Source organism: Polyodon spathula, chromosome 8, assembly GCF_017654505.1.
Source record: "Polyodon spathula isolate WHYD16114869_AA chromosome 8, ASM1765450v1, whole genome shotgun sequence".
NCBI lineage: Eukaryota > Metazoa > Chordata > Actinopteri > Acipenseriformes > Polyodontidae > Polyodon > Polyodon spathula.
In genome coordinates this window covers 21,549,652-21,693,830 of record NC_054541.1, presented here as the reverse complement: position 1 = coordinate 21,693,830, position 144,179 = coordinate 21,549,652, and the positions used below count along the sequence as shown (strand labels likewise).

The following is a 144,179-nucleotide window of genomic DNA, read 5'->3' as shown; positions in this document are numbered from 1 at the left end:
AGTTGGCCATCTTTTGTTCATAGAATGTATAACTAATGTCTAATTCTAGACAACTAAGGTCCAGATGCTGTTCTATACATCAATCAAAGCCATCATATGTTGTATTCTTTTCTTTAAGCCTTTATTGAAGACCAGGTTTTTGCTTTGACCATTATTGCAACCCTTTAGAGCAGAAAGCCTGCAATGTCTATACAATTGTATGTTTTCAAATGAAAAGTGACAGGCAGAAATCAGCAAATTGCTTGCTCCCAAATGAAAACCTTTTTTTTTCCATGCAACTTTCATTCCCACAAATATACAATTTAGTAAAGCTATTTACCATAACTGGTTAACAGTTTGCTTGCCTTACTTTCAGGTAGTCTTGCACCTCTGTCTTTTCACATGGAGAGAAAATTGTTCCCCACCACTTTCCTTTCAATCAGTGAAGAGGAGAAATGACCTAGGAAAAGCGTGTCCTTTGGTGATCGGTCATCCCTTTACAATTAGCAGCTAAACCAGCAAACGCCAGCTGGAGACCCACTGATTACTTAGGCCAACATCTTAACTTTTAGACTTAATTTCTTTAATATTCATTGGATGACCGATTTGCTTGAAGAAGCATCACTTATAGCAAGAAAATGCAGAGTAAAGGTTGTAAGGCCAGACTGACCTGAGACAGTCCAATTCTTTCAGCACCCGAGATGGCTCCTGCAGATATTAATTTGGCTGCTAATAAGGAGGGATGGTATCAGGAGAGTCCTTGTGGGACCACGCATGCTAAATGAGATGTCCAACAGTGTTCACACTATGTTTCCTTTAATAGAAGGAAAATGTCCTGCAGTCATTATCCCTTTACAGACAGTAACCTACTATAATGCTCCCTTGTCACAGATGTGAATACCAGATAAAACAACATCCAGTTTTCAGGGCTAGAAAAAAAGTTCCCCAATGTTGCCTGTGAGATACAGAGATTAAATTGATGATGTTAGCTGTAATCCAAAACATAGATCCCATGCTGTAACAATTTTACCAGTGTTTTTCTTAGTTTGTTCATTGGGTAAATTCATGTTAACCTTTATTAAATTCAGTAAAACAAGAAATACAAAATGTATGGTAAACTACGTAGTCAATTCTTTAAATATGTATCATGAAATATGGACTTTGTCATAGCAAAGACAACATTTCTTGCTTGTTCCACAGTTTTGGTTCCCATACTGGAGGGAGTTTACAAGAAATTACTAAACACATTTTTTTCCCTGTGGCAGCGCAATCTCTATCCTGGCAACCACTATCAACTTACACAACTCAAAAGAGATTTAGCTGGCTCATTCAAGCCTCTCATTAGCAGGACAATAAAGTAAAACTAATTTAGCCCTGATAATATGAGAGGTTCTGAAGTGTAACAACAATGTGTTGTTGGGGTGAATCAGCTTTTGAAAACTGGTTTACAGCAGAAGAGAAATTCTTAACCTTTCGATAGCCACTTGCAGCTGGACAAACAAGGCCTGAGTGATGCTGCATCATGCTCATAGGACACATCCTGTACAACAGGTAATGGGATTACACCAGCACAGGGCTCTGATAAAGATATTGACAGGGTTACAAATCCTATGTTTAAATTATTAGCACTTTTTAACACTACGTACATTCATAGATCGACAATTTGTATACCCTTTCAAATGGTATACAAATTGACTAGTCTGTCTTAGAAAAAATAGGACAAGATAAAATAGTATGAGAGTAGGCATGATGAGGAGAAGATAACAACCTTTACCTATCCTAACAATAATGACCTGCTTTTATAGAAGTGCCAAGTAAAGCGTTTTGAAAGGATATGTACTGATTGAACTGTATGGTACAGGCTTCAGGCCACCTGTGGAGTATGTGACACAGCCATCTGTCAGTGAACTAACAATTGTGTTTAGTTTTCGTCCTTTATTATACCTTGTGTAGGTTTATATAGCAGCTGAGGCACTTCATCTTTCTTAGGGGGGACGACTGAATTAAGACTAAGTGTCTCCAGGGGAACCCATCTGCACCATCAAATCTCGCTTTAGCTTAAAGCTAATTTTACAGCCCTTTTGAGAAAAAAAAACAAAAAAAAACAGCTAAATATTATAAAGCCACCTCCTGGCTATCTGCAAAATTGCAAGTTTCAGCATGAGCATAGCCCATACTACATAGAGGTTGGACACAATAGGAAACATCTGTTATATGTAGTAAAGGTTACTTCTATCTAAACCGATTTACTATAATTATAATAATATTTCATTTATATAGCACAATTCATGTACAATATTTTTCAAAGAGCTCTACATACAGAAAAAAATAAAAAATACAATTTGAAAACATTTCCATGCGGTTTAAATGTTAATTTAAATGTAAGTGTATTGCTCTGAGCACATCTCTCTGAAGGAAACAAACTCCACAAAGCAAGCTAGATGGATCTTTTTTGCTTTGTTCTGAAAGGATAGAAGGCATGAAGCACAGGAGGCTGTTCAGTGTTTTCAAAGCTGGGGCAGGATCATCGGTTCCCACTTCACGGCAATTTAAAAGACAATTTGAGTAAAAGACAAGCAACACAGCAGTGCTTATACAGTATAGCAATTCCCTTGTTAGATCATCTAGAGTTCTTTAAATTAATGGAAATGCTTAACAAAATTTTTGTTATTTTAGTGACTGGATTGATCATGCGATGGGCCATCAGCATTACATCTCCCCTTTTTTTTTTAAATGTAAAGAATAATCACTACACTTGTTGATTACCCAATATTTAGGGAACCTGTTATAATCAGATTCTAATGAAAATTGCACAGCGTTCTTTAGTTATTGTCTGTATAGTATGTAACACACACACATATATATATATATATATATATAATATATATATATATATATATATATATATATATATATATATATATATATTTTGCACTAAAACAGGGCAAGATAATAATTGTACAAGTTGTCAAATGGCAACACTTAGTTCCTTAATAATAATCTTTACCGATAGCAGCTTTTTTAAATTGTTGGAAGACTGTTCTTGAATTTTATTAAGGGTATGCATCACTCAGCTCCGAGTGGACTAAAAATCTACAGGACATAACTATACAAGAACAAAGTACAGCTTATGATGTGAGTGGAATACAGCTAGCAATGAGGTTCTACTCCTAAAATATAGGAGCTGGTGATGAGTCATTTTTAATCTTTACTTCTCAGAAATATTTTATTGATTTTTACAGCCCTGCCAGGAATAACACATAACATCTTATAACATTTTTAAAAGGTTGTGAAAATGTTATAGCCAAAATATTTCCACATAATATTTTCTAGATGTTATTAAAACGTTTGTAAAAAGGTTGTAAAAACATTAGCCAAAACATTCACATAATATTTTCTAGATGTTATTAAATTTTTAAAAGGTTGTAAAAACGTTAGCCAAAACTTTTCAACATAATTTTTTCTAGATGTTATTAAAACATTTTTAAAAGGTTGTAAAAACGTTAGCCAAAACTTTTCCACGTAATATTTTCTAGATGTTATTAAAACGTTTTAAAAAGGTTGTAAAAACATTATAGCCAAAACATTTCCCCATAATATTTTCTAGATGATATCAAAACATTTTAAAAAGGTTGTAAAAACTCCATATTTGAGTTTTTACAATATGGAGTTTTAAAAATATTCACGAAACCTTTAGTGCCGACTCAGGTGAAACTTTGCATACATAGCCTTAGCATGGTTGCAAAGCAACTTGCTACATAAAAAAATGGCTGCCGTGAGCCAACCAAATTTCAGCTATGGTCAAAATGCACATATTTGCACATATTACCCTGCTAAAGCTCAAATGATCCCATATATGCTATATTCAAAAATTAACTTGACTATGACCTTTGACCTGTCCTTAAGGTCAAATGCAAAACTAGCTTATAAATCCTTACAGAGCACAGATAGGGTAATAGTTACTATGGAACACATGGTAACCCATATATGCTCTATTCAAAAATTAACTTGACCGTGACCTTTGACTTTTCCATAAGGTCAAATGCAGAACTAGCCTATAACTCCTTACAGAGTGCAGATAGGGTTATGGTTACTATGGAACACATATAGAAACCCATATATGTGCTATTAAAAAAAATGCCTTGACTGACCTTTGTTCTCGGTCAAATGCAAAAGTGGCTTATAGCTGCTTAGAAAGTGCAGGTAGGGTCATGGTTAATATGGAACACAGATAGCAACAATAATGCAGTCAAGTTGCTTGCAACTTCTAGTTATTATTATTATTATTATTATTATTATTATTATTATTATTATATTATTATTATTATTATTATTATTATTATTATTATTATTATTATTATTATTATATTAATATTAATATATATTGTTGCGAGGACTTTTTTATATGACCAAAAACTAACAGTTTATCTATAATAATAATAATAATAATATCAACCCTACCACTGTATGAAATGTAATTATATAACGACAGAGTATTCGATAAAAAAAGATGCATGCGCGCACGCCTCCATAGCGTAAATCAAGCAACTGCTCGAGAGAAGTCGCACAAGTTGCTGTCAGTTAAGAGAAATGGGTGGATAGATACATAGGTAGAAGATAGTTAGACAGTTTGACATAGATTGATAGTTATACATTGATTAATAAATAAATAAATAAATGGACAGTTATAGATGTGTTTTTTTTTTTTTTTTTTAATTAATTTGCCTTTATCTAATCAATAAAGACAGCACTTGTTCAAGGTATGGATATTTTAGAATTTATTTGATAAATGTATAGTTAGCTATTTGGAAACTGCAAACGATAAAAATGTTGCTAGTCTAACATGTTAAATGATGGCGATTACAAGTACACTCAAACCTGCTCATGCAATCACTTTTATTTAGCGACCACCTGTTCAAAGTGACCACTTTAAATTCCTCCCAGTGATATTTGTGTGTTTATTTAACTTTATTAAGCGACCACCTGTCTAAAGCCCGCAGCACGCAGCCAGACTCAAGCAGTCCCACTCATCTCATCTCATCTCAACTGGCTATACAGAGCCTGGATGAATCGTAGCAGTGTGTGTGCCCTTAAAACTAAGATTATGAAGATTTCAGTCAGGATGGTCTTCAGATTTGAAGATTGCACATGTTGAATCTTTTTCAGACACAGTTTCGTTCAGATGTGATCAGTCTGTCTGTGTATGGTGGTTGCCCGCCAAGACTGACCGAGACCGATTAGTCATAAGGGTGTCAACCAATGGTGAAGCAGGTTTAAGTGACGTGGCTTGTCATGTAACTTTTCATATAAAATGGCGGAATATTGACAGCTTTTGTTCCACAGGTAAAAATAAATTAGTCCCGAATTTAAAAATACCAGATATGTGCACATAGATTTTTTTTTAGGTGTTTACTAAATCAAAGGTAAATTATCAATTTACCTTTTTATTATCAATCTACTGGCAGCCTATATTTTCTTACCTCGCTAAAACAGAAGTAACATGTGCGTTGATCTCCAATAGGTCACAAATCACAAGCCCCTAGATCCACACGCTGAGAAAAAAAACGCCAAAGTCGAATAAAAATCAACAGGTTGGATTTTTATTCAAAGGAATATGGTAACCATTTTAGCAGTCTTTTATCCATAATCAATAAAACAACAGCACTCTCTTGTAAAGGAAGAGAGAAAACATGGAGAAACTTGTAAAAGGCAGTAAGTGCCAGAAAAACTGCTGAAAAATTCAGCACTAGAAAGACGCAGATACAACATTTTGAAACGGAAAGAACTAGGGCTTGAAGTTTTAGGTTTTTATTTTTGTTCACATGACTGTGTTTTGAGCCGATTCAATATCTTAAACTGTTCTACATGTTTTAATTGAATTAATTTACTTATCTTCACTTAGTTATACATGGGACTACTTTATTTGGTGTAAGGACATTTAATTTTCAAAAATTGCTTTAAAAGCATGATTTATGCTTTTTCTCTTCTTCAAATTCACTGTTTTACCTGGATTATAAACTCTAGTAATAGTTAGACTAAGGTAAGTGTACCCCAATACATCACACACTCTGTGGCGATAGCGCTTATTGCACTCTAGTGTCCAGAAGCTGTAACTGCATCAGCTGGAATCACTGCAATGAACAGACTAAAAACGATTTTGTTTCTAGAATGTTCTTTATGGTGTGTCCTTATTGTTATTAAAAAAAATAACATTCAATACAAAAATAAACAGCATCATCATGAAAGATTAAAAAAAAAAAACTTTAACTTTAATCAGGTAAATATGATCATAATTACATTCGACGCAGCCTAACTGGGATACTGATAAATCGGGATTTCTGCTTAAACAGGATACAACTCTGGGAGATGGTTCTTCCCAATACTATTTAGGCTGTTTAATTGGGACATCACTTTGTTTAATTGAGATACAATATTTTCAAATGATTAATGGAGATCACTTTTCAGAGCAATTGTAGGTTTGCTTAGCACAGTGCAGTGAGTACGTGATTACATTACTGTGGTTTCTCAGGCTGCTGTGGCAAAGAAAGTTGGCATGTCAACATCGCAAGTGCTTCGCCTTGTGATAAGATGTGATTTAATTCATTTGCATGTCATGTAAAAAAAAACAGCGATTCATTGTTTAGGAATAAAAAAACAAAAACAATTGACTCCTATTTTAAATGATGTATTTAACATTTAATCATAATGTAATGTGATTTTAATCTTTCTTTTCATTTAGAGACAAAAAAGTGTCTTCTAAGATGCCTCTGGTTTAACTGGGACAGCTGCTTATTCTGGATATTTGTACTACTCCTGAGGCGTCCTGATAAAGCGGCGCCAAATGTATTGTATTCTACGAAGGCTGACAAAACCCTAGTGTGGTATATTTCTGATCTCTTTCGAACAGTCAGATTTGTCAGCAACACAACAAGCCTTTGTATGAAATGGTAGGTAAGCGGTCGTACTGCAACCACATAACCCCTGCGCCCTTCCCACAAAGCATCCACAATAGTATTCATGTACTCTGGCAATCAAAGCAACGTTTTCCTTCCAGTGCGCACAGAAGGAACCAGGGCTATCCAATATGCTGCCTGATACCAGCAACTTCAAGTAATCAAAATCTTCATATGTAAGACCCTCCAACCTCTCAACCTAGTCCCACATAACATCCCCTCAAGGCAACCGACAGAATGTATAAAAACTTTATGTATTTCCCTATCTTAAGACTCCTGTCTAGACAGCATCTGGGCTATGGATGGCAGTGGTCAGCGCGTGACATCATCAGAGTTTAATTAATATATTCAGAGACATCCACATTGTGTTACTTAAAATAATAATAATAATAATAATAATAATAATAATAATAATAATAATAATAATAATAATAATGTGGCAAAGTGATTTGTAGTGGACAGGTGTAGAGGTGATGCAGTGCTTAGTAACAACAACAGTTCAATGGTGAAAACAAAGGTTTGTTAAATTGCTTTTAAATAATACTACTGACTATACACAATGATGTGTACAGCCAGTCAAAACCACAGGGTTCAGTCCCAAAATAATAATACAATAACACACACTTTAAAACACCTACACGATTACCAGTCCAATAGTGATTGCTCCGGGTGCAAGTAGTGTTGTGAATACGATACAAGTGCTTAACAGTGGTGCAGTGCAGCCCGGGTTTTACAAATGTAAAACATGAACAGTTAATAGACAGACTGTACAACACTAAACACTCACAGTTTCTTTTTACTCCTCACGTTCAGTCTGTAACCATAACACAAGGATCAGATTGCTTGGCCACATCCCCTGATATACCTTCAGTCCCGCCCCCTTCAGTAGCAAGTGCAATCATGTCTCCTCCAATACATGACTGACACATCGCCTACCGTATTAGGGCGATGACTTCTGGTGTTGCAGCTCCACCCCCTTCCTGGATAGCCGACTTCCAGCTGGCCCTGGAATGAACTGTCAAACCATCCAGTCCGGGGAACACAGGTCGGGAGGGAGATTGTTGATTTGGATTCATTCGCTCTCTGTCACAGTGTACCATCCATCATCTGGAATACATTTACTTCTTTGGTGTGCAATCCAGCATTTTGTGACCATTGGCAATAAACCTGAACAGCAAGATCCATGGAGTTACTTAGCTATTACACTGCTACCAAAGTCCTGCCATTCTCTTGTCCCACATGGATTATATCTGAAGGTGTAATGTCCCATATGGTTTTGATATTCAAGTCAAAATTTGGTCAAGTCGTATTTAGCTGAAACAGCTTTACTACAATGCTAGACATTACTTTCTATGTCAACATTATAAGCCTATATTGAACATATTCACTCCAGATAAGTAAATCTTCCGGAGTTATAACACAGCATGAAGATGTCATTTTGCAATTCCAACTGCTGTAGTATTTGGCTGAAAGTCTGCTTTCTGACAAAGCACAGGTTAAACTACAGAAGTAAAGAGACCCCAATTGTAGGTTCGAATCCAGACCATGTCACAGCCACCGTGACCGGTGATTCCTAGGGGGCGGAGCAAAATTGGCCAAGCGCCGCCCAGGTAGGGGCAGTTTATCGTGTATCAGCGAACCCTGTGGCCAATAGGGCACCTGTGGTTTTGCAGTGGAGCCATCAGATCTGTGTTGTCCTCTGGCACTATAGGTCTGGTGGCCTCGCTGTGGCTTGCGAGCGGTGATCCGAGGATACAGATAATAACTGGGGAGAAAAACCGGGGTAAAAAATTGGTAACAACTAATTTTATAAAAAAATAAATAAAAAAAATAAATAAATACAGATGTTCATTTGCCATGAACAGTATCCAAGTAAATAGAGATATGATAGAAGGGAGGTGTGAGGAGTATTTAATTTTTTTTTTACATTTCTTCTACATAATTTTCTACATAAATTACAAAGCACATTTTTTCCAGCAGAAAATTGCAATGAGAAACATCATTAAGTAATTACTCACAGTGACATTTTGAGAACAATTCTGACTGACTATGCCAGTCAAAAAGCCAAAATTCTGCGGCTGAAGGAAAGTTACGCGTCCATGCTGCCTTGGGTGATGACAAGCCCAATCCCTGGGCGGTGTTGTGCAGACATCTCGGGTGGTAACGTGAAAGCATTCACGGGCGACAGCGAACTAGTCTCCTCAGACCTCCACAGTGCAGGCTCGGCAGCCTTATGCAGTGCAGGCTTGGGCAGGAGCTGATCCTTGGGTGGCAATGGCAACAGGTAGTCTCCTTCTTGCAGTGGAGGTGGAAGCTGCCAGTAGTTTTCCCCTAACGGTGGAGGTGGGAGCAGTGGGTAGTCTCCCTCTGTCGCTGGGGAGTGCTGCTGCTCTCCCTCTGTTGCTGAGGAGTGCTGCGGCTCTCCCTCTGTCACTGGCATGAACGTGCTGAATGCTTGTGGTGCTGGAGTAGGCGTAGCTCCTCCTGATCAGACTGGAGATGGCAGGGCCCCTCCCATATCTGCAGCCAGGTAGTTGAGGCTGGGTGGTGTTGCTGTTCCCAGGCTTCCTATCACTCCCCATCTCGGGCCAACAGTAGGTTAATCACCGTCGCAAGGTCCCTCCTCATAATCCCCTCAGGGTCCACCAGCCAGTCCCACGTCGCCTTCAAGGACCTTGGACCCTCATGCTCTCCCTCATGGTTGCTGGAACTTGCACCAGCTTCTTCCCCTTCCCTTCTTCCTCTTTGGTCTCGGTGCCTCACTTAGCCTGTTCAGGCAGCCACTTCCACTTCCTGGTGTGGGGGCTGGCCGTCAGGTGACACATGCCTGATCTCTCCGATAGCAAAGCATCACTCCTCCCCCTCCAGGCAAACAAGGCAGATATCCATGCCCTGGTGCATCCTCTCTTCAAAAAAAAAATCCTCTTTAAAAACTGTGCACCTGCAGTACTTCTCTGACCTGAGTCTCTGTGGAGGCGCTGTTTCTCAATTCTGGACAAAAATGTGTCACAAGTTGACGACAAACATCAGTTTTGGAGTAAAGGAATTAAACGTGGCAATTACAGTTGAACAATGGCCACCTATCCACGAAGAACTATTTAAAACATATTAAAAATCAGTAACTTTGAATTAATGCCATGCTGGCTGCCCATACAGCCATCTAATTAGGTTACAATACTAACGATTTGAAAGCTCCTTTTCATAATATAGTGCACACAAGTGACTGAAAATATACAGACAGCAAGAGTATTGTCAGTAACAAATAATAGTTGTTGTAATTTAAATACAATAAATGGTTCCATAGTTGCCCATAACTCAATCACTGAAACATATGGCTTGCTCAAAATTTATTTTCCATTGATATAGTTTGAATATATATATATATATATAAATATATATATATATATTATATATATATATATATATTATATATATATATATAATTTGCAATATTATTTTTCTTTTCATTGTTAACATCCTGACAACTTGTTATTTATAACTTTAAAGTCTGTTTCAAAGCTATTTTCAAAATGGCCGCTCTAGTGCACTGGGGTTTGAGATCTGTCCTCTAAGTCACTGCAGGAAGAACGATTTAAAAAAAATTTAAAAAATAAATACACAAGTGCTCTGGCTTTTCTTTTCAGTACCACATCATGGATCATTATTGCTGTGTTACCTGTTTGAAAATGCGGACAATAATCCTTACACTATCGGTGCTAGGGAAGACATTTTGAAAAGAGCTTTGAATCAAAGTTATAACGTGATAAAAGTTGTCAAGATTTTAACACTGAAAAGAAAAATTACAGGTACAGGCACAGCAACATGTGGAGACGTGTAACGTTATATTTTTTGGAACCCCGCTACTTACTCTAAGAGGCAGGAAAATGTCTTTAACTGCTGGATTCTATGAAGAATAAACCCTTCCGGATTTCATTTTATAATGAACTCACCATTACAAATCAATGTAGTAAACTATTACTAACTTTAACAGCGGAGTATGAACAGCAACTACACATAACAACCAACAAAAAACTACAGACTCTTTAAAATTAACTCCAACTGCTGTTAAGACTGCTGATTAAAAATGGCCCTCCTTTGTTATGATTTATTAATAAATAATGTGTTTCAATACTGTGGTACTAGTATACATTACCATGAAGATCTATACAGTGTAAAGTGTTATACTGAAATGGTGCTGACAAAAGTACGTTCATTTGAAATCCACTTTGAAGTTTATTTTCAATATGATCAATTTTGTTGTGTAGTTAAAACATATCACCTGCTTTACTTGAATAAAAATAATCTAAAAGATTTAAAAGCACACATCACAAGATTGCCTAGTTTATTTGAAGGAAGGTTCACAGATGGTTTCCCCCAATCCAGTCTGTCTCAGCTAAGTCTGCTTTACCTTGAATCAGGTTTACAAGTTTAAATGCTATGCTCTGGCTGAGTGACACTATGGTCCTGTTTTGTTAGATTCTGTTCTATGTTGACTACCTTTAAAAAACTGCAGTAACAATAAGTGCCCCTTTAAAAGAAACAGCCATCAGCAGTCATGTAGCAGAGAGTGTGTAATTGAAATTCGGAGGTCGGAAAGCCTCATGGAATCTTTACTGGTAATGTTTAACAGCGGTTTAACAAGGTGAAATGACCTAAACATACATACATACATACATACACACACACACACACGCACACACACACACACACACACACACAGCACAAATTACCTACAGTGTTCAACACAAACTACAACATTCCAGCAACTGAACTTCATTATTGTGCTTTTCTGGGAAGCGGGAGCCGATTTTTCAAACCTGTAGAAGAGTGCTCAAAGCCCAGTACTCATTAACCAAGATACATGTGCATGTGAATGTGACCTACAGTACTTTGCCACCCTGAACCTTCTCATGCTGATGATGCACCCTGTCTTATCTTTTTAGGAAGACAGTGCCAGGGCTGGAACATCAAAGCACAGTATTTGAACAAACTGTGCAAAGTGTTCAATTACAGATAGGGAAACTGATCTGCATTCATACAAGCAATGCATAATCTAACAAGGAAAATGTTACAGATTTCATCTGTGACAAATGTGGATTTAGAATAATACACAGGAGCCCATATTCTGTACAGAACGCATTCACGGCATGAATTCACAAATATATTTAGAAAAGCAAACCATGAAGGTATGAAACAGAGACTAACAGAAGCAGATTGGAGTAAAATAGAGAAAACACCCACAGAAGAAGGATGGTTGTTCTTCAAAAATGTAGTAATAGAGGCGCAAAACAATTACATCCCTAAAGTAGACAAATCTAAATGTAAAACTAAATTGCCAAAATGGTTTAATAGATCAGTTAAAAAAAAATATTCAACGAAAAAAGGCACTTTACAGAGCATTAAAAAAGGACCAAAGAGAAAGTACGCAGAAAGAGTACATGGAACTGCAAACGCAAGTCAAAAAGGAAGTTAGAAAGGCCAAGAGAGAAATAGAAATGAACATTGCTAAGGGAGCTAAAACCAATTCCAAAATGTTTTTCCAATATTACAACAGCAAGAGAACATTCAAAGAGGAGATTAAATGTTTAAGAGATACAAATGGCAAAATCACAGATGAAGAAAAAATAGAAAATATATTAAATGATTACTTTTCACAAGTTTTTACAAAGGAAGATACTGACAACATGCCCCACATGTCATCCAGTTCCTATCCAGTTTTAAATAACTTTAGCATAACTGAGGCAGAAGTGTTAAAGGGACTAGGAGCTCTTAAAATAAACAAATCCCCTGGGCCGGATGAGATCCTCCCAGTAGTACTCAAAGAAATGAAAGAAGTAATTTACAAACCACTAACCAAGATCATGCAGCAGTCTCTTGACACAGGGGTGGTACCGACAGACTGGAAAATTGCAAACGTAATACCGATCCACAAAAAGGGAAACAAAACTGAACCAGGTAACTACAGACCAGTAAGCCTGACTTCTATTATATGCAAACTTATGGAAACTATAATAAGATCCAAAATGGAAAATTACCTATATGGTAACAGGGTCCTGGGAGACAGTCAACATGGTTTTAGGAAAGGGAGATCGTGTCTAACTAACTTGCTTGAGGATGCTACATTGATAATGGATAATTGCAAAGCATATGACATGGTTTATTTAAATTTCCAGAAAGCTTTTGACAAAGTCCTGCACAAAAGATTAATTCTCAAACTGAACGCAGTTGGAATTCAAGGAAACACATGTACATGGATTAGGGAGTGGTTAACATGTAGAAAGCAGAAAGTACTGATTAGAGGAAAAACCTCAGAATGGAGTGTGGTAACCAGTGGTGTACCACAGGGATCAGTATTAGGTCCTCTGCTATTCCTAATCTACATTAATGATTTAGATTCTGGTATAGTAAGCAAACTTGTTAAATTTGCAGACGACACAAAAGTAGGAGGAGTGGCAAACACTGTTGCAGCAGCAAAGGTCATTCAAAATGATCTAGACAAGATTCAGAACTGGGCAGACACATGGCAAATGACATTTAATAGAGAAAAGTGTAAGGTACTGCACACAGGAAATAAAAATGTACATTATAAATATCATATGGGAGATACTTAAATTGGAGAAGGAATCTATGAAAAAGACCTAGGAGTTTTTGTTGACTCAGAAATGTCTTCATCTAGACAATGTGGGGAAACTATAAAAAAGGATAACAAGATGCTCAGATACATTGTGAAAAGTGTTTAATTTAAATCAAGGGAAGTAATGTTAAAACTGTACAATGCACTAGTAAGACCTCATCTTGAATATTGTGTGCAGTTCTGGTCACCTCGCTATAAAAAAGTTATTGCTGCTCTAGAAAGAGTGCAAAGAAGAGCGACCAGAATTATTCCGGGCTTAAAAGGCATGTCATATGCAGACAGGCTAAAAGAATTGAATCTGTTCAGTCTTAAACAAAGAAGACTACGTGGAGACCTAATTCAAGCATTCAGAATTCTAAATTGACAGTGTCGACCCAAGGGACTTTTTCAGCCTGAAAAAAGAAACAAGGACCAGGGGTCACAAATGGAGATTAGACAAAGGGGCATTCAGAACAGAAAATAGGAGGCACTTTTTTACACAGAGAATCGTGAGGGTCTGAAATCAACTCCCCAGTAATGTTGTTGAAGCTGACACCCTGGGATCCTTCAAGAAGCTGCTTGATAAGATTCTGGGATCAATAAGCTACTAACAACCAAACGAGCAAGATGGGCCGAACGGCCTCCTCTCATTTGTAAACTTTCTTATGTTCTTATGTTCTTATGTTTAATAGTAAATAGGTATAAATTATTATTTGATTATTTAAAACCTGTCCCTCAGCATGCCAACCAAACACGGTTATGGTAATTGTGATTATGCCAATGGATAATTTATTTCGTTACTGAGGAATTCAAGTGTAAACATGTTGAGGTTACAGTTAACTTTTACCACTGGTTTTAAATATCCAAGATGCCAACTTGTTTGTTTCCTATTTTAAATTGCCTATATCGTATGATATTGTTGCCCATATAAAGTACATCTGTCATACTGGCATAGGCCATGTTTCTAACACTGATGAGACAGATCAACACTTCACACAGTATGTAAACTATTAAGGAGTGAGGATTAATTAACAGCATGATCTACTAAATTATCAGATAATCCCAAACACACACACACACACACACACACACACACACACACACACACACACACACACACACACACAAAACATTTAAAATTAAGGTTCATATAGAATGATACCTGAGGTTACACAATTTAGGCAACTTTTACATCAGAACATATTTGAACTACAGGAAAGAGGAGTTCACATCTAAAGTATATTGTTAACTACTGTATAAACTATATCATAAAAAAGACTAGATTCCAATTTCTAAGCAAGCATTTGTTTTGCTCTATTGGAATAACTTTTTGGACCATAATGTTCCTGATTGCAGATGGATTGTGTAAATTAATCTGTATTTGTTACAAATGTAATGGTTCCTTGCTTTTAACCCATGGAGAATAAAGCCTAAAAGGTGTTAATTTTAAATCTGTGTGGTTTGTTCTTGTAACCCATATAACAAAATGCAAAAAAAAAAAAAAAAAACCATTGCGTTCTGTAATGTTGCCGAAATACAGTTTATAGGGCATGCGATTTATATGAAGCCGATATAACACCCAATTGTAGAGCACGGCTACTGCAACCCTGACGCCAGGGAAACATTAATGTACACGCTGGAGAGAGGCCGACGAAAAAAACTGTCAGACAGAATGTAGCTTTACTTTTTGGACACCCGTAGTTTACTTTCAATGGAGCATTAAACTCACCGACGTTTGCTGATACGTTTAGCCAGGCGTGCTGTCGTTCTCCAATATATTTTGTATTATGCATCCCCTTTAACTGTTATCAGATTAAGTCACCGGCAATACAAGTCACCTATTTGAAGGTTTCAAACGGAAAAGTAGGGGTTTTCATCACCGGTTTACAATGTGCCTGGATTCCCCCCCCCCCAAAAAAAGGACAGCAATCTTAACTGTCATTTTTAGAAATCGTTGGCAGTCTCTAAGACAACAGAAGCCAGTCTAATCAGTCGTTTACATTTAAAATGTTACACAAGTTACCTTTTTTTCTGCAACTGGTGCACATATTTTATCATCCAGAGATGATGATACACAAATAATTGATAACTGTGAAGCTTGGTTTGTGAGCTTATATGCAAAAACTAACCTGAAAACCTCAAGACCAATCGCAGCCTTGTTTATAATATAATGCAACAACACACCAAGTCTCCGGCAGTCGTTGTGCAATCCTTGTAACTAGTAGTACAACAAATCGTATGACTATGGTACTCTTTCATTGTGATAACCCTAATATTGACTCTCAACTCCAGTAGTCCGTTGTTTTAAACCTTGACAATGTTTCAAGCTAGAATGCCAAACGCGGGGTATATTTGTAGTCCAACGCATTGCAAATCTGTGTTATCAATTATGTGGTGACTGAACTACATCTCAGCAAACACAAAACAGCCTAGGGCTGAGGTCTGACTCAAAACCCGGCTAATGTAAACTGTTTTCTTTAAATGTATTCCCGAGCCATGTAGTTGTTTTTGACCGCAACAGTACCTCCTCGTAATCAAATGGGATTAGGGAATTGCTGACAGGTTGAATATCGTAGTGCTCCTACCTGTCATCGTAGCAGAAATCAGCACCCAGTGTATTCAAATTGAGGACAACAGCCACAGCGCTGCACACTAACTCTACAATCATTTCAAAAAAGTAAAGAGAAAAGAAAAAAAATAAACAATTCCAGTCTTTTATCCTGCTTATTCTTCTTTAATCTTCTTCTGCAATATTAAAAACTATCTCCCCATCCTTTCAATGTGGTGTAAGTGAATAATCCGGAAACTTCCCCTCTAACCCATTTTCAGTGTGCAGTGCTTCAGTGTTGATCTGATACGAGAGGGAGAGAAATGTGTCTGGTATTATGGTGCTGTGGCTGTCTTGAAGTTTCTCTGCTGAGCGCAGAATTTGTTACACTGTACCCGCTGTGTCAGAGGAGTGGCTCCAGGGAGAAATTTGCCATAAAAGGCGCCTGTAAGGCATGTCTGCCTGACAGGCTGATAGGAAAAACACCCTGAGCGAAGCCCCACCTTTTCAGGGACGTTCCGAAGTAAACCCGCCTTTGCGAGGTCACAAAAACTCCTCCCCCTTCAATTTTAAACTGAAAAGTTTTAATGCAGCGTGTCATTATTGTATTACTTATGATGGTTATGTAATTTTTTTTTAATTCAGAGCAGCAGTTGACTTATAATTCCTGACTAACATTTACAAGATGGGTTATTCTATGGCAAATCTGCCTTACACACTGTGCATCACCTGCCTGGCAATCTGGTCACACTGTGCATCACCTGCCTGGTAGGCTGGTCACACTGTACATCACCTGCCCGGCAAGCTGGTCACACTGTGCATCACCTGCCTGGCAGGCTGTTTACACACTGTGCATCACCTGCCTGGCAATCTGGTCACACTGTGCATCACCTGCCTGGCAATCTGGTCACACTGTGCATCACCTGCCTGGTAGGCTGGTCACACTGTACATCACCTGCCCGGCAAGCTGGTCACACTGTGCATCACCTGCCTGGCAGGCTGTTTACACACTGTGCATCACCTGCCTGGCAAGCTGGTCACACTGTACATCATGTGCCTGGCAGGCTGGTTACACTGTGCATCACCTGCCTGGCAAGCTGGTCACATTGTGCATCACATGCCTGGCAGGCTGGTTACACACTGTGCATCACCTGCCTGGTAGGCTGGTCACACTGTACATCACCTGTCTGGCAAGCTGGTCACACTGTGCATCACCTGCCTGGTAGGCTGGTTACATATTGCAGCTGCTGCCTGGCAGGCTGGTTACACACAGTAGCTGTCTTTTTGTTTCTTTGTTTGGTTTTTTTTTTTGGCAGGGTGGGTGGGGGGAGCAATGTTTTACACTCCATGCAGATACCTTTAAATATTACAGGTGCTATGAGAGTAATTATTATTGTTTAATTGTCAGTCATGCCAATAAGGAACATTATATAAGTCTTCCCAGCGACAGCGAGTGGAAGCGACAGCGAGTGGGAGAAGTACAGGCGTGGAAAAGTATAGAGCAGTTTCGAAGCAGAAAGGAGAAATTGCATCTTGAATTGCTTTAATCAGAAAACAGGGGACATTGGGGAAACACAGCCGCGTGTGTTTTTCTGATAACAAACAAGCTGAAACTCGGAGCAGCTGATTCAAATTCAGCGCCGTTTTGAGACACGGGCAAGGGGAGGAGCCGACAGCACAGCGGAACAACGCAGTTAAACGAGGCAGTCTTCCCAGCGACAGCGAGTGGAAGCGACAGCGAGTGGGAGAAGTACAGGCCTGGAAAAGTACAGAGCAGTTTCGAAGCAGTTGGAAAGCAGGTTGACAGCTGCAGAAGAAACTAAACTTCAAAAAAAAAAACCTCAACATGGTCTTCAAGCCTGTAATCTGTGACACCTGCTTGATGTGGGAAATCCGAGAAAACCCAGCGGAGCTAAACCAAGTGTGCGTAAAGTGCCGCGCGATCCAGGATTTGCATAAACTAGTAAGTGTGCTAGAAATGGAGCTGGAAGAAGTGAGACAGCAACAGGATCTTGAGGAACTGGCACACCCACAATTCATGGAAGTCTGCATCACCCCTAACAGACTGAAAGCCACCAGGGAGATAGAAGGTCAGAACAGCTGGGTTCAGGTAGGCAGAAGCAGGGAAAAAAAGAAACTTCGTCAAACACAACCACCAGAAATCAAAACAACCAACAGATTTGAGTCACTTCAGAATTGTGATGAGCAGAACCAACAACAAGAGAATGAAAGGAACAACATCCAGGACCCTATTGACAGTGGTGACCAGACAGCAAAAAGAAGGGAGGTCATGATTGTTGGGGACTCCATATTGAGAAACACAGCAAGTTCAGTTCGCAGTTTGGACCCCCTTACTACAACAGTGTGCTGCCTTCCGGGAGCCTCGGTCAAGCACATCACTGAGAACGTGGACAGGCTCCTAGAACGAACAGGAGACGACCCGGTAGTAGTCGTCCACATCGGTACAAACAACATTGGAAGAGACAGACCAAAATCCCTGCAAAATAAATTCAGAGAGCTAGGAAGGAAATTAAAAGAGAAAACCAAAACTGTGGTATTTTCTGGTATACTACCCGCACCTTGCAAAGGACCATATGGACAGCTGGAAATAATTAATCAAAACGCATGGCTGAAGACGTGGTGCACACGGGAAGGCTTCACCTATCTTGATCATTGGACCACATTCTACAACGAGGACTATCTGTATAGACGGGATGGACTGCATTTAAATAACAAGGGAACTAGTCTACTCGGAGAAAAGATCCTCGAGCAGGTTCGGAAGCATTTAAACTAGAAAGGAAGGGGGGAGAAATCAACAAAAAAACAGAAGGGAGACCGCATCAAAACAAGAACAACAACTCAGGTAAGACAACCATTAAATGTATTTATCTAAATGCTAGAAGTATCAGAAACAAAATTCTAGAACTTGAAGCTACTGCACTAACAGGTAACTATGATGTGATAGGTGTTACAGAAACGTGGTTATCTGAGAGTGATGGGGACGAATATAATATTTGTGGGTATACACTGTATAGGAAAGACAGGCAGGACAGAAGAGGAGGAGGGGTAGCGCTATACATAAGAAACAGTCTTGAAGCCCAGGTGTTAAACCTGGACAAAGAAAATAAAACCGAATCAATATGGGTCAGAATAACAGACAAAAATTCAAAAGGCATAATAATAGGAGCATGCTATAGACCACCAGATTCAGACGGTGAGCAAAATAATCTGTTATACAATGACATTAGAAATGTGTGTAGCAAAGGAGAAGCCATACTAATGGGGGATTTCAACTTCCCCCAAATAAAATGGGAAAACCCGGTGGGTAGCGCGAAGGATGAAATAGAAATGGTGGAAATGACAAATGACTGCTTCCTAACACAATTTGTGAAGGCACCCACTAGAGGGGAGGCATGCCTTGATTTAGTCTTTTCAAATAACGAAGATAGAATAACTAAAACAGAGGTCAGAGAACCACTGGCAAACTCAGACCATAACATGGTCTCATTTGAAGTGTTTTTTAAATCCCCAAAAGTAAAGACTAAAGTTAAGGTTTACAATTTTAGAAAAGCAAACTATGAAGGCATGAAACAGAGACTAACAGAAGTAGATTGGAGTAAAATAGAGAAAACACCCACAGAAGAAGGATGGTTGTTCTTCAAAAATGTAGTACTAGAGGCGCAAAACAATTACATCCCTAAAGTAGACAAATCTAAATGTAAAACTAAATTGCCAAAATGGTTTAATAGATCAATTAAAAAAAATATTCAGCGAAAAAAGGCACTTTACAGAGCATTAAAAAAGGACCAAAAAGAAAGTACGCAGAAAGAGTACACGGAACTGCAAACGCAAGTCAAAAAGGAAGTTAGAAAGGCCAAGAGAGAAATAGAAATGAACATTGCTAAGGGAGCTAAAACCAATTCCAAAATGTTTTTCCAATATTACAACAGCAAGAGAACATTCAAAGAGGAGATTAAATGTTTAAGAGATACAAATGGCAAAATCGTAGATGAAGAAAAAAAAATAGCAAATATGTTAAATGATTACTTTTCACAAGTTTTTACAAAGGAAGATACTGACAACATGCCCCACATGTCATCCAGTTCCTATCCAGTTTTAAATAACTTTAGCATAACTGAGGCAGAAGTGTTAAAGGGACTAGGAGCTCTTAAAATAAACAAATCCCCTGGGCCGGATGAGATCCTCCCAGTAGTACTCAAAGAAATGAAAGAAGTAATTTACAAACCGCTAACCAAGATCATGCAGCAGTCTCTTGACACAGGGGTGGTACCGACAGACTGGAAAATTGCAAACGTAATACCGATCCACAAAAAGGGAAACAAAACTGAACCAGGTAACTACAGACCAGTAAGCCTGACTTCTATTATATGCAAACTTATGGAAACTATAATAAGATCCAAAATGGAAAATTACCTATATGGTAACAGTATCCTGGGAGACAGTCAACATGGTTTTAGGAAAGGGAGATCGTGCCTAACTAACTTGCTTGATTTTTTTGAGGATGCAACATCGATAATGGATAATTGCAAAGCATATGACATGGTTTATTTAGATTTCCAGAAAGCTTTTGACAAAGTCCCGCACAAAAGATTAATTCTCAAACTGAACGCAGTTGGGATTCAAGGAAACACATGTACATGGATTAGGGAGTGGTTAACATGTAGAAAACAGAAAGTACTGATTAGAGGAAAAACCTCAGAATGGAGTGTGGTAACCAACGGTGTACCACAGGGATCAGTATTAGGTCCTCTTCTATTCCTAATCTACATTAATGACTTAGATTCTGGTATAGTAAGCAAACTTGTTAAATTTGCAGACGACACAAAAGTAGGAGGAGTGGCAAACACTGTTGCAGCAGCAAAGGTCATTCAAAATGATCTAGACAAGATTCAGAACTGGGCAGACACATGGCAAATGACATTTAATAGAGAAAAGTGTAAGGTACTGCACGCAGGAAATAAAAATGTACATTATAAATATCATATGGGAGATATTGAAATTGGAGAAGGAATCTATGAAAAAGACCTAGGAGTTTTTGTTGACTCAGAAATGTCTTCATCTAGACAATGTGGGGAAGCTATAAAAAAGGATAACAAGATGCTCGGATACATTGTGAAAAGTGTTGAATTTAAATCAAGGGAAGTAATGTTAAAACTGTACAATGCACTAGTAAGACCTCATCTTGAATATTGTGTGCAGTTCTGGTCACCTCGCTATAAAAAAGATATTGCTGCTCTAGAAAGAGTGCAAAGAAGAGCGACCAGAATTATTCCGGGCTTAAAAGGCATGTCATATGCAGACAGGCTAAAAGAATTGAATCTGTTCAGTCTTGAACAAAGAAGAATACGTGGCGACCTAATTCAAGCATTCAAAATTCTAAAGTGTCGACTTAGAATTTTTTTGTCGACCCAAGGGACTTTTTCAGCCTGAAAAAAGAAACAAGGACCAGGGGTCACAAATGGAGTTTAGAAAAAGGGGCATTCAGAACAGAAAATAGGAGACACTTTTTTACACAGAGAATTGTGAGGGTCTGGAATCAACTCCCCAGTAATGTTGTTGAAGCTGACACCCTGGGATCCTTCAAGAAGCTGCTTGATGAGATTCTGGGATCAATAAGCTACTAACAACCAAACGAGCAAGATGGGCCGAATGGCCTCCTCTCGTTTGTAAACTTTCTTATGTTCTTATGTTCTTATCTCTCTGCCTGTGTGGTTAGTTTATGATGAAAATTTATTTGATTATCCATTTTTTTCATCTAGTGAATAAATTGAACATTTCTGGATCTCATCACTTAACAGTCTTTGCGCAAGGAGTCTGACGCATGTGTTCAGAGAACTATTTGCATTGTAAAAGAGGCCAGAGATTATGAAAAAATTATTTGGCATATCTTGAAGAGAAAGGAAATAGTACATTTGTAGCCTTCAAAAAAAGAGAAGACAGGTTTGAGTGGCGATGTGACAGGTCCAACAAACCTAAAGGCAAATCCTGTGGAGCTCCGTCAAGATCTTGTGCTCATGGGTGCTGTGCATACATTTCCTTTACATTTGTAAGCAGCGAATCTACACATAGATGCATTGTGCACTTAATGCACTCTGGCCATGATCCTGCAACCATAAGGACTGTACCGTGAATTGTATTGATGAAGAACTAATGGGTTAGATTCATATGTACATATCCCAGGGGGTATCAAATGGAGAGATCATGCTGAAATACCAGAAATGGTCACAAAGTATTTTTTTCAAAAAAGTGATATGAAAGACAGAAGATGCTATGTGACACCAGAAAACATTAAAATAGAGCTTTTAAGCACACACAAGAATGGATGTAAATGACTGCATAATTGTTTACAAACTCATGAAATTTGATTTGCAGCAAAATGTTGTTTACTATCAGCCTTTCTCTTGGTGCAGAGCAGCCTCTCATAATAGTATTTAGTTCTGGGTGGCAAATTGAACAGTGCAAGAATTATGGACCAACAATGATTTTCCTTGATGCAATAGCTGATTCAAGCATTCAAAATTCTAAAAGGTATTGACAATGTCAAACCAAGGGACTTTTTCAATCTGAAAAAAAAAAACCAGGGGGACACATGGAGATTAAATAAAGGGGCATTTAGAACAGAAAATAGGAGGTACATTTTTTACACAAATTTCGAGCTTCTGGAACCAACTCCCCAGTAATGTTGCTGAAGCCGACACCCTGGGATCCTTCAAGAAGCTGCCTGAAGAGATTCTGTTTGTTTTTGGTCTTATTTTGAAAAACGAGGCGCTATTTATCAGAAATCTGGCAGCCCTGTCAGTAACCACACACTGGCCATGACTTTTGCAGGCATCAAGGGTTTGCTGACATAAGGGGGGTTAACAGTAGCGTTTTTAGCAAAATACGAGAAAAACTCCCTGGAGATGTCCGGGAGAAGGGTAAAAAATACGGGAGACTCCTGGTGAATAGGGGAGAGTTCTGTAATACCCAACCTCCTGAAAATGTTGTATAATGATTTTATATAGACTGTAATATCAATAGTATATATATATATATATATATATATAATATATATATATATATATATATATATATATATATATAATATATATATATATATATATACTATTTTTTCGTAAAATACCTGGATGGAACGCGACGTCATATAATACTGGCTCTGGCTGGGACTCACTTGTGCGTGTTGTTACGTTTAACATGACAAACCTGTACCTCATGTGTATAGATGTCGTATCTTGTTGGGACCTATGTTAAAATTTCCATAATGCAAATAAAATACCTGGTTCATTTTTAATTTATTGACATTGTTGTAATGCTAAAATATTAAATTCTCTGTCACTGGATTGTCCATTAATGCAAATAAGTTTATATTTATAACAGAAATTACAAATGTATTCATATATATATATATATAATTTGGCATGTAGATTTTACTTTTGTATGTTCCAATAACCGAAAACATACAAGGTTATTGGTTTTTTTTTTTTGTTATAACCGCGACGTGAACTGAAGAGAGCAAGAAAGCAGAACTGTCATTGCGTGGTGTGGCGAAACTCAAATCCAGGTTGCACGGAAACACAAAATAAACACATATAGGCCTACCAAGATATAGCGGCAGGTCTGGCGAGAAATCTTTGCAACCCCCCTCTCTGCAGTGCAAGTGTAAACGCAGCATGAGTATGCGAGGGAAGAAACCGCTGAATAAAGTTTTTGGAACTAGGAACAAGCCTTCTTGCACCGACAGCACTGAGACCGACCGTTGTTGCAAGTTTAGCACGTGAAACCCACCAAGGTATTGTGCTTACTAAACAGCGCCTCTGTGATCTCTACTGGTGGCCGAAGATGGATGCCCGAGTTCAATCTGCAATTGCATCGTGTCAGCCCTGTCAGCTGAATGACAAGACAACCAAAACCCACATCGCACCTTTGCAGCCAGTTCCATTTCCTGAAGAACCATGGCACAAACTTGCAATTGATATTGTTGGGCCTTTCGAATCTATAGCATGTTACCACAGCTGTCATTGTTGCCTTTCTGACTTCAGTATTCAGCCACAAAGGGAATCCTTATCACATTGTCAGTGACAGTGGACCGCAGTTTACGTCTGCCGCCTTTGCTGCTTTTCTCAAAGAAAGGGACATTAAACAGGTCAATTGATTCCTAACTTCCTCCAAAACTATAGGACTATGCCACATGCGACTACAAGCATATCCCCTTTCCAGCTCTTACGTGGGCGTAAAATGCGCACAAACCTAAGTGTCCTGCCAATTGATGCTTCCAGTTTGCCCACTGATCAACACGTTCACCAGAGACTGCTTAAAATGCAAGTGAAAAAAAAAATGTACACTGACAAGGGGGGCCAAAATTCCTGTTTTTAAAGTGGGTGAAAATCTGTCGGACAACTTGTATTTTTGTATTTTTTAATCAAACAGCGGTTTCTCAATCATCCCGGTAAAACACGTTTAGAGGGATCAATGTTTTTCATTGGTAATGCTTCAGTGATTTCCAGGGTGACGTAGACGTAAACATTGCTTGTGACCAAATCCCTCAAGGATTGCCCCGTGTAACACCCCTGACAACTCAAGCAATCCTATCTAGTCAGCACACTGGTATGTCACATGACTGTCTGCTCCAGTGAAACGAAGGATAAAATTGACATTACGACAGCCAAAGTATATAATTTTATCTTGTTGTTACCTTATATTAAATTGTTACCGTTATTTCCCAACCTAGGAAAAACAAAAAAACGAATACAATAGTTATTATCACTGACTCAGATTTAGCACGTAGCATGTTAACATCGCTTTTTTTCATTTATTTAATGTGATTAATAAAAATGTACCAGTAATTTTATTTTAAATGTATGGTGCTTGCTTGTAACTTACAATACCGAGTGCAGCAACAGCCTCGGGTCCAAACCGTCAGCCGAGTGTAGATATATTATTTACAGCCGCACTATAGGCCTTCATTATACAATGAAATACTGATTTAAAAAAATTGGCTCGTATAGCTCTATGCAACCAGCATAGGATATAGCCAGAATACTGTGTGCAGCATGCCACAAATTGGGTACTGTACTTGTAATTTTATTCACACAGTCTCATTGCTACTATTATTATTATTATTATTATTATTATTATTATTATTATTATTATTATTAGTGGTAGTAGTAGTGACAAATACTGTAATAAAATAAAATCAAAGAATAAAACAGTACTGATATTATTAATAATTTAGCTGATGCCTTTATCCAAGGTGACTTCCTTAACTCACTCCAGCAGCTGATATTGTTTTGGATTGTTCTTTTACTATAGAGAACAAAAGGCTTTGGACCCAAACAGGGTTGTTATAGTGAGGATGTACTGTATTAACTATTTGACTTGTATGTTTAATATACGACACTTGCACATTTTAATATATAATGTGTGCACATTTGTTATTTCATTTTTGTTATTTTTCACTTCCCATAGTGTTCAACATTTAACAGAGGGTATAAAGAAGTTTGGATCAGAATCCAATATCATCCCTTACAAAAAAGTAATATACTGCAAGTATACTTGTGCCAAAATTGTCTGGTTTTAGTATATTATTGGTACCATTATACTGTCCTATTTTGGCACAAGTATACAACTTTGTATATTCTTTATGTAAATAATGCAATATAGTTCTCAAATATTCTTATATACATATACGTCTTACTTCTCTTTTGCATACCTGCATTGTCTCTTGCTAGATATGCACCTCCAAATTCTGACAAATATTTTTAGAAAACCAGGGGCAACTTATGCTCTGGATCAAAAAGTTATAATGCTTTGCGGCTGCACGCCAATGTGGATAACTTTCAAAAAAATAGTAGAAACTAACAAACACAAGTCATGGAAAAACAAATGGAAGTCTGGAAAAAGTATGGAATTTTGATGTTGAAAAAGTGTGTGAACCCTGAGATACAGTACCTATATTGAGTAAAGTGTACTTTGTACAAATAGCAGTCCATAGGTCAATTATGGGCAACTTGACATTTTTCTGAACAACTAAATGTCCACAATGGACTGCCCGAAGGGTAAGTACCATTACCAAAATTTTGTGAGCCCTGTCATGTGCTCAGTGAAGGGAAAGCTTGGAATGCATCTCACCTTACCCTGTACCCAGAACTGTCACTAATAACAAACACAGCTCCTGTCCAAATTCCACATCAGCTTGGAACACCTCCAAACCTACCAGCAAGAACTCAATAGATTTCAAACGCAACCTATTTCAAACAGGTGCTGTGCTAAAAGGGGTCCGATGTGGGTGCACTGACTGGTGATCACTATGGTGATGAAGCCCAATGTGCTGCGATTTTAGAGGATGAAAGGGATAATGTAGCTACCCCCTAGTAGGGAATTACAGGTGACCCTGAAGGTATACCTCACAGCTGTATCGTCAAAGGGCCAACACCTGTTTGGACTTTACAGAAGTGCAAGTGCTGCGAAGATATCAAATGGATACTGCTATGATATTGTATTTGTGTGACAAGCTTAAAGAAGGTTTAGGTCCTGCATTGCCAGTAATCACTCACTGGCTTGTCCTTTTCCACCGGTTGTTTATATGATGTCCTATATACACTCAAGTGCTATTTGTCTTTATAAAGTGCAACCGGTTTCATGAAACTACAAAATTACATTAACATGAGCTCTATAACTTTAACCCTTTTTCTTTCTCTGTCCTGATGTACTTGCTTTATTATTGTGTTATAGTAAATGGATCTTCTTTCTCCATATCTCCTGAAACACACACCTGTTTTGTTTCTTTCTACCTTTCAGTCCCACCTGTTGATTGAAATCCTGCATCATTAACATATAGATTTCTCATTTAAATACTGAATGGTTATTCCGCCACCTTTATGTAAATTGCACCCATTCCACCTGTTGGAAAACAACAGAAAGTGTTTTATTTTATGATGGAAACAACATTCAGGATAAGAGTCGGGTTAAAACGGACGGAGACAGCGAGTTTCGGACTGTCGGAAGACATTTTTGGTTTTCAGGGCCAAGGAGATTTTACTGGATTGTATTTTAAACTACAAATCCTTTCATTACTGACCCTCGTTAATTTAAAAAACAAAACAGAACAAAAAAAAACATGGTAAACCAAGTGCACAGCGTTACATCAGTAGCCATAAAAAATATATAAATAATTGAAATACTGACAAAAACAGAACAATCCCCCATAATCACTGCCATCTGGAAATGACAACCACAATGCATTGCAGACCGTGTTAATATAGAAAAATGTGATTTTAAATGACAAGCAAGAATACCATTTGGATTACTAATCGGAATATTACAGTACTGTACTATCAAAATCCATTTAGTTTCTGAATGGAAACTCTTTAATACATTCAATAGAAAGGTATAATTATAAGTTCACACTAGCATAGTATCCTCAGAAAAAAAGAATGTGTGAAGTGAACAAACACAAAGTGTAATTGGAAAATGACTGCTGAAATGAGCACTTCTGGATGAAAAGTTTATTTTTATTATTATTAATGACCAAGCATAACATTTGGCCCTGGGGACTGCCTGCAGAATGAAAACTGGATTTAAAGTGTAATAAACCTTTTGAAACAGATTTTTCAATAATAATAAAAAAAAGTATACAGTGTAGCAAATTTCTAATTGCTGACAGCCATGTCACAGGCAAAGGTGATGGAAGGGTTAATTTATGAGCAGAATAAGTACAATTTTAATTTATGGTTCAGTGGCTACTAATTAAGTAGAGTTGTAACGTTGTAAAAGTCAGGCTTGCCAGCAGCAACACCAGCCCTGCAGGACATTAAGCTCCTGCGTGCACTGTGCAGAGAGGCAGTGCTGGACGGCCGGCTGGTGATCGCTCCCAGGTAGCACGCGCGTGCAGGAGCTACAGCTTGCAAGAGCTGCAACAGTCGACCTCAGTGGGCATACATTGGTACAATTTTGCATCAGCGTTGACCCCTCGCCAGCTCTGCCAAAGAATTCAGGGGATCCAAAGAATTCAGGAGATGGAGGGGTGCACCAGGACAGAAACAAGGGACAGTAATGTGGCAGGGCAGAACCCTGCTGATGTAAATAGTGTGTGACTTTTATTTTTTAACTTCGAGTAAGCAGTAGTAAATATATCAAAAAGTGGCATTTCATAATCACATAAGCCTGATTTACTTGTTAAAAACTTGGCTACAATTATTTTGTCATTAAATACTTTTAACTTAGTTGCTTTTTGCTCATACTAATGTTCAGCTTTAATATGAAAACGTGTGTACTAATAATTTAAACTCGCATTCATAATAAAATTAATTCAATTAATAATAAAGCGCAGACAGCACTCAGACACAAGCTCAAATGTGCCACCAGAATTTTTTTCTCAGTTCTCTTTGTTCTCAATCTTTTTTCTTTTCCTTTTCCTTCTCCTCCTTACTGCACACCTAACTCTCCACCAGAACCACACAGATGAGCTAGCTTTTATACTCTACACAGGAGTCTTTAAATCACAGAGTAATTCTCATATTAACTGTAATAAAGGACAGGCAGTAAACTTAAAGCACTGGGACAGAGAAAATGGGCTCCATTTGAGTCGAAGTTAAAATAAATGCAGTGAAGCAAAAAGATAAACAGCAATACAAGCTCATGCCTCCCTGATCATTTAAAAAAATGTTTAATTATAGATAGTTCTGAAACCCAGGACTGGTTTGAGTTTCTAACCCAATGGATGAGTTAATGAGAGATACAGTGCCTATAGAAAGTTTACACCCTCTTGAACATTTTTCACATTTTGTTGTGTCAGTGCCTCAGAGTTTCATGCATTTAAATGAGGGTTTTTTTCCCCCCATTTATCTACACTATATTAAAAATTGAAAAAACTGAAAGATCATAATTGGATAAGTCTCCACCCCCCTGAGTTAATACTTGGTGGAAGCACCTTTGGCAACAATTACAGCTGTGAGTCTGTTGGGATAGGTCTCTACCAACTTTGCACACCTAAATTTGGCAATATTTGATCATTCTTCTTTACAAAACTGTTCACGTTCTGTCAAGTTCCTTGGGGAGCGTTGATGGACAGCAATCTTCACGTCATGTCACAATTTTTCGATTGGATTTAGGTCGTGGCTCTGACTGGGCCACTCGAGGACATACCTTTTTGTTCCTTAGCCACTCCAGTGTAGCTTTGGCTGTGTGCTTTGGGTCGTTGTCATGCTAAAAGGTGTACTACTGTCCTGGTTTCAGCTTTCTTGCAGAGGGCAGCAGGTTTTCCTCAAGGACTTCTCTGTACTTTGCTTGTACTTTGGTGGGGCCCATGCAGTTTGGAGGAAGTGAGACAAGAGTGCATGAGTCTATCCAGACTGCAGGTAGTGTTGGCACTTATTTCAGCACCCACTAGAGGGCAGTGTTAGTCTGTCCCCAAGCTGAATTTTGGCACGCTCAAGATCTGTAGATCTTAAAAAAAAAATGGTATTACAACATTTCTATTACATCATCCTTTGATATTTAAATTGAATCATGTGAAATTTCAGCTGAAACTTAATTTGTCAGAAAACTGGATTCAACAAATAAAAGCATTCAACGGCACCTTTTAGCATTGTGTAATTACAAAGAGGTGGTTGCCAGTCAGTGCCATTGAAGTGATTTGAAATGGCATTTTGAACGAATAACAGATGAATCAGAAATGTTTTAAATAACAACTTAACGTGTAGAATCTGTTTTTATCCATTTTTAAATAGTTGTAATCACAATTAAATAGATTCCCATAACACTTCATCCACCAGAAAGCTGCCCCCTATATATTAGAGCTCTGCCTGCATTGTCAGCCAAGCCTGATTAAATATACAAGTAGAAGCTGTTATGCCAAAAGAATACAAAACTTGTGAAAAATTTTCAGACACGCCTAAGAACTGAAACTATTGATAAAGGCATTTATTGTTTTAAAACACAATAAAAGGGATATAACAAATCCTGCTTGCTGACTGGGAATTCAAGTCATGCTGCTATCTCAGTGCCAGCACAGGAGCTGCACCCATAATATGCTGTATGTTTTTGTTTCGAGACTTTACAGAAAAACTCTCTAACTCTCTGAATAAGTAGGACACCATGACCTAGATTCAAATATTCCCGAGAATGCACGTAGGAGTGCCAGGGATAATCACAGATATAGTACTGTCTATTACATTTATTAGAATGATAATAGGTTTAATGTTATCCTCAGCCCTAAATCCACAGTAAAGCTGGTTATTGAAAAGTATTCTGCGACAGCAGGTCCACTGAGGAACGATGACAGGGACATTTTGGATAGCAATGGGGATCCTACCCCTTCTCAGTCCCCAATCACCTCCTCTCCCACCATCCTAGAATTTGAGGGGAGATATAAAAGTTGAGAGCAAATAATTTAGTTTTGTTTTTGTTTTGTATTTTAGTATTTTTTTCTTGTTGATCCTATTTGAAATGCTTAAATGTACCCTCACTACTGCAACCCCCTTCCCAGTCATTTTCCTTCCTAAACAATGGGTACGCAAAGGCAACTACAGTGCTCCCAAGCTTAAATTGGCAACTTGGAATGAACAGGATTCAAATCATGCTCATATTACTCTGTACACCATGCTTTTTTGAGATGAGCCACTGTGGACCCCCTTGCTCTTTTACCAGTCACCATAAAAAAAAAAAAAATATATATAATATATATATATATATATATATATATATATATATATATATATATATATATATATATATATATATATATATAGCTCTGGAAAAAATTAAGAGACCACTGCAAATTTTTCTTAAATCAGCATCTCTACATGTATGGTAGCCATTCCAGTGTCTGTTGCATTCCAACACAAGCACACCTCATTCTACTGAATGAGGTAGCGATTAGGGGATCACCTGAACCAAAATCTTATTTAACAAGGAAAAGTATAAAAACCACTCCTGTGGTCATCACTGTCCTCTTGCAATAGGACCAGCTGGATGGCAAAACAGTGCTAGTGGTACCTCAAAAGTAATTGGAATCAAAAAATAACTATTGACCATGCCCAAAGAGTTGAAAAGGAAAGTTCTGAGTGAGGAAAAGAAGGGTTCAATTCTGGCTTCACTGGCAGAGGCATACTGTGAGCGTTGGGTTGCTTCCATCCTTAAAATTTCAAAGACGGCGGTTCATAAGAACAAGGTCAAGCAGCACACATTGGGGACAACAAAGCTACAGACCGGCAGAGAACGAAAACGACTCTCCACTGACTGGGATGACCGCCAACTCATTCGAATGTTACTCAGCAACCGTAGGATGACATCAAGTGACCTACAAAAAGAATGGCAAACGGCAGCTGGGGTGACGTGCACGGCGAGGACGGTTCGAAACAGGCTCCTAAGGGCAGGGCTGAAGTCATGCAAAGCTAGAAAAAAGCCCTTCATCAATGAGAAGCAAAGAAGATCAGGCTGAGGTTTACAAAAGACCATAAGGATTGGACTGTAGAGGACTGGAGTAAGGTCATCTTCTCTGATGAGTCCAATTTTCAGCTTTGCCCAACACCTGGTCATCTAATGGTTAGACGGAGACATGGAGAGGCCTACAATCCACAGTGTCTCGCACCCACTGTGAAATGTGGTGAAGTATCGGTAATGATCTGGGGCTGGAGTCGGGCAGATTTGTCTTTGTGAAGGACGCATGAATCAAGCAAAGTACAAGGTTGTCCTGGAAGAAAACTGGCTCCCTCACCTGACAATTTTCCCCAACTCCGAGGATTGGTTTTTCCAGTAGGACAATGCTCCATGCCGCACAGCAAGGTCAATCAAGGTGTGGATGGAGGACCACCAGATCAAGACCCTGTCATGGCCAGCCCAATCTCCAGACCTGAACCCCATTGAAAACCTCTGGAATGTGATCAAGAGGAAGATGGATGGTCACAAGCCATCAAACAAAGCCGAGCTGCTTGAATTTTTGCGCCAGGAGTGGCATAAAGTCACCCAACATCAATGTGAAAGACTGGTGGAGAACATGCCAAGACGCATGAAAGCTGTGCTTGAAAATCAGGGTTATTCCACCAAATATTGATTTTTGAACTCTTCCTAAGTTAAAACATTAGTATTGTGTTGTTTAATGACAATATTTTTATTTGGAATTTGGGAGAAATGTTGTCAGTAGTTTATAGAATAAAACAAAAATGTTCATTTTACCCAAACACATACCTATAAATAGTAAAACCAGAGAAACTGATAATTTTGCAGAGCTGTGTGTGTATATATATATATATATATATATATATATATATATATATATATATATATATATATATATATATATATATATATATATACACACACACACACACACACACACACACACACACACACACAGTATATAGCATACTGTATATGCACAGCTTGTATACTAATGAAACTGGCAGAGTACCAACTTTTACATTGATAACAGTTGGTCCACCTGATATAACAAAATAAAATAAAAAAGAGAGAATGAGGCCCAGCTAAATTAAATACAGTAGAAGAAAACAAAGGAAAAAAACACAAAATAACAACAAACACAAGCTGTTAATGTACTTTAAGGCTGGCTAACAGAAAAAAAAAATATGGACATTAACTTAAGTGAAATAAGTCCAAAAAACCTCAATAGCATTCTGAGGGAATTTCAACTGGTGACCAATATTCAGTCTCCGATTTTTTTAACACTGAGAGCTGCAATAAATAGATTTTTTTAACAGTTGAATGTTTAACGTCTCTGGTGACAGCAAGTTTAAGTCCAGAAATAATGTCTTCTTGTCAGAAAAGCAAAAAGGCCAAACACCCACCTCCGTATTACCAACCTGGATTTGTAGGAATCTGAAGCACTTTCACTGGGCACCGTGGTCGGATTGGTATGAAGGATCTGGTTTAATCTTTATCTTAACCTGGCAAGGGGAAATAATGTGTGTATCCAGCCATTTGCTAAGCAATTGGACTCTGCAATGTAGAAAAGAGTGGAGTTCAATTTTAACCTCAAACTCACCCCAAAATCTGGCAAGACCCTATTGCAGCTGCTGTACTTTCTTCCTAAATTTTATTTGAAACTCCGCCCAGACAATCCACTTTACCAGCTTGTACTCTACCCTCAACTTTTCAGATGCTGCTTCCAATGCAAAACTTTACAATAAATGGAAATGTGAGGGTTATTTTTAACAAGTGAAACTTAAAAATAATTCTTCAATACAAATTAAAGGTTATGTCCTTTGGGACACTGCAGATGTATACCCAATAATTATTTTTCTTCCTCCAAATGAGTTTGAAATAGTAATTTTATAAGCGGTATAAACCACTTAGCAGTGCAGTTCCCATGAAATACACGCACGCCTGGGTGGTTAAAGATACTTGGCTTCACCTCGGATCTAATCACCACCCAGACGTGCATATATATTTAGGGGAACCACACAGCTGGCATGGTTTATACTTTACTTATAATATTAATTACACAATCAGATCTGTTGTGTACTTTTCACCTTATTTGAGATACTGTATTATGCAAATCCATGCTTCTGGTTGGTTTACAGTCTGACTGAAAATTGCAGCAGCTGTTGTATTTTACTGTGACTGTGTGTTCATTCAGTGCCATAAGTATTTCAAATTATTCACTGCAAAATGATTTGTGTTTGCGTGACATTGTGTTGCTGTGTTTATCATAATGAGTGCTAAATATTCCTAAAAGTATTTTGTCAAATAGGTTATTCAACAATTTGGACTTCAGTGTGTTCAGTTTATTGCATATTTCAGACATATACTTACATTTACAGATTTAATAATATTCAGAGGCAACAATAATCCATGTTGGTGTGTCAAATATAATGAATATCCATTAGAAAACCAAAAACATATAAAAATAAAAACACAACCCTTGTGAATTTAGCCTCCCTGAAATTAGGCTGAATAAAGTAGACTGAATTGTTAAGTCTAAATTATGTACATGCTGAGGGACAGTGTTCTGTTTAGAAAATGGCAGCTGTAAAAGCAAAAAGGGGACTAGTAGGCACCAGTAGGCAGAATTTAAGTCCTTGGCTGTTAAGCTTGGATATTTTTTAGCTGCTCTGATTATTCTCCTACCTACTGTACCTATAATTTTCTTTGGACGTCCACTTTTTTTAAGTGTTTCAGTCGAATTTGTTCTGTATTTGCTCTGATTGTGGATTTTGGTATTCCATATTTCTTTGATACTGTTCTGTAGTTTGCTATGTGTGCTTTTCATAATCGTGAATCCAACTCCTTTGTCTTGATCATCATCTGCGGTGTTGCCAAAATGATGTTCTTCAACAGATGTTGGAAATAATTCTCTCTCTGGCTATTGACTTTCAGTAACTGCTTTCTATGGGAAAGTGACTGAGAGCACAGCTCCTAGATACTTGACTTTAGTCTACTTTGTGCAAGCCAGCATGGGATAATGAAGCTTTGCTTTAGCAATCCAGGCTTCTTAAACACATCAGTATTGAGTGTTCAACTGCAGGTGAAGATTATGAAAGACCCTAGAGAGCTTGCCAGTATTATAATGCTCCTCTGTGCATTTACAAGAGCCTACCAGTACAGTGGTTGCCTACTTTTTACATTATATGTGCTTTCTCTTTTTGTTTTTATCAATATTTATGTCTAAATTAAGATGCCACAAACAGTTATGTATACTGAACAGTACACAGCAAGACGATATTTACACTAAAAAGGGCAAACATCTGAGTCACAGACAAAAGTATGGTGCTCTATGGTTATTATACCATAATTCAAGGTAACTTTTACCACCTTTTAACAAAACAAAAAGCAAAATACTGCATTTCTTGTAATTTAACTCAAAAAACAAACTTATTTATTTTAAAATATTCGTTCATGCTGTTTCTTTCGCTTTTATTATAGCTCATTAACATGTACGATAGTGTAATTCTTTACCAGTGTTTTACATTTTGTTGGTGAAATTTGGGCCCATTCTGGTTTGCATATTTCTTCAGCTCGCAGATTAGATACACAGTTTTTGGCTACAGCTTTTTTTAGGATGAGTCCAAAGCATTTCTATTGGATTGAGATCTAGTGATTGTGAAGGCCATACACTTTTATCTTCATTTTCATCAATAATTCCAGCGTTAACTTAACTGTATGCTTCGCGTCATTGTCATGTTGGAAGACAAACTATCTGCCAATCAGCCCACGGGCAAATGGTATATTTGGGCTTTGTGGACTGTTTTGATACATGGCTGCATTCATTCAATCTGTAATCACATGAATATCTCATATCCCTGAACAGCTAAACCCCTGTAGGTACAAGATGTTCTTCATTGAAGACATTCCCTTTTTTCTCCAAATATGCTGTGGTCCATTTTGGGGGAAAAGTTCTATTTTAGTCTCATTGGACCAGATAATTTTGTTGAAGAATGCTTCAGACTCCTGTTCATATTTCTTGGCAAATTTCACAGTTTTTAAAAAAATGTATTTTCTTTAAATTGCAGTGCGGTCTACATGCATCTCTTCTGTGTTCAGGTGCCTTTGTTTGCCTTTGCACAGTTTTTTTGTGCATTATTATGCATGGTGCTTCTAAATCTTGGCTGTTAAGCTTGGATATTTTTAAGCTGCTATGATTATTCTCTTACCTACTGTACCCATAATTGTCTTTGGACGTCCACTTCTTTCAAATGTTTCAGTTGAATTTGTTCTGTATTTGCTCTGATTGTGGATTTTGGTATTCCATATTCTTTGAAAAATGTGAATCCAACTAATTAGTCTTGAACATCATCTGCTGTGTTGCCAAAATGTTCTACAACAGATGTTGGAAATAATTAAGTTTTCTGGCTATTGACCTTATAATGCAACTTAATTACTGTGTAATGGTTTTCAATCAATCAATCTATCTATCTATAGTTCTATTACATTTTTAGACAATGTAAAGGTGCCAATACTTTTGTCACAAATAAGTATTTGAAATTGCTTAAGTGCTTTTTTAAATATATAAAGATTGTTTATTAAACTACTAGAAATGGTGCACTTTTATAAACCATTCATTGAAACAATTTTTGCAATGACCATTGAGACAAAATTATCTAGGTTAACTTAATAAAGATCTAGAATATCTGCACACAAATAAGCTCCAAAGTACATAGTTTTATTTTTCAAAACATCATGCCAACAGGTCAGAAACATTGATCTGTTTCTTCGGCTCCATTCTGAGCGGTGGGATATGCGACAGAGATCGAACGATTCTTGGTGTTAGACCTGTGAAGGCACTATGTAAAAGGAACGGAGTACCCTTAACTAAATGGCATGACTATTTATTCCTTAGGGTCGGTGGAAGTTGGTCATTTAGGAAAGGGGCTGATCTATGGCAGGGACGGGAGACAGTGTGGCATCCGAGGATTGGAGGAGCGGATGCGCTCGTTAATCTAGGGGTCATGAGCAAGGGTATAAATAGTTGGCGTAGTGAAAGTGATCTTTTCCTTTGTATATGGTTAGCAACAACCTAAGGGTCCATAAAACCTGGATATCGCCACTCACTTTTCACTGATGAATGGTCTTTGCACCATGAGCACTCAAGTCACGCACAGTAGGAACTGTTGTGTTTTGTGTGGGTGAGAAAAGACTGGACTTTTGGTTGGGATTTACAAACAGAAGTGATATGCTGCGCTGCACCACTTCCATGAGGCTCAGGACATTATAAATACTTTAATAAACACCCTTGCACCTGTAAATCAATTTCTGTGCGATTAATCCACTCTGCACTGTACTCACCACTTTGCCACACCCTGAAACAAACTTTGTGAATAGTTAAATGTTGTCTTCCACTTGGGAGTTTAGTTTGCTCTAGTTAGAGCCAGTAGACCCCTCACTTAACTCAGCTTGTGCCCTCAGACTAGTTACTTGACCTCAATTTGTTTAGTTTTAGAAGTGACTCCTTCATTTGAAACTAGGGCCCCTAAGCTTTAACAAGTGATCAATAGACTTGTTAATCAATATCCAATGTTAACACCTGACACATACAGTGAAGTGTATAATTTTGAATATATAGTTTTGTGTTTGCAAGCTAGCACAGGGGCTCAAAATACTCTACCTGTACACTTGTTTAATGAGTATTTGGTGCGTCTCTTGTCAAAGGATTTCTTCTAAATCCTTTATTTTTAATACAAGCATCTGGTTGTGCTATATTTAGAAAACTACAACATTTATTGTACTTACCTGCTGCAGATTGTGAAGCCACTTCCTTGGCACTAAAACATTTTTCATAAATAAACATGACTACAAATTGTTTCTCATCTCTGCATGTCCAATTATTGCATGATTTGTACCTGATTTTGCACAATACAATAAAAGACAATAATAAATACACTTTCACTTTTTGTTTTTTATTTAGGTAGCAGCATGTCTAGTAACACTGTCCTGAACATCGACACATTCTGACCCTTATTTATTCACATTCACACACAGAGGCCTCTTGTCAAAATGAAGCTTAATTCAGAACTAAAATGTGGCGGTCAATCGGAACCGACCCGTGTCAGCTAGCAGGCCACACCTCTGGCGGTTGACTGACAATGTAAGAGCCAATCGTAATTAAAACTGGGAAGAGGACGCACCAGGCTCAGGAGTAAACTTTCTATAAAAGTTTGGTATCCCTTGAAGACACTGGCAGCCAAATTTCCACTCTCCAAACGTGGGTGGTGCATTTTTTACTTTCCACTTACAGAGCCCTTAACCCATGTTCTTTAAATCATCAATTATTTGCAGAATGTATGTTTCATAAGCAAGCAAATCTGCAAGAAACTTCCAGACTCTACAGCTGGCTTCACAGACCCCGATAGCACTAATCTTGAACTACCTAATGTTAATTTAGGTAAACTAGACCACAATTACTGCTAACCAAAGTCTGTGAAGCCAGCCCTTTAAATAAGCTTTGTTAATATGGCCATTTATGAGATCAGGAGGAGCAGAATAAGCCTCTCTAACAGCAACATAAAATACTATGTTTGTTTCTTGAACAGTTTATGAAATTGGCAGCAACATTGCCAGGCATTGGTCTTGGATTAGGTAACACTCTGTGTTTTAGGGGACATCACTGAACCGTGACTTGCTCCTCCCAATACCGGGACACTGTTCCTTTTTCAGAAGTGGGTTGCATACATTTGTAATCTGCATATTTCCCTGTTTAGAGACACTGGCCGCTCAAAAACTATAAGGTCCAGTTGTCTACTGCAGAGCTGAAGTTGTGTGTCCAGCACAATACAAGGGTGGATAGTGGGAGACCGGGTCTGATCATCCCAGTCAAACAGCAGTATCAGTGGTGGAGCTAGGACATCAAATCCATTAGAATACAGTGGTGCCTTACCCTTCCAAATGTTTACCACATTATATTTTCGCAGGAAATCTGCTGATTAATATGCGTTTTTATTCTGCCCTACCATACTTCTCTGTTCGTTACCATGCTTTCTGTAAACTTGGAATAAAGCAGTAAGCTTTCATAAAGGATAGCTATCTAGTAGGGAAGACTACCTCCTGTTCCTCAACTGGGAAAAGCAGCTTCCCTTCACAAACTGCAATCAATGAAGCAGGACAAAACTATTTTTACAAACAGACTGAGTGCCAATGTGCCAGTGTAGACTAGGGATTTCAACTCCGGCTTTAGAGGTGAAAAAGTTACTGACTTTGAATGTTTGGTGAATTTACTTTTCACTTCTGTTTTTCTCTGGAGGCGAATCTTCCATGATAAGAAATCCAATGCAAAAACAACAGTGAGTTTGACCCAAACACTGGCCACCAAATTTTCAGTTTGTTTTAGCCACGGATGGCTTAGATCAGACAGAGTAAGTTCTAAAAACTTAAATCAGGGAATACCTCTGCCAAAAACGTATTTTATTCAACACCCCCATGGTCTTTGATTCCAGTTCCTCTTCATTGGAGAGCTCTGAAGTTTGTTGTCGGGTGTTTGTAGGCTCTTTGTGGGAGATTGAACTAGTCTCCATCCCACCCACTGCTTACTTCTTGGGGTCCACAGCATGTCCCCACGTCTTCCCTTCACACCCAGCTGAGTCTCTCTTGCACCTTCATGCAGCTCTGAAAGAAGTCTGAGCCCCTTCCCCCGGCCCCACTGTAACATCGTCAGGGAGGAGAGGCCTGGTATCCCACGGGGCACTAGCTGTTATTTTCAGCTGTCATGTACTTGAGGGCGGCAAAGCCATAGTGACGGGACATGTTCTGCTGGAACTCCTCCTTCAGGGTCTTGAGGCAGATGCGGTACTGCTTGTTAGAGCGGAACTTGGTGATGTCAAAGCTGGGCGCATGAGGCATGTGGATCATGTAGGCGTTTGGCATGACCACAAACTCGTACTCCTGTGACAGGGAGAAAAATAAAGAAATCAGGATCATTCCACACAAAACATCTCAATGATACATTGTGCTGGGATCCTGCATTCTTATGTATTGTCAGTAAGGTTGGTGGGATTATGAAATGAGATTAGGAGCCAAGATTATTAACGGACCTAGGACACAACAACACTGAAGGCATAAGCTAAAATGTACTCTTTAGACTCAGTAGAATTAAATTTGCTTTTTGTATACAAAAGTATTGCAAAGCACTGTACACAGCACAAAAAATAACAAACCACAATACATTTGTATAGCATGTCACACATGCAACTGCTATAATCAGACCATTTAAATAACATATTTAAATAACAGAAGTAGCAATTTTAAAGTTACATTAAAACCCACTAAGATAAGAAAAACATTTTATAGTGTGTGTTTAGTGCGCAATAGCTTTACTTAAAATCTTTCCATTATAATAGCTACAAGACATTACTGATGAGATATGTCTGGTTAATAACCCACTGGTCAGCATTTTAGAAGAGAGAAGATCTTAGACCAAGATATTATATAAGTAGGAAGTTCACCAGCAATTTATTTTTTTTTTTTTCATAAAAAATGTGTGACATCGAACCAAAATGTAAAATTATCAAAACTAAATCCTGATTTATGAAATGGCATAAAAAGGAGAGACTGCCGTCACAGTGCAGCAGATTGATGTATTAGCAAGGGAACTAAAGTCATTACAGTGTTGCAGTGTTCCAGATTATGTTGGATAGTGTTGTGGGCACAGCACTCTGGTCCTGCAGGCACACACTTGGCCTGGACATATCTTTGAGGACCATGGCTTCAACAAATGAATCTGTCTGGAGGGTTGAGTGAGTGGAAGGTACCTGCGCATCAAGCTCCATGATGTGAGCCACCTTGTTCCAGCCAAAGCCCACAAACCTGCGGTCGTACTCGGGGCAGTTCCGCCTCACCACCACATAGGGCTCGAAATCTGCCTCCCACTGCACTCGGTAGGGCGTGGTGGCTGTGCGCCACTTCGCAAAGTTTGTGGGTGCATGACCTTTTGTCCATACATGGTACCTGGCGGGTAAGAAGTCAAAAACAATAGTTTAGTATGATCAGGCATGCCACTAAGCTGAACACTGCAAAAGATATTGGGACTAACAGAAGTAGGTGCACCGATCCCCCTCCACAGCTGTATATTCAAAATTAGACCAAATCAGTGACATCAAAAGATAACCACTGTCTAAAGTATATCCAAAATGTAAATATATAGGCCCTTTATTCTGTTTTAACAGATTTTTACAGAAAAATTCCTCGGTTTTCAAAAGTTTTCAAAAAAGTTTGGTTTTACTGATTTTAACCCAAAATTTGCCCTACTCAAGTATTCACTTTACATTGTACATATTTACCTGGGAAATTCATTTTCACTTATTTAAAATTTGTATATAAACACATTCCCAGAAAAAGTTTATTTAAACAAATAAATAAATAAATACAGGGCCTTGACTAACATACAGACATGAAGCACACAGCCTAGATTCTGATACTCCCTGTAACTTGTGCCAAAATCATTTCAAGAAATCCTAGTCATTCCAAATTGATAAGAGGTTCAGTAGATTTTAGTGTGACACACAGACAGACACACTCCATACACCCCTAGATTATGCTACTCTCAATGTGCTATAGAAAATCTTAAGCAGTTTATTCACAATTGGATAAGTAGTTCTCTATATTCAAGGTGATTCATAATTCATACAACATTTTCACAGCATTGTGAAAACTGGAGGGTATGTGGAGGATGATATGCAAAATGTCTACGACAGAGACACTCTGCAATGCACAGTTTGGCCACCAGGGGGTTGTTCGATAATGTCAATGTTTAACTAGACCTAAAAAACAATGCAAACCAACAATGTTGCACTAACTATGAATCACCCTCTATTATGTGACTAGATACATAGACAAGACAGGCATGCACCTAATTACAGCCCTCTCACCAGGGATCTGAATCCCAAATCAATTTAAATGACACACAGCTACATCTCTGCAGTACATAAACTGTCTTCATGAAAAATGACATGCCCCCTGTAGCACATCTGCTACTAACAGTAGGGTTAAGGACACAAGGTGCATTCTCAATGGAGCGGTGCTATATACAACACTCCGCTCCCACTGTAAAATGACACTGCTCTCAGTACCTTCTCCAATGCACGCCAATACTCTGGAAATCTCACACGAGCCTGGCTGCCTTTACCTGAAAGTGAAGAGGGTTCCCATATCCAGCTGTGTCAGCAGCTCTGCCTTGGACTTGGGGAAGGACAGGCGGTATCTCAGGGTCTCGAATGCTGGCACTATCAAAGCTTTCTTGGTGTTGGCCATATCCAGCTGTACAACGGACTTCCTGTAGAAAAGAAGGGCAGAATCATAAAACGCATAGAAACGAAGACAGAGCTGTCACAGCGGGAGTCTTCTGGCCCGTCTCTGCTCCACTACAGGTCTTTTTTTGCTGCTGTACAGAAGGGGACAGATTGATCACAATCATTAAGCCAAAATCCATTTTTTTTTGTTTTAAGATAATACGTTGTGTGTGGGGTGTCTCTTACTATATGAGAGATGTTATCATGTTAAGACACCTTGCACACAATGTACTAACATAATAAATCTCACAAATGAAGACTGAACTCAGGAATAGCTTTAAAATGAAAAATATTAACATTTTTGTAAAACAACTCATCATCCCCTCCCCCTGTCCTGAAATGGTTAGGCAAAGAATCAACCACCGCTGCCACTAAATAATGTGTGTAGACCTACAGGTACTATTTATTAAAAAAGTGCTTTCTTTTCTGTTTGGAATTTTGGTAAAATTTTCACTGAGAAACTAGTATCAAGAGTGAAGTAATAGAATGATTCATTTTACAAAAGGTACCAGGTATGTGTGTGGTTTTTTCTGTTTTGATTTTTGAAAGTTGGAAATAGGTAGGGTGTTCTATACACGGGATGACATCTGTTCACAGGACAAGATGTACTGGAATGTTGGCAAATACATCACTGTGATTGGTTGATTTCTGATATGTGATTTCTATTAAAGGAAAATGAAACTTTTCATCTTACAAAACGAGTACCAAACTACAGTACACTTTTGAGTCATTAAAATTAACCTTCTTTCTGAGTTGCATTTTATTTAATATTTCTAGTATGTTTCACCAAAAATGGTGCAAACTACATTTTGGTGTAGACCTTGACAAAACAAACAGCTGCTGTTTGCAATTTTATGCGGCGTCATTATGAGTTAGAGTTTTTGTTATTTGGAGGTTTTAAAGTCTTTATAAAATTGCAGCATCATAGTCAATAAATATGTTTCTTTAAGTTTTAATGAATACCACTCGGCTTGAAAAGATAGAAGTTGCAAATCTGAATAATTGGTACACCCTTAGGAAATACAACTGACCGGGAACAATTGTTTGCTGAAAAGTCTTCGTCAATATCATGTTATCCTGACAAATACTTTTTAGGTGTTCTTAACATTGAATGCTTAGTAACCGATTAACAACCAACTATTTCAGATAACATTAGAAGTATACCATAGAGCTATTTACAGGGTCTCCTAAAGGATTTTGTAAAAAATTTAAGGGAAAAGTTCAATTTGCTAATTATGCTAAATATTAATTCAATGTAATGCATTTATGATCCACACATTTAAACTAAACACTGCCCTACAGGGCTGGAAACATATTACAGTGAAACATACCTGAGGTATTCGTACATTCCATACATGGGCAGGAAGTCGATGTCGGACAGGAACATGTATGGCGTGTTGACGTGCTTCATGGCTACGTTGCGCAGCAGGTTGACAGGGTAAAACTGTCCCTCCTTGTAAACGATGTGGTAGCCCACATTCGCCCTTCCCATCAGCACCTCCGAGCCCTGAGCATATCGCAGGAACTGCTGGGCCTCGGCATCTGACAGGTAGAGCGCCAGACTGATGGGGCCCTCCCAGTGCTTACAGATCGCCTCGAGCATCTGCAGCCTGCCGAGGAGACGGGTTTATGAACACAGCAAGGGCTTTTTATAAAAGTCATCTAAACAGCTTTTCAAATCACAAGGCTGTCAGTAAATTCAAAACTAAGAGCTACCAGTATGACGTACCGTATAGAATAAGAAATGGTAAATAATTTGATAAGTGGTATTTATGGCCAAATGTCATTAGGTAAGCAAAGTAGGCAATGGTGTCATGGTAAATTAGTGATTTACAGCAGATGCAATAACTTGTGTTATCAAGAAACATGTATATCCCCACATTTCTCCCAATTACAATGAATAATATTAATACTGTATGTCTAGACAATTTAATAGGCATTTTCCAGATATATGCAAAACATATAGCTGGACAAATGTATGGAAAGACACCCTATATATGCCCAGCACCTAATATACTGATTAACTAACCGATTTCACCCCTGGGAGGGATACTGAGGGCACTTTGTAAAAAATCTTTAACAGTGCCTGTGGGTCTCTTTGGTGTATTGTTGTCTTTAAAAGTAAGCACAATTCCAGGGTGTCCCAATGCAGAGAGGTTATAAATACATTTTTAAACATAACAATTGTAACAGCGTGCAACCTACACAAAAAAAAAAAAAAAATATGCATGTTTCTTTAAAAACCACATATGGCCACCTGGGACCCCATCTTATGAGATGTCTTCAGCAGCCTGGTTTAAAACACAGAAGCACAACTACAGTGGTTTATCGGAGGACTATTTTCCAGCCATGTACTTAAGAATATATCTATAATGTTAAGTATAACCCTCAGTCATGCACAAAACACATACTAGAAATTATTTTTTTTTGTTAGTGTGGCCAATTATTTTTTACTCATGATTTTCTCCCCAATTTGGAATGTCCAATCCTTTTTCCCTTCACCGCAGGAATTCCCCACACAGCTCAGAACTGAAGGTTCAGTGGGTGTCCTCCGATCCCACAACAAAGCCTGCTTCCTCTTTTACACCCAGGAACTCGAGAGTGGATGTCAGTGAGCTACCGGTTTCTGGAGGACAGCCAAGGACAGCCCTGTAGGTGTCTGCTTTTGAGCTCACTGGGCGCCTGGCCAGCAGGGGACACTGCAGCATGATGAAGACAAAAACTGCCTGCCAGTTTTACCTCCCTAATCCACAGGAGCACTACAGCCAATGCAATGCTCCCTTCAGAATCTCCAGTGAAGACTGGTCACTTTGCACAGCAAGAATGCGAAACCTGCACTGTATGACTCGTCCTGCACACCACACGGATGTGCTTTTACCAGGTGAACCACCCCAAAATCATCCCTTTTAAAATAAAATGCAGTAATTACATATGTGTACGTGATCAGGATATGAAGGTGCTGTTTCTGAAACACAGTCATAAACAGGGATCCTAGGAATCCATTTTCAGAGTTTCAGCACCTCAGTGCAAATGGACAGCTCCAGTCAGCGCAGACTAGTTTTCCTGGTACTGTACACTCCCTCTGTTTTCCCTCTGCCTTTTGGAGCCTTCATGTGCTAATTGATGAGCCACTGTGCAGGAAATGCCAGATTAACTCTTGCTATTCCAAAACAGATGGCTCTGAACAGCTTGCTCTGTCAATGATATATTACCATATGAGTGCAACTGAAAATGAGTTCTATAATTCATTGCATCCTTAAACACTCTCTGCCTTTTAGCACTACCTTACCTACTGTATACGCTGTATGGGCCTGATACTCAAAGCTTATTACTGCAGATCGCCATTTCATAAAGGAAAACAGACTAAATAACTCAAGACATTTCATTTAGTGCTGAGTGGTTTTCTATTATCCCCTCAGTACATGAGATCCACAGTGACAAGAAAATCACGGAGGCAGTTATACAAAATGTCACACTTCCACTTTCCCATACATCTAGAAAACAGCGCATCTAAATTCTCATGCAACTTAGTATTAACATTATTGAGCGAACATTATGGGGTGTATTAGAGTCTGGAGGTGCATGGAGTGTCTGTCCTTATTTATGATGAACATCTATAAATGTCACACTTACATGTTTGCATATACACCCACCCCTCGCTATTTCGCCCCTCGCTATACTGGGGATTCGGATATATCGCAATCCTGGAGTTGGCTCCCCATTTTTACTGTGTAACTGCGTATGCCTTATCTGCAATACACATAGGAACTTAGAATTACTGTTAGTTTTATTTCATACTGCACATCACAAACAACAATATACAGAACAATTAAAAACAAAGCATTAATATCGTATTGTTATCATATAGACACGTATTGCACAATAACACAAAGCAAATTGAATATCTACTTGCTGAAGTAGTTTTTATTTTAGACAGCGAGGTGTTCACATGTGGCAGCAATGCACTAGCAAAAGCCACAAGGCAGTGACGTCAGCTCCCTAATGCAATGTAGCGGGTTTGGGCATTTGAGAAAGGAGAGGAAGACTCATGAAATTAATTGGAGACTGAAGTTGATTAGAAGCAATTACCCTCCGCAGTACAAATTACAACGATGCGCTGCTTTTTAGACAAAAAATTAGAAAAAGCAGGTTGTACCCTGACGCACCCCATAAAACAAGTGTGGTTGTACAGTATTTATTTGTTAGGAGATTTGTTTTACTCGTTATATCGCGGCCCTCGATATATAGCAGATTTATATTGGACCCCGACACCCGCGATATATCGAGTGGGTGGTGTACCTGGATGCAATTTTTTTTTTTCAGTAGCATCGCATTTTAGGGGTATATGGAGGTGTCCGTCTCCATCTGTATGTTACACTTACATTTTTACAAGCACCTTGAGAACACAAGAAGTTATTACACAATGTAAATCTGTCATTTAAATATACTTCACCATGATACTAACTTAATTAAGTACATTTTCTTAACTAATGTAGGGGATACATACCACTTATCCAATGTTCATTAAATTATTCATCAGCAGTTCTCGTTCTGTATGGTGTATATGTTACAACTCTGGAATCCAGGTCTTGATTTATACAAATAAAACTGTACATCTCCAGAAGTGCCAAAGTAAAAAGCATTTTGATGCATTGGATACAGGGATCCAATCTCTGAACAATCAGCAGTCCAGTTACCTTTTTGTCTGTTCAGCAATCTTGGAAGAATACTTCCTTATTAAAATGTCTTGCTTATATAAAACAACACGTTTTCCAATTAATACTTTAAAATTTAAATAATTAATATACCCGCCATGGCAGTGCAGAAGTGGACGTGCTGAAGATTGTCCACGCCAGTAGCCGGAGTTTGTTTATGATTGACCAGTGAACAGACAGCGAGGTGAATAAGCAGGATCTCCCATGTATTAGGTGTAGGAGTTTTTACAGCATCTTACATTTTATAGTTTTTGCACAGTGTTTTATTTTGTCTTTGTACGCTAGCCAGGTCGTACGTCCCATGTGAACTACAATTGCTTTAGCGTAATGTGGTGTTCCTGTGTCCTCTGTCTGTGTTCACAATATGTAAATAAATTCTGTTTGCCTGTGGGGCATTTCAACATCAACCTCCATCCTGATCTCCTGTCTATCACTCGGCAGCGAATGCACACACCCACACATCAGCAGCCTCTCACACCTGCATAGTTACTTATTTTTTGCTGCTAGCAACAATACATTCTGTTTTATCTAATTAGACTTATCACAGTTGTGAATTACTGAATTACAAAATAAACCGGTCACAGAAATGCAACACAACTATGGTTATTTTTCCTTCAAAGTATTATGCACAATCACTGCAAAACCCCCACGTTTTGTATAATATAAAGCTTCTACTTCTATAGATAAGTTTATCATACTTCTATTGTACGTACAAATGGTCCCTGCATATCTATGCATTAAAATATTAAAGTCACTTTTATACTAAGTTAACTTTGTCAAATAGAAACATTAACATATATCACAAATTGAATATTTATAACACAGGATAATGATATAACATTAAGAAACAAACAGCATTTTATTAAAGAAAATGAAATAGAGAGTGGGTATTTACCTCTGAACAATCAGTAGTTTAGTTACTTTTTTCTGTTTGCAGGAATCTTGGAAGAGTATGTCCTGTTTGCTTCTGAACCCCATTTTTAATTATTATTTTTTTTTTTTTATAGCAGAAACTGCTAACCAAATTTACAGTTGTATACATTCAAACAAACATGCACAAACACTAAGAAAAGTGATAATATATGTATAGATATATGTATGGTAAATGTATTTTTGTTAATTATTTCAAATGTGTGGGGTCCTACATATACAAACTGTTGCTATACATTATGGTCTTCATTTTTTTTTTAGCAAACTACCGTAATAGCCTTTAATTATAATTTACAGCTGTTTTTAAAATTGTAATTGGTGTTTTTTTTTTCTGTGGAAACCTGATCTTGCCCCATGTGTGCTGCTGTGCTCTCACTCTGGGACGCCCTTGCAAAGGAGATAAAGGGATTTTTCACATAGGAAGTTCTCTAGTGAACGTACCTGTCCATGGAGAGCTGGGCCACCAGCGTAACGTCAGTGCTGTCGGAGGTGGGTTCAAGCTCGTAGTGCAGGAAGTAGAGGTGGGTGCGGTGGACTGTAAATCGCTCTCTGCGGAACTCGTAACAGGGGTCATCCTCATCCAGCTCGGACAGCTTCTTCTGGAGCTGAGCAGAGGAAACAAGTCTCCAAATCCATCATCACTACAAAGAACAGTCAGTGCTACTGCAGCTGAGCTATCGTATCATCGTTCTGCACGTGAAACATATGGCAATGTTCTGACAACTTTTTCTGCAAGCAGCTTGTTGTAAGGGCATGTTACAGCGATGTTTCCCCATGTGAAGAGGTACAGCTACAATGTCTAACACATTTAGGATGCCTTGTGTTTCATAGTTCTAGTTTTTTTAAATGTTAATCTCAGTAAGCAATTCTATTAATCACTAAGAAGCAGACTGACAACCACATTTGGCATCCCAGCTTTAAAATGATTAGTTCACTGTAACACCAGCTGTTGTAAACAACAGACCACCACTGTATTCCAGTTCTCAACTGTAACCACAAGGCCACACTGCTTCTCACTGTCAGCTCTAGCTACGGCACTTTAGATATTCTGATTAGAAATGCAAATTATGTGGTTTCTTCCATTTGTGGTCTTACATGTGATGAGAAAATGGCAGGGCAGGTGCTGTGAGCACGTCAAATACTTTGAGTTTTTTTTCTCCTGTTAAGTCATGAACATTAGAGGTTAAACAACCCTCGTTGGTTCACACTGGCAGGAAGGTAAATGTGGTTTCAAAACTGCACATTTGAGACCGAATGGAAGTGCATGGAAGAAGAATTATGGAATTACTGTGTTAGCTTCAACCACAAAGGTGATTCCACCCAATCTTTCTACCCCCCAGCCCCACTATGTCCCCTGGACAGTCAGCGGCAGCACTGCCTACATTCTCGCTGTTGTGGTCAGCCTTGCTGGGACAGCCGAAGAGTTCCCTGCGCAGGAGATTGCCGTCGTATTCCAGGAAGGTGAGGTACAGGTTCCTGAAGAACTCCACGTGCTTGTTCTTCACACGCAGCTTCTTAGGGGAGTTCCAGTGGATCACCTGCACAGCCAGAAACAGAGAGAGGAGTTTCCTTAGCAACATTACACCACACACACTACAAATCCCAGTTAACCAGTCATTTTCTTTATGCCAGAAAAGCAAAATCAACACAACCAATGAATTTTTTTAATTCACAGCATAAAAAAAAAAATAGTAATAAACTTGTGATGGACAATTGCAACAGCAATAAGCACTTAAGCAATTCACATATAAGCCAGTGAAAGATTATGCAGCAAAAAGCAATTGTGTAGGTGACATCAGACAGCAGAGAAGAGGGTGGTCTAGTAGGCATCTCATAATTGGGGGTGCTATCATTGCAAAACTGTACAGTAAGCTCAATAATTGTACCATGTCTGCACTAGGCTGTCACAAAGCTCAATATCAATAATATTGTTGTTGGTCATTACCTGCTAGAAAACTGACAGCTGTGACAGGAACTTAATGAAAGAAAAGGTCTAATCTACAGGTTATGAACGTGGACGAGAATAGCAATGCTATTATAAAGTGAAAAAAAAAATGTGCGTGTGTGTGAGGAAATTTCAAAAGCTAATCTTTTGATATATTGCTATTTTAACACTAGAATCGCCATACGGGTCAGTGTGACCCATTTTGCATTTAAAATGTTAATTACTCTTCCGTTGTAAATTGTATGTCTATTTTTGACTTTTCCTAAATATATGAATTAAATATCCTGATGCCGTTTGATAGCCAGAATTGCAAAAATGATGAAATTATAAACAGTTCTACCTACAACCGCCACGTGGGTCAATGTGACCCAGGCATTACAATGTCTTTTTTTCTTTTAACATAACAAAAGGCATTCTATTATTTTTGTAAATGCAGCAAACAAGACACGCCCCCTCCTCCTAACACACTATTTCAAGCCTTTGTTTGTAGACTGACCACGAGACAGAGATTGCTTTGATTGTGGATTTGTCAAGATGCCAACTCAGTGAAAGTCTAGTTGCTTACTTTCCTGTGTACCTGGAAGACAACAATCCTTCATTTTGTTCCACAAATGCAACTGGGAATATATCAGAAGGAAATATCTAAGGTTGAAAGTAGTCATTTTGATTGGAATACGGCACTGAAATGCATACAGCAAACTGAAATGACAGGTAGGATAACAATAACCATCCATAGGAGACAATGAAGCCGTCATACCAGAAGTAGTGTTATATTTTATTTTTATGTAGTATAAGAAACAACGATTTCGGTTTTACAGTTTTATTTCATTATATTTTTTCACCGTTTCTAGTTGTGCTGTATATGAGCTCATTTTAAAAATAAAGCCTTTTATGTTTCATTTTATATTTAAATTGTGTTTCTGCAATGCAAATGTTACATATGATGTTCCTGAATAAAACAGTTGTATCCGATAGTATGTCTTTCATTTTCATAACGAAGCAGTTTAAAAGTGTATAGGTCAAAGTGACCCACGTGCCGGTTCTAGGTATCTGGCAGTTCTAGTGTTACATTTATGTTGCTGTTGAAAGAGAATTATTATTATACTATACAAAGATAAAAATGTCTAAATCAAGTGTTTTAATGTAGTCCTGCAGGTCACAAACTGTCTGAAGACTGAAGGATGAGAATGCAATGAAAAGCTTTACGAGCAAGCAGCCTGGCAGCGAGTTCATCCTTCACCTTTCATGAGCAATACAATTCAGGCACCAAAATTCAAATGGATACACAAACAAAGAGTGGGTGAGTGAGTGGACACTGACCTTGAGGTCCGAAACATCCTTGTAGCACTTCTCTGAGCGGGTGTGGTCAGAGAGCTGTACGTTCCAGAAGCAGGGCAATTGATACACCAGGAAGGGATTCTGCTTGAACACTGCGTTAAAGATATCCTGGGGAACACAGACCTGGATTACAATATATTACTTGGGGGGCATTAACTTAAGTAAAGGGTTATAGAACACCACTGTTCTGCTGAACACGTTCTGCGTCTTCTCTTACACATCATAAATTCTTCTCGGCAGCGGTCGCCAAGAGGCGCATATCAAGGACTTCCATTCAAACGCACTTGAGAGCTTGAATTATATTATTATATTACTTAGGTGTTGATTAGATCAACCCATACCCCATTGACAATTTTTTAGAGCATTATACAGCACTGGGGAATCACCCTGGATTGCATCAACGACCTATATGTGTTTATTCTGGAATTACACCTGAAAACAAGGCACTGATGCAATCAAGGTGGATTCATTGGTACTTCCAAATGCTGTAAAAATCAATAAATAGGTTATTCAAATCCGCCTCCTAGTTGTTTGGTTCCAGTTTTGTAAAATGTATAGGTGTTTAGATGTTTTCTTTTTCTTTAAAAAAAAAAAAATAGGAGTCACTCCAACCGAGGGTATAACTTATTATTATTATCATTATTACATTTAATATTAAACAGCCCACCAGATAATTTACATTTAAAAAAATTAAAAAGAACAAGGGTTTATAAAATGACAATTCTGCCTACAAGATAAAATACTTACCATACATTTGCAGCGACATGACCACACATCAGAAATGACAGAGACGATGCGACAGGTTTGAAAACTGCCAGAGCTACACAACCAGCAGTCCATATAAAGTTGTGTAGCTGCCGTTTTTACGCATTTAAAAAATCTGAAACAAATTTTAATTTAATGCATAAAATTACGCACAGCAGTTTTGCTGCACAGCTTGTCTGCCCCCCCCCCCCCCCCCCCTTAAAACTTCCACTAACAACTACATCTTCCAAAATACAATGTCTTCAGCCAATCACAGTAAGAATAAAAAAAACTCGAAGCTACACAGGTTGAAGCGTAAACACCCCAGTCCAATTACAAATCCAACTGGAACCATCGACAGAGGCAACCGCTAAGAAAAGGTGCCTAGAATATTAAACTGTTTTATAACTTATTAATGCATTTCCTTATTTTATTTATCTGTATTGCTTCATATTTAAGTTTTAACATGTTCACTGAGTTTAAGAATTGAATGTTAAAATATAAGTAACATAACTAATTTGCAGTCATTGTGATACATCGAAAAGAATGCACTGAGCCGATAAAGAACCTTGTAGAACACACGCATGGTTGTACAGCAGTTCAAAGTAACATTGCAGTTAAAATGGAAGGCTCTTTTTTAATGCCTAATGCATTACCATTATAGATCGTACAGTGTTTAATTGAGATTACTCATGACTCGTAATGTTGTATTTCACCCCCTAAAAATACACTTTACATTCTCAGTATTAAAATTAGAGGGTAGTAAGTTACTCCCAGACCCAAAACCTTATCTGGATCGCTGTATACAACTATTAAAAATTGCTATTGGCAAAACTATGATCAAGACTGGTGCATACTCAACAACAAGAAGTGGAAATTATGAGTGTCTTCTCCGAAGGTACAGGGCATATGGTATATGGCAATAAATCATACACACCAGGCTTACCCAGTTCCTTCAAAATAGACTCCCATATATTGTCTTTCAAATCTGAATCTTTATAATCGAGATGATCTTTGTCAAGGCAAGTATTATTTTTTCCTCCATCATTTTGGATAGTTCTTCACCCTGCTGTACCACGTGCACTGAAGCTGTTCGCTGACTGGTCTATTCCCTCACTGTTGTGCAACAGACAGCAAAAAAACAAAACCCTGATTCAATCCTATTTATTTCATGTTGCTCCAGTGTCGCCCTTGTGTGCTCCCGTGTCGTCTATCGTTTCGCCTGTGGTGTGAAAGATACTTCTCAAAAGTACAGGTTCTATAAATTGTAGCTTGCTGCATTGCATCTGGTGGGTAGCAGCCTTTACCCTGAAAGTTCACATTTAAATTGAACTACCATAGGGTATATTTGCAGTATTAACATATCAGTCAATTGCCACATTCCTATTTTTCCCCCCATGTGTATTATATTGTATATACAGGCACAATAGCGCAATTTTGCTCATTTCAAGGTAATGTTTTCTACTTTTAATTTGAGCTCCATCTTTAAATCAATACCATCTTTTAATAATTATTACATATCATAATACTCAACAATATACTGAGTACTGAAGTGGTTTAAAAGGTGAAGCTCACATTTAAAAATAGGCTGAAAAAATTAACTGACAGCGAGCTAAATAGCACACGTGCGCCTACAAAGTTTGTTCTATAAAGTAAAACACTTCATTTTTGTCTGTTACTTGTAAGCAAAATACTCATCTATAGACCCTTGTCTTTGAGCTGACAACATATAATTCAAAAAGCTGGCATGGTGTTATGGGCACACTAGTTGGGGGTTGACTATGTGCTGCTGGCCCCGCAATGCCCCTCCCATCACAGACCTGATCTGCCAGCGAGGTGGACAGCATGCTCATCAACTCTCTCTCAGCTGTCAGTCTCCACATCTGCTCCCATTTGAGTTTGCGCAGCCGGTCGAGCAGCAGCAGGATGACACCTGCAAACACAGGAGCAGACAGCATGTGAGGGGGACGGTCTGTCTGCACCATCTACATACACACACAATGTTAAGAGGGATACAGCAGAGCACCTTAGCCACACAAGAAACCAGCCTTTGGTCATTCTCATTTTATGTACAATATATAACCACCCAAAACCTTTCACTGACAATGTAATAATTTAAAGGGAACATTCAATTTATTAGAACAATAGAATAATTGTAAGGCAAAAGAGCTGAACAGTGTGTTTGACGTACTCAATTGTGTAAAAGTATACAATGCCTGGCTGTAGGTAGGCAGCGAGAGTATGATATATAAATCACAATGAACTCAGTGTGTTCCTAATGTAAGAGGCAGTGTTGTGCGATGCACTGCTGGTACAGATTCTGTCTCCTGTCGGTGAGATGAGTTGAAAAGCTCTATAACCACGCATGTAGAAGAGCCTCCTTTGCATAGTGGTTAAGACACTCGCCTCCACTCTGTTACATTGGTACCGTGACCCAGAACTCGTAGATTGCCATGCATCAGATCGCAGAGGTTAAAAGGGGGGGCAGAGGGGCAATGCTATTACGGATTCGGTTCCCTGTCTGTGAGATAAGTTAAAAGCTCTATAACGACAAATGTTACTCTAATAATATATTCAAGACAGGCATTTTTTAGTGTCAATAACTTTATTGGACAGAGCCACATGGCTCAAATGCAACTGCAGGATCAATGGGTCGGGATGCCACAACGTCCCCCACGTCTGACCCCCCGGGAAGATGTACTGCCCGCAGTGAAAGGAGATAATGGTGCATCCAAAGCAACAACCTGCGGGCAACCTGGTGGAGACTGGGGGGACCTGAGGCCGCCCCTGGTGCTTTATGTATGCCACCACAGCAATGTTGTCCATTCAGACAAGCACATGTCTGCCCTGAACCTGCTGTAAAAAAATGTCTAGGAACACTAAATGCTAGAAACACTTCCCGCACTGGAGACTGAGCCCCTGCCTGCACTGGAGATTGAGCACAAATGAGCCAATCGTCCTTGTGGTTAAGCTCTCTGATGCCCCAGAGTCTCAATGGGGCCAGAATAGCTTGAATGCAGTTTGAAAATGCACAGGGGGCTTAAGAGAGGCCGAACGGTAGAACCCAAAACTCGTACGCTGTCCTTGGAAAGCAAAACTGAGGTACTTACTTTTCTAAGTGCATTGTAGTGAACCAGTCATTGTAGTGACTGCAACAACAGCTGCATGGTTAAGATTTTGAACCGTCGACTAAGATATGGGATGACCTGTCTGAGATCGAGGATTTGTCCGAGGTCACCATCCCATTTGGCCACCAGGAAGTACCTGGAGTAAAACCCTGCTTCCAAGTGAAGAGGATGAACTGTGCAAATAGCCTGCTTCTGCAGCAGAGCTGTCATCTCCTGAGACAACAACAATGCATCTCGCAGATCCATGACTAGCATTCTAGTCACGCTCCAAAATGGAGGAGGACCGTGTTTGAATTGTAGAGAATAGCCGGTCTGTAGAGTATTGAGCACCCAGGTGTCCGAGGTGCATTGACTCCAGTACTCCAGGTGTCTCCCTGAAAAGGGGTCCTGGGCCTGTGGCAGCAAATTGCTAGGGCTGCCGCTTTGTCGGAGTGCTAGTGCTGCTATGTCACAGCCAACCGTGACGGAGTTCCTAGGGGGCAGCGCACAAGCGCTGCCTCCAGATCTGTGTTGTCCTCCAACACTATAGGTCTGGAGGCCTCGCTATGGATACACAGCGCGAAAAATGATGGATTGGCAGGAGCACGTTTCGGAGGACGCGTGCCCCAGCCTCCGTTCCCCAAGTCAGCGGGGAGGGTTGCGAGCGGTGAGTTGAGGATACAGATAATAATTGGGCACACTAAATTGGGGAGAAAACCAGGATAAAAAAAATTGGAGACAACTTAATTTAGAAAAAAATAAATAAAAATTGAGCGTCATCTAGAGGCCGTGGAACATTTAAAACATCTGTGGCCCTTTTTATCAGTGGCAAAAGCTCAGCTGATAATGACACATGCGCTGCTCGTGTTGTGCCATCTGAGTCACCCTCCTCTTGATCACCTGCCTCCTCAGAAGCAGCGACAGACAGCAGATCCTCTTGCTGCCATTCTGTGCATAATACTCCCTGTGACTGTAATGGTGCAGAGGGAGCAGGTGTAGCAGTGTGTCAGAACTCTCCAATCTACGAGACTGGTGGAGAGGATGAGGAGGACCGTGAAGCCGGCCTCCTGCGTGATGTTCTCCTACTTTCCCTAGGCACAGCGCTTTCATGAGAGGATAAAGGTAAGACAAATTAACCATTATAGATTTTATATTAAACAACACTTTCAGGCTGTGATTAGTTGATGCTAACTGTACAAACAAGGGAAACCGAGGGACTGCACTGTTTTATGTTGAGTACTTAACATGTTTTATTACATTTAATACATACCTAACAATTTCCAAATTATTCAAGGTAATTACTTGGAAAATACAAGTGTCGACACACTCTTACTTAATTCAGCTTTCAAAAACACCCTAAAACATTGAGTCCACACTGTAGGAACAGTTTATAGATAGTGGTTTATATTAAAAATGGAAAGTCTGGAAAATAAGTCCAAACACAGGCCTGTGAAAGAGCAGCCGAGTAGTTAGGAAGGCAGCCATAACACAAACACAAGAAATGCGTTTTAAGCACCAAAGCATAGTTTATTGACACAAAAAACTAAATAAAGTTTAAACAATAAACAAAAAAGTGTCCTTAGCCTAGGCAAATAAAGGAGCCCCTACCTCTTCTGGGTTTTAAACAAACAAATGCTTGGTTACTTCGACCAGCAACTGACTGGAGCTCCTCTACACGTTTTACTCCTACCTGTAACAAAGACGGATTGCAGTCTTTTATACACCTGCTTTTATACACCAGTGTTGTCAAGGAAACCAATGAGCACAGAGAGCAGTGGGAGCTTCTTTCAGCTGCCTCTACAAATACATTACTAATCAAATTTCTTTGATTTTGTGTTAATTTACAGATTTCCTTACAACGATATAGCTATGGAGATTATATCTTGATTTCAAAGTACAAGGTTAAAATGTAACTGTGCATCAGGATGTGAAGATGTGTGGTGTCCCTCAGTTAAATGCGTAGCATTGGTACTCACCCGTGTTGAAGCCCCGGCCCAGGGCTGGCCATGGTCGATGGTTCTTCCACAGGTTTCCCAGGTACCAGTCACTCTGGTTCTCCACCACTCCCAACACCTGCTGGCCTGAGAGGAAACAAAGTCATACAAACAGCTGTCAGTAATTTGCTACGATAGGAACTTCACCACAAGGTCAGGGCTCTACTATTTTGCGGTCAGCTGACACTGTTTTCTGATATTTATTTCCTAAATTGTATTTTAAAAGAGCAACCCAAAATGCTTTGCTTCAAACAGTAATCACAATAACCTGAATTAATCGTGTCTACAATCCCTAAAGATAGAGACACAAGAAAACAGTCGTGATGATAATTTGTAGAAAAGTTATCCTTGGCAGTGGGTCAGTGAAAAATGAAATGCCAACACTTTATTTGTGTTTTGACAGTGTAGCCCAATAAAGAACATAACCACCGTTCTAAATAAAAGGAGAGATTGAGGAGATAGTGGCAACAAAAATATTATGTTTCAATGGTTATAGGAAATATTAGAGTTTGAATTTCAATTAAAACCTATTAGAGTATTCAAGCACAGCAAATAATGTACACTTGAGTACCTGAGTGTTATCTATTCCAAATGCTGTAGCCAGTGGGGTAGTAATGGGGAGCAATAGACATTCTGCTATCTGAGAAACAGTAATAGTTCATAATTTTTTGCTCTCTCTCGCTGTAGCTTTCTGCATTAACTGGTATTTATGGATCCCAGCTCCCCCCTCTATTCTGCAGTAGCCTGTACAGTATATCAAAACATACCTTTTTTACAAATCCCTGAAGATTATAAAATAATCATACTGTACTGTTGCAGGTAACAAGCAGATACTATAAAGAATGCAGTAATCAAATAAAGTGTTGGAAATGAACGTATTATACACAGTTTCATGAAAATAACTATTGGCTAAAAAAAAAAAAATGCTCCAACAGGACAGTCAGTGGATGGTCACAGCTGGTAGTCTGCAAAGGAACTGTAACTTCTACCCAATACATCAACATTTTCCAAGAGGGACTTCAATGGTCACGTGTCCAAAGAGGGCAGTATTTGTATGGAAGATAATGCCCCAGCTCACACTGTCCGCGCACCGCAAAGATGGAAATAGAGTGCTGAACAAAGAGAGATTGAGGATACACAGTGGCAACACAAATATTGATTTTCAATAACAATACTTATTCACCAGACACAGACCCCACTGAGCACCTTTGGGCTACCCTTGACCGATCCCTGCGAAATCGGCCCGAGTAAACCCACTTCCCAGGACTCCCTCTTATAGTGCCAGGAATGGGCTGCAATCCCACACAATGTCATCTTGTTCACACAACGTGTTGGCACACTGTTGCCTTGCATAAGGCAAAGGGTTGCACAAGAATGACACATTTAGATAACAACTGAATCATTCATAAGGTGGAAAGCAAACATTTCTGAGGCTATATATGTCCACCTGTTGGAGACAGAATGGAGCTATGAATTAAAGACGTACAGCCTGTGTATCTTAAAATATTGAAAGTTTCAAATTTAACCATCTGTGCAATTTCTAAATATTCCACTAGGTGGTGATGCAATTTTGCCAATATAGGGACCTCACATACAAGAAATATGATTCTGTTTTAACAAATTTACAGGAAACACCTACAGTACTGAGGTCATATTTTTAACCTGGCTTATAAAGCAACAACTATCTAAATAGACTATTTTATACTCTCACTGTCCATTTAATTATTACTCTTCACTCCCACACACCCAATATACAATAAGCCCACCCTTTGTCTGGAGCTGGTGTGGACTAGTCTCCACAAGATGACTCCAAGTGTCTTGGGGGATTATTACCTGCTGCTCCAGGACTAGAGCAGAGGATAATGGTTACGAATGCAACTTTCCCGCTCATCCAACAGAGCACCCCGTTTAGTCTACACATGTTCCCATCACAGGGGTGCCCTAAGAACACATCCGGGATTAGTTAGGTCCAATTCATCCAAAGGATAGCAAGACTATGGTTGATTTAACACCGTAAATGTTCAGAGGGGGATAAAACAACTAATGGTAGAACAAGAAATCACTCTTAATAACCTGCTCCTTCCTTTAACAAATTTGTATAATGTTACTTCTTATTAGCTTCAACAAAGGGATTTCTAGGATGCCAGGCAAATGAAAATTGGAAAATATGTAGCACATACTTTTGTACTTGTTATGCAACTGTCTTCCACAACTTGTATGATCTATAAAACATGATTGGCAACACTTTGACAGACTTTGGTTTAGTTTGACTGAAACAATCACTTTAAAAAGATAGACTAGCCATAATTACATTTTAATCAGTGACTTTTCAAACTTCCCGTTGATCTAAAATGACCCACCCTATCTGAAGCAATGCAGGGATTACATTTCAATTACTCTGCTTGAAGAGTCTATGAAGCAAAGACTCTCCAGACACTCGTTTATCCAATCCAGCAGGGTTTGAGTCGCAAGTGACAACAGCAACCTAAAAGCATCAATAAAACCAGGCAGGAAATGAGTAAAATTGATCACTTTCCCATGTCTGCTGCTGGCATCTCTGTATCCTGTCTGTATTGTTCACAATAAGCACCTACATGACTGGCTGTAGGCTGACACATAGTGAATATTGCCTAATTTATATCTGAAACTGTGAATAATAATAATAATAATAATAATAATAATAATAATAATAATAAACTACATTTTGCTTTAGTTAAGAATGCAGTATTGTAGCCCCTGTTGTAGCTCAATTAAAATTACTTTAAAATACAACAATTTTAACTCCATTAAAACTAGCTAAAATCCATAACTCAACACCCAGCAAAGTGTAGTGTTGTCCCGGGCTCAATCTTACTAAGATGACTCATACCTCACTAAATCGTACCCCTTCACCCCCTCTCAACTTTCCCGACCCCCTCCCCTGGTTGCCTAGCTGTCGAGTCCCTGCCTCTCTTCACTGGTGATTAGGTACAGCCTCAGAGTCTTGAGCAGACAGTTCCTGCTTGAAGATTAATGATCTTCAAGAGCCTGACTGTGCCGTACTCTACCTCTAATAATTAACAGATAATCTTAAACTATAATTTCAGGGAAATTCTCAATTCCAATACCTGAATCCCAAGGTATTTTAATTACCATACAGGAGAGTACTTTTTTTTGTTTCACTGCAGTAATACAGAGCCACATAGAGCTAATAACACAAAAGGTTTTACACGCTATTTACACAGCCATTTGTCTCTTTAAACCCCATTGACGAACAGCTACAATGACTGGGAAATGAGTAGCTCCATGCTTCCCTTTAACCAGTTGCAAATGAAACGCAGTTTATGGTTCCAGGGCTGTCCCATCTTCACAGGTGATAAATTCGATCAGTATTTTATATTGGCACCTGATTTCCAATTTCTACCAAATCATATAATTTCCTGTTTAATGTCATGCTCCAAAATCTATAACATTAATTTCCAATCCATAACTCTTCCAGAATAGAACATATTCATTTCACCAGCATGCTGTAAATAAACCTGTAAATGTAGCTTAAAATTTTCAAAACACCTGTTTCTGTTAAAGCAGAATTCTCATTGGGGCACTGTAAGATTAACGATAAATGAACAGTATCATTTGCAATCTGAAATGCGTGCTTGCCTTTACTCGTTTAGTTAACAGCAACCTAAAAGCAATGCTGTCCCAAATGACGCTACCACATGAAAGAACCCCTTCAAGTTCAAAAGAACAGTCAACAGCAAGATTTTTTATTTGTTCTTAAAACCTGCATGGATATGTGAACTGTGGCCAAACCAATTAGTTTCATTTAATTTAGTTCCCTTCTCATGAATTCATTCATTTTCACAACTGCTGGGGCTCTGCATCAAAAGATGAGTTTCATCTATCCCACTCTAAATTTGAGCCAGTGGTCAGTCTAGGGTATGCTCTTGAACACACCACAGTGTTATTTTCCATAGGATTCTGGAAGCTCATGGCAGGGAACATGGACTCATACATATGTTTGCACAGACTGAAAATGTGAGGCGAGTACCAATACATAAAAACTGCATTGGTAACCTCGGTAGAAATACGATTTTGAGGAGCCTTCAAGGAACATGCAAATGTCACTTGGCCCTGCACCTAAATAAAAAAAAATATCTTTCCTGATTCTCTTCAGTGTTCTCATCTTTATTAACCTGTCGAACTACTTCCAATCACAGGTATATTTTATTTACATTATATATAACCAGCGACTTGTAACATCCTTTTATTAAGCACATGGTGTTGCCTGTGAATTGATCAGCCAATCTCCCAACCATTATCTACTGCTGACAGAACCCTTATCTAATTGTGCTGAAACTTGCCAAAGACATTCTTTACCTTTAGCTAATGAGTGTATACAGAGGTTATCTATCTGTGTATCTGGGTGTTATCATTCAGTCCCTTTTCTGTCTTATTATTGTACTGTAACACATTTACAAACTGCACCTCCTCACTGCATTTTAAATGAGATTTTTGAAATGATATGAAACCTTGCAGCTCAAAGTTAGTCGAGTTGAGCCTTGTCCTTTCACTCAAACATGGGCAATTCATAATCAGAAAAACTAAAAAAAAATATATAAATTCACATCTTCCACATTTCAGCAAAGCCTCCTTTGCAAACACCCTTTCACTGAACCTGCTACCTACTTCTTTCAGTGATACCTGTCTCTATATTATAGGGAAAGTGGCAATTCAGATGTATACAATTCAATTTAACATTAAAAGTAATTGTATCTAACAAAATATTTCAATAATAATTTTATTCATAGTCACTAAAAAGGTCTTAAATGGGAGGTTTTTAAAACGTTTTAAAACATGACATCTAGTACTAAGCAAAAAATAAATAAAAAAATCTGTATACAACCATGCTTTTAGACTACCTTGCACCTCCTGGGTTATTTCCTAGAGGGTGAAATTGTCCCCACCACTTAATCTAAAATATACTGTTAAAAATCTTACCAGTGCAGCACAGTGGCAGTGTTTGGGGGCTGGTTGCTAGATGCATCAGGACTCCGCTCAGAAGAGTCATGATTTAAAGCTCTGTGCACACCCATACGTATATAATATACTAGAACACTTTCAAATAATGGTAATGAAATATCAGCTCTGCCATTGACTTGTGTAGTTGATGCCAGTATTTCTTTACTTTCATTTTCTCAGCCTTACAACCACCCATCTATTAATTGGAAACTTGGCATGAGCGTTCCTTGGTTTACTTTTTGAGAGTGTCAGAATATGTTGTGACCTATTATCCATGCACATCCATTCATTGTATAGGTCTCTAAAGTGAGGTTGTGAAAGAAACATTTTTTCTTTTTTTGCATTTTCAGTGTAGAACATGATATCTAGTAATGCTCTAGATTAAAGAAATCTGCTTTTATACCTAGGATTTCCTGGGTCTTTCACCTTGAGGCAGGGTACACCTGGCCCTGTGCATATTTTGTTATATGTTTGCATGCACTGGTGCACGGGGTGTGTGTATGTGTGGAAAATACAGAGGTGGCACGGGCGAGTTAAAATCCTACCTACAAAAACCAGCCTGGGCTGTGATGTCATCCTCTCACACACCTGGAGGGTGAAATTGCCCCCACCACTTTACTGGCTTCTTTCCTGTCAATAACCAATCAGCTCCGCCACCTATTGACTGACATGCTTTTAAATCAGTGATATGATTTTACCCACAAGAAGGGAAAACAAGCAAACTGTGAGATTTATTTAACCTGGTGTAGTTTCTGATGTTTGTTTTGAAATGAAAACACATGTTTGACACAACAAGTGTTTCTTTAAAAACTGTACATTGCAGACCTGTGTAACTAATGGAAGAGCAACATTGGTAAACCTTATGGGATTAGCTTGTTAGTTACAAATACTTCACAAACACTAGCCTTCTACTTCCTGATATTGTTGACATCTGTCCCAAAGCAGATACTGTAGGGTGGCTGTATTCATGACGCTTGCAACAGTGGTGTCCCAAAATATTTATCTTCCAGTCAATTGAACATAAATCATTTTAAACTTTCTGAACTGTTGCCTCAGTTGTGACAAAGGATGACATAAAAAGATTCTTATACAAGATCTTAAATCAATTATAAATGCAACTTCAGACGTTCTAGAGAACAGGCCTTTTAAAAAAAGAAAATCTCCATTCAGCATGTTACAAGTAATCTGTAATGTTCTTCCCTTACACAAGCGTTAGGTGGCGCTGCACCACATCAAGAAGAAATCCCTGTCCAGTCCTGCCATCAGCCAATGACATGGCCTTCAATGACAAACAGGAAACTGAACCTTATTTTAACGGAGGAATTTTGATTTATGGGCCTCATATAACTTGAGGTTTCAGAGAGAGGTCAAAACTCAATAGGCAGCAAATACAATCTTCTCACCCCTTGGCAAGGAGACTGATCCCCCATGGTTCAGACTACAGCTTGTTTACAAAAGCAGAACTATTTTGGGTAGTCTGTCCATATTTATGTATTGGAGTGCAGGTCATGGCTGACTACATCTTTGTACGTGGTTGAGATGTGTGTGCGTGTGCGCGTGCGCACATCGTCTCTCAAATTGTACAGAGTGAAAATGTATATATACCAAAGTAAATATATGTCTGGGAGTAGTGTATGCCGGGACAGGTTAGAATACATATATCTTATGTTTCGGTTGCATTTATAGCATGCATGGATATGTGTCTGTGTAGCTTATTATATTAATACACATTTATATAATAAACTTATATTTGTTTGTTGTTACAATAACCATCATTTTAACCCATAATCAAACATTTTCAATACTCCAGAATATATTTCTCTCATATGTTTATTACAATTAAAGAAACAAGCTGCACAGACAGCTTCTCCCAGTTCACTTTTCAAGACTTAAAACTGTATCTACTGTTTAACTTGTACTTTGATAAGCAGTAAAAAATTTAAAATTCTCCTGTCTAGCTATACAATGTTAGAAACCTGGGTCGTTTAAAGTAGGATAGTCTACGTGTTACATTTTGAATAGATATCAGGAGAGGAACCAAATGATATTCCTAACACTTGCAACATTTTTGCATCTAGAATGTTTTCTTTTTGATGATTGTGTGAATTCTGTGTCATTGCTGGATTTTTAGGGTACAAAATGGATTGCTTTGCAAGAAGCAAAAACATATATATTTTAATTCCTTTTCACTAAGACAAATTAGATGACATTAACCAATTAAACATTATTTAAAGATAATTTGAATATTATCAAATTATCAATGCTTCACTGGTATTTTTTTATTTAATCTTATTACATAAAAGATACAAACCTTGTAGGAATGCTTTTTTTTTTTTTAATCTAAAAGAACTGACATGAAAACATCTTAACATTAATCACACAATATGATTAAAAAGGCTACAAAGCATTGATTTTCATATTTGAAATTAATTTTCCATAGAATCAAAGAACACTACTATTCAAGCAAATCCTAAAAGTGTTAAGAAATTAGTTTAAATCTGAATAGTGCTGCACTTTAAAAATGTCCACAAGTGGATAGAAAACCAGACTGCTTAAATCGAACAGAATTTTCCTGAGGAAATATTTTAAGTATATAAAAACAAGTTACTGATATTCTTTGGGATGGAAATAAACAGCGCAATGCCAAAAGCGCATCCTTGAAACGGTCTATGCACTTTAGGGACACGGCTCAGCAGGTCTGCATCTCTTCAACTCATCGCAGAGACCCAGAGCAAAATCAAATCCAGGTAGGACAGTGGCTGGGGGCTTGGTAAGTATTCTTAGAAGTCAGGGATTAACCAGCACCCCCTGCTAACACAACAGCAGGCCCTGACATGCAGCAAGCACTCTTGTCTCCCTCTCCCTCCCTTTTCTGGCGTTTTATATTTCCCCTGGCAAGGTTAATAAATCTGCCAGAGTTCATACTGTGCTTTTCCTCCCCTCATCCTCAGTCTGGTGCACCCTATGAAAGCCGATACACTCCATCCTCACTGCTACAGCACAGAACTGAGGCCCTGAACAGCTCTCATGTATGTATTCCTCACTGTAATATGAGGAACAACAGTGGTGGTTACAGTCAGACACAGTGATTCATTCTCCTCACACCTCAATTCTGACCTGAACACACTTCCTGCAATTCAACCTGGGACTCTCGCAAGCAGAGAATGTTAATTGTATCAAACTGTGTAGTGGTTTTGAGAGGTGGACTAACATTTTACTTGTGACTTGAGCTGAGGTAAAAGTTCTGTCATCTTTGTTTTGTTATCTTTCTACAGGTGTTTTTATACAGAAAACTTGTTTAATTACAGTGGTGGGGGGTAATCCAATAACTATAAAAAAGGACAAGGGTTAGGGAAATTAACAATCAGAAAGCACACAGACAGTGCAAGTCAAACCTTACATGTCACATAAATGCACTTTTCATATAATTTTGCTAGACAGTGGATTCAGAGGAGGGAACGAGTGGGTTGGATAGCTTGATCTTCAAAAAATATTTCGAGCTGCAGTCTGACTAAACAAAAAAAAAAATCTCTGTAAAATGTAAACTGTGCCTGAGAAGTAACTATTTGTTACCGTAACTAGTAACTTTTTTTGTTCAAGTAACTCCAGTCCTGTTTATTTAAAATTAAAAAAGGGTAAGAAGCTTCAAATGTTTATTTTTTATTGCTGTTTTACATGTTCCAGATTTAGAGACACATTTGAATAACTCAATGTTAAAGTAAGAGAACCCAGAACCACTCAGAATGATCATACATTTACTGAAATTTAACTAACTAAACACACACTCCTGCCCTCCTGGGCGGTCTTACCTTTGAACTTGTGGAAGACAGCCCACAGCTCAGCGATGTCGGTGGCGAAAGTGATGTCAGTGTCCAGCACAATGACTCGCTCAAGAGCGGATGGCAGAGTTTTAGTCAGCACCAGCTTCATGAGACCGTAGATCCCGGAGTAGTGCTTGTTGGGAATCCAGGACACCTCCGACTGGAGAGGGGCAAGGGAGATGGCATGATAAGCATTTTGATAAACATGAAGTCATTTATTTTTCCATGTGAAGAGTAATAATGTATTTGAACAGAGTTGTGGGGAAGTTGCTGGCAAACTGTTAGAGGGGGGATGACTTGTACCACAGAAGAATACTGGTGTTGGTTTACTTTGGTTGGTTTTCAGAAAGCAGTGCCAAGACTTAAATTATTACTGAGGGGACACGAAGTGAGTAGCTGAAGGATAATAACAATAAGACACTCCCAAATATTGACTAGCATGCTCAATTTGCTATAAGCAATTGCCACTTACATATACCCTGTCAGCCAGTCAGAGAGCAGGATTTCTCATCATTTTGATTGAATTTCATTTAAAACACAATATCTGATACTAATTTAGGTTAAAGGAAGCTTCTAGATTATATGCCTTATTCTTTGCTTATCTGTCTGCATTTAAAATAATTTTACCTCAGCAGTATCTTCTTGGTCAAAGCATGTTACTGGCTGAAAGCATCAGTCAATACGGTAAGCAGCTGATTGGTTATTGCCAGGAAAAAAGCCAGTGAAGGGGTGGGAACAATTTCAGCCTCCTGGTGAAATTACTCCAGAAGTAAATGACCATCTAAAAACATGGCTTGCAAACAGAGATTTATTTAACCTAGAGAAGTACCACATATAATGCTTTAAAATGAAAATAAATGTTTGCTAAAAGTGTGTATTTCTTGCACAGACCTTCAAATCATGACTCTTCTCAGCTCAGCCCTGGCAACCAGTCTCCAAACACTGCCACTGTGCTGCACTGGTATATTTTAAATACACGAGAAATACCAAAAGGTGAATTTGATTTATTTTATAGATAGCTTTTAAAGAAAATGTATTGAATACCCTTCAGGTACTTCAATGCTGCACTGCTGGTCAGCTTCAAGACGTCTCACTATGGAAACCTGTCAGGTCTTAGAAAAAGCAGTGACTGGCACTCAAATGTAATTCCATGCGTCTGGCTTCTGGGAGTGTCAGTTGTTTAAAGAAAATAAATGGCAAACATTTTTTCTAGAGAAAAAAAATGCACTCAGCAAGTCTGTCTAAAAAAAATAACTAAACTCCAAGCATCTCAACTGTATCAGAAGTGTTTTACTGGGAAATGCAGTATGGAAGAGTGTAAGAGATGTTTGCCACTTTTATTGTTTACAAATGCTCTGAATAAAATACCATTAAAAATCACACACATTTAAGATAATGTCTGCCCTCTTTCACATAGGAAAATGGGAGACCTACAAAGTGATGGCAATACATACTAAACAAGATTTACTGGAGTTGTTTTATTAGCTATTATGTACCTTAATACACAAATTTACTAAGTAATAAGTTTACTAAATTAACTTCACATTTGTATTCATAAAGGTTTTTTGGACCAGTTACAAGATTTCAGTTCAGTGTCCGTCCTTCGGGGATGAATGAAACTATCTAAAGTGAGGGCTCCCTTTGAAAACTGTTTGGACACCCCTTTAGCAACCCCTTCCATTACCTTGAGTTCATCCGCATCATAGAAGTCGACTCGCACAGCTGGGATCATCCAAGTGTGAAAGAGGGAAGCCAGGATCTGCTGGGCGATGGAGTCTGTGATGAAGTGGAAATGGAGTGGGTTCCGTCTGCAAGACACACGTCTCGTTAAAAAAACACACTGCTCTCGTCTCCACTGTACTATACACTTGTCTGCTCCCCTACCATTTCACAACATCTGTGTCTGAGCAGTGTCTATGGAAAATCAAAGGCAGCACTTGGCATTTCAGTTACTAAGGAAACCAAATGCGATTTGAACTTGAACTCGTGTTGGGGTAATGAAAAACATGACTTTGGACATTTGCATGTAACTGGGCTCTCCTATACATTACTAATGAATTAATTAATATCACTCCTGTTAATGTCACCCCCACTTCTTAGCACCACGTTGAAAAGTCCTGGTCAGAATGTGAGGGGAGTCAATAGGGACAAGCATCTGATAATATCATGCTGATCTCCACTCGAGTTTGGGGGAAAAAAGGGATTTTGTACAACGTAAGTTGCTGTACAGTCTTAAAACATTCTGAATTTAAAATAAGTTTGATAAAACAGTATACATAACACTGCAATGTGTAAGTTTAATGCTTTCTTATGTTTTTAGTTATTCATGTACAGTAGACCGTATACTGCAAATAAATTTTTATAACTATTATAATCAATGCAATACCAAGTACAGTGCACTCCATTTATAAGAATCACTGATATAAGAATCAACCGTATATAGTGATCAAAACCACTGGGACAAAATCAGTCCTATACTAACCAACGTAAAATACCTACAAGATTGCAGAGCTTTGCATCTTCGCTTAATGAAAAACTGTGAGATTTGCATCGCAACAGAAAATAAGTAATCCACAGATACTTAAATACAGTGGTAGTGCTGACAGTAAAATACTGTACTATAATGTCATTTTAATTCAAAAGGTCATTACATGTTTAACACCGCACGGCAGTTAAACTAGGCACCCTCACGAGATGTTCGCTTCTCTCGCGTATACTGTTGTAAAATAGGACTCTGCAGCCTTGAGTACACATAATCATGATCATATAACAAGCTGCTTACCCACAAGGACTTGTTTTGATGTACTGTGCAGTGATTGAGCACCACTGACATCCGTATACTGTATTTAAACTGCTGATGGCACGCGTTTGCTAATGTAATGTGACAGAGTGGCCGAAGACAGTGTAAATTATCAGGCTCAGAGGTTGCACTAGCTTTTCTGTTCATGCGTTCTTGAAACGCACATGCCCAAAATGTTGCGTCCCATTCATCATACATTTTAACACAAAGGGTAAGAAACTCCAGGGATGTGCATTTTAGTACATTTTTATGAACGTTTAATCTCTATGGCATGTAGTAGTTTAAAAAATATCTGTCTGTATAGATATACATATAAACATAGACTCACGTTTTTCTTTGTTATATATACAGTAGACCATTCACATGACAAGACAGGATTCTAAGCACCGTTTCTTGCCTTCATTTACGTGTGTTTTAATATTTTGTTTTTTGCATTCCAATACCAGCAACAGCATCGCTGTGTCTTTTAAGCAAAGACTCTTGAAAAACCGTACATCCATACGTATAGGGTTTTTTTTTGGTTTGTTTTTTTGCCCAGCAGCTCTTTCACACACTACAATACATTTTGCCGTCTCGATAAACAAGCCACAGACACTTCATCTCCCATTCAAAATTATAAGAATGTATCTTATTTCATTTTTGTGCATTACTACTGCTTGCAACTGCTTTGGTCACTGTAGTACTCGTAATAGTCAGAAGTAGATGTATGAGATGCAGATGAGCAATCTTCTTCATGAGAATCCCCTGAAGATGCTGAATGCTTAGCAAAAAAACTCCTGATTGAGAACTGACTTGCTGTCAGTGTACACAAGGTATTCATTTTCATGCTTAAAAAAAATCTGTAAGCGTATCCCTGTTAAATTAGTGTGGAAAACAACAAAAGCACAACGTTAAAATTAGGCGACTGCAAAAATGAAATGCGAGTTAGAAGTAGGATCCGGGATGAACAATTCATGTAATTTGTCAGCTCGGTTTGAAATAAAATTAAAAAGGAACCAGAATTACGCTCAAGTTAGATATGAAGGTAAAAACAAAGACTGTTTTACAATTAAGAAACAGAATCAGCTAAATTTGTCAACTGATTAAAAATCAAACCTGAAAACTTCAAGCTTTACTTGTGTGTTCGCATTACTTTTTATGACTTTTGAAAAAAAACTGTTAATATGGGGCATAACACATTATTTTAAAATAATAATACAGTGCATGGTGTGATATTATTGTATTCATTTCCAATGTTCACTGCGCTGCTAGGAACTGTAACCAAACTATTCTAATAGCATTAGTGTGTGTACGCATTACGCCTGACTAAACATGAAACGGTACTTCAGTGCGGACGTTAAAGTCTGAGCTGGATTAATCAAAACATTTGAGTATGGTTCTCAAGATCAGTTATATAATGTGGACAGGGCCTAAAAGTAAATATCCTTATTTAAAAAACAGAGAAAACAACGGCCAAGTAGACCGAGTGGAGCCAAATGAAGCCAAAAAAAAAGGGCGCATCTCATAGCCCCATGCACTACAGAGATAGCACGGACATGAACAAAGGAGATAGCTGCTTCTGCATCCAGCGCTCAAAGAATATCACAGACATTTGCAGAGCTCTTTGAGACGTGATAGTAATAAAATAATGACTTGGATCGCATTATTGAGGAGTTTAGTGTTAAAACGAGTGATCAGGAGAGGATTTTAATCAGTATGCATGTCTATAAAGAGGTATGTGAAAAATACAGCGAACAAGGGGTGGGACTTGGCTGGAGATGCAGTACTAATGTCATTTTGCCATGCAATGCCTTTTAAGCCTGTTTTACTCTGAAGAAGAAAATAAATAAACAGCACGTGTGAAAATAAATTGAACCTGACGCACCTGACAAGCGCTGAATAAATGGAATGCAAATGGTTAATACTGCTGGCAAAGCCAAATATGAGGCTTATTACTGCCATCTAAAGGACTGGAGTGTACCTTGATCAATGCTGTTATATTGAAGAACAGTTTTTTTTTTTTTTTTTTTTTTAACAAGCAAGTACTTTACAGTCATTGCTGCAGTGTAATAAATTACCACAAATATGCATGTCTGAGTCCCTTTCCATTCTTTCCATTCTCTCCTCCGTGCATCCAAACTGCAGATATTTTATATTCTGGCCGAGGGGTTAACTAGCTATCAATTATCTTATAGTCTGCACAGGTTTATTAAGTATGCTTGACTATCAGCCAATTAAACAAATCAGTCGCTGACAGTCACTCATTCTCACGAGGCAACTGAAAAATAAAACAAATAATGGTGGCGACTTTTCATCTGCGCCACAAATAACAGTAATTATAACAATAAGGCTTTTTTCGCCGGTCATATCAATCATAATACAACAATAATAAACAAATAAATACAAAGGGACAGGACACTGTGCCACATCACCTTATCACTACAAAATGGCATGTAAACATGCAATATTCCTCAGTTAGACTATTTCAATCAATTCCAGTGCAGGGTTTTGCTCCATCCTGATACTTTCTTTCAGGCACAATAAAAGCAGATCGAACTTGCCTCAAAAACACAAGCCAAGTTAGTAGAAACAATTGGGGTAAACTTGGCCACCATTGCTTTGACAGTTGTGTCAATTTGCTTGGTACTGGCCAAGGTTGCCCCAATGGTTTCATTAAACTTGGTTTGTGTTTTTGACTTTAAATTTGTGCATATGAATAAATCTAATAACTTAACATCCTTATTTAAAAAACAGAGAAAACCTATCAATGGCTAAGTGAGACCGAGTGGAGCCGAATGAAGCCGAAAGTCTGTGCCACATGTGTCAAGGCTTTGAGCAGATCCAGGAGACAGTGGCCAAACAGTGAATATACCCATGTAAAAGTAATACACCCACAAACAGAGAAGAATACGAAACACTACTCTTTTCTAAACCAATACACAGGCACACATACAGTGCCGTGAAAAGTATTTGCCTCCAGTCTGATTTTCTGCATTTTTCACATTGAATTTGTTCAGATCTTTTTGTGGGTTGTAGTAGTATATAGAGGGAGTCAGAGAAAAAATGACACCAAAGTTTGGTGCTTCTTTCATTTGTTTGGTGAGCAAGGTAATCAAACATGCAATTTTCAGATGTAAGTTATTGCCCCCCTAGTTAACTCAAACCAATTAAATGGATAATTAGGGCCAGCTGTTTGAATTTGGTCCAGTCCTGCCCAGTATAAATCTGACTAACTTTGGCCCTTACCATCAGAGTGAATTTGTCAGCATACAGGTTCTAGAGGCACATCATGCCACGATCAAAAGAAATTCCAATGCCATTTCTAAGGCTCTGGGGCTCCACCAAACCACAGTCAGAGTCATATTGTCCAAAAGGAGAAAGTTTGGGACAGTAGTGAATCTTCCCAGGAGTGGCCGTCCTACCAAAATCTCTCCAAGAGCAAGGCGTAAAATTGACCAGGAAGTCACATCAGAAAGACACTGGGCAAAAACAGGATTCATGGCAAAGTAGCAGGGCAGAAACCACTGCTCACTAAAAACAACATAGAAGTCTAAAATTTGCCAAAAAGCACCTGGATGTTCCTCAAGAGTTCTGTAACAATGTTCTAAGGACAGATGAGTCAAAAGTGGAAACTTTTGGCGAACACGGGCCCGGTTATGTCTGGCGATAGCCAAACACCGCATTCCACAGTAAGAACCTCATACCAATGGTCAAGCATGGTGGTGGTAGTGTCATGATTTGGGGATGCTTTGCTGCATGAGGACCTGAACGACTTGCCATCATTGAAGGAATCATGAATTATGCACTGTATCAGAGAACTCTACAGGAGAATGTCAGGCCATCCGTCCGTGAACTGAAGCTGAAGAGCAGCTGGGCCATGCAGCAAGACAATGATCCGAAACACACAAGCAAGTCTACATCAGAATGGGTGAAGAACGAGAAGGAAAAAAAGTTTTGGAATGGCCTCGTCAAAGTCCAGAACCTAAACCCCATTGAGATGTTGTGGCAGGACCTGAAACAAGCAGTTTATGCTCGAAAACCCACAAATGTCACTGAGTTGAAGCAGTTCTCCAAGATTCCTCCACAGCGCCGTGAAAGACTGATCAATAACTACAGGAAGTGTTTGGTTGCAGTTATTGCTGCTAAAGGCGGAGTAACCAGTTATTGATTCTAAGGGGGTGATTACTTTTTCACACGGGGGCATTGGGTGTTGCATTACTTTCTTTAATAAAATAAATAAATGCATGCAATAATTATCAATTTTGTGTTATTTGTTCACTCGGGGTCCCTTTTATCTAATATTAGATTTTGATTGAAGATCTGATAACATTCAGTGTCAAAAATATGCAAAAATGTAGAGTATCAGACAGGCGGCAAATACCTTTTCATAGTAATGTACATATATGTTCCAACAGGACATGCTATAACAACATGCTTTTCACATCTGGCAGTTACAAGCGATGTGAGATCTTTCCACTCTGTGAGGCACAGTACTCACTAAGATTGAAATAAGCTGAATAAGCAATATGACAAATGACTGAAAAGGAAGACTAATTTAAAAGGGGTTGTAAATTTGAAAAATGGAATCTACATTATTTAAAGTCAAGGGCATATTTATGCAATAATGGAGCAATACTGGTATCCCGTAGACGGTCATTCGGGACAGATGATATCGTTCAGAAACAAATTCACCTCTCCAGACAGTGTTCACAGTATACATACTATCTGCATAAGCCCTATGCATTCCCATTTCTAACAATAGCAACCAAAGACCTTGAACAACCTATTTTAGCACCAACCTGTGGAGGAGCAGGTTAAAGCCATTTTCAAAAACAAATTAAAAACTTTTTTAGTTTAAGTAAATAATAAGCAGTTAGAGCTGCAACGAAGGGTATATTTGACCTTCAAAAGGTTCGAACCCAAACATCCCAAATCCCAAACAGCTGAGGGGTTTTGCTGTTGAGATGGTGAATGAAGAAATTTGCCTCTGGTTAACAAGAGCTGTAGGGGGGAGGGACAGACTGTGCTCAGTTTTTTTCAAAATTTAAAATTATTAGTGTTAGCGTATATTTTGTATGTTTCAAACATATTCTACCATCGCAATTCTCTTATACACTACATATTTTTACTGAAGCACTACAACTGCTATAGGTAAACCCATACCCCCCCCCCCCCCCCCCCCCCCCCCACACACCATCGAAGGTTTAAAACAATCTTCGAATTCCTGGCTAGAGAACAAACCTTCGAACCTTCTAATACAGCCCTAGAAGCAGTACACAAGAAATAGATTAGGCATATAGGCTATCCTATGGAAAAGTATAATGGGAAGCAGTATGACTTATTGTAGTAGGGACTAGGTGGCAGCACAGCCTTATTGTTAGATCTGTGGCCTATTGGTTATAAATGACAGACTGAGAGGCTGTGTGACCTGATTGTTAAGGAAGAGGGACTGGGAGGCTGTGTGGCCTACTGATTACACCTGAGGGACTGGGAGGAAGGGAAAATATTGTTTGTCAATCTTTCTCTCTCACACTCCCCTCACTCCATCTCTTACTCATTCTCTCACTCCCACTCTTGTGGTCTTCATGGGAGCCAGTTGTGCTTAGAGGTTAGAGAAGAGTGTCTGTATCGCAATGTGGTCCGTAGTTAGAACTGAGAACAAGGAAGTAGCATGACCAAGTGGTTAGAACAGGGACTGGGAGGCTGTGTCACCTAGTGAATATATCCGAGGGACTGTGAGGAACTGTGGTCTAGTGGTTAGAGCTGAGGGACAGTAGTTGTTGTTGACAAGGACAGTCTGAAGGCTCAGAAGGTTAACCTATGCTCTGGTGTCATGCTGATGATTGTTTTTCAACAGAGAATGGGCATCTAGTGCATCCAGAATGTCATTGAGTAAGTGTGTTTTTAATATTGATCCACACAGCAGCACTCCCAGTTAGTGGCATTTGTGACAAGCTGATTTTACCAGGAGGTGCAGCTCAGAATTTAAAATTCAATAACGTTCTACTGTATACAAGCAATGTAAAAAGGTGCAGTGCACTGTACACACAGCTCATAAGATTCACGAAACTAGCAGGATTTGTCATTGCACCAGCAGGTGGACAGCACCCCTAGCACCCCTAGTTCCAACACCCATGTAGCTGAGGGACTTTGAGGTAGCAGTGTGACATGGTCTGGAAAGAAATGTTAGGCTAATGTTTGAATTTGACAGACTGGAGAAAACGGACTAAACTTGATAAGAGGTGACGAGAAATTGAAGTGTGTTTTACAAGGAAAAAAAAAAATTACCGGTGAAACAGGACAGATTTCACAAGTGTGACCACATCCCGACTGGCATTGTAGCCTGCACACACAATTGCTACATGGATAGTCTGCAAGGGAGAGAGGGAGAGAGAGACACAGAGAGAGAGAGAGAGAGAGAGAGAGAGAGAGAGCAGAAATTAGTTCTCCGCCATGCCCTGTAAGAACTGATTGGTGCTGGCTAGTAACCAGCACAGCAGGCTCAGTAACTTTCATCTCTAATAGATGGACTACAAAAAGTAGCTTGCGTGATGGATGAGCAATCTTCACTCTGAAATCATCACTAATGCCTTGCTCTTTGTTTTCAATTCTGCCTTTGAGGTTATAATTAATGGGTTTTGCTGTTTCAAGCACGGGGCTCCTGCTGGGAACGAGACCCTGGATCAAGTGGTGTCAGTGTGATTAAAGCTCTCTGACGTTTCAGTAAATTAAAAGGGAAAAAAGAAAGGAACCGATCAAATCTAGATAAAGTATATTTCAAATGAAACCCATACTTATTGAACTGAAATACACACATTAACTTATTTAAAAAGTATTTAAATTTGACACTAAGAATTTTAAATATGCATTGAGTATACTGGTATATTGTATGTATAATAGACACAATGGGGTATAGCAGTACGCTGTAACTGCAGTATTGAGTACTCTTTGCAAATGGGCTTTAATGGCTATGATGTCACTACTGCCCATGTTGTTGATTTATATCCTGCGTTATCCATCTGGTTAACTGGGCTACATAGCCTTTACAGTGCCAACGATTAGAGGTCTCGTTATTGCAGTGTCTCTCCCAGTGTGCCAACAAAGGTTGTAACAGAGTGTAACCTACAAAAAAATAAGCGTGGTCTTTTTAAAAATACACTCACTCAGTCTGGCCATTTGAGGTCCAGTTTTTATCTTGTTGGGAAGTTTCAATTACAATGTCATTTGTAATACATATATGTGTAAGCAAATCAGGATTTGAGTTTCTGAAACAGTGCTAAATTGTATTTATGGAACTAAAAACAATTTGGTGTGGCTAATTACTAATTAGTTTTAGTGCAACATTTCTTAATTTTATACAAACCTTTGTTGCTCTTTGATAACAATCCATGTGTTCAATTTTCTCTTTGTAAACTGCTGGTGCCTTACCTCACACTTGTCCACCGGGGGGTGCTGTGCGCAGTCCGTGCTGTTTCCAGGAGCCCCTGATCGCTGCCCCTCATTGTCCCCCGTCCCTTCCTCTGTGGAATAAGTCCGTGACTGGTTGCTATGGCGCCCATGGGGAGGCTTGTGGGCGTGCGATTGGCTGAGCTGCCTGCGTAGGGTGCGGTTCTCTTCCTCTATCTCTCTAACCCTCATCTCCAGAGCGTGGCTTCCCCGGGGGTCGGCAGATACCGTGGGGGACAGGGGGTCTATGGGAGAGAGGGGCATGGGCTTCACTTCTGGAATGGAGAGAGAGAGAGAGCGAGAGAGAATGGATAAGAAAGGAGCAATGGCCGTCAACTCGACTTATTATTTTTACTATTATTATTTATTTCTTAGCTGACACCCTTACCCAGGGCGATTTACCGTTGTATACATAAAATACATAAAGAATTACAGTACAGTTAAGAGCAAGATACAAAATAAAATGACTTCAGTCCCAATAAGAGCAAATACAAAACATAGAACGATTTGATATCAGTGTTGATAGTTACACCAGGGTTAGATACAATTGCAAGTGAAATACAAAATACTACAGAATGGGTTAAGTGCAGGATTAAATACAGTAAAATATTGAAGTGCATTAAAGGCAGAGTGCTATATAGACCAGAAGGGGAGAGTTCTAAAGGTGTTGTCTGAAAGAGGTGTGTTTTGATGAGGCGCCAGAAGGTGGTCAGGGACTGGGCATTCCTGACATCCGTGGGAAGGTCGTTCCACCACTGCAGGGCGAGGGTGGAGAGAAGAGGGCTCTAGCATAGAGGAAGTACAGCCAGTGTTCTAGTGCAGGTGGAGCGGAGAGGTCGGGTGGGGGTGTAGGGAGACGGAGGGTCTGGGTGTAGTCTGGTCAAGGCTTCAGTAGGCGAGTACCAGTCTTGAACTGGATGCGAGCGGTGATTGGGAGCCAGTGGAGCGTGCGGAGCAGTGAATTAGCGGGGGAAAAGAGTCAGAGAGAACACCAGGGGGGGCAGCGGAGTTCTGGATGAGCTGGAGTGGACAGATAGCTGGCACAGGGAGGCCAGCCAGGAGGGAGTTGCAGTAGTTTAGGTGGAAGAGTACCAGGGCCAGGATGCAGAGTTGCGTGGAGTAGTTGGTGAGGAAGGAATAATAATAACAACAATAATGTGCTTTTGCTTTTATTAATAATTGCAGATGTGGAGGTGTAGGGTAATGCACTTGCATGACAAAGGAGTTATTCAACAAATTAAATAATAATGAAAAAACACATAAAAGCAACAACAGTCATGTCGCTCCAGCGCCAGTGCAGAACAAGCGAGTGACTTCAATGTCTAAGTAGGGCGTCCCAGGTGCCTGCTCAACTCAATAATAGTTATTTAAAAACGGAAAAGGTAGATAAAACACTGAACTGATTAAACTACTAAAACTGAACATTTAAACTCCAGATAGTAAATTTACCTAGTAAATACTACACATTTCTAAAAGAAGCAACATCATACAATGAAAATCTTTGAGTATCTTTTTTTTTTTAACCCAGACTGCAGTCACCACCACCTTGCTATTTAAATATGTAAGTTATTAGCCATGTGTGCGCTCAACGCTCATTCACTGTCAGAAGCCAGCTGTATTCATAGTTAACCTCGCCCAACAGAAAGGAAACATACACCAGTACGACTGTGGTTTTACTTTATAAGGCAATTCAACATTGTTGATTTGATTTCTAAGTCAAAAAGAACTACAACATGGCTGTCCGCCATTACAGGATTTTTCTCGAGTACCCCTTGATGAGAGCTCGCGTACCCCAGTTTGAAACCACTGGGGTGGACAGAGAGGGGGGGGGAGGGAGGAAAGGAGATAGTCGAGTTCATCGAAAAAGTGAGTGAGAGGTTTGTAACCGAACTGGTTAACAGCTGTCAAACAGCGCTAAAGACAATACTTAAGCAATAGAATAGTTTCAATAGACTTCAATGGGATCACAAAACTACAAAATGCTGTGTGGAAGCCAACCTCACCTGGAACTAATCACGAACAGTAAATCACCCAATTAAAATTGTCAATAATGTTACTTAAATAAAGCTAATGTTAAGACTAGCGGAAATAAACAGCATTGCATCTGTTCGAGTTTTGTGGTAGGTTTTGTATTAGTTTTGAGAATTAGTAAAGTTGTACAGCCTTTCACTCCTTTGACATTTACACTTTATTATAAGTGCCAGTAATCCAAATGTATCTGTTTGCATTCAATATGTATTTATACTGGTGATATAACACATGTGTTGGATGATTAATATACAGACATTGGCTGAGTTGGAGGTTTTTAGAGTGGTAAACTCTTATTTATTAAACACTTATTAAAATATATTCATCCAGAAACATCTGTGATGCTGTGGCTGGTGATCTATATTTTGTCTTTCTGCTGTTGGTATAACAAGGCGCTATCGACCACTTCACTATGGTCATGTGAACCTGCATTAATCAATTGAGATGTGATTTCAGCCTAAGGGTTTAATACATATTGTTAGTGTTAAGGACAAGTAGGAATACTTATGAACTTTATTTAAAATTAATAGTAAATCATTTACTACTACTTATGCAGGCAGTCTTTTGAAAATCTTTAAGACTTCTGGAGGCCTGGGTTCAAATCTGAACAAAATACAACGCAATGCAGCATGGCACATTTGTAAGTCTATGCTTGAGAGAAGCCCAGGACAGAATGACAGGGTGTTTTCAGCACAGGCATGGGGTCACTTGCACAGCTATGAGTGGATCATCTTGTAAAACTGCTATGAATAACAAACAAATTCAAACATGAGAAAGCTCAGAACCACCAATCAGGAACCTACACTGCAGGGCCCCAGTTGACTGCAGAATTTTCATACAAAACTCCTACCTTTATAAAAAAAAAAAAAAAAAAAAAAAAAAAAAAAAAAGCATACTGTAAGGCAAGCAAAGCATTATCAGGAATTACTTTGGTTGTTGACCTTGTCTGTACTGCAGCTCTTACCTTCCTAACTTGTTCAACTACTAGATGGTAAATGCAAGATTATATTGCTTAAAAAACACATAGTCTTTAAAATAACTCATAGGTTGTGTGAACAGGCTCATATACAACAAAGTCAGAGAAGCTTCAGCAAAAGGCTAAATGAGAATGCAGACTGCGGTTGTGCTAATGATGTAAGAGAACGTTACCGGTTTACCGGGCCTCCAGCAGGACTCAATTAAGAGAACTGTCCCAGAGGGAACACTCTCACTGTGGGTACTGAATGAAAGCAGTGGACTTCCCATTGTTATTATTACTGATCTCTGGTACAAGATTGCATGGCTCAATGATTTACGACCAGGTTGTGCACTGTTAAAGACCCAGACCCAAATATAACTTGCCCTGGGGACAAGAGGTGAATGCTGTGGTTGATAGCAAGCCTTGATTTACCTCACAGAGACCTGAGTTTCGAAACAGGTTGTGCAATATTAAACTATTTCACGCTTGACTGAACACACAAGGCCACTAAGCCAAGCGCACCGAGAATATGATCTGTTTTCCTATTCTTTATTATCTTTGGATTTTCTCTGCCATCTGTCAACACAATCATGTGAATCCCATTCCACAAAAGAAGAATAAAAAGAAAAGATGCCAGACCCAATCCTAGTCTACATTGCCATTGCTAATATATCTGTCATTCCAGATGAAATGCAATGTTCCCTTTGGAATCTCCAACACAGATTGGTGGTCATGCTTTTATCAGGTGAGCAACTCTAGGATCCCTGTTTAATTCAGATTCAAAACCCCTATGCCCAAGATTATAGTGACATTTTAGTAACACAATCGCTAGAGCCTTCAGGGTGATACTAACGATTCTAACATTTATTCCCCAAATCCTTAAAATGACACAATACTTTCCAATTACAAAACCACTGAAAATCCTATTTTACTACAGTATACTGGAGAAGCAATCGTCTCGTGAGGGTGCCTAGTTTAACTGCCGTGCGGTGTTATGTGTAATGACCTTTGAATTAAAAGGACTACCACTGCATTTAAGCATCTGGCTTACTTACTTTCTGTTGTGATGCAAATCTCAGTTTTTCATTAAGTTCTGTATACAGTTCTGTATAAAACCACTTACAAATATACCATGAACTGCAGTGCACACATGTTATAGTATTAAAGCAGCTGTTTGAGAATACCCTTGCTGTAAAAACTACGCTAAAGTTAAACACAAAGAGCAAGTGAGCTGCTTAAATGTCTAACTGAATTAATTCCTGTTATTTATTTATATTTTTTTTTAATCAAGTCTTATTGCTTAAAACACAAACATGTACCTCAGGTTATTTAAGAGCAGAGAGGAGTTATTTTTTCAACCGGATAAATAAAATGTGTATAGAAGAAGAAAAAAAAAAAAAACCTTTAAATACCAAAACATGTTATTGGATTTATAGCTACACTCACGACATTGCACAAGTAAGCTTACAAAGATTATTATACATACGGAGTTTGTAAAAAAAAAAAAAGAGTTCTTCACTTACCTAAGACAATTGGAATACTGTTATAACTTGTTTAAACACATCTACATTGATAATAAGTAGGCGATCCTGCTGCAATCACGAGTTTGTGATAATTTTAATTGAGACATTGGTCATGTTCTTATAGCGCAGATTTCCGCAGTTCTATATTATGCTGCATAGACGTCACTCAACACCCACAGAAATCTGTGCAGATTATGCATAGCCCAGAGCAGCTTTGAAATGTTACTGTGGGAGGCTGGCTGCAACTGTGAAACAAAGGGACGATGCAAAGATCACGAGTTATAAGCTACTAACAACCAAACGAGCAAGATGGGCCGAATGGCCTCCTCTCGTTTGTAAACTTTCTTATGTTCTTATGTTCTTATGAGTGACCTGCTAATCGTAATGCAAATAACCACTAAAACTACTGCTGCCATCTTGTTAGCGGAGGCAAACAACATTTTATCATTATACAGTGAAGCCGTGAACAGCCTTGTCAATGCTATGTTAAATAAATCAATTATTTAAACAAACATAATGGACTAAATCCGTGATAAGTGATGTATAATTTTACAATAAAGTCAATCAATTACATTAAACTGACTGTTGATGATCCAGACAAATGTAAATATAGCACGTTGAAAATGTGTGCTATGCTGCAAGGTTTGAAGAAGGTAATTCTCTAAAAGCTGCGTGCAACGTCAGAAAGACAGCAGCCAAAAGCAGCAGGCCAGAGTTTCCTTTAAAACCATTATCAATTCACAAAAAGATCTTCCTCAGACACTTTGCTAAGGCTGCAAGTACCATTGCTTGATTTAGAAGAGTGTTTACAGTTGAAAAATGCGTTAACCATTTTATAAAGGAATTACAGTAATAAGCAACGGTATTAATACCGTAATGTACCTAAACCACGGTAAACTGAAAAACCGGAATACTGACCCATCCCTAAATTACACCTCAAATAGGAGAACAGGGTTTTTATGCTGGGTTGTATTTTGGATGATAATACTACCACTATTACTGACTCAGCGTTGCTGTGTCATTACCAGTCTATTTATTTATTTTTTTTTTTTACTTATTGCAGTGACGGATTCGTCTAATCTGCTGCCAACATGAAACTTGTCTGATTTTTGATGACGTTGAGCCTTGAAACTGTAACCAGAGTTGAAGAATGGAACGCAGGTGCATGGCACATTCACAGGTGTAGATGTATAATGGTCACTCTACACAACTGAGAAGCAGTGTGCTGTCCTCTCTAAGGAGATACTACTGGCCCTATTTCCTTAACTAAGCAAGTCAGCAAGAGTGACAGAGAGCAAATGCAGGGACATCAGAAGTGTCACTTTCACACACGGTTTATTGTTGTGAATGATAATGTCAACAAATACAAAAAAATTAAAAATCTAAATACGGATAGGATAAAACAGATAAAGAAATAACGAAAGTAAGAAAGACTGGAAACAACAATAAGAAAGGAAATCAAATAATTGCAGGGAACAGATAAGAATAAAGCTGGTCCAGTAGGAAAGGTGGACAAAACAGGTCAATATAAAGATGGTACAGGTAAGTTGGTAAATGGAAAACAGGCTAAAAAGTAACACAAAGGAGAAAAGATGTGGAGTGTCCAGTTGGCCTCAAATAAACACACACTCACAAACACAACACACACAGACACACAAAGATGAATGTAAATTAAATCATTGCAGATTGTAACAATAACAACAACGGTCTGGATGGCAATGGATGGTGCAAAAAAGTTAGGCCTAACAAGTCCAGTAGTGTGAACGATGACCACTATTTAAAAAAAAAATAAAAAAATCAGGAGGCTCAGGAAAAAATGGACTGTCACACATAAAATAACGAACAGTTCAGCGACAAGCCCATTACCCGATTTCAGCTTATGTTGTTTGTATAGGTTTTTGTGTATTTCACAAGAAAGTTTTGGAAACTAATTGGTTTGTTTTTAATAAACCTCCAGGGTAATGACGATTAAATTTTTATAATATTATTATTAGTATTATAATATTATTATTATTATACGTGAAATTAAAACCCAAGATCTAATTGAGATTAATTAGCATTTTTTTCATACTGAACTGTCGAGAGCTCTCATATATATATATATATATATATATATATATAATATTATATATCTATAGATATATAATATATATATATATATATATAATTACAATATATATTTACAACATTATAAATATCAAACAAGTGGATATATGCAGATAGTTGAACTAAAATTATATCAGTTTCCACTTTAAAATAAATACCTTGTGTGTGACTTTTTTCATACTGTAAATTGCACCCAGTTTGGGCTATTTTGGTGTGCACTAAAAATATATAGGGTAGAAAATAAATATAGTATGACAACACATTTGTGTGCAATGGAACAAATGTCACAGCGTGAGACCGGAATTGGTAAAACCTTAGATTCATGATTTGCGCCTTAATAGTACTGTAAGTATGCAGACACAATTAAAAATAATTTAAATAATACATTAATGTGTGTTGTGCGGTTTATTTTTGTTCCATTGTCACATCTAAGCTGAAAAGTCAGTTGAAAATCTTCAGCTAAATTTAAAATTATTTTTTCAGCTAGTCAAATTAGCCAGTCACAAAGTCAGTCATAAACCTAAATTCCAGGATCTACTTTACAGCACTGGTGAATTACCTGGACTGCACTAATTTATTTATGATTATTCATGGGATTACCCTTTAAAATAAGTGGTTGCTGCAATTCTGGAGGACTACCTAGTTCTGTGAAATGCTCTATAAACAGAGGCGGGACATAGGTTGATCAAATCCATCACTTAGTTCAGCTACCCTAGTGTTACAATGACCCTGTTAAAATGGCCTTAAAATGAAAAACATTGCACCAGTGGGACTACATAAGACTTAGGATACACTACAAGAATGTGGCAAAGTAAATTTCTTCAAACACACCCTGTGACAAAGTAAAACAATTTTCATAGTAAATATTTAATTTTTGGCCACTTGCAGGAACAATTCCCATTTCATAGACCCTTGTCCTTTAAACAGACAAAACCTACCAAATTGTGGGCTGCAATTGTGTGTGTGTATGTGTGTGTGTGTATTGGGGGGAGCAAGGTGTATGTCTGTGCAACAATCACACAATTTGCCATCCTTAAAGAACTCCTTGTGGACTCACCCAGCCTTCAGTTGCAGCTGTGAGACTCCCTCTATTTATAATTCAATAGAATGCTGAAATAAAGGATAGGAAAACAAAACAGAAGACTGTAGACAAAGGCAACCTTGGATGCAGCAACCACAAAGCTTCTGGCTCTGAGGCATGTGCTCCTGTGGAGAATCGATAGGTGTAATAAAATGGCACTCAGGGTAGGTGTTTGGTATACCAGGGGGTTCTACCGCTGATGGGAGCCCTAGAGTGGTAAAAATGCATGAGGTATCAGATTATAAGCCAAGCAGTGATCACGCAGGACAGGGTCTTTAAAAACGAACAGCTGGCTAAAATCTGCAGATGGTGCTGCATCTTTCTGTTTGTACTTTGGGAATCGTCAGAGCTCACCAATCATTGTAATTTCAACCAAAAGTCACTACATAATGTATTAGGGCTGTGCTCAAAAGTTCGTTCACTAGCCAGGAATTCAAAGATAGTTTTAAACCTTGAAAGGTTCGTCAGGTGGCATTCACGCACTGTGTTTTTTTTTTTTTTTCTCTGATGACAGAAACCATTTGACAATGTATAAATACTATAAATCACACATTAAATGTCACTCACATGCAAAAATTGGATCTTATAACGCATACTAAGTAAACAAAAGTTAAAATCCACTACCAAATCGTTATACGTAGCAACTATATGGCGCCACAGCCGTGTATGGAGCAAGGTACAGTATCCAAAGCACTGGGGGGATACCTATAGCAGTTGTATTGCTTCAGTAACATATGTACTGTATACCTAGTGTACAAGACGGTGCAAGAGAAGTGATATGGTAGTATATGTTTGAAGCATACAAAATATACGCTAACACTAATAATTTAAATTTCGAAAACTGAGCACTGTCCGCCAAACATTTTAAATTGGAAAGAAAGACACGGGTACAATAATTTAACACTATTGATTACATATACTACTTAATAAATTACAGTAAAGAGTGTGTGTGTTTTTGCTTAACATTACTTGTAGGGGTACAAACCCCCTGGATTCCCTTCTAAACATGTTGCACCTCATTAGACTTATCCTGGTACACACACACACACACACACACACACACACACACACACACACACACACACACACACACACACACACACACACACACACACACACACACACACACACACACACACACACACACACACACACACACTTAAGCAAGGCAGTGTTTTCCTGCTCACCTCACCCCGGCTGTGCAAGACTGAAAACTCTTTAAAAATCGGAGATTGATCGAGAAGCAGAATTCAAAACAAAAGCCTTGGGGTCTCTCCTATCCTCTCCTCCAGTTTAGCATCAAAAAGTATTTAATGAGCACCAGCCATGGCAGCAGAGGCTCAGCTTCTCTCTCATTTCCTCCTCCTCTGCATGAAAACCCTCCACCCATTCCCCCACTCGTTCATCAATCCCCACTGGTCCTGAGATAGAGCCTTCTCTCTAGTGTATACCCCTAGGGCAAGATGGGTAGAGCCTGCAGTTTGAGGAAAGGTGTCACCCTGCATTCACTCAGAGGACTGCTGCATATGTGTTCTGTCTTTTCTGATTTCCTTGTCATTTTCTCTCCTCAGGTGGAGCAGCCTTCGAAATAAAATACATTCAAATATTCTTCGGCCAGTCATAACATCGATGCCACACAAGCACAATAGCATTTCATTATGCTACGGGACAAAATAATGGAATAAACGGAAGACAACTTAATTTTAAATAAATTAAATAGTTTCAGCTTTCTTAAATTTGTCACATGTTTGTAGGGTATACCACCCAAGGCCAGGACCGGTTACCTGGTCAGATGTGTTGAAAGCATGTTAATTATGAAAACATGCAGCACCTCACAGAAATCTGTTGATATTGCTTTTACTAAATAAAATATTACTTGGAACAATATTTCCCATGATGTGGGAATTGAAGAAAAGCAAAGCAAATAACACTGCTGTAGATTTAAAAAGCATGCAGTCATTTATCACACTCAAAGGGTGCTTGGAATGGGAAATTTGTTTAAGTGTATGAATATCTATGGCACAGAAGGTCTGGTGGATACTGCAGGCACAGCCAGGATTATGCCGAATCACTTACCATAAACACCTATGAGTTCTGAACTCAATGGGGTCAATTGCTGTAAGCAGCGGTGGAGGTTTAAATATGCTGTACAAATTCTGAAATGGCATGTGAATTGGATTCAATACATTGCAGTTCAAAAAGTTAGCATATTCCTTCGAATTAAAGGTGTACGTTAAACCATTTTTTTCTTCTCACAAAGGCATGTATTGAAATTAGTGTTTGGACAAACACAGGATTTTCATGTTCGGATATTCGCACATAACTTAAACATTTGTTTGGATATTTGTTCGGTTTCAAAAAGTAACAAAAGCCATTATATTGCTCTGAACGCAAGCAGAGGCAGCACAGCAGCAGGGGCAGGGGGCGTGGTCATGGCCCCTGTGTGTGTGCCTTTATTTTACAGCAAGACCTTACAATATGTAACATGTTAAAGTAGAAAAATATCCCAGGAGTAAAGAGTACGTGTGTAGGCCTTACTTTACCCCAATGAATTAAGTACAAAACAAAAGGATGCCAAATAGCAGTTCAAGTTAGACGTTTTGTTCATTCCCTAAATAATCAGTGTTTCGGTTGGAGTACAATTTGCCATAATGCAATCCCTAGCATGTTTATGCTTTCTGCTTTCAGTGTGCTTTTTCACGGTCTCTTTTTTTAAAATGGTCTGTTCCAGAAATAAAATAAATGTCCTGCAACAGCAGGCCCTGCCTTTATGCAAAACTCGCAATACGTTTTCTGTTTTTCAACATTGTAACGTAACCGGGCAAATTCTTGAAGCCACAAATATATATACACATATATACATACATACACACACACCTATAAATGACACATAGAAATCAGATTACAAAAAGGAGAAACAAAATTATATTGATTACCTTTCCAGCATCAATGGGCTACTGTAACTGATACACACCTACTGACACAGTTTACAGAGTTATATGTCGCATTACCAGAAAACATGATCATTAACCCAAAAATAAGCTGTCAATTATCAGTAAATATTACAAGATGTAAAAAAAAGACTCAAAAGTTTAGAATTAACAGCAGTCACAGAGTACATTCCAGTTCCCTTCAGGATGTATGAAATGTCCATTTAAAAAAACAACACAACTGTCTGTAAGCTTGTCTTCTCCAGTTTGGGGATCCAGTGTTGTAGCAGTCATGTGTTTTTTTTTTTTTTTTTTTTACAGAAATATACTTTTGACTTTTGTACATGCATAATCATGTGAAATTCAACCAATTGACTTAAATCATGAAAGCGATATGAGGTGCTGCAGGGTCTTACCTTGGAAGTTCCCAACATAGAGGTACAGCCAGGTGAGAGCAGGAATGGAGAGAAGGGCAAGAGAGGCAACAAGGAACTTCCGGCGCCCACGACACATTCCTAGCATTGTCTGTGGAGCGTGCGGGGGACTCTGAGCACAGCACAACCTCTATGTTGGCAAGAGCTGGTCACCGGGGGGTCGCATGGCACTATCTGTAGAGAAGAGGCGAGAAAAAAAAAAACAACTTCAAAATCCACCCACATGCACAAATCTACATGTAAATTCCCAAATAAATAGTAAAATATAACACAGGTCTTGCACTAGCTTTGCACTGGGTCCTTTGTTTCAGAAATGTCCTGTTTACAGTATAGAATTGAAATGACCAGGCGCCAGGAGCTTGAACAAGTCGGTCCCTGCTCTGAACTCTTCAACATTCACAGCATGAATAATTCAGACCGAGTCTGTAGATTTACTAAAAGGAGCTGTTCATGCAGCTAAAAGGGAGGAATTTCTATTTAACATCAAACTCCTGGCTCCTAATCATTTTAATAATATAATTTATTGAAGATGGTTCTGAAACCCAGGTCTAGAATTTCAAACCATGACATTATGCATATTTACATCCCACTACCTCCCCCATCTTTGCTCTGGTAGCTTCCCTTGGGTCATAAAAACTACATTTTTCAGATGACTTGGCATACATTTAGAAAGCATGGTACAAACGGTTGTTGGAATGCTGTTCTGTAAATTGCCAAATAGTGCTTGTGTTGCAATACATTTCACAGATTGTCTTGGTATAGTATATGACCAGTACCATACTTGAGCGTTTTAGAAACACTGATGTACATGACACTGTTAATTTAAAATGCTCCAATGTTAATAAAGCAACTACAATGTAGTACAAAGATTCCCTCTGAGATATGTGATGGACCCCTGGAACCAATTAAAATCGCATATGAGAAGTTCTACTTTTATACATTCTCTGGCCTCTTTTTAGGACCTTGACTTAATATTGTGCTGGGCCAACAACTGCCCTAATCACAGACTTGACACTACATGGCATAGACTCCACAAGGTGCTGGACAGTGTCTCGAGGGATGCTAATCCATTCAGTCATTAATATTTCATTCTATCAGTGTAGAGAGGTTGGCAGAGAACCCTGATGAAGACTGTATCATTCTAATTAACCAAAGACAATTTGATAGGAACCAGGGGCAGTGGTGGTCAAGGATGATGTCTGAAGTCATGTTTCTCAAACGATTCGTGCACAATTCTGGCACAGTGGACATGTACATTACTGTCTTGAAGGAAACCACCACCAATAGGACACAAGTGGGTACACTGTTGGATGGACTTAAACCCAACAACATTTAAATAAGCTATGGCATTCACCCCACACCAGGGTAATGTCAAATACCAGTCAGGTATTTCAGTGCAAATATTTTATGGTCCATAAGTGTGCCATGACTGCCAACCGTCACTTTGCTACGTGGAACAGGTCAGACAAGTATAAGGAACTGGACTGAAGTTGTTTCACCTGTGCTAGGATTATGAATGCTCCAGTAAAGCTTTTTTGTGAATTAACTTGCTTTTCTTCATTTTAATTGTAAAAAAGCTAGTTTTTGTAGAAATGGAACAATTAAGAGTCTAATTATATATATTAGTTATACAACTAGAATTAAAAAAGGACAAAAATATAATGCTGTTGGGATTTAAAATAGGAAAACTAAGACAGAAAAGCTATTTTGTAACACAGAAGGCAGAGCATTCCAGAATTGAGGCTTTACAAGAAAAAGGCTCTTCCTCCCGTATTATTTTTTACTTTTATTTTATTGTTTTCTGCGTTTTTTTTTTTTTTTTGCAGTTTTTACAGTGTAAACAAAACTAAAACGATACACAATACAAAATGAAAAAAAAACACATTGGCAAAAGAAAAGAGAGACAGGATGAGAGCGGACAGACAACGCATACAAGAAAGGGATACAAGAAAGGGTTTAAAGAGAGGCCTGCTGATCGCAGTCTCAGAGCAGAGCCATTTCATTGAGTACTGATCACTATAGCAGGCAATGGCTGAAGATTGATATGATTGAGTGTTTGAGGCAATCATATTTTTTGGTCTAGAAATATAAAAGAAAGGGTCCCAGGCAAGATGAAATTCAGAGTTTTTATCTCAAATTCTCGCTGTGAGTCTTTCAATGGATGCATGCTTGGTGATTAAATTAAGCCAATATGTTAATGAGGCATTAGTCCTGTTTTTCCAATTCTGTAATATAATGCTTTGCTGTTGTGAGAGAAAGAAACAGAAACTTTGAGTGATGGGTGGGGAGCTCAAGGGCAGAGAGGTCTCCAATTAGACACCCAGCTGGGGGGCCAAGAATGCTAAGGCCCATAATGTCAGCTATAGCCTACAGATTCTTACACCAAAATTGTTGAATCGGTGGGCTTCAAAGTGCATGTAGTTAATTGTCAGGAACCCCTTCACCACAATGGTGACATGGATCAAGTTAAGTTAAAAGCAAAATCTTAAAAATCAATTCTAAACGGCAAAGGAAGTCAATGCAAAGAGGCCAAAACAAGGGTAATATGTTCACTTTTTCTGGTTTCAGTCAGAATTCTAGCAGCAGTGTTCTGAATGAGCTGTAAGCGAAAAACCACACCTTTTGGAAAACCACAGAAAAGTGCATTACAATAATCAATTGCAGATGAAACAAAGGCATTCATTAGTCTTTCAGCATCACACACAGAAATAATAGGTCTAAGTTTAGCTATATTTCTCAAATGATACCTAGTAACTTTACGAGTCTTGAATGATAGATCAGGGTCAAAGATTACTCTACATTTCTCATTTCTAGTTTTAGTTCTGATAAGAGAATGCTAAAGTCTACTCAAGTAAATCAACATGTTTTTCTTGGCTCTCAGAGCCCACTAGCATAACCTCTGTTTTGATGTCAGCAAGACAAGCAGCTAATAATACTTCTGCTCGAGTATTTCCTGGCTTTAAAGACAAATATTGTCGAGGACCATCAGCGGAACAATGGAAGTTTACTCCACGTCTGTGGATAACGTCACTTAAAAGGTAACATTTATAACAAAAATAATAAAAGGGCCTAAAACAGACCGTGTGGAACACCGCAGACAACTTCAGAAAATGCTGATTTCACCTCCCCAACAGAGAAGAACGGAAACCTATCAGAAAGAGAAGACCTGAACCAAGATATCTCCTGACAATCCCACTGAGATTTCAATATCATTCAATAACATGGTGGTCAACAGTATCAAAAGCAGCAATTAGATCTAGGCAAAATAAAACTGAGGGAAAGCCAGTCAGAACTTAACAGATCATTTACTACTCTAACAAGGGCTGTCTCAGTGCAGCAGGAAATCGATACTGACATTTTTCATATATGATATTACGAGATATAAATGTGTGTAATTGACTGGCAACAACTTTCTCTAGAACAATAGCGGAGGTTGGTCTATAATTATCAAGAACTTTGGGGTCCATGGTAGTTTTCTTGAGCAACTGCTACCTTAACCCTCTGCGGTCCTGTGTCGGACAAGGTCCGACATTTCGATTTTTCCCTTCCAATCCGATGTCGGGCCCTGTCCGACATCATCACAAAGACGTAAAGCACAAGTTTTGGGCTTTTTTTTTTTCCAGAAAAAGCAGAGAAAACCTTTCAATAGCCGACTGAGACCGACAGGAGCCGAATGAAGCCGAAAAAAAAAAAAAGGTGCATCTCATAGCACCATGCACTACAGAGATAACACGGACATAACAAAGGAGGTAGCTGCTTCTGCATCCAGAGCTCAAAGAATATCACAGACATTTGCAGAGCATTTTGTACACATATATACATTTTGTATATTTATAGGAACAAAATAATGACTTAGAACGCATTATTGAGGAGGATTTATCAGTATGCACATCTATAAAGAGGTACGTGAAATATACAGCAAACAAGGGGTGGGGCTTGGCTGGAGATACAGTACCGAGTGTCCTCTTGAATTTGCCTTTTAAACCTGTTTTACTCTGAAAAAAAAAAAAAATGTAAACAGTATGTGTAAAATAAAGAGCACATGCGAAAATAAATTGGACCTGATGCGCCTGACAAGTGCTGAATAAGTGGACTGCAAAGGGTTACGTGCTAAGGGAACTATGCCGGAGGAAAGTGACCCATTTATAATTTTAATGAGTTAATAACACAAAAAAACATATTTTAATAGTTAAGGAGGAAAGGGATCTAGCGCACACATGATCACATAAAGTTTATTAGAATGTGCGATGATGCATGTTCTTAGTATATCTTTTTTTTTTTTAGTAATCAATAAGTAGCCTATATTATTTACAACTATTACAACTCACATGCAGAAACTACTACTGTACTATGCATTAGGCTAGGATTGAAAAAAAAAAAAGTCGTGAAATAAAAAAAAAAATGTTTAGAAAGCCTAATATTTATCCTACTTTTGAAAGAAAAATAAAAACAGCACTAATTATATCCACATAATCGTAGGCCATTCTTAACGTTTTTGAAAGATAAAAAACAGGATTCTCAGGTCAGACAGAAACGATAACACCATGGCAAAAATCTAGTTTCCCGGGTGAGAGGATCTTCGCTTCTTTCATTGTGTCGCCGCATTAATGAAGACTCTTGAAACTCTGTATATGCATTTTTTTGTACAGCAGCTTTTCCACACACACTACATCTTGTTGTTTCGACAAACAAGCTATGGGTACTTCATCTCCCATTCAGAATTACAAGAACCTATTTTTCGTTTGCTTATTACTGCAGCTTGCAACTGCTTTGGTCACTGTAGTACAGTAGTCTCTGGCTAAGAGAACCCCCTCGGGAAACAAGCAAAGTGTTCTCTAGACGGAGTTGACCACCAGACACAATATGAATCAGCAAATATTTATTACTCATCATGATGCACGTGCATCAGCATATGAAAAGGTACTGAATAGGTATGTGCATGTTAAACTATAATAATAAAGTAACAGACAAACTAACATTAATAAACTGTCAAACTAAACTGACACACCACCCCTACGCACATTAAAAAAAATGCAACAGCAATACAAAACATGCACATTAATTAACAGAACGGCGAAGGAATGGGAAACATCAAACTGCTTGTCGACGTGTCTCCGATTCAGGTTTTTTTCAAGAACTTTTTTTAGTAAGAGAAACAGCTGCGCATTTCGCCGTTTTGTTTACATGCCATTTTGTAGCAGTGAGGTGCACTCGTGAAAATCAGGATACAAAACGAGGCAATATGATAGTGGTTCTGAAAATATTTAATAAGCCAGTCAGTGTGCCTCAACACACCCTCACGATGACAAGTTGCTTTTGAATAAACCATTTTAATTGAAGTTTGATGATAACGAGTTATCAGGTGACAAAACAGTACTGTATCCGTTGAGAACGGATCGCTGTAGGTGTTTTTTTTAAGCAAAGTTCCTGTTCCTTTAGCTGAAGCATTTACAATGGGAAAAATCTGTTTCACCCAAAGTGTGTTTCTTTCGGCGAAGTGTTCTCTTAGGAGGTGTTCCGCGGAGACTGCTGAATTGTACAATCAGAAGATGCTGACTGCTTAACAAAAAAACTACAGATTGAAAACTGCTTTGTCATATTGTCACAGACATTCTATCTGGCGCCACAAGTCTAAAAGTAAATATCCTTCTTAATATTCCTGCGTAAGACAAATATGCGGCTTATTGCTGCCAACTACAGGACTGGAATGCACCTTAATCAAGGCTGTTATATTCCAGAACAGTTTTTTAAACAAGCAAGTATTTTACGGTCATTTTGCTGCAGTGTAACAGACTACCATGAATCTGCATGTCTGCATCCCTTTCCCATTCTGTGTATCCTGTGAACGCGAGGCAAAATATTTTTCTGTCAAATGGAATTATTTTGCGCCTAGGATACTAAATTTTGCATTAACATGACCTCTGTGTGTATGTATCATATATATATATATACATACACACACACACACACACACACCCCTCTGGAAAAAATTAAGAGACCACTGCAAAATTATCAGTTTCTCTAGTTTTACTATTTATAGGTATGTGTTTGGGTAAAATGAACATTTTTGTTTTATTCTATAAACTACTGACAACATTTCTCCCAAATTCCAAATAAAAATATTGTCATTTAGAGCATTTATTTGCAGAAAATGACAAATGGTCAAAATAACAAAAAAGATGCAGTGTTGTCAGACCTCGAATAATGCAAAGAAAATAAGTTCAGATTCATTTTTAAACAATACAATACTAATGTTTTAACTTAGGAAGAGTTCAGAAATCAATATTTGGTGGAATAACCCTGATTTTCAAGCACAGCTTTCATGCGTCTTGGCATGCTCTCCACCAGTCTTTCACATTGATGTTGGGTGACTTTATGCCACTCCTGGCGCAAAAATTCAAGCAGCTCGGCTTTGTTTGATGGCTTGTGACCATCCATCTTCCTCTTGATCACATTCCAGAAGCTTTCAATGGGGTTCAGGTCTGGAGATTGGGCTGGCCATGACAGGGTCTTGATCTGGTGGTCCTCCATCCACACCTTGATTGACCTGGCTGTGTGGCATGGAGCATTGAACTGCTGGAAAAACCAATCCTCAGAGTTGGGGAACATTGTCAGAGCAGAAGAAAGCAAGTTTTCTTCCAGGACAACCTTGTACTTGGCTTGATTCATGCCAAAGCTGCCCGATTCCAGCCTTGTGAAGCACTCGCAGATCATCACCGATCCTCCACCACATTTCACAGTGGGTGCGAGACACTGTGGCTTGTAGGTCTCTCCGGGTCTCCGTCTAACCATCAGACGACCAGGTGGTGGGCAAAGCTGAAAATTGGACTCATCTGGGGGTGCTTCAGCAAGGCTGGAATCGGGCAGATTTGTCTTTGTGAAGGGTGCACGAATCAAGCCAAGTACAAGGTTGTCCTGGCAGAAAAATTCTGATGATACAACAAAGAATTTAAGAACTGGATTTGAAAAGGCCTGGGGAGAACTCTGTTGGATCCAAACAGATGAGAGTTTGAAGATGGCTGGCCAGTAAGTTTCCATTAAACTATACTCAAGAAGGTTGTTACCATGGCAACTACAAAGACGCATATCACAGCTGACACAAGTTTTGACACTATTTACTCTCGTTATTTGTCTACAAGGAAGTTCTTGTGAGGTTGATATCACACATGGCTCTGAAGAGCTACGAGAATGCAAATTGAAATCTACCTTGAAGAAAATCCTATAGGTACCTGTCTCTTCTCAAAATAAAGATTAGGGCTCACCAAGCATTGTTATTGATGGCTCAGCCATACTGTGGGTCGTGCATTGGCCAGAATGGGGCACATATAAGGCTGTCTCTCAGTACTCAAAACACTAATAGTTAAAAAGTTGGCAATTGGTGTTTCTTATTTATTTGGTGTTTCACCTCTACAAAGAATAAGGCACTATGGATGTCATAAGACAGTCAACATGACATTACCAACCAAGAAAGTAGTTCTTACAGTCACAAAAAACAAAAAGCAACCGATAACCATGATCTGTCGTGACCTCCTAAATGACACAGAATTGCACCAGGAACATACGCAGGAACACAAGCTTGTCATCACAGGAGAGGATGACGTTCCACATGAAGTTCGTGGTTACGTCGTAATCAAGAGGCAGGACATGGCATCTGTAGCTGCAGATGGGCTCACACGAGTAACTGTACTGTCACATGATACTGATGTCTTCCTGATACTACTGCATTACTAATTCTTGCGGAACACTGTGGTGCAAATTTTGATGAAGTCACCAATCGAAGGCAGGACTGTGAAAGATATTGGTGAATCTGTATCCAAGCATGAAGCCATCATACCAGATGTTGTAGCAGCGCATGTGTTGAGCGGATTTGACACCACAGCCTACAGCATGTTTTGGTATAGGTAAACGTAAAGTAGTGAAATGGTTAAGAGACGGCCATTCCCTCTCATTGCTAGGTGACCCCACTGCAGAGTTAGTCTGCAAGCATCACAGTTCACGACAGCGTGTAATGGCCAGGTTAAATGCAAGTCTACTACTGAGGCTCGTTTAAAGGTGTGGGCAACTAAAATGGGAAGTAGTTCTCAAATGCTAAAGCTATGTTCATTAACACCAACAGCTGAATCCTTCCAAGAAAATGTGAAATGTGCCCATTTCCAAAACTGTGTGTGGAAAGGTGCTTTCAAACCTAATCCACCTGCAATGGACCCACTACAGTATGGCTATTATAAAGATGTGGTTTCCAAATGCCTACTGCCTGTAACTGTACTTGGTAATGTATCACTAGCACCTCCAGAAATTCTGAAGTTGGCCAAGTTTTCATGTGAAAGTAACACACCCTGCCGAACTAAAAAATGTGGCTGCAGTAACGCAATTACTATGTTCTGCTCATGATTGGTTGCTGCAACACGCTAACACAGCTCCAGCAGATAGGGATAATGAAAACCCAGACAGTCTCATTAGCCAGAATCATGTACAAGATCAAAAACGAATTGTACTTAAGGGCATTAAAACACTAAATGCCACTTGGAGCACTGTATTAGTATTTTTGTTTTAATACTCGATAGCTTTAGTGGCCTGGGTACATCTGACTGGCCTTATCGGTTTCTTGGTTATCTGTACAAAAGACACTACGTTCTATAATAGCTCTACCCCATTAAACTATGTTAGAGCTATTTATTGTATCAAATAATGTGAATTGTAGAGGTTGCAAACACCACTTAGGCCAGTAGGAAGGTTGAAGGTGGTACTATTTTTAGGTCATAATAGAAGTTGTTATAATACTGTACTGAAGACTAGATACAAAATTGTTATCATATCAGAATCCTGTGAATAGCTATATGTATGAGGGGGGTAAATGTAAAAACACATGACCGGTAATCTCACAAATTGCCCAAGGGTGACAAAATGTCATTCTTCAGCTCTGTAAAAGACATGCCCTGGTCATGTATAAAATCAGTAGAAAAAAAAAAATATATACCATAATTTGGGGTTTGGAGGTCTGGTGCTGGGTGATCAGTGTGATCTCACCTGGCTATGACTCAAACTGCACACCACATAGTGGTGCCTTTACCAGATGAGCCAATCAGAGGACCCCCTGAAATAATGTCTCTTATTCAAAATATTCAGGGACTACAAAACAACATGAAATTGTGTTTTTTTTTTTTTTTTTTTTTGTAACTTTAGAACTGTGCCATATGTTCTATGCATACAATGGTATCTGGGCAAAGGATAAAATGTTCTGGAATTCTAACAACTCTGTAATGCTTGATTTCTGGTATGTGATTTTTTTTTTTTATTCACTGTATAATTGAACATGAGACACAGAAGTATCTTGTATCCATCTACACAAAATAAGATTTACTATTGATCTGAAAAAATATCTTCCTATTACGAGAAATCCATTCAGCCAAAAAACGTTTTCCAATGTTAGTGTGCATTTATGCCACCCAATTATCCAATTATGAAAATCCTGATTGTTGTAGTGATTGTCACATCAGAGGAGGCAGTGTTTTTTTTATTGTTGTTATTTGCTATGTTTGTATCTTCTTGGTCACTGGTAAGGCTCTTGTTTAGAACACATAATCCCCCTGGATCCTGACATCTGCTCATCGCTGGATGATCCTATGGATTTGCTTTTCTTTCCCAAAAAAACCTGATGAAAAGCTCTTTTTTTTCCCCTGTGAGTAGCTGGTCCCTGGTGTAGAAAAATATCTGACCCAAACTGGATTGAACTGCAGTTCTACTCATATACAGTATTTGTAACATAGCCTCACTAGGAGGTGGATGGCATTTTACACATATCTAATCAGTTGTCTGTGCTGATGACACATCACATCTGGACCCGGTTACACTGTAGTCTTTTTATAAACACATTTTACAGGAGGCTGTTTTAAGCTTTGTGTTTCTCGTACATGCCCCCACTGTCAGTGTTCCTCAGCCATCTCTTTGTGAACAGAACGCACACACACACTCAGCTGAAGCCGCAGACATGACAGGCCGGAGTAATCAAAGCCAGTGGTCAGAATATAATTTTATCTTCTATTCTAAGCAGTTTCACTTACGTACAGGATCCTGGGCATTTACCTTGGTAACTGCTAATAACAGTCTACTAGAACTAGCATGAAAAATACGCTTGTGTGATATGACATGAAAACAGAAAAGCAACAAAATAACACAGTTTAGTTCACATATCAGCGTTTCCATGAACTAGTAATTACCCGTCAGAAATGATTTAAAAGCTAGCTGACGAGCAGAGACTGAAGCCATCTGTCAGCCTGAATGGCAGCAAAAGGTCTGCGACTGGCAGCTAGAAACACTGACTGTCACTAACAATAGCGACTAAATGTGCCTCTAGTGCACCTCAAGACTACACCCTTAAAGGCATAGGCAATCAAATTAGTGAGTGATTTGGCAGGTCCTGCCTTAGCGTATGCTTGTTAACAAAGGAAGTCCCCGACAGGCTGATTCAATCCATGCCCTGACTTTCATTCCTCCTGGAAGGGAGGATTTGTTTATTTCGTCTGATTGACTGTGCCACGTGAATTCACTGAAATGAAGGCATAAAGTGCGATGTATTTCTGTATTGTTTTTTTATGTGTTCTCTAGATATGCCAGTCTGGTCTTATGTATAAGCCTGTACATCCTCCTGTCTTTTTAATATCAAATGTTTAAATTCACGATGATATTATACCTGTGGTTTTCACTTACACTAAGAACTATTGTGCAAAATATTTGAATTAGAAATTATAAAGCAAAATAAGCAAAATAAGAATATTAAATAAGAAAAAAAGACAACTTTTGAAAACAAATTGTTATAAACGATGTTCTTTCATTTTCGGCTTAATTAAAAAATATAAGGCTGCTATGTGAAAGGATTCCCCCCCGGCCCCCCCACCAACTACAGTACACCTATTTATTCTCCATAACTAGGTGCATGTGTACCACTTTAAGAAGAATGGACAGGTGTCACATGAATGACAATGATGTTTGGAGTTGTAACTGGTAAAACATTTAGTGACCAGTCACTGTGACGGGATTGTTTTTCCCTAGTGGAAACACTGTATATACTACAGTATGTATTCATTTTATAAGTATTACCCATTATGTTTATTCGAAACGTGTCCTGCATACTTCAGTAATAACTCATGACAAACTTGTCACTATAACAAAAATAACTCAAATGGGCAGTTAAATCTGCGGTAACTCGGAAGCCGGCAATCCAGGAAAGGGGTGGGGCCACAATACGAGAAGTCAGCGCCTGAATGCGGTAGGCATGCGTCAGTCACAGACTGGAGGAGACGTGACTGGCCATGCCACCGAAAGATGGCGTGACAGAGGGTATTTTGGGGAAGTGGCCCAGTAATCTGTTCCATCACTATGGTTACGGAAAGGCCCCGTTAAAATAACGGAAATAATTAATAAGGAGAGTGTATGTTTAGTGTTTTGTTTGTTTTGCTAACTGTCTTTGTTTGTCTTTATAGACGGCTAAATATCCGGGAAGTGATGCTACTCAGCCAGCATCAAACCCGGACTGCACTGCACTGTTACTCACTGTTCAAAACACCACTTGCACCCAGAGAACTCACTGTTGGACTAGTGATTGTGAGGGTGTTTTAAAGTGTGTGTTATTGTTGTATTATTATTTTGGGACTGAAGCCTGTGGTTTTTGATTGGCTGTACAAATCGTTGTGTATAGTCAAAGTATTTAAAAGCAAAAATAAACTTTGACCACTGAACTGTTGTTGGACTGTTTATAAAATCACTGCCTCACCTCCACACCTGTGCACTACCAACCACATGTTCACACCCCTTCTAACATAATATATATTAATGTTGTTGTTATGCAAACAATCATAATCAGCTTGCATCCTTAGTCAAGGTCACAGTTTATATAACAAAAGAATAACAGAGCACAGCTACTGTATGTCCCGAGTATGAAGGTAATATCATGAACTATTAGGTCCTTATCACTGGGGGGAAAAAAAAAAGCCACATGACCCCAATATTGTCAAAGTAAAGGGTGCAGTTGCAATGGTTTATGAGATAATGTATTAGCAGATGTTTGTGAGACAAGTGTGGTGGATGAGCGAACTTATACAAGGTTCCCTCACAGAGATGCTTAACTATAAAAGAATGTAGCAAACATTCATCTAAGAATCGCATTTAGTTAAAAAAATTGAGCATGAAATTGAATGTGTGTCAAAATAATGTAAAAGACAGCAAGTATTTTGCATCATGCCACAGTACCTATGCTTATGCGTCACTAGTAAATAGTTTTCACAATGCTATACCATTCTTCACTGGAATTTTTCATACCATCACTAAAGTTTACTACACCTTGTATAGTGCAGTAAACATTTATCTTTTTTTTTTTTCGTCCGTAATAAGAATCTGCAACTGGGCGAACAGGCCTTTTTTGCTCAACCTGACTGCTACATCCCAGCAGACGGCTCTTTCCTCCTCTTCCTCCCCACTTCCATCACATCCGCAACCCCCCAGAATCTGCGTACAGGCAGCCAAATAATGGGCCAAACAGCTATGCGAAGGCGGCCTTATTTCCATCATGCCATTTACCAAGCAGAGGCTTTGCCTTAACATGTGTAACTATCAAAACCTCAACTGTGCATTTTTAACAGCTCTGCCTTTGAGGGAGTTTTCATTCTTTAACAAGTTCAGAAAGACATACAGCTACTTCTCTACCAACGCTGTTGCTAAAAAAAAAAGGGAAATCAGCAACGAAGGCGAGAGGGACCCCCAGCGTGGCACCAATGTTACAGTGGATTAAAAGTGTTCCATTTAAGACCAGAACCAGGTTTTAACTGAGCCCTAACTAAAGGCTCCTTTCAAATGCACAGTTACCTGGACAATGCCTCTGTGGTCCTGTGCTGAAGAAAATATGCTTTGTTTTAATCCAGGGCTTATTATTCATTCTTTAAATTGTTTATTTTTGGAAATGACCGCAAAAAAAAAAAAAAAGCCTTACACTAACTGAAGTGACATATTCTTTCCGTTATTGTCCAATAATAAACTCCTGGAGTTTTGATGCATCTTGGAGAACTTCTCAAATGAAATAACAGAAAATAAGAGAATCGGTGTGGGATGACCTCTACAATAAACTGTCCTATAAATGGGAGTAAGGGATTGTGAAATCCTCATTTTCATCATGCATGGATTAGCAGTTAAGATAAGGCAAAACTGCAAGTCAAGTACATACAGACAACTATGTGTACTTGGTGAATTCACAATATTGACGCCAGTATCAAATTGGTTTTTGCTAGAACTGTCACAGAACACGTTATCTGCACAATACAGCCTCAGCACATACTGTCTACTGAAACCATCAACCCACCGTAAAGTTGACAGATGTTTCAGAGGGAACACTTTCATTCTTGATTAAATATTTTGTATTCAGCCAGAATACCTAAAATTCAACAGCATTTGTTAGTTTCCAGTAGATGCTGTTTTTATAGCACTGCCTGCCAAGGGGTGTCAGTTACCAGTCATGTGACTGACAGATGTGAAGATAAATTGAAGTGAGCATAAAAGGGTGTGAACTCTCACTTCTACTGTTGTTCAATCATGTGTGGTCATAAACAGTATGGTATGGCATTGTGTTTGTTCTTTATTTTCTACAGCGGATACACATCCCTAGCAACAGGAATACAGTGGTGTTACAAATATGTCTATACTAATGCCACACTTACATTTTTACATCTATCTAGTCAACAGATTATCTAATCATGATGACATTTTTTACTGGCATTCTAAGTTTTTGAGTCTGGGGATATATGTAGGTGCTAGCCCGTATGTACAGTAGGTCACATTTTGTTTTTACAAATTTTTTCATAATTCTGATCCTTGTTTATTTTGCAGATCCCTTTGCAAGTGGTTTAGCACTTTCCTTAAATCACTTTGCACCTGTCACTTCTGGTTTACTCTACCGTGCTGACTTTCAGTAATAGCCATTTAATCTGCCCATTAAATCCCTTTGAAGTTGAGAGATGAAAGAAGCGTGTGGAAATGTTGTGCTTGTGATGTGAAAAGGCCAGTAATACCGGGTTAGGTTTCAGCGCAGCAATAGTACAGAAAAAGACAAGTATAATGGAGGGTTATTAATGCAGGAGCAGTGGTTTTTCACACAAAACAATTACAATACCCAGTCTAAGACGTATTTGGTATGACCGATGAGGCTGCATATGTGAAGCAGGAACAGTCTTATCAGCGAATAGCGAGCATTCAAAATGACAACTAATGGCAATATCCTAATCAGTGTAGGTAGAGGCGAGATATATGTATAATTATGTTAATAAGGACATCAAGGAGCTAAAAATAACTCAGGCTAAAAATAACTCAGCTAATATTATCTCTCTTTATTGTACTGGTTTTGAGAATGTCTTGGTTTATACTAGGTTTCTCCGTCTATGAGACAGGCCACTACTACACATGCCTGCAATAAGCCATCTCGGAGATCTCTCAATTTTTAAAAAGACCCCCTTCACCAGCACAAAATTGTGCCATCTATGCCGGTATAATACTGCCATAATCATTTCAACAGCCAAAGGGATCATGAGTGACCAACTTTCAAACCTGTCAGTGAACAGCTTGTTCTCATGGCAACGGAACCACTTCTACAAAATTACATAAACAATTACACTGTCTTTGGCCAAAGAAATGGATTTGACTGTGCTTTGTGTGCTTTTAATTTTCCAATTATATTACACAATATAACAACCTGGTAAGGTTGCCAAAGTTTCAGACACACTGTAGGTCTCAAATTTTACTGTGAAGGTGGCTATACAGTATTGTTACAAGAAAGAGATTCCAGCTGTTCAAAAATATTGAATACAGTGACGGCTTTCAAAATTTGACCTCGGTATGTGCAAATATGGACTGAATTGTGAAGTGGCTTTTTACAACATTTAATTTTTTTTGTAAAGACATGTCAAATTCAAGTTTACCATACTGTATTGAACAACTGATTTGCTTGCAAAAAGAAATCACATTTTACTGATGCTTCAGGAGGGAAGTAGTTTATGTCTACCAAATCAATCTCTCAGGTCATCAAACTTTGCTATTGCTGATATATATTAGCTACCTATTAGATGTATGCACGGTGCTTTTAGCTGCTATGCCTCTAACCCCCCCCCCCCTCCTCCAAAATAAATAAAAATATATAAATAAATAAATAAATAAAATAAAATACCGATGTATAGATGCACAAAAGAAACGCAACATTCAGGTCTAATGGACTTAATCAAACATTTTAAACGTAGATATCAAATAAAAATCACAGAAAATGAACACAAATACAGATCAAAGAATCATGATAAGTTTTTAGTATGAAACGTGACACACTGTCAAAATTAAAACATGACAAAGTTACTATCGGGTATGACCTCCTTGAACATTAAGATAATCCCGGCAGCATTGATGCACAGGCCTGATCAGCCTATGGAATAGACTGCTGTGGGATGTTCTGTCACTCTTCCTGTGCAGCTGCAGCCAGCTGGCGAGGATTGGTTGGTCACGGTTGTCTCTTGTGGAGAGCACTGGCAATTTGGTCCCACAGATTCTACTGGTCCAGGAGAAAAAGCTGACCTCAACACTATTTTCTTGAAGTCGTGCAATTGTAATCCTAGCACTGTGTGGTCTTGCATTGTCCTGCTGGAAAATCGACATTTCAGGATTGGCTTGACGGAACGGAAAAAATGTTGCCTCAAGGACTTCATCAATGCATCTCTGAGCAGTAAGGTTGTCCTCAATCTGCACCAAAGGTGTTCTTGTGTTAAAGGAGATTCCTCTCCACATCATACTTCCACCACCCCACCGGTTGACTTGAACAACGCAACAGTCAGAATAACGCTCACCACGACGTGGTGGGCCAGTGTGGTGACCCTCTGCCTTCCAGGACATGGCCTGTCCTTCACAGAGTTGGTTTCCTGATTTCTCTGGACTAGTCTGCTGATTGTTGAAGCAGAACATCTCATTCTCCAGGGAAATTTTCTCACAAGCAGGCCACCTTCAACCATGCCCATGACAACCAGGTGATTGTCATTACTCGAGCAGGGTATGGTCTTTCTTTCTCTGTTCTTGTATTAATTAAAATCATGTATTTTCGAATGGCTATTTATACAGCTTCTTATTCAACTAATTTTGTCAGTTTAAACTCAATTCAGATACCAATCACTGAGCACCTTGCATTTTTATGAAATCACATGACTTGAGCTCAGTATTTTGTTATCCCAAGGAACAATACCACTCAAACAATCAACAAACTTATCTGCTCACTATCTAAAATGTAATTAACATTATTGATGTGCCCAATGAGCTATTGAAACTTAGACTTGTATATAAAGACAGTGATTTTTCACACACACACTGCTGTGCAAAAGGCTTAGACACGTTGCACAATTCTGTTCTGATGCATGGACAAAGACACCTGTGCCTTCTGCCAACTCTGTTGTCAATTCAACGTTTGTCTTCTTTCTATTCCTTAAGGATATTATCTTCAAGTATTGCTCATCTAGCTTTTGGGGTCTTCCAGTCCTGGGTTTGTCAATTACAAATTATGTTTCTCTGTAGTTGTTGATTATACTTCAGATACCACACCTTGGAAAAATTGAGTGATGCAAGCTATTTCACGCAATGATTTTCCTTCTTTATGCAAGTTGTTACAATAGTAGAAAACACTAGTGGAGGCTTTGAGTAAATTGCTGACGCTCATAATGCATCCGAGTAGAAAAATGCAACATGTCTAACATTTTTGCACAGCAGCAGTGTGTGTGTATATATATATATATATATATATATATATATATATATATATATATATATATATATATATATATATATATAAACACACACACACACACACACACACACACACACATATAATTAAAGAACTGTCTCAGTTAAATGTAGGTCTCAATCATTAATTTTGTGCAGTTAAACAAACCTTATTTTTCTTGTTGATTTGCGATCCGCCGACTTAGAGACACACTTGGTCGCACACTCTGTCAATTTCTGATTAAAATATATTTTATTGAACAGACATTATTTTCAAAAAATAAAACACAATGCATTTCAGTACAATGTGTATTCGTCAGGAAGTTAATTATTATGACTATTTAAGGGAACTGCACTAGCTTATACAGATCTAATCCAATCATTCAATTAACTGCACTTATCTACCGTAAAAAACTTAGAAGTAGTCGATTTTCTAGTTATTTTTATGGGGTCCTTAGAAGGGGGGAGCGACTAACACACAGGTGTGACACATACACCAGTGTGTCTAATATTAAACCACTAAACCAGTGCCACAACAACCCGATTTATTTGATCAGTATCTACGGCATTCAGGTCATCTTGCTAGGTAGAAACACAAAACCACTGTTCTAATTAAAGTTTTTATTTAATTTTCAAAAAAAAAAAAAAAAAAAAAAAAAAAAAAAAAAAACCATGACGCATTTCTACACAATGTGTCTTCGTCAGGTAGTTAATTATTATGACTATTCAAGGGAACCACCCTAGCTTATTCAGATATGATACAATCATTCAATTAACTGCACTTATCTAGATATCAATTAATTAGCACTAACATGACATCACTATTCACAAAAGATTAAGAAACATTTTAATGATCACAATTAAGTTTGAAATAGACATCCAACTGGCAAAACTACTCAAAAGATTAACCAAAAGATGTAAAAAAAATGTGTCCACAAACATTAAACCTGTACTGCAAATGAAAGCGACTCCAGTGACTTGGGTCACACAAGTGAAACTTCCAGTGGTTCAGGACGAGTGCATTTTTTGGACAACACACATGGAAATACATAATCGGAGAACCTACCAAAGAAGACGATGGGAGGGAAGACAGGAACGACACATTCCCACACAAAGATTCACCAGGAGTTAGAGATACCAATAATTAATTTATCTATTTAATCTGACCTTGAGTACAACACAAGTAAAAGGTACTAAATAGAGGCCTTTCCTTCATACCTACCAATAGAATCAGTGCTTGATGTTATCATTTTTTCTCTTAAAAAGAACAAAACATACACACCAACTTCCTATCGGAATTAACCAAATTTGTCCAGACAACAAATTATTTCTTGTTTAAAAACAAATATCTGCACAATAAGGGCACAGCTATGGTCTCGTCCTTTGCCCTGAACTATGCTAACTTGTACATGGGACATTGGGAAAGCTTTTACAAGGCCTCGAATCCTCTCCTACAAAATGTGTCATTTTTTAATCGATACACTGATTATGTATTAATGGTTCGGACTTGCTCTGAAATTGATTTGTTCCTGCTTATAGATTTTATAAATAATACCAATCCTAATTTAACATTTACAATGGAACATAGCTAATCCCAAATACATGTTTTAGATTTACTTATCTATCCATATTAAGGGTACATTTGATGCATCAATTTTCTGAAAAATTAACCGATAGGAACAAAATTTTGCATGCTAGTAGTGACCACCAAAATCACACTATCAAAAATAAAACATCCAGGCAATTTTTACATTTAACACATATGAAACAAAAGCTCTAGATATGTAGAATCGTTCTCACAAGAGGTTACAACAGCAGTTATTACAAACTGCCTACAACAGAGCTGAGAAATTACAAAGTGAGACCTTGATTGGAACCACAAAGGATAAGCAACCAAGCGAGGACAGAATGACTTATTACTGAATTTAACCACACTGCCAATGATCTTAAACAATAATTTTGGAACACTGGACCATTTTAGAATGAGACCTTCAGCTTGGCACATATGTCACTACTCCACAGAGATTTTGTTTTACATTGTAAAAATATCAAAAGACCGAGTTGTATCCTCAATGTATAAATCACCTTCTATAGAGAATTGGTTAAATGTATCCATTGCCCTAACACATACAACACGAAATACTTTAAATCATACACACTCGGATCAAAATACACAAACTGAGGGGGTTGTTAAGTGTAACAAAACTCATGTCATCTATCTGTTGAAATGTCCATGTGGCTTTGCATACACTGAACAAACCAAAAGAAATATTAAGATTAGAATAGCACAGCATAAAGCTGCTATCAGCAATAATGCTGCAGATTATGCAATAGCTAGACACTATCAGGCAATGAAACATGGTTCAGCCTCTTTAAAATGTACAGCATTTGAAAAGATTGTATTGCCAGAGAGGGGAGGTTATATTGTAAAATTACTATGAAGAAGAGAAGCTTATTGGATATTCACTCTCAGAACTCTGGAACCAGGTGATCTCAATGAATGTCTGGATTTGAGTTCTTATCTTTAATTGACAGTGTAACTATTAATTACAACATGATTGACAATGAATATATTTATATTGCTTCCACTATTGATTGAATTATTCTGTAAGACAAATCAAAATGAGAGGCTAATGTGAGAAACTGAAAATTAATTCTGTTTTATGCCGAGTATTTTAATACCGTGATAATAACGGTATTAAATAAGATTAGAATTAGATAAGATAATAACATGATACCGTGTGGATTGACTAAGAACTAATCATTAACTAGATCTTAAATATTGGGTGTCAATTTCTAACTTAATTGTGACCATTAGAATGTTAACTAATATAGTCTTAATCATTTGTGAATAGTGATGGCATGGGTGGTAATTAATTGATCTTTACTGTAAAAATCGTTTTATAGGTCACACTGGCGTAAAAGTCGCTCCCCCTTGAGACTTCAATTTTAGGAATACAATTTTGTGTTTAAAATATTTTTTTTTTAACAATTGATATTTTCAACACTGATAAATAAAGATACACAGGTTTAGTTTTGAAGTAATTCTTCTTTGCAACGTTTTATTCCATTAATATTTTTACGGTGTTGTTTCGTTTTTAGCTAAACTGCTAGAAACTATTTGTTTTCCAAAATTTAAAAAGTAATAATTAACAGAGGGTAAAATCAAGTTATACATCCCACCTGTATTAAAACTACCATTTTTTTTTTGTTATTTTAGCTTAGAGAACCCAAACAATTGTTCACTTTGCAAAACCCCACTTAGACAATAGTTCCCGCTGCATTTGGCTTTTACAAATTTGTTGTATTAATTCAAATTTAAAAGAAAAGTGTGAAACAGTGCTGCCTGCATCAATTAAAAAAAGCAAAACAAAAACAATAAAACAAACAGTGCACCATTTAATAACCAGTAAACACAACATTTTAGTGTTGCATATGGTGCAGTCCAATTGCATTCAATTTCCAGCTGTACAAATACATTCATTTTGTTTTGTTAATCAGAACCATAACCACACACATACTTTACAAGTGTACCACTGCATTGCACTAACATGTGAACAAGTTACAGTATGTATTAATGTCATTCAAAGTTCTCCAAACAAAATGTTTTCTACATCGGGCCATAAACACTTTCCTTCTGTCAGCTTGTTTTTCTTTGGCCATTATAAATTTGTCTTTGTTTCATCTCTAGTCACATACTGTTTTTTCAGCACTGCAGTTAACATGTATCTTTGGCAAATTAAACAATGCGCAATTTCAAACCTGTTGAGTAGCATTTTTTTCCAGTCCTACTTTATCCAGTCTCAAAGTCACCTGCATTATTATACCACTGCAGTTACAACAAACATTTGCGAACATGATAAAGGACTTTATGCTTATTAAATCTAACCTCAATTGCAGTGCAAATTTCAGCAGTTCTTGGATATAAAAGAATAAAACTTTTATTGAAACATGTATTGGACTTGTTGAAGCAATATTTTTTGTCAACAGATTTCTATGAGGTGCTGCTAGTTTTCATAGTTTAACTCTTGGAAAAACAACTCCACTCAACACAACAGATCAGTTAACCAGTCCTGGCCTTGGGTAAACCCGTATAAACGTTCAGTATGACCTACTGAAGAAACAGATGCTGTTTAATTAATATAATGGGGTTGCCATCCATGTTGCCCCTAATTAACTTATTGTAGCAAGATTAAATGTGGCAGTGGTAACAGGCTGGCTCGTGTGGTGACGTCAGGGAAGGAAGTAGACAGGCACAGACAGCACTGGGGTATGCGCGAATGCGCTGGTGCACAGATTTATTGAAAAATAAAAGGTTTAAACAGAAACAAAAACACTTTACCAAAACAAAACGGCAAAGTGGCCAAAATAAATAGACAGAAACAAAACAGACACGAAACATAAACAAGTATAAACCAGCAAAGGTAGCAGTTGCTTTCTAATATTATCTACTCTCGTCTCACGTCTCTTGTTCAGCCTCTGAACACACACCCCCCGTTCAGCCAATGCCTGTTTTCATATTGTGGCCGAGGGAGTAACCGGCTATCAATTACTTAGTTTATCCCCCCAACCACATTCGGCACAGAGTTTCTCATACAAGCGGTCAACAGAGAAGTTTGTCAATAACCACTCGCTGAAGACCACACATTCTCACGATTTTATCTGGGTGGGGCATTGTCAACCAATGATAACAACAGAACAGCATGTTTTTAAATAAACACAACTGTCCATTTAAATAATAAAGTAACACGATAAAATAAAAAGGTCCTTATGCACCCTTTAAGACTAGACCCAAGACAACCCCTAAATAAATTGTCTGTTGATATTTCTGGATGTCTCTGTACATTTAATCGGGTGTGTTTTTAATAATGACGTTTGTAATACTTATCTTTGACAATTTAGCCCATAGTTAATGCAATGTTGTCACGAAGGATACAAAACTAAACCAAAACACAATATAAAATACTGAATTAGCAGAAGATCACTGTTGAAGTACTGGTACATTTTGGGTTGTGAATAGATACATTTGGAACCAGAACCAAGTCATTTCACATCTAGATCTATATTGGCTTGGCAGTCAGAATAAAAGTCTTCAAACCGAGGTGAATTCTTTATTCTGGCAAGGATCCCACTTTCATATCTTCTTAATTGTGTTTGGAGATGTGAAAACCTGTAAGCTGTTCAAAAAAGGTCTTCATGCCAAGCTGTGATGTATGTGATTAATAATGCAACGTGTGGTTGTGACACTTTGTTTCAAAGTGATTAATGTACCGACTCACAGATTTTGCATTATTGTGCATTCTGCTTACTGTAATTGCACACCTAGAAATTACAGACCTGGTTGAATGCATAATTATTATAATAATTCACACATTAGTTTATGATACAGATAATTAAAAGGATTTCAGGTGACCTTTGACCTTTTGGTGACCTTTTGGAAATGTCCCTGTTGCATTCAAATTTCGCATGCTGTTGTGTATTTTTTATTACATATTCAAGAAGGTTTGAAGCCCATGTTGGAAGCAAGATGTTTTTACAATTTAGTGCCTTACACTACTAATGTTTTCCAATGTTTACTAAACCTCTACTGACAAATGCATGTGGGTTTCCCAAAATACTTTTAAAATAAGCAAGGTGTAACAGGGAAATTATACACATTTGTAATATCTTGTATACATAAAATGTAGGCGTGTGTATTCGTATTGTGTGCAAGCATGTATTAATGTACAGGTTGGGATATCAAAGACACATGCAGTAACGGGTGGGTCTGGGGGACCTTTTCTACTAATGTTTTCAGTTGTTATGGAGACACTGAAAAAGAAGTTCTGAAAAAAAGGGAGAGGGGCGGTAATCAGAAGCATTAAGACTTTCATTTTTAATAATTCTTTCAGTACTGGAGGATTACAGGGGTACAGCTGGCGTGGGCAGCAATAGGTAATATAGTTCATAACTGTGAATAAATTAGAACAGGTCAGATGATGATTTTACAAGTGCCATCTAATTACCTGCCACTTCAGAGAAAGATTCATTTTTTCTACGCAATTTCTACACAAGGCCTGAAATCCAATAAAAATAAAAAATGTCAATCCATTTTTTGTCTTTCATATTATTATAGGCTTCTGACCAGTCTTTGGGAGGACTTGTATAGAAGTACAGTTTATCCAGTGCGATGCTGCTTGCAGTATCCCTCCACCCGTTTCATGTTTGCCAGGATTGACTCAGTCTGTCTACGTGTGTTGGTACTCGTACTGAAACCTTGAAGATCTCACTTGGACAGCAAATTATAAAAGACACCTCGAAGCAAGCAGCCTATTTTAAGGTTTAATTTTTCTTTGTTAGCATTGTTTTGTTGTGTAATGGATAATAATCAATCATTTTAATTGCATGTTCTGCTTGAAAGGGTATCTAATTGCTTTGCATTACCAAGCATTATAGATCATTAAAGATCAGATTGCATTATCAAAGAAACTGAGGATCCTTTTTAAAGCCAATGGAAAGAAAAAAACAGAACGTGGGTCAAAAAAGAGAGAATCTTGCTATATTACAGAGGACACAAGGCACTGGCTTGAGTTACCTTGCAAGCATTCCTGCAGGGTTGAACAATAATGACATTTTCCATAAGTGATTGAGACTTTCTCCCTCATTAGTACTGTAGTTCTTCCTCCCTCACATACTCCATTTTTCAGTTTAAAATAAATCCATACCACCATTCTCTCCAACTGTATAGGGGGCTGGATTAAAGTTATACTATAATGAGCACTTGCAGTGGCACTCAACACCCCCATCAGTAACAATGGAGCAGTTCCTTTTTAGGTATAGATGACACGATTATCTATATTTTTTCAATACAACAAATACATATTAAACAAAGTGTTTATAATATTATGATAATCAATTGTTGCAACATTTCACCCCTGACATAAAACTAAAACTCTGCTGCAAGTTTTAGTCACAATGGGCAAGACAGAATATGACACACTTTCAACAAGGGTGTCTCATGTGGCTGGATGTTGAGGAGTTGTCATTTCACTCCTGTTGCAGCCTGGACTCATCAAAACAGAGCTCTCCTAACTGCCAACGGTGGGCAGACAACCTATTGACAGTCTTATGGCAGGTCCATTTTACATTGTATTTTCTGGTCTCACTGATGACGGTTGCGTGGAGGTCAAATTAATTATTTTACAGCACAAAAACGGTTTAGAAAAAGGCTATTTAATGTGTCCGTGTCTCCTCTCCATTTCATTCAACAATGAATTAAAATTGTCTAAACGCCAACATTTTGTATTTCTCTGCTGCTTATACTTAAACCCACAATACCGTTATATGAATCCAGATATACGCAAAATGTACAAGTAACAATTACACCTTTTCTCTACTAATTAAAATGTGCAAAAAATAAATTAAAAAGTTTAGTAGTGTAGCCATTCGGTGTAACTTCATTCAAATTCCGTACAATCTTTTTTGGATTTACAACAAACTTCCTAAACAGATCTGTTTCAACTTATCATAACATGAAGTCTTCTTTTGACTATACTCTCTTCAACAGCAATGCTTGACTAGATTCAGAACTTGAGATGGACCAAGAACCTTGATGCTTCCACCCGAAAGTTACACAACATCAAATTAAAATCATTATTTAAAGAAACTGTCCAAACTTATGGGCAACAATGATTTAACGTCCATTAAGGCGTGCTGGTTATAAAACAAACTATAATGCAATGTGCATTGGGTTGTATTTATAAAATAACTTCACTACTACATTAGTAAAATGGTACGAGTATGCATAACACCTTACCTTAAATGAAGTTGCAGGAATTCAAACCAAAGCTCCGCAGCACTGTCAGTCTATGCCCTGGGTCAACACGATCATGATGTTGCAGGTGTATTTATTATCCAAAAAATGCACCACCAAAGTCTGGACGAAACAAAATACAGTAGCTAAGGAACCGGTGGAACCCAGGAGGGACAGTTTTTATCCCACCTGATGCGCAAAATAATTTCACATTGTTCTGAAACAGCTTTCAGGTGGCATTTATATTTGCAAATTAACCCATGTGACTAAACCTCTGTCTGAGCAATACACCAACGGTGTTAAATTACGAAACGCAGCCGTGTGTGAATTAGGGTGGTTGTTTATTTTTATTTGTTTTAAAAGAGATTCAAGTTCTTATTATTGCCAATTTACTTTTGCATTAACTGTTATCTCTGATACAATAATATCAATATATTGTTTTTTGCGTAAATACAATATTAGAGACTAAGTACAGTTTCTGTATTCACGGAGTAGGGTTTTCAAAAAAGCTTTTCTAGTCTCAAAGTTATCTACCTTGTTATCCTATCTTGGATTACACGCCGTGCATTCCTTTTGCAGGATTGCAATATGTTCAGAGCACCGTCTTGTCAAGTGATGAAAGGGTCTCACGAAGGAGAGACAAACTGGATGGTCCAGATGGCTGTTGCTATTCTTCCCGTTGTTTCCTTCTCGATTTGCCCAGCTGAATTGCTAAATCTGATGCATCGCTCAGTCACTACATCAGCCCACTTCTTTTTGCCGTTCTTGCAAAGTAAACAGAAAACCAGAATTGTTTGTGTGCTTTCTGCTCTTATTTTTATATTTTTTTTCCGATTAAATCACTAGGGTGCAGTGTTTGTAGGTTCCGTTTATAGTCAGCTTTTTAAAATTTAGATAAGAAAAACACGCTGCTCTTTAGCTGTAGTTGCATCAAAAAAAGCGGCCTTGCGCTGCAAAAAAAATACAGTTTTTCCAAAACTAAAATTGGACACGGCACTTGCACACATTTTTCGACTCTTCTTATTGCACTCCGTTCTTTTTTGGCTCTGATCACCCGTTGCTGACAGACGTCGGAAAAAAAATGTAACTATAGAACTAACCAAAGCACCACCACGAAGTTCAGTTTCCACCAGGCCCTCTGGTCAGCAGTCGCAAGCCTTTTTCCTCAGTGTTTTTTTTTTTTTTTTTTTTTTTTTGTCCCCCCTTTCCTCTGCTGAGTACCTCCCACAGCCACCGACGCTAGCCGACAAGCCGTTTCACTAAACTGGGCTGCAGTGATTGTGTGTACTGTCAGTCTTTAGGGGTAACTCGTCTGCAGACGTTATCCCTTCTCTGCTACCTCCCCCAGCTCAACAAGCAGGAAACGTCCAATTGACAGCAGACAGCTGCATAACAGAGCCGCCGCCTCCTCTCTGTTTTCTTAATTTTTGTAATGTTTTATTATTTTTAGCAGGGCACTCCATCTCCACATTTTGATGATTAGCGCCCTCTGTCTGTCGTTATTAGTCTCTTTTTTCCCCCACATCGTCTTAAATTCCTTCTTTTCCTGTTTCCCTAATATATTAAGTTATTGGATTTTCTCTTTTCGTCTCCCTTCCTCTTTCCCTAACTATTAATGCTCAGGTCATATATCCCCATGTTCATCAACTTCCTCTTCAAGTTATTTTTTTGTTATTCACATTTCTCACACTTTATTAAGCAATGCTCCACCGTGTCTGGAATTGTACACTTCTCACACAAAATATTCATATGTTTATCACATCTAAATAAACGACCATTCAAAGTAGTATGACCAATCCTTAACCTACCCAAAGATCTTTCCTCTTTCCTGCCCAATTCCTTATTTAACCAACTGTCATTAACCTCTTCCTGAATAGTATAATAAAATCTTCCTTTTACACTTATCTCTCCTGTCATTGTTTTACTATTGTTTTTGTTTTACAAACACTCCCAGAGGAATCATCACATCAATCGTTGCCCTTTTTAACCGATTTTTGGCTTCTAGATCTACCATTTCATTGCATAGTATACCAGAATGCCTAGGAATCCATATTAACTTAACTTCAATCACCTTTGTTGTACAATCATTGTATCTTTGAATAATCAAAAAGGATATCCTTCTAATTAACACAATCTCCTTTTAAAGCAATAAGCACACTTAATGAGTTTGTAAATACGACTGTTTTCTTAGGATTTAATTCCGCTATTTTAATTATCACAAATAAAATAGCTACCATTTCTGCTATATAAACTGACAACTGGTCAGACAGGCTAGCTTTTTACAGATATCCAATTCTGGTATACTATACGCCATTGCCACTCTTCCTGTTTTTGGATCCTTGGATCCATCTGTAAATATGCCTCTTTACTCTTATCCTTTACAAAAGCCTGACACTTAAATTTTTTCCTCCTTTTTCCTCCGTATCGGCCATTCAGCTGGGTCTGCTTCGCATGCGCTGGCTACAAGCGTTGCTCAATGCGTTCCACCTCAAGCCAAATACGACAGACACCGTCAGGTGACTGTGTCTCACATATGCTCAGCAGCCCTACGCTGGTGGAGGACGACCTCTCACCTGTGCGAAGGTGTGGGAATGGGAGTAGTGTTAAACCGCCAAGTGGTGACAACAAACACCTCCAACTTGGGTTGGGGGAGGGGTCTGGGAAGGCAGAGGAGTACGTGGATCCTGGCCGGACCGCTGTACATCCCGGCTCACAAACATGCTGGAGTTGCAAGCGGTCTCCCTTGCTCTCCATTTTCCTCCCGGTGCTGAGTGGTACACATGTGTTGATCAGGACGGACACCATGACAGTGGTGGCATATGTCTACCACCAGGGTGGCCTACGGTACCCAGGGTTGCATCGCATGGCCTTCAGGCTATTATCATGGGCTCAGAGGAACTTGCTGTCCCTGCGGGTGACGCACATTCCCGGAGCGGTGAATTGGGCAGCAGACCGCTCCAGGAAGGGTCCACATCCGTCAGAGTGGCGACTTAATTCGCTTCAAATGCGAGTCCTCTGAAACATGTTCTGTCAGCCATCTGCTTCTTTTCACACTGCAGCCACCTCAGAACTACAGTGTTGGAGGACTACGCAGCTGCCAGGTCAGTCTTCAGGGGCTGAGGACACCCTGGCCGACCCCCCCCCCCCCCCCCCCCCCCCCCCCCCCCCCCAACATAAACATAATTGTGGATAGGTAACTGATCGTAGCTGTCTCTAGAGATTTACAGAAGTCTTCCATGGCAACCACAATTCCCAGAACTCAATCTAACTGAGCATGTTTGCGATGAATTTGGACACCTTTGTCAACACAATCCTCTCCCTACCTGTCTCCTCCATTACCAGAAATATTAATGGCTGAAAGGATTATCATGCCTCAAAACACCTCCCAGCATGTTGTGAAGTTTAGCCATGTTGTGTCAAGCCTGTGATCAGGACCAACCGGATATTAGGAACGGGTCCTAATGAAGTGGCCCTGCAGTGTTTACTGTATAAGTAATAGCATGTAGAGCAGGGCAAATAAAATGTTATCAAATGCGTATATTGTAACTACTGTATATGTATATATCATATGGGTGAGTTCAGAGCTAGAACCTAGAAATTCTTGGCAAGGAAGACATTGTAGAGGTGGTAGTAGTCAAGAAGTTATTCCACAGACTGTAAATCAGTCATTTTAATATATTTTACAATATTAATAATTTGCTTACCTTCTACAAATTTTAAATATACATTTCCATTAAACTGAAATTTGCAGTGGTCTCTTAATTTTTTCCAGAGCTATATATATATATATATATATATATATATATATATATATATATATATATATATATATATATATATATATATATATATAGCTCTGGAAAAAATTAAGAGACCACTGCAAATTTTTCTTAAATCAGCATCTCTACATGTATGGCAGCCATTCCATTCCAGTGTCTGTTGAATTCCAACACAGGCACACCTCATTCTACTGAATGAGGTACTGATTAGGGGATCACCTGAACCAAATCTTATTTAACGAGGAAAAGTATAAAAACCACTCCTGTGGTCATCACTATCCTCTTGCAATAGGACCAGCTGGATGGCAAAACAGTGCTAGTAGTACCTCAAAAGTAATTGGAATCCAAAAATAACTATTGACCATGCCCAAAGAGTTGAAAAGGAAAGTTTTGAGTGAGGAAAAGAAGGGTTCAATTCTGGCTTTACTGGCAGAGGGATACAGTGAGCGTCGGGTTGCTTCCATCCTTAAAATTTCAAAGACGGCGGTTCATAAGAACAAGGTCAAGCAGCACACATTGGGGACAACAAAGCTACAGACCGGCAGAGGGCGAAAACGACTCTCCACTGACCGGGATGACCGCCAACTCATTCGAATGTCACTCAGCAACCGTAGGATGACATCAAGTGACCTACAAAAAGAATGGCAAACGGCAGCTGGGGTGAAGTGCACGGCGAGGACGGTTCGAAACAGGCTCCTAGGGGCAGGGCTGAAGTCGTGCAAAGCTAGAAAAAAGCCCTTCATCAATGAGAAGCAAAGAAGAGCCAGGCTGAGGTTTGCAAAAGACCATAAGGATTGGACTGTAGAGGACTGGAGTAAGGTCATCTTCTCTGATGAGTCCAATTTTCAGCTTTGCCCAACACCTGGTCGTCTAATGGTTAGACGGAGACCTGGAGAGGCCTACAAGCCACAGTGTCTCGCACCCACTGTGAAATGTGGTGGAGGATTGGTGATGATCTGGGGGTGCTTCAGCAAGGCTGGAATCGGGCAGCTTTGGCATGAATCAAGCCAAGTACAAGGTTGTCCTGGAAGAAAACTTGCTTCCTTCTGCTCTGACAATGTTCCCCAACTCTGAGGATTGGTTTTTCCAGCAGGACAATGCTCCATGCCACACAGCCAGGTCAATCAAGGTGTGGATGGAGGACCACCAGATCAAGACCCTGTCATGGCCAGCCCAATCTCCAGACCTGAACCCCACTGAAAACCTCTGGAATGTGATCAAGAGGAAGATGGATGGTCACAAGCCATCAAACAAAGCCGAGCTGCTTGAATTTTTGCGCCAGGAGTGGCATAAAGTCACCCAACATCAATGTGAAAGACTGGTGGAGAGCATGCCAAGATGCATGAAAGCTGTGCTTGAAAATCAGGGTTATTCCACCAAATATTGATTTCTGAACTCTTCCTAAGTTAAAACATTAGTATTGTGTTGTTTAAAAATGAATATGAACTTATTTTCTTTGCATTATTCGAGGTCTGACAACACTGCATCTTTTTTGTTATTTTGACCAGTTGTCATTTTCTGCAAATAAATGCTCTAAATGACAATATTTTTATTTGGAATTTGGGAGAAATGTTGTCAGTAGTTTATAGAATAAAACAAAAATGTTCATTTTACCCAAACACATACCTATAAATAGTAAAACCAGAGAAACTGATAATTTTGCAGTGGTCTCTTAATTTTTTCCAGAGCTGTGTGTGTATATATATATATATATATATATATATATATATATATATATATATATATATATATATATATATATATATATTAACTATTGTTGATACACATATGGTCATAATCTTTTTAAAGTTATAATGATAGCTCAAAATGTTACTCACATACTTGTTTATAGAAGTGGAACCAAGATCCTAGCCTTTGACATGGTCAGGACTGAACTATTCAACCTTTTTTTCTGCAGTTGGCAAGCAAACCGAATAGTCCGTCTCTTACTCTTTAATTAAAATATGTCTCTACTTCTGAAGTGACAGGCCCTGGCTGAGTCTGCGTTTTTGATTTACTGAAGGTCTTTCCAGCCTTGCTTGTGAATATAAAAACACTAGCAAACATCTCTATAGTTTCAAATCATTCCTTAGATTTGTTGCTGCAGTCTACATACAAACAATTATTGCAAGTTTCCTTTTAAATATAATCATGTTTGTTTTTATATTTTTATCCTCATGTCCTGAGTGGCTCTTTTTTTGCTGGGGGGTTTCTGTCTCCATGTTTTCCATATTGCTGTGAGCTTCTGTGCTAATAAAAGCAACTCTCAGCTAAGTCTTCAGCAATACGACTTCTAACCCTTTGAGTAGTGAGTTCTGTCTTCTGCACGCGCTTGATTATTACGAACAAGCTGAAAGGTATATCTTTGTTCAGTATGTATGTAATGAATACCAATGAAATATAGACAAAAGAGAAATTTATTGATTACAATTAATTAAATAACTATTTACATACATCACATAGACAGATCTCAATACATTTTGTTAGTAGGCTTATTAGCAGTTTATTTACATTGCTATGAAAATATGTAAACAAATCATTTTTACCGTAAATAAAAAAAACAAATCAATATAAATTTTTATTTTGTCATAGGGAAATGTTTTAACTGAAAAACAACAGGTAGGCAGTAAATAATAAACAACTGGGTGGAACGACCACAACAACACATCCAGAGAGAGAGAGAGAGAGAGAGAGAGAGAGAGAGAGAGAGAGAGAGAGAGATGTATAAATCATATCGGGGTAAACAGGTGGTGGGGCCGGAGGGAGTGAGAGTGTCAATAATGCTTCAGCATATGACAATCATTGAAGCATGGAGCAATGCACAGAGCTGTGTTGCACTCCATGTGCAAAAATTATATGTCCTTCCTCTGCCTGGGCCTACAAGTAGTCTGGCTATAGAGGTGACACCTATACTGTGTACGACTGCCCTTTGCTGTTTGGGGTACGGGATGTGGAAAATGTCGATCGGTGAGCCTTGTGGGGTTGTCTGAGCTTGGGTGTCCTCCACAGGTTCTACCAGCTGCGAGATGAGGTTGTGTCTGAACTTGCTGAAAGTGTCTGTTTTTTTGGATGCAGTTTTGTGGAGGATGAAGGCGTTCAACAGGGCCATGTCAAGCAAGTGGAAGAATAACTTTTTGTACCACTTGAGAGACTTCCTTCCACAATCGACAAAACTAATTTGCATGTTCACCAAGCCCATTTTCTGGTTTTCTACAGCACACACTCCGGTTTCACCTCGTTATCCCTAGTGGCATGATCGACTTTGTTGGTCAGTTTCATCACAGGCCTATGCACAGGGACGAGGATATGCACATCTCTTTTGTCACGCCACTTCGCAGGCAGCAACTTGTCTGTGTGTAAAAACTGGACCTCGTCTTTTTCTAATTTTGTTTTGAACTGGGACATTCTTTTTCTGTTGGATCGCACTGTGCCACACACACAGGGGTCTTGGCTGTGCAGACACTCAAATAGGACTGGGCTGTTATACCAATTATCTGTGTAGACGTCGTGTCCTTTGCCCAGGTAAAGCTTCATGCGACTAAGGACAACCAAGATCTGTGTCATGAAGAAAATCAGTAGTGCCATCAATATAAACAATAAAATTCAAAATGTAGCTGGTCTTCACATCTCAGATGATGAACAATTTGATAGCGAAACAATGTCACTTTGAGGGAATGTACTGCTTGATTTCTTTCCACAGCATAAGCGACTCATCAATGCAAACATCTTGGAAAGGGTAGAAAACTTGGGTAAACTTCTCTTGGAGGACAGTTACAATTTATGTAAATTTTGTTCAGGGGGTCTACGATCTGTGCGGTGTTATCAGAAAAATGAAGGAGTAGAAGGAAGCAATTGAGAGAGAAAAGGGTAGAGAAGAAAGGAGTTGTCATAACAACATCAGACAACCAGTACTCTTTCTGGGATTTTTTTTCGGATCAAGCCCATGTACAGAATGGTAGCCTGAAAGATGTACATTTCAGACATTGTTATGTCCACCCACTTACAGAGCTTTGACATGACACCCAGCTGAGTGTTCTCTCTCAGTTTCTTGGCAAACTTATTTGATTCATGTGTAATATATGACACAGTCTCTTCATCAAAGAACAATCTGAAACAATCCGCATCGCTTGGGTCAGCAGGCAGTGAACAATCTTTGTCCAGGCCAGACTGTGAGGAATCAAACCTGAATTTCTTCAGAGTGAAGTCCCCAGGATTCCAGGTTCCCTGAACTTCACGTCATTTCTTCGCTTGATGTTAATGGTAAATCATTTTCACTTATTTCTTCACTGATACACTCACTGACATCAGATTCAGTGGAAGAATTGTATGTGTTTGAATTTATATCAGAATCTAAATTCAGTATTATTTCTAATACTTCTTTCTCACTGAGCAATATTTTACGGTTTATAGACATTGTTGACAATTTTGAGACAGGGTTTATTGTATGTAATTCAGTCAATATCTGGCAGAGGGCAGAAGAGACCAATAAAAGGTGTTACAGAAACCTATTGTTAAAATATCATGTGATCAGGGGTTTTGTAGGCTGAGTAATTCAAGTTTAAAATTGCAGAACGTACCTGTACGCCCATACTCTCTGGGGTATGTTTGTACTGCTCAAAGGGTTTTAAAAACAAAATAGAAACTGAAAGAATACTGTATTTGGAACAACTCATCTATTGATTTAACAACTCTCTTTTTGTTTTGTCAAGTTTAACTTCCCTTTTTCAAAGTTATACAGGTTTTAATACGCTCATATATTGTATATACAGTAGGCAAACTCTCAGCCGCAATAGCAATTTTCCAGTAAGATTGTAAAAAGGAAAAGAAACTCATGCTTACTCATGGTAGTGAGGAAGGATTCATTAGGGGCTGTCTATATGAATACAACTCAAGTGGTGCCTAAGACAAAACAAAAGTGTAGAGTTAACCACGGGAGCAGAATTCCAGTAATAGAAAAACAATATGCTACATACGCCTCCTTTAAATTCTGCTTCCTGCAACTATAATGAAACACGATCATTTCAACCATTCCTTTCAGAAAATGTCCCCAAGCTCCCATGTTCTCTCCTCTCTATTCCTTTGCCTATCTGAGCAGTTTTTTTAAATTATTATTTCTCTTATCAGTGAACAGAGTAGCGAGGCCCAGTAAATTACACTGTCATACTGACGGTGGGGACTGAAGCTCAGGTAAATATATGCCAGACTGTTATTTCTCTTCTCTTCAGATAACGTTTAGATGGAAATAGCCTACAAGCCTGAGAGGAATGCAGAAAGAAAGAAGAAGAAAAAGAAGAGCTATCTGAGATAGAATGCTGGTGAATGTGTTGATGTGGTTCTTTCATTGCTTTGATTCTGAACAAAGTATAACCCAAAATAATATTTTAAAGTGTATCATACACTGAAGTGGTAGGGCATGTACCCTGAATGTGTATATAACAAAACATAGAACAAAAAATGAAATGTGAACAAAAACCAGCATTGAAGCTATAGATGCATACACTTTCTATTAGTTTTACTGATGAAAAGGTATACTCTGATGCAGTGTAACAAATATTGCTTTACCAGACAATCACTACTGGAACTTAACTGAGAAAAGCATTTAATACAACTGTGTACATACATCTCTGATAGTTTTTTTTTTTGTTTGTTTTTAAGGAAACTCGAATGCTTAAAAAAACATTCACTTTTGGACTCCAAATGATCAGGCTTTGGCACTATTGTGCAATGGTAATATAATTGTTATTTACCAAGGCAAACTAGTAGAGGGTAAATGGTAGCACAAGGGTAAATGGTCGCACATAGGGCAACACTGAAAGTGCTTCAGATTCCTGCAGGTGTCGGTAATGCAAGAGTGGTGTTTGGGCTTGTCTTTACTGGCTTTTCTGAAAGTTTTCATGACTGACAGGAAGACATTACTGCCGGTCTTAAACTCACTGTCAAGAGCGAATGAATCTGAATCAACAATCTCCCTCTCGACCTGTTAGAGCACTGCACAGCAGGAATTGCGTGCCCCGTACTGAATGGTTGGGCAGTTCATTCCGGGGGCAGTCGCAAGCCAGCCATTCAGGAAAGGGACGGCATCATGGTGCCAGGAGTCATCGCCCTAGTACAGTGAGCAAAGTTTCATTCATGAATTGGAGGAGACGTGATTGAACAAGCTATCGGAAGGGGTGGGGCTATAGGTACTTTAGGGGGACATGACGTTGTAATTGGTTCCTTGGTTGTGGTTGATGGGAGGAAATGAGGACTGTTTTGGGGAAACTGAGTTAAGTGTGCGCTTTGTTTGCAACCATGTGTGTTTTGTTTTTGGCAGACTTGATTAAGCATGGAGCTGGGAGCTGCAGCCTTGGGCCAGCGATTCACTTGGACTTCACTCCACCTGCACTGAACCAGCATCATTGTTCCAGCACTGCACCTACACTAAGAGCACGCACTGTCTGGAGACGTGTCTGTCTGTGTTGTGTCTGTGTTTTTGTATTTATTATTTCAGGACTGTAACCCCTCATTTTGGCGCTGGCGATACCCATTGTTGGGTAGAACCAGCTTTATTATTTAATGATCAGTGAAAGCGGTTAAGGAAAATTAAATTAATAACTTGAATGGGGAACTCTGTGTTTGTCCTTGTTTGGAGCACCTGCAACACCCTCTCACTACACAGAGCAACCCACATGTTCACAAGATGTTAAACCTTCTACTGTTAAACAATCTATTTGTTCCAGCTCTCAGCTTAAAAAAGCTAGAGACTGAATGCTGGTTGCCAGTTGAAATTCTTGCACGGGCTTAAAATTCCTTCAGAATGTGTTGAGGTTTTCTGAACTTATTTAACTGAAATTAATGTCCACATTTTTTTCTTTTAGTCAGTGTGACCAACTGGAGAAATTACAGGGTCAGGGCATGAGAATTAATCAAAATCAAAACACTATCTGGTTAGAGACAGGGACTCCACAGCTCACCTGCATTCCCAGCTTTTAAACAAAAACAATGGTTAATTTCTTTTTAATCCTCGCCCTCCACGTCTCACTCTCTCCCACTCCTGTTCATAAATTCGAACACCATCCCCGAAGTACAATAAAAGAGTTCCCTTTGTACTCAAAACTCCGCCCCTGAGCACGCAGCTATAGGAGAGAGGTTGTTTTCGTATGTCAATATCTGTATTGCTGAAGAAAGAGAAGGACCCCTCTTTCTGAGCTAGTTATCGTCTTCTATCGCTGATAAACGTAGACGTTAAATTATACGGCAAGGTGCTCTCTCATAGACTCCATGAACATTGAAGCCCCATGTGCGGTCCTTTTACTAGACCAGTGGTCTTCATTGCGAAGCCCCCCATAATCCTATATTTGCTCCTTCAAATCAACTTTCATTGATAAAGATTTGTTTAAATTATAAATAAAAAAGGGAATTCATAACCTTATGCAGTTGAGCTAGAAATAGAAACCGAAATGAACTCTGGAAGTTGTATTTTACTCACCTCCCGCTTAAGTATTATAAGTACATGACTGGGAGGTGAGTAAAATACAACTCCCAGAATGCATTTAAGTTTCTGTTTCTTGCTCAGTGTCACAAGGCGCAAATGGTTTCAGCAAGACAGAATTCATCAGTAACTTGTCCAGTTGACGAAAAAAAAAATAGATAAAAACCATTAAAGCAACCTGCATAATGAACCCGCTACGAGTACACCAGTTGCTGAAAATGAGGGGTCTGTGAACGAAACTGAAGCTGGAACTACTGTAAAATGGAGGAATGTTTGGGCAGTTCAGGATGAGCACCATAAGTTTCAGGAGAGATGGACAAATGACTTTTTCTTTATTTTAAACAAGGAATCTGAAAAACCAGTTTGTTTGATGTGCCAGAAAACCATCTCAGTATTAAAAACTAGCAATTTGGAGCGACATTATTTGACTGTGCATGGGGAACTGAAAAATACCCACCTGGTAGTTCCATTCGGAAAAGCAAAATCAACCAGCTAGTCAGCTCATTGAAAAAACAACAGAAAGTGTTAAAAACTGTTAGCTTGGTTGCAGAATGTCTGACAGAGGCATTCTTTGAAATTGCATGGATATTAGCACACCACAGAAAGATGTAGAAGTTTTAAAGGAATGTTTTATGGCTTCTGCAGAAATTTTATTTCCCCAACAGAAATGAGATACTAAAACAAATTAGGGGCTACAGTTATCTGATACTACGGTGATGAGGAGGGTTGAAGCCATTGGCCAACACATCCGTCAACGTCATTTCAGATGTTTCGACAGCTTCTTGTTAAAGTCTTGCTCTTGACGAGAGTACTGACATATGCAATGTATCACAATTATATGTGTGGGCTTGTTTCCACAAAGACTTATGCTTCTGTGAAGAACTTCTCGGTTTGATGCCAATGAAAACGCAAACAAGGGGTGAAGATATTATGAAAGCACTTCAATTTTTTTTTTGATCGGACTGGCCTTTCTTAGAAGAAACTCATATCTGTATGTACTGACAGTGCCCCAAGTATGAGAGGCAAAGAAAAAACAAAAGATAATGCAGATAAAGATAATGATTGTCACCAAGATTGTGAATTCCATTGTTTCAAAAGCCCTGAACCACCGGCAGTTCAGAAAATAACTGAGGAGTATGAAACAGAGTACAGTGATCTGCTTATGCATAACGAAGTCAGGTGGCTTTCTCGCGATTGGGTGCTGGAAGGATTTCTCAGCCTGCTCCTTGTAATTCGCAACTTCCTTGAAAGTAAGGGAAACGAAGAAAAGGAACTTGATGATCCAGGCTAATAAAGCTAATTACTGACATTACAAGCTCACTCAGTGTTCTCAACCTAGAATTACAAGGCAAGCAAAAAATGCCAAGTGATATGTCAAGTGACATGACAGTTATAATGGCATTTCAGTGCCAAATAAGAACATTATTTGTTCCTATCTTACAAAGTGCTACCTTGCTGCATTTTCCAAAATTGAAGTCACTCACATCAGAAAATACAGGCCTACTGAATCATTATAGAGCTGATTTTTCTGTACTTCTTTTGGACAAACTACAGAAGGAATTTCAGTCCAGATTTGAAGATATCATGGGTCTTAAAGAACTCTTTTGTTTTGTTGAGAACAGTTTTCATTGCAAGTGTTTCATCTGTGTCACCTGCTCTCACAGATCTAGGAGCAGACCAAGCAGCAGTGGAAAATAAAATAGTGGAGCTCCAGTCAGATGACATTTTGAAAGCAGAGCTGAGACAAGGAGTTTATGATTTTTGGAATGTTGTCTCTGATTTGCGCTATCCAATTCTGAGACAAAGTGCTCAAAAAGTCATTTTTTTGTTAACGCATAACACCTGTGACTCTACTAAAAAAGCATGTGCTAGCTCACATGAGTAAAACTAATGTTTTATTTACACCGTACAAAGGAATTGGATTTTATAATGGGGGTTACTGCCCCCGACATATCAATTCAATTTCCTTATACCTAGCACGTTAATCACACATACCTTTCAGTACAAACTATAGAAATAGATCAAGAGGAATAATGAAAACTGCAAGGTACTGTAGGAAAAGTACAGTAGTACCAGTATCTGAAGAGAACTGTAAACTTTTCTGTCCACAAAATGGGAATGCTCACCATGGCCTGCATTAAATTACATTTTGCCATAGCTAAACTTTGTAATGGCTATATGTGACAGAGTGTGAATGAATACAAGTCATAAATCTCCCTCCCGACCTGTGAAGGTGCTGTACAACAGGAACAGTGTGCCCCGGGTTGGATGGTTTGGCAGTTCATTCCAGGGAAGGTTGGAAGCAGGACACCTAGAAAGGGGGTGGAGTCACAATAACAGAAGAATCAGGGGATGTGGAGAAGTGATCTGCTCCTTTGTTATGGTTACGAAAGGACCAGCAAAGGAGTACTGTGTAGTAAAGAGAAACCGTGACTTTTTGTGTGTTGTTTTGTCTTTCTATTAAACTGTTATGTTTGTCGTTTATAAAAGGCTAATATCCGGGCGCTATAGCTAACAACCAGCAAACAAACCCCGACTACACTTCACCATTGTGCATGATAAACCTCTAATTCACTACTTGAACTAAGAGCACTCACTCTGGACTTGTGACCGTGTTTGTGTTTGTGCGTGTGTTGTTTGCATCTATTGTTTTCAGGACTGAACCCCGTGGTTTAATTGTGCCATACACATTGCTGTGTAAAGCCAGTTATTATTATTTAAGAATTGCGAGCACACAACTCAGTCAAATAAAGAGCTGTTTAACCGTGAACTATGTTTCAAATCATTCCTGAGCACTGCATCACCTCTACATCTGCGCACTGCAAACCACATCGCCACACTATACCATAATTTTTATTTAATCCAGGCACATGCAATCATTATAAAAGAGCTAAAATAACACATGGCTGCTGTAATTGAAATGTGTTGTTAAGGATTTCTGTGATGACTGTAGTTGGGCTGTGATGTGTGTGTGTGTGTGTGTGTGTGTGTGTGTGTGTGTGTGTGTGTGTGTGTGTGTGTGTGTGTGTGTGTGTGTAATTTGTGCCACCCTAAGACCCACTTAAAATTAGGTCCTGAACAGGGGTTGGGTATGTACATTTTAAATAACCTTAAAATAACATACAAAAAAAAAAAAATGTTGTTGACTTGTCAAAGACTATCTAAAAAAAATGTGGCATACATATATACATACATTTTTTCACATTTTTTATATATCTGGAGAACCAATTATCCAATGAAAAATGTTTATTATGGTTCATTATTTATTTATGGGCATCCATCTGTATGTCACATTTATTTGTGCATATTTCTAGAGAACTCCTTATCCAATTGTAATGGAACTTGGTATTAACGTTAACAGCTCTATGTCTTTCTCACGTGTTTACAATAATTTGGAGAATTCTTATCAAGTTGTGATTAAACATGTCTTATTCAATGCTAATTTGTACATGCTCTTGATATATGTTATCAACGTTTTTATCATGCTGATCTCTCTAATTTCATGTAGGGGATGTTACAGACATACTTATTATTGTCGTCGTTTGTTTTTGTAGTTTTTTTTTTCTTCGCTCTACCATCAGCACTAGTAATAAGAGCAATATTGTTCTCAAATACAATTACTGCCTACATTCAGGTCTTAAATTCCCCAAACTAATGGACTGTTCAGGAGCATTTGGAATGGATCACTAGAGGAAATTTGGTAACCACAGTATACGCAAAAGCGGCCTCAATGAAAATCAATTTACAAGCCTGCAGATCTCCAAGAGTAATGACTTGAAACATACTCAATCTGCACTGTGAAACTGTAGGGTGTTCCAGCATCTAGGCATCTGTGAAATCACATTCCGCCAGTGATAAAACCTCATCCAGGAGTAAGATTGCAAATCAAGTTTAATATACATTAAAGAGCCTTTCTACCCTATAAGTGTTGGGTTCGAGTCATGTCTGGCGTAGTTTGTATATTATGGTTCGGGCTCAGGTCTGGAAGGGTCAGGTTAGTGTTATCACTAAGTGGATTATAGCATTTTTAATTTTAAGTGAGTATTATTTTTTATTCCTTTGTGTGCAAGTGCTTCCTAAAACTCACTTCCTGCTTCAAGATTTTTGAAAAACCATTCGCCATGCACCATAGGTTCTTTGAGAAATTACCTCTCTTAATATCTCACAAACTTATCCGCTTCTTCGTTTTGTGCAGCCTGTCAAATGCGGTGTCGCCGGGCTTTACTAAGTAACCACAGGATATAATTAATTTCTACTGAAATGGTAGAAATGACTGCTTCCTAACATAATTTGTCAATGCATCAACTGGAGGGGGGCATGCCTTGATTTAGTCTTTTCAAATAACAAAGACAGAATAACTAAAACAGAAGTGAGAGAACCATTGACTTTTTCGACCTGAAAAAAGAAACAAGGAGAAACAAGGACAAATGCAGATTAAACAAAGGGGCATTCCGAACAGAAAATAGAGGCACTTTTTTACACAGAGAATTGTGGAAGTCTGAAACCAGCTCCCCAGTAATGTTGTTGAAGCTGACACCCTGGGATCCTTCAAGAAGCTGTTTGATGAGATTTGGGGTCAATAACCTACTAACAACCAAAGGAGCAAGATGGGTCAAATGGCCTTCTCTCGTTTGTAACCTTTCTTATGTTCTTATATCTAAGCCTGTAATGTTCTTTACTGTGGAAAATCATGTTTATTTACACATCTGTCAGTTATCATATATGGCTAGTAAACACGGAATAGTGTTAATTTATAAATATTGAAAGAAGTTCAAGAGCAAACATTTCAAATACAATGTTGAAATGTTGAACTTGACAATGTTTTTGATAATAAATTATATACCAAACTATTTTTTATCAGGTTTCTTTCCTCTGACTAGGTACAAGAAATACTGCCAAAAGGGGTTTGACACTTTACAACATGATGGCTTACTTCAGACCTGTGCTGTACTATGCACCATGCTTGACTGAAACTAAATGGAAAGCTGGGCTCTTCATCCTTTTCTACCCTACTGAGCTGATGTAGGACACAAAAACAGGACCAAAAATTTATGTATGTACAGTTGTAGTCAAAAGTTTACATACCCCAACTGACATTTATATAATTTCTAGAAATTTCTCAAAAACAAATAATTGTAGGAAAAACCTTTTGTGGATGTGAAAAAAAGAAACAATTATTTATTTCAGTATTTTTTTATTTTTTTTTGGTAAAACTCAAAAAATGCTAATTCAAAAGTATTCATAAGAAAGAAGCTGAAATTAAAAGCCAGTTGAGGCACCTTTAGCAGTAATAATCTCTTTTAAACAATTCGTATATTTGTCGATGTGCTTTGAGCATGATTCTTTAGTTATTTTTGACCATTCTTCAATGCAAATTTGTTCAGTTAATTCAAATTCCGAGGACTTCTCTTGTGCACAGCCTTCTTCAACTCAAACCAAATATTAATCGGATTGACTAGGCTGTTCCAGAACCTTGATTTTCTTCTTCTTTAACCATTCTGAAGTAGATTTAGTTGTCTGTTTTGGATTGTTTTTGTTGGAATGTCCAGTTGCGCTTTAAACAAAGTTTTGTAGTGGAGGGTTTCAAATGATTGACCAATATCTTTTGGTATGCTATGGAATTCATTTTACCATGTATTGGAACAAAATTTACTATGCAATTACAGGAAAAACAGCCCCATAGAAGGATATTACCATCTCCATGCTTGATAGTAGGTATGTACGGTGGCGGCCGTTTCAGCCCCGTACCTCTGCCTGTGTGCTTCCTGGATGATGACTTCAATACCAACGCCCCTAAAAGTAATCCTTGCGACACATGGTTTATTTAAATTTCCAGACTGAATGCAGTAGGGATTCAAGGAAATGCATGCACATGGATTAGGGAGCATTTAACATATAGAAAACAGAAAGTACTGATTAGAGGAGAAACCTCAAAATGGAGCGAGATAACCAGTGGAGTACTACAGGGTATTAGGTTATCTGCTTTTTCTAATCTACTTTAATGACTTTGATTCTGGTATAGTAAGCAAACTTGATAAAGTTGCAGACAGCACAAAAATAGAAGGAGTGGCAAACACTGTTGCAACAGCAAAGATCATTCGAAATGATCTAGACAGCATTCACAACTGGGCAGGCACAAGGCAAATGAGATATAATATAGAAAAGTGTAAGGTACTGCACGCAGGCAATAAAAATGTCCATTACAAATACCATATGGGATATACTGAAATTGAAGAAGAAATCTATGATAAAGATCTAGACGTTTATCTTGACTCAGAAAGGTCTTCATCTAGACAATGTGGGGAAGCTATAAAAAAGGTCAACAAAACGCTCGGATATATAGTGAAAAGTGTTGAATTTAAATCAAGGGAAGTAATGTTAAAACTTTACAATGCATTAGTAAGACCTCATCTAAAATATTGTATTCAGTTCTAGTCACCTCGCTACAAAAAAGACATTGCTGCTTAGAAAGAGTGCAAAGAAGAGCAACCACAATTATTGCTGGCTTAAAAGGCATGTCATATGCAGACAGGCTACAAGAATCAAATCTATTCAGTTTTGAACAAAGAAGACTACGCAGCGATCTGATTCAAGCATTCAAAAGGCCCAAGGGACTTTTTCGACCTGAAAAATGAAACAAGGAGAAACAAGGACAAATGCAGATTAAACAAAGGGGCATTCAGAACAGAAAATAGGAGGCACTTTTTTACACAGAGAATTGTGGAAGTCCGGAACCAACTCCCCAGTAATGTTGTTGAAGCTGACACCCTGGGATCCTTCAAGAAGCTGTAACGACTATCAGCTTGACCAAGTAGCTTGATTTCTGTTTCCTAAGAGTGGCTTTTTCCTTGGCCTGCAGCCATTGAGACCTTCACCATGCAATACTCGACCTATGGTTGAAATTTAAACCCCAGTCCCATTTGCATTTGGCAGTCAATCTCAGATTGTTAATAATCTTCCTCACAATTCTTCTACTTGTTCTTGTTTAAAGAACCTTCTTTCTTCAAGACCGAGGGAGTGTTGTGACAGTACCATGAGTCTTCTACTTCTTGATAATAGAAACAATAGTTGAAATTGGGATACTCATATGCTTGCAAATCCTCTTGTATCCTTCTTCAGTTTTATGACAATAAATAAGTTTTTGCCTAAGGTCTTCAGATAGCGCTTTACTTTTTCCCATATTGACAGCAATCATCCTGTGCCTAACCCTTTCATACTCTCTAAGAATATTGACCTACAATCAGGCATTTTTTAGAATAAGGTTCTGCATTATCATAGTGAAATTTCTAGCACTTTGTAGTACTATACTATCATATCATCAAAGGATATGAATACTTTTGAATTAGCATTTTCTGAGTTTTGCTAAAAAAATTGCTGAAATAAATAATTGTAGACATTATTTCTTGTAACTTTTTTTCCTCATCCACAAAAGCAAAACTTTTGCTATAAAAGATTTTCCCTAAAATTCTTTGTTTTCGAGATATTTTTAGAAATTATAAAGTTTGGTTCCTAGTAGATGATTGATCTAAATACTACAGATTAGTCTATTTGACTATCTCCAGGACCACAATGCCCGTTTGGTTCTGTGATAACCAGAACTGGACACAATACTCTGTCTCACCTGTGCATTATTCACTTGGAACACTTCCAATCAGTTGCAGTCCAGGATTTTAATTCAACCACGTCCTAAGATATTAAATGGAACAGGTCAGAGTCTTTTTCAAAACACGTCCTTTGGCATGTCCTGGATTGGAACGAACAGAAAGAGCCACAAGTGATGACCACAGTCTAAAATATGTAGAATTGTTGCTTTACATCAGTGTCTTTGCTAATTCATAAAGGGTAATTTTATAGGGCCAGACTGCTTAGCTTCTGAAGTTTCCCCCTTTAAACATATAACAAATGAGATATTATGAAAATGTATACAATACAGGGTGATTCATTATCTGCACAACCTTGTCGGAGGAGGAAGGTACGTTAAGTGAGATGCAAAGGAAAAATGCTTGACAATACACTGGACTGACGCGCCCACCTAAACGTGTAAATTCCTTGTTTAGTTCACTAATAATAAACGTTTTTAGAAAATCCATGAACTCTAAACTAACATTAAGCAGCAGATAAATTCACTCTGTGAAAGTCATTTTGTCAATATTCTGAAAGTCATTTTGCTTCATTATTAAATAACCTTCATGCAAACACTGGCTGTCAATTTTTTTTTTTTTTCCACTCTTGGGTGCCAGCACCAGTAAGCGCTTGTTAAAAAAACTACAGAGTCCACAATGCACCTGACCAGAATCAATTTCCTGTCAAATAAACACTCAGTGGCTTTCTTGTTTAACATGATGCAGAAGTTTAGCATTATAAAATAAAGTCTCTATGTGGAACAGGAGACGGTATAGAGTTGTTGTTTTAGATTCCTAGTTTGCTTGTGTAAGTTATCTATAAATTTGCTGAATGTTCAATAAAAGTGAAACTTAAATCGTCAGTTGGCATGTACAATCATGCTTTTGAAAGTTTTTTTTTTTTTTTTAAATACATTTCAGTATCAATATTCAATATTCTATTTCTTGGCAAGGACCCAGGCCATTGTTTAAATGGTGCTGTTCAGTTTACTACAGGTAGTTTACACATTTATAAAAAAAATGTAAAAAATGTACTAGCCATATCTGAGACGTGTCGCTTGGTAACCAGAGGGTTATCCAGATATAAAGAGACTGGGTGCCTACAGTTCCTCAGTACTTACATCCTCTACTGAGTGAATTATCGATCACCATGTATAAAGCACCCTTTAAAGTTATCTTGGTTTTGCTGTGTGCGTTGAAATATCAAATAATAAACCATACATTTTTGGTGAACAAAAAAACAAACATCCCAGGGGATATAATGTTAGGGGAATGGTATATCTGATCAAGTGGTTAGTAAGCATTAAATAAAATGGATATGTGAAAAACATCTATATCTTTATGAGGTTAATAAAGAGGATAATAAACTGTGGCAGTGTAACATTTCATTTTAATCGATTGAGAGAGAATGGTAGAATACAGCTGTGTGCCAACTGTGGAGACACAGTCTCAAAGTAATTTTAGGTCACACGTCAAAGTGAAGGCACTGGTAGATTTTACCCAAGGGGTTTCCATAACACTGAAAGTATGGTGTCGGTATCTGAAATGTTTTATGAGACATTAGCAGTTAATAAGCTACAACAGGTTTACAAAAACATATAATCTCCCCTTGCATATGCTAAAATAGATTTTAAAAAATTCATAAAAAATCACTTCAAGTCCAGAGATGCCATGTCTGCATATGCATGTATGATTTATTTTATTCAGCAAAGACAACCTTGTGTTAAATAGTCACCTTTATTATAATACTAAATCTTACAGATTTCCAAAAACATTGAACCCAAACAATGGGTGAATAAAAATAAAAATACAAATAGTTGGAGCACAGCCTCATCCCTCCGGAGCATCCCGGTGCCACCTGCTAAAAAACAAACAATAAAATAATAAATCTATGAGACTTGTTCATCCCGGTGAACAAAAATGATTAGGCAGAGGAGCATAGTATACCCCCCCTCAGAACGAGGCTGGGAGTGAGGTGATGGTAGTTGGAGAGGAGGTGCTACCTCGAAAGCACGGTAAGACTCTCAAACACGAAAGCACGGTTAAGACTGAGTTTGTGATTATATATATATATATATATATATATATATATATATATATATATATATATATATATATATATATATATATATACAATACACACACACACACCAATGTGTAGAGAGGTGGGTATAAAGGTGAATAGACGTGCAGGAATATATATGATTTTATTATATCAGTTTCACACAAATAACTACACAAATGAGTGTGTTGGAGTCCACGACCAATAACATAAACACGACGGTTCCACACAAAGTACTATGGATGGTCACCAGTTGGGTGACGTGCAGTGCAGGCGGTGCATATGTGAACAGGTGTAAAGGTGAAGCAGTGCAGGAATAGTCCCAGGCGATTTGTAATCCAGTTTGAAAAGTGTTTTATTTATATTCCAGGTCTGGCGACCAAATAATAAACCCTGGCAATACAACACAATACAACAATGTGTTAGAGTCCAAACAATAAACACAAATTATCTGCCCCACAAAATACTAGACATGGTCACCAGTCCTGGGTGCGTGCAGTGGTGCTTGTGGTGGGTGATAAAAAGGTTTATTTCTGTGACTATTGGTGCAGTGCTGATCCAGCTTGTGCTGGCCCAAGGTGAAAGCCCTGGATATGTGTTAGCTGTCTGGTGGTTTAACAAACACAGACAGTTACTAACAGACAATACAAACAAACCCAACACTCACGAATATTCTTTTCAGCGGTCCTTTATTTCAAAAGCAACAACTACTGTGGCCAGCTTTTACGTCCTTTATTTCAAAAGCAACAACTACTGTGGCTCTCACAGTCCTTCCAGGTCAATACACAAACCCAAGAGAAGGAAAAGATTAACGATTCTCTGGCCACTTTATGCTATCACGCATGACCCCTTGATAAGCGATTGCAGCTGCCTCTATTGCCTGTAGCTGCTACCTCGTTTACCTTCCAGGTCAATAATATTCCTGCAAGAGAGTCTCACTTCTTCAAGGCTGACCGACTTCCCGACCTCGCAAATGAACTGTCAGGCCAGCACGTCCAAAGCCTTCCTATTTCGCTACTTAGCACCCTCACAGGTCGGGAGGGAGATTTATAACCACAACTCATTATATTTCCGTCACAACACCTTATAGGTTAATTGGAACTTTCTGGTAATAGGCTTGTAGATTAACCAATGAATGTAGCAGGCACTTGTACTACAGATTTCCTGCCTGAAACCTTGCAAGCTTTCTATTATTAATAATACAAAAAACGAAATCCCAGCATAGTGTGTGTAGTAACAGCATGAACAATGGGGCAGTGGAAGCCAAATGAAAGGATAATGTCCTTTTTTCTGCATAAACTTCAGGGTTTCTGATTAATAGTCCATGTTTGTAATTGGTGAAGGAGTAACTATTCAAGGGAAGGATTTTTATTAAATATTCTGAGTAAACTGATGCTCAGCTTTCTTTACAAAACAACTCCAGCAGGGGGGAAAGTAAGTCAACGCCATGGTAACACTCAGTACAGTGAGACAAGTCCCGTTAATTATTTTGTAATTGTTTTCTTCCTCTCAACAATGACACAAAACATAGGTTTGAAGACAGGAAAGGGAGACAGGAGTATAGAGATTTATCGATGACATTGTTCCCCAATAGGGCTCATTAGTGTAAAAAATAGGGAGTTACAATCAGGGTACCAATCTACCATTATAACTACTGCCCTTGGGCTACCATTACCCCTTTGCAGTGGACATTGCCATTGACGATTATTTGGTAAGGGGTACCCACAAAATAACAATGAAAAGAGAAGTATTTATGGGCTTTAAGTTTAGGGAAAGGGTGAACGGATATTTGTATAAAAAAATGGCCATCTCTCGTTGGTTAAATTAGAAGAGAATATTTACTTTGAGCTGGCATCGTGAAATACCGGGTGGCTGATTCTCCACTTGGTTATTCCAGATTCCATTGTTATGCCTGGTAAGGTTCTCTCAACACAACTCATCCCTGTCCTGGAGGGATCATGCATATCCCATAGACTGTATTGAACATTTTGGATCACACCAGGCTGGATTCAATTACAGTTAAGAAGCTTCACAACAGCGTAGCTGTAATAATTGAATTGGAGAATGATGAGTCAGAAAGGAAAAGGGTCTACAAGATGGGAATTTTGTCTACAAATGATGGCCAAAAATTATTTACTATAGAAGCTGCTTCAACTTTTAATGGAACTACCACAGAGTGTATTTTCAGGCACATGCAGGCATTTATGTGTCTATTGTCACATTGTTATTCTTTACATGAGTTTCGAGTAGCATTTTTTTGCTATTTTTTTATTTTTTTTTGGCCTCAATGTCACCTTTAAAAAATTTAAAAATTACATTTATCATCTCATAATGCTAAACAACATACACAAGACATTGATGCTAAGTAGGAAAAATGCCATTAAAATTAGTAACATTAGGCAAATATACCTTATGGTAATTCCATGAAAGGTGTATATGCAGTTTGTTAGAATAATATTTATATTGCATGTATCTTTTTATAGTGCACGAAAGATTTAGATTATAACAAGCTTCGTTACACACATTATTGAACACTCATAAAAATACAGAGTCCATCAGTTTAGCCTGAGGGCAGCCTGCGACTGGAGGAAATCAAAGAGACGTTGTTTAACATTCCTTCCATGCACCATTCCCCTCCATATGTCACAAGACAAATCATCAGCTAAAAGACCACAACAGAAAAGCAAACATATCTCATTACATTGAATTGCTGCTGTGGTTTTTGTTACACATGAATAGAGACGGTAAAAGAGAGCCCTTTATCCTGTACTGTGCTAAAACAGACTGACTTAGTATGAAGGTGGAGTGGACCGCAAGCTTTTAGCTGTAACAGTGTTTGAGAATAGAGTCTTATAATGAGAGTGGAGTAGAAGGGCTCAGAAAAAAAGGAAACTGCCAACAGCCTAAGGGGGCCACACTCAAACTAGTATGCATTTCAGCTCCGTTTGAAATCCGTAATACCAACGATGCAGTGGACCTATGACTGTATAGCATTACAAGATCACTCAGGTCCACAAGATCATTATTTTATAAATTCAACACTGGAATATGTTCAAAGCTTCAGGTACATTGGAAGCATTTTGAAAGTGACATTGCCATACCATGTACATCTTATCCTGCACACAGATATCACCCCCTGCCTAGAACACCACACTTAAAGAGTAAGTAGCGGGTTGTTGCTACAACTGTTTAGATAATGTACCTTGTAAAATGTAATGTAATTATACTGTATTTAATGTAATGTAAATACAGTATAATTGTAAATCTCGAAAAACTACTCACTTCTAAATCTTTTCTGGTCATTTTTGTATTACTTTAGTATAAATACATGTTAATTTGGATTCATATGTTATTTTTTTCTGACTTTATGTGAACGAAAAGACACACATCTGCCCGTTTTCCCATTGGAAATAGTGATATTTTTAAATATCACTGTCCTGGTCACAAAAGCAAAGTTTGTGGGGAATAATAGCCATTTTCTATACTTCTGAGGTATAAGCAATTAGGAAATAACACTTACTACCCAGGAACAAAAAAAAAAAAAAAAAATTGTTACACGGTGTAATCCACTTGTGCTCTGCCCTTTATCTTTCAGATGTCACGTTCAATACAAAACTTTATAATAAATGGAAACTTGCACTTTATTTTGAACAAGTGGGAAACTTTAAAACATTTAAAAAGTGTTTTTATTGTTTTTCTTCCCCCAAATGACATTGCACTTTAAAATAGCCATTTTATGAGCGGTATAAACCACTTGGCTTCACCTCGGGCCTAATCACCACCCAGGTGTGTATATATTTCATGGCATTCCTGGCAATGATGTGAATCTGTGAAAGCAACATACACGTGCAGTATCTATGGTTGCCACCTGTAACAGGGAGAGATCTGTGCTTACTCTGCTGGCGTGTTCACGGGCTGCAGGAAGAGGACGGCAGTCGCCCAACAACCGCCTGTGAGTCATGGCAGTGACAAGGGGAGGTGGGAAAGTGGGTGTGTGGACTTTCCCCCTCTCTGAATGGCTGAGAGGCGGGTCTTGGGTGATTGTTGGTCCTATAAAATAACGCTCTGTTGTTTCCTCAGGTCTGCCCACTTAGACGCGCCAAGAGTGCGGAAGCTTTGATTCAGGACCGTGAATCAGCCGGGAGAAAAATAAAGATTCACAGCAAGACAGAGAGAGAGAGCGAGGAATCCTTGGGCAGACTCCGGCGTATTGTAAAAGAGCAGGCTAGATGGCCGATAGAATAGGACGGTGATCCGGGTCGTGCGGGTAGCGACGACCGGGATAACGCTGCCGAGTGCAGCACCTTTTATTTGTAGTTTTATTACTGTTTTATTTTCCCTTGTTCTTTTCGCCTTCTGTTTTCATTATTATTTCTTTGAGCACCTGCAAGTGCAATTGCTGTTCGTGTACCAGCTGTGGTATTTCCGTGGTGCTGTCTATCATCGTTGATAGGCAGCCCACGGTCAACAGTGCCCTCTGCCGGAGAAAAATAAGAACCGGTCCAAAATAAAACTGGGCACCTGTGTGGTGTTTCTGTCTGTCTCCTGGTAAGTGAATTACCCACACCCCTTCCACACAACCTTTTCCATGTATTTCTCAGTCAGCCTAGGTTTATCAAAACTGCAGTATACAGTAATACAGTTCAGCACAATACCACCAGATCTCAGTACAAATCAATAATCATGCTCTTGATATTTCTATCAATCAAACTTGCAAGCAAGAGAAATAGTAGCTATATCATGGTATATTAGAGCTAATCTATACCTGAGACAAGTAGCTGTGGTGATGATTAATGGAGTGGTAAATCAATACAATTTCTGAAGCGACGATGCTGCCTGTTTGTATTTTCACAAATAATGTTTCCAGACAGTCACCATAGAGCCCGTTTTTGACTGTCAGAATTATTATACAGCCGTTATGTAATGGCAAATTTCGTGCACCAAGCCCGCCCCCCCCCCCCCCCCCCATAATAAATATTAAGAAACGTTATTAATACATGTTACAAATTAAAACAATGAACAACACTATCAGTTGTGTGTCGGTAAAAAGACAAAGTGAGTCCAAATGTACTCAAAATTGGCTCAGGTTTTTGAACGTTGCAAATGGCTACGGCTAAATATTTAAATATACATACACACATATGTGGTTTAATTACCATTATATATCATAAGTAAACCATATTTTACTGTAAAGGTTATGTATTTAATTACACAGAGTAACTGGTTATAGAATCTATATCACTGCAGCAACTTGGGAGAAGAAAGCCTTCTAATGGAGCTGCAGTATACGGTTTGTCATTCTTATATGGCCCTTAATTTTAAGATACAAGTAATTGAAAATGATTATTAATTGCACGTGGCAATGTGCCCCACCCATGTGTTTATTTGTGTGTTGTGTGTGGTGTGTCTATGTTGGTGTTTATGTATAAAGTGCACAGATTAAAATATGGGTTATAAGCACAGGTGATGTAAAGTGTCATTTATATTTTGGCACGAAGATTGCACAAATCACTTCATGTGTAAAGTAAAAGGGTATTGGTATGTGACCACGGGATTGCACAGATTAGTTCACGTGCTGGGATTCAAGTGAATAATTAATTAGTAATTGAATCCCAGCACAATTGTATATAGAGATGCACGAAGCAGTGCTGTGTGTTCATTTCTGGTCTTAATTCTGCATTTAGTTTTTTCAAGCAAATTGGCTTCATCACTCACTACCATTCTCATATTCATTTTGACATCTGACACATTCTTTCCCTTGTCCAGCGCTTCATACCAGCCTGTCAGAGGGTGGGTTCGCTCACTGTATGATACATTCTGATTTTTGGAAGGATGACTGTAGATCAAATCAAAACTACTAATAAAGCCAAAATAAATTCCATGCCAAACTTTCCGGTTATACTGTATGTCAAAGAAAATATGAAAGGAAGGTTGGTGTTTCTTATGAGTTTCACATAAAACTGGACATTAGGGCATCTGGGCTTGTTAATTCCTGTCACCCGAACAAAGATGCAATTCCTGGACTGTCCGGGTCAAACCCGGACAGGTGGCAATCCTAACAGTATCAATCAACATGTCTGTCCATTAAAATGGAATTTTGCATTTTTAGATATAAAGCTCTCTCTCATGGAGACCCTGTATTTAACTTTTTTTCTATAACATTTACAGGAAATCAACAGTCAAAAAAAAAAGAAAAAAAAAAGTGTTGATTTAGTGCAAATCCTTAATTTTGTAGTTTTTGGTTAAATACTGTATTGGGGTTTATTGTGTGTGACTAAGTGAATGTCTATACAGCAGTTGAAGTTACCAGGTGTGAGTATTCTAGTACATTAAACAGACAACCTTTTGTTGGACTAAAATGTATCTAACAAATGAAAAATTTGAGAATTCCTGTTATTTATAAGTATATTTAGGGGTCATATATTGGGTTAACATTAGTAAAAAAAAAAAAAATTAAAAACAAAGATTAAAAAAAATTAAAAAAACGAGAATTGTGTAGTGGAATAAGCTTGAGATTTCAGCCTTTAATACTATCAGCCTGTGACAGAAATACAATGAGTTCTGGATGTAAATCTCCCTCTCAACCTGTGAGGGTGCTAAATAGCGAAAGAAGAAGTCTCTGGATGGGCTGGCCTGACAGTTCATTTCAGAGGTCGAAGTTGGTCACCCTGGATGGAAGCGAGACTGTTGCAGGAACGTATTGACCTGGAAGGTAAACAAGGTAGCACCTGTAAGCAATAGACGCAGCTGGAATCGTTTACCAATGGGTCATGCGGGATAGCATAAGAGGGGCCAGAGAAATGCTACTCTTTTCCTTCACTTGGTTTTTGGTTAGAAACTGGAAGGACTGTGAGAGACGCAGAGAAAGCGTATTGGGAATATTCGTGAGTGTTTTTTGTTTGTTTGATCGTGTCTGTTTAGTAACTGTCTGTGTTTTCGGAATATAGCACTAGATGGCTAAACACAAATCCGGAGCTGTTACCAAGGGCCAGCACAAACCGGATCAACACTGCACTTCAGTCAGGATTAACATTGTTAGTACAGTGTGTGTTTAAGTACTCTGCGTATTATCTACGGGACTGCAACCATTTTTCAATATTGTGCAATGCACATGGTTGTGTATTGCAAGCTCGTTATTATTTATTGTCTAGTCATCAGACTCTTGGATTAGAGACAAATATTAAACAAACCATTTCACCCATACTTTGTTGTCTGTTGGTTTCTTTGGATTATTGCACCAGCACCGCACCTGCTATACACCTGTTCACTATCTGCAGCCACTTTGCCACACAGCCCCTCACTATTTACAGGCATTATTTCACCTTTATATACAAAAATTAACATGCCAATCACCTTGCTGGTCAGATAAAGATAATCCTTTATAAATCCCCTTCTACAGATACCTTGAGAAGATGTTACTGTAGTCAACTGAACTGCACTGCAGTACTGTCCATATCACCTTTCTGCATTATTTAGGTGGGAGAAGACCCTAGGGTACTTTTGCAAATGTTTTGCAAAGGTTGAATGCATTTCTCTATCTCTCTCTCACACACACACACACACACTAATAATAATAATAAAAAACTACTACTGTAGTATGAACTACCAGTTATGTGAATAATTTAATTTTTTGTTAAGAGGCTCACTAATGTATCATTTCATGGATTCACCTAAAGTATTTGCTCAACAAGGTTAATAAACTTTATTTACAACAAGCAATGCAAGAAGATAATAAATGCTCCTAATTACCATTCTTGGAGATCAGAGTGGAGAAGTCATCTTTTCTTCTATTTTCTAGAGATGTGCGAACCTGTTGAAATCGGGTACCCAGTTCCTGCTTTGGAACTGATGAACTGGATACAAATATTAGCGATCCGGTTCCATTGAGTACTATAATGTTTTTAATAAAACTGATTATTAAAAACATTAATTTCTGTCAAAAATACATTTGATAACTACAATTGACACTTAGAAAACAAAGTCTGCAATGTATTTATTACAGCATTAACCATTTCTTTAAGGTTTTTTTTTATTATATTTATTTTCCTGGAGAATATTTTCAGTTTTATATAAAGAGATAAAAACTCAGATAAGTAATTCAAACTAGTCTCACTTTGACATGAAGTGATGATCAGATAAAGTTAATTTTCTGCACCTCAATGGAACCATTCACAAGACAACCGCAAGCCGAACATGACAAGATTCCGGCATCTAATAATGTAATTTAACCCTAAGCCGATGAGGTCGTATTTCGGCTTGGGATCCTAACATACACTGACCTGTTTGCACATACCATGTGGTTAAAGATTGTTTTAATTATAAGCTTTGTGAAATTTGCAATTAACAAGGTTCATATAAAAGCACACAATGACTTTCACTGTTGTAATAATACTGTTACTGTTTGTTACAGAGAGAGAATGATTCTTTGTGATAAATCTCTCTCCCGACCTGTGAAGGCGTAGTTACTGATTAAGCCTGGGGAGATCTGGAGTTATGCTGTGGACTTCTACATGAACTTGTCGTACAGTATAATTGTAAATCTCGAAAAACTACTCACTTCTAAATCTTTTGTAGTCATCTTTGTATTACTTTAGTATGAATACATGTTAATTTGGATTCATATGTTGTTTTTTCTGACTTTATGTGAACAAAAAGACACACATTTGCCCGTTTTCCCATTGGAAATAGTGATATTTTTAAATTGTGTATTGCCCCAGCCAGGCCCTGCACTTCAATCACTGCCTCATAGTGACGTTTTGAACAGAGCTCCACACAACCATGGAAACTATTATCTGTGCTATTTGTGTACAGCCCTTTCTTTCCCTTGTTCTTTTGAAGGTTATCTTGTTGCCTATTGCATTGATTGAGAGCTAGTATCACAATTTTACTTGCTTTGTGTTGTACAGTCATTACTTGTTGTTATGAACAATTGTACCTTACTTGACAGAGTATTAGCGCTTCCATATTGTAGTCAAGCATGAACAAAATGGTAATTTTAAAAAGTCATGCAAATTAAAAAAGATGTTTCTTGTTTTGGCAAGTACTAGGGGTTTGAATGATCAATGACACAGGGGGTTATTTTACATCAGTTCTCTGGTAAAATCCATGTTATTGAGAGAACTCCCACTGCACTGACAGTTCCACAGCTTACATATAAATGACGTTAACAGCAGGCCTCCACTGTGTGAAAGACAGTAATCCATTCTTGACATTTCACATGACGCCATGACCTTTGAGAACAATGCAGGAACACGTACTATATGAAAAGCAAACAATTTACAGGTAAGGTTTACTTTCATTGTCAACAGACTATGCATCGATGCGGATTAATTTTGAATCCTGTTTATGGCCTCTGTGCAGCCATCTTAGATACAGTAGAACCTTGAGCTCAGGTTGTTGTTTCCTACCATTACCAGTGTTAATGAAGGGACTACAGGCTGTTCAGATCATTTCCGCAGTATACTGCTGGATTGGAATGTAAACAAAGACACATTCAAAGCTTGTCCCGGTAAGCATGTTATTCCACTCATATTATCCCACTGAAGGGATAGATATACCCAGGCTTGTGGTATAAATAGGGGACACTGAATAATCGTTGGTGGTATATGGTTTTTATTCATAAGAACATAAGAAAGTTTACAAATAAGAGGAGGCCATTCGGTCCATTTTGCTCGTTTGGTTGTTAGTAGCTTATTGATCCCAGAATCTCATCAAGCAGCTTCTTGAAGGATCCCAGGGTGTCAGCTTCAACAACATTACTGGGGGGAGTTGATTCCAGGCCCTCACGATTCTCTGTGTATAAAAATGCCACCTATTTTCTGATCTGAGTACCCCTTTGTCTAATCTCCATTTGTGACCCCTGGTCCTTGTTTCTTTTTTCAGGTTGAAAAAGTCCCTTGGGTCAACATTGTCAATACCTTTTAGAATTTTGAATGCTTGAATTCGCCACAGGTGGATGTCCCAGTAAATCATAAGCCCCAATAGGGGCCTTATATATACATTATGTAGTTTTAGAAGAAAGTACATTTATAATACACTACAATACAGAAGAATGAAGGAAAATAAATGGATAAGTACACTCCAATATCATGATGCTTGAAGATTTAAACAGAAAGGAATAGTTACATCATTAACTATATAGTAACTTACATCACAAGCACATCAATAGAATAAAATAAAAATAAGTGAGTGTAGTTACCATGGCATCAAAAGCCTATAAGTACCTCATCTGTTTGTTTTCAAACACATTTTCCCTTGACAAAGCAGGTACAGGTATATATTAAACATACCAAAACACTGGGAAGCTGGCTCTTTTGAGCAAAAAAGTACTTCTATATATAAATGAAAAGGTTATTTTTTGGAAAAGATTTAAATGATTAAAAATTGTAAACATGGTTGCTTTTCTGCAAGGAAAATCCTCCCCTAACCAACACGTCATCAGCAAGTGCATAAAGGCCGCGTGTGTTATTCTCCCATGTCACTTCTTTTGTTTTGGCCGCTCAGTCACCCGCTGGGAAGCCGAAACGGAAGGTGACAAAGAGCCAGGAGGAAGGGTTGCCCTTAGCTACAGATTCCCTGATGTTTCCACATAAAAAATAAAAAATGTGAGGAGGTTTTTTTTTCCTTACCTGTGTGCTGAGTGGTTCGTATTTAGTTCTGTGGGGTGTGTGGTCTGGCTGGAGAGGCTGGGCTCTTTCCCTGGTGCAGTCATGCTCTGGTAGACGGGCCATGGCTCAGCTGCTCATTTTCATAAATTTTTCAATATTTGGGGGGTAGGTGGCAGTGCGCCATCATGGGGTGCGTTAATCATTTATTATCATTTTCCATTCATGGTTTGGTGGCCTCGTCTTTTTGGGGGAAACGGCCCATAGCCACTTCCTATCTGCGGTACTGGGATACATGTAAATGTTCGTGTACTTCCAGCCGGCCTCGCGCAAGTAACCATCGAGCTCCCACGGACGAGGCCTCATTCCAAATTTGTCATTCACTCTGGCCTGAATGCCTTCCACAGTCATCGGGCTCTGAGCGCCCTTCACAGTTCATAAATCATCTGTAATTGCAATCAATCATTCATTGCGGATTCTCCAAGCTGAAACAAGTTATTCAGAACATTTCTGACAAAATCCCTTCTTCTACTGTATAGAAAAAAGGAAACACTGTGCAGTAAACTTGTGGTTAGAGTACAAGGCTGCATTGTAGAAAGAATTGGTTTGAGTAGCTTAGAGTGCTGGGCTACAGTATGGAAGATAGTGAGTTTGTAAAGCACAATCTAAGTTTTACATCAATAGCTCATTGGGCAAACACATAATGTTATCTACATTTTAAATAGTGAGCAGATAGGTTTGTTGATTGTTTGAGTGGTATTGTTCCTTGGGATAACAAAATACTGAGCTCAAGTCATGTGTTTTCATAAAAATGCCAGGTGCTCAGCATTTGGTATTTGAGTTGAGTTAAAATTGCCAAAATTAGTTGATTAAAATCTGAGTAACTAGCCACTTGGAAAGACATGATTTTAATTAACACAAGAACAGTAAAAGGCCTTTCCCCGCTTGAGTAATGAAGATCGCCTGGTTGCTATAGTCATGGTTGAAGGCGGCCTGTCTGTGAGAGAAATTGCCCAGGGAATGAGATGTTCTGCTTCAACAATCAGCAGACTAGACCAGAGAAACCAGCTCTGTGAGGAACAGGCTATGTCATGGAAGGCAGAAGGTCACCACACTGGCCCAAGACCATCACATCTAATTGATCCATCTGAGTAATCGCTTTCAGTCTGCAGTGGCAACAGCATGACAAATTCCAGGAAGAAATAATCCACGCATCAGAAAAATGACTGTAGCTCGGTGTCTGTATGAAAATGATTTGCATGCTCGGAGGCCGTTCAGGGGTAACATGTTGACAGCTGAGAGACGAAATTGGTGTCTTCTGTGGGCCAGAGAACATTTGA

The 144,179-nt window shown here is 38.4% G+C and overlaps 2 protein-coding genes across 6 annotated transcripts in view; both read right to left on the bottom strand.

Annotated features, from left to right (window-relative positions):
* Positions 1 to 16,520, bottom strand: part of LOC121319598 (protein O-mannosyl-transferase TMTC2-like) — a 138,694-nt gene extending 122,174 nt beyond the window's left edge. For both annotated transcript variants that reach the window (XM_041257194.1, XM_041257195.1), the window contains exon 1: positions 16,131 to 16,520. In XM_041257194.1, the coding sequence (XP_041113128.1) occupies positions 16,131 to 16,213 (83 nt within the window). In that variant the 5' untranslated portion in view covers positions 16,214 to 16,520. The remainder of the gene's footprint in view (positions 1 to 16,130) is intronic.
* Positions 16,521 to 37,450: 20,930 nt separating this feature from the next.
* Positions 37,451 to 112,648, bottom strand: LOC121319597 (LARGE xylosyl- and glucuronyltransferase 1-like). Of its 4 annotated transcripts, XM_041257191.1 has the most exons (16): positions 111,836 to 112,647; positions 111,305 to 111,424; positions 86,707 to 86,898; positions 75,647 to 75,939; positions 74,507 to 74,589; positions 67,124 to 67,247; positions 65,428 to 65,599; positions 56,600 to 56,704; positions 53,337 to 53,449; positions 50,755 to 50,880; positions 48,872 to 49,027; positions 47,931 to 48,094; positions 43,176 to 43,454; positions 41,682 to 41,828; positions 40,309 to 40,504; positions 37,451 to 39,442 (listed from the first exon to the last, which is right to left on the bottom strand). In XM_041257191.1, the coding sequence occupies exons 3-16, from the start codon at positions 86,810 to 86,812 to the stop codon at positions 39,245 to 39,247; spliced, it is 2,262 nt and encodes a 753-aa protein (XP_041113125.1). In that variant the 5' UTR covers positions 86,813 to 86,898; positions 111,305 to 111,424; positions 111,836 to 112,647; the 3' UTR covers positions 37,451 to 39,244. The 4 variants fall into 4 exon arrangements, with proteins under 4 accessions (XP_041113125.1, XP_041113127.1, XP_041113124.1 ...); XM_041257193.1 differs by having other exon boundaries at positions 75,647 to 75,936; positions 111,305 to 112,648; XM_041257190.1 differs by having other exon boundaries at positions 111,305 to 112,647.
* Between the last annotated feature and the right edge of the window lie 31,531 nt (positions 112,649 to 144,179).

What these genes read in the sequence shown, in the direction of transcription:
- LOC121319597 (XM_041257190.1), bottom strand. Translation starts at nt 86,812, where the DNA reads ATGCTAGGAATGTGTCGTGGGCGCCGGAAGTTCCTTGTTGCCTCTCTT. An exon ending in TGTCTTCCACAAGTTCAAAG is followed by an intron (nt 56,705 to 65,427) that starts GTAAGACCGCCC and finishes GTTTCCTCTCAG; the next exon opens with GCCAGCAGGTGTTGGGAGTG. An exon ending in AGGATGTTTCGGACCTCAAG is followed by an intron (nt 49,028 to 50,754) that starts GTCAGTGTCCAC and finishes CTGGCTGTGCAG; the next exon opens with GTGATCCACTGGAACTCCCC.